Source organism: Marmota monax, unplaced genomic scaffold (genome assembly GCF_021218885.2).
Source record: "Marmota monax isolate L192 unplaced genomic scaffold, Marmota_monax_Labrador192_F-V1.1 WCK01_AAM20220418_F8-fsc00066, whole genome shotgun sequence".
Lineage (NCBI taxonomy): Eukaryota > Metazoa > Chordata > Mammalia > Rodentia > Sciuridae > Marmota > Marmota monax.
Window position 1 is genome coordinate 8,046,011 of NW_026692805.1, and position 144,179 is coordinate 8,190,189.

A 144,179-nucleotide genomic window follows, 5' to 3' on the forward strand; every position below is an offset into this window, starting at 1 on the left:
TAAAAATTTAGCAAGACCTTGTCTCAAAATAAAAAATAAAAAGGGCTAGAGATGTGTCTCAGTGGCTAATTGCACCCTGGGTTCAGTCCTCAATGCCAAAATAAATAAATAAAAAATAATAATTACAGTTAGGTGTGGTGGCACAAGACTGTAATTTCAATAGCTCCAAGAGGCTGATGCAGGAGGATTGCAAGTTTGAGGCCAGCCTGTGTAACTTAATGAGACCATGTCTCAAAATAAAATTTCAGAGGGCTAGGGATATAACTCAGGGGGATAGCACCCCTAAGTTCAATTCCCAGTACCATAATATATATAAAAGACAAAAATAAATGAATTAAAACAATTGCAGAGATTAATGAAGTATGTAAGATGGGCATAATAGAGCTTGTCTGTCATCCCAGTTAATATGGAGGCTAAGGTGGATCACTTGAGCCCAGGAATTTGAGGCCAGCCTAGGCAAATAATGAGACCCTCTATCAAACAAGAAGAAATAAACTATTTAAGAAGCAGTAAATATACTTTATAAATTAACGTTGATGTTTTTGCCATGCTGCTCTTCCTATGGCATCCCAGCTAATTACACTAAATATAAAAATAATAGAAATACTAATTATTGACATTATTATACCAAAAAATATTCAGAGAACATAATCAAGTCTGTACATTAATTCTATCAAATCTTGCAATTTCCAGGGTTGAATGGAGGTCAATTTGAGACAAGGTTCATGATTGTCCAATCTTTATGGCGCTTTTCTTACAGTAGCTACAATGTAATTATGTTTGAAAAACACTAATCTGCCAGGTTACTGAATTTGCTATCAACTAAAAGTGTAGAAAAAATATTTGAAAGTAGATTTTCATTATATGTTTGTGATCTTAAAAATTAAGGGCTGGGTGTGTAGGTTAGCAATAGTGTACTCACTTCACATGTATGAGTCCCCTCCCTGGGTTTGATCTCCAGCTCCACCAAATAAAAGATAAATAAATAATACACATTATAGTTTACTGACTGCAAGCATTCCATAGTTAAAAGAATTTAGTGGCCTGTGGGTATTTTTGTTGTTGTTTAATATCTACCCTTTAATTGTGACTCTGTATATTAGTCTGCTGAGTTCAGAGTGTTACCAGATTTGGAAGTTCAAGTTTACCAAACTTAAAAACTAAAGCACATAGTCACAGCTTCCATAGCTCCCACTGCCACCGCCTCCGCCTCCGAGCAGAAGATGGCTGTGCCTCCCACTTATGCTGATCTTGGCAAATTTGCCAAGGGCTATGGCTTGGGGTTAATCAAACTTGATTTGAAAACAAAATCTGAGAATGGATTGGAATTTACGACTTCAGGCTCAGCCAACACAGAGACCACCAAAGTGACAGGCAGCCTGGAAACCGAATTTTGTAGGAACAGAGGAGGCAAGGCACCAAAGAGAGCAGGAAACAGTTTTATTTGGCCGCAGCCAAGTTCAGAGGGCAGAGATTTTGCTGTAATCAATCAATCCCCTGAACCCCGAGTTCAGGTAGTTTCAGAATTTTATACCCAGCATGTAAGGGGAGGGGCTCAGAAGTTCACAGTCTGTAGAAGTTCACATAAAAGCAGCTTTTTCTTTCACTGTTCTGGGCAAGTTAACCCTTCAAGGACAACACCTGAGAAGGGGAGAGTGTCTTCTCCCCTGTGTTTCCTCCCCCTGCCAGCTGTTACCATGGAGCCCAGTTGGTAACTTCTCTAATCTTAGAAATGTAGACATCTCTGTGAAGTCCCAGCTCAAGGCCAGAGGCCTTATTTACACATTTTTACAAACTAATATACTGGATACATGTTTGTGAAAAACTAGTAAGGGGGTGTCCAGCACTTGGAGTGCTGATTTCTTCCCAGCCAGTGGCCAAGTAAACAGGGCAACAGGAAAACAAGAAGTTTATCTACATTGAACTCTTTTGTAGAGACTCTTTGGTTGACAGTCCTAAAATCAGCCATGGTGAAGATTTCTGGAGAAGCCCAGTTAAGACTTTTCTGTGGAGAAAGGGGGTGTCACTACCCAAGTAAAGGTGGACTGAATATGGCCTGATGTTTACAGAGAAGTGGAACACATTAGGCACTGAGATCACTATTGAAGATCAGCTTGCACGTGGACTGAAGCTGACCTTTGATTCATACTTGTCACCTAACACTGGGGGAAAAAATGCTAAAATCAAGACAGGGTATAAGTGGGAGCACATCAACCTGAGCTGTGATGTGTGGACTTTGATATTGCGGGGCCTTCAATACAGGGTACTCTAATGCTGGGTTATGAGGACTGACTGGCTGGCTACCAGATGAATTTTGAGATTGCAAGGTCCCGAGTGACCCAAAGCAACTTTGCAGTTGGCTACAAGACTGACGAAATTCAGCTTCACACTAATGTGAGCTATGGGACAGAGTTTGGTGGCTCCATTTATCAGAATGTGAACAAGAAATTGGAGACGGCTGTCAATCTCGCCTGGACAGCAGGAAACAGTAACACTCACTTTGGAATAGCAGCAAAGTATCAAGTTGACTTTGATGCCTGCTTCTCAGCCAAAGTGAATAACTACAGCCTGATGGGTTTAGGATACACTCAGACCCTAAAGCCAAGTATCAAACTGACACTGTCACTTTGATGGATGGCAAGAATGCTGGTGGCCACAAGCTTGGTCTAGGACTGGAATTTCAAGCAAAAATGTACAATCATTAATTTTAAACTATTTTGCAGCATAGCTACCTTCAGAATTTGGTGTGCCTTTTAATGTTGTAGGTCTGGGATGCAAGAATTGCTAAAAATCATATTAGACCTCCAGGTGAAAGAGGATTCAGCTTTAAAGTATTACCATTACAGAAGAAACTGAGTCCAAAAAAAAGATCCTTTCAGATGTAGACTTGTGTGTGTGAGAGAGACTAGTGGCCCCTCTAGAGATGCCAGGTTTCCTTTTTTTTTTTTTTTTATACCTTTATTTTATTTACTTATTTTTATGTGGTGCTGAGGATCGAACCCAGGGCCATGCACATGCTAGGCGAGAGCTCTACTGCTGAGCCACAACTCCAGCCCCCAGGTTTCCTTTTAAAAAAAAAAAATATCTAGAAATGTCTGCAAGAGGAAGCTGATAATGTATAGGCACTTTGTAAATCTGTATTGAGTAAATAAATGGAATTGTGACTTCCTGAAAATCACACCTTGGTTTCCTAACCCTAATTGATGAGGAGCTCTTGCTTTATGGTGTGTACAAACCGATGTGAAAGTAACTTTTTTAGACAGACCTTCATAAACTTTTTCCACTCTAGCTCGTCATGACCTCTTTTACACCAAAAGTAGTCTGCAGGGTGTGGTCACTGTTTCTTTTTCGTGCCATTTTGGGGAGGAGAGGATAGATGTGATAAAGCCAATAATTTAGGATTAATTCCTTTTTGTGTCATGGTTTTCTTGCCCTGCACCAGTGTCTGAAATAGCTTCCAGGAGCTCCAGTTATAGGCTGGAAAGAGTCTGCGTGATTGTCATCACAAAGTGACAACACTAGGAATCGAAATTGGACTTCTGTTGTATTCTCACCACTGAATTTATTTTTTAGCAATGTAATGGATACATTTTGGAGTCTTCCATTTTGTGTGGAATTAGATACTCCCCTTCGAATGCTGTAATTAACATCACTTAAAATAAAACTTGAATAAAATATTGAAACCTGAAAAAGAAAACAAACAAACAAAAAACCCTAAAGCACACAAACACACATACAAAAGAATCTTTCCCATGTGGGAACCTAGAACTATTAACTTTCTAGCAGAGGAAACATTTCTTGCTGAATGGTCAACTGGAGACATCATAGATCAATACATTATACTGACTTGTTTTACCTTTCTTAGATATTTAACTTGGGCATGCAATATTTGTAAAAGTCTCAAACCCTAAAGCTTGAATGGAAGGGGCCTATGGGAGTGGCAGTATAACTCAGTGGTGGGGTACGTGCTGAGCTTGAGGAGGTCCTGGCTTCAATACCCAGCACCAAAAGGAATATTAAAAAGGAATGAAAAAGGGAAAAAAACGGCCTGTGTATATGATTTAAGGTGAATCCATTTCAAATTATTCCTTAAAAGAAATTAACAAAATAAAGAGGTTAGTCATTTGAAAAATGCAAAATTCAGGCTGGGATTGTGGCTCAGTGGTAGAGCGCTCACCTCCCACATGCAAGACTCTGGGTTCAATCCTCGGCACCACATAAAAATAAATAAGTGAAATAAAGGTATTGTTTCTAACAACAATTAAAAAATAAATATTAAAAAAATGCAAAATTCCCAGATCTTGGGATCTTGTGGAAACAGTACAGGATTTCTGGATTCTACTTCTGTTGTTACCACACTTGCCAAAGCAAATCTTGGAAACTTTCAATCTCCACTTTCTAATTTATAAAACAAATGGGTTGATTTCAATTTCCATCTCTCAGATTTCACATAAATCAAGAAAGAAACTTGAGCAAGCCGTAAAATATTAATGATATCTTACATTTATGCTTACGTTGTGCCAGAATTAATTTAATTTTGTTAAAACCTGTTATTAATATTATCCTCATTTTAAAGATGGAAAGCTGAAGCATGGAACAATTTAGAAACTTGCTCCACATTTGCATTTGGTAAGTTATCAAAAATAAAATTTTTAAAAATATTTATTTTTTAGTTATAATCATACACAATACCTTTATTTTATTTATTTATTTTTATGTGGTGCTGAGAATTGAACCCAGGTCTCACACATGCTAGGCAAGTGCTCTACCACTGAGCCACAACTCCAGCTTCCAAATAAATTTTGTAACCAATTACAATGGGGCATGCCTGTAATCCCACCAATTGAACAATTTATTGAGACTTCAAGCAATTTAGTGAAAACCTGTCTCAAAATAAAAAATAAAAAGGGCTGGGGATGTAGCTCAGGGGTAAAGTGCCTCTGGGTTCTATCCCCAGTATCCCCAGCCCCAAATTTCAGCTGGGGGCTCAGCTCAAGGACAGAACATGAGCTTAGTATGTGTGAGACCCTGGGCTCAACACCCAGCACCAAAACAAACAAACAAATAAAATGATGAGATTATACAGGGAATAGTGGTACAAGATTATAATTCCAGCCTTGAGGCAGGGGGATCACAAGTTAAATAGCCAGTCTCAGCAATTTAGTGAAGCCCTAGGCAATTTAGTGAGACTGTCTCAAAATAAAACTATAAAGGATGGGAGATGTGTCTCAGTGGTTAAACACCCCTGCGTTCAATCCCTGCTATGATGATGATGATTGTTGGGTGCAGAGCAGGCTGAACTGTGTTGTCTGCAGGGCAGGCTGAACAGATGTTGGCTGCAAGATAGCCCACGCACTCAAACCCCCCTCTATCTGGTCCTTTATCACCTGTTTGCCTCAAGTCTGAACATTCAACCCTGCTTAAGGCTGAACACTTAACCCCCCCTTGGGCCAACAAGGCAGCTTGCAGACCCAGAGGCCCCATTAGATTTGGGCTATAAAAACTCCCTCCTGCCAGGCCCCCCTCTCTCTTGCTCTTTCTTTCTTGCTCTTTCTCTCTTGCTCTTTCTCTCTTGCTCTCTGTCTCTCTCTCTTGCTCTCTCCCTGTTCATCTCTTCTCTTTTCTCTCTCTCTTTCCTTCTTTCTTTTCTCTTTGTTGCACTGCTGCAGTAAAGATCTCTTGGTCACTCCGAGTGTTGTGGTCACTTTCCTTTCAATGATGATGAAATTATAACTAAAAATTCTGGTTCTATAACCCTGATGATACTCATTCATTAGAAGCATAGAGGAGATAGATTATTTCTAAGGAGGACCAGTAAAGGAAGGCAATACTTAAGCTGAATCTTAAAGAATGGGTAAGATTGTAATAAGAAAACACAAAGAATTGGCGAGAAAATAGAATAAAGGTCCAAAAGATTAGAAAATGTAAAGCATTTATATGGGACAGCAAAAAGCAAGTTCTGGCTAAAGTGCTGCAGAGTAATCTGGAGAGTCTAAAAGATAGATTTATAGGCCCTTGCTCTGGAAATTCTGACTTGCAGATCCTCAGGTCTGGAAACAAGTCTTTTCAACAAGTTCTTCAGATGATTGTGATATGCAGCAAGTTATGAGAAACAGTGTAATAAAAAAACAGAAACTAATACAGATTAGGGCTATCAACTTAAGTTCAACTCAAGTCATGAAAGACTTATGACAAACTAAGGTATTTGGACAATTTGGCCAATAAGATCTCACTGAGGGATTTTTGTTTGCTTGTTTGTTTTGCTTCATTTAAAAAAATTTAAATATGTAAAGTGTTCATGTAGTACAAAATGCAAAAGTCCACCAAAGGGAATTCTCAGTTCCTTTCTACCTCTATTTTCTTGTATTTAAAGCATTTCTTTTGTTTGCTTTGTTTTATTTGCAATGCTAAGGATGGACCCCTAGGCCTTGCACATGCTAGCCAAGCATTCTACCACTGAGCTACATTCCCTGCCCCTGTAGAATTTTAAGAAGAGAAATCAAACCACGAGAGCTCTATCTCAGCAAAATGTATCAGACAGAAGTAGTTCAGCTGAAATCTAATGGAGGCAGGGACAACCTCTGCCATACTGGTAATAGTGGGAAGTAAAAGGAAAAGATGCAAAGTTCTACAGGTAAAAACAACAGGACTTGGTACTTAGCACACAGCCTAGAAGATAACTTATACTTCAAAGTATGTGCTCAGTGGTTCTTAAATGATGTAAGTAGAAGAATGATCAAAATTATTTGAAGGCTTAGAAGCAGAATGGCCACGTGGGCTCTCTCTCATCCAGCGAGGAGGTCCACGGAACAGGGTGGAGGAGAGTGTGGCTGGAACAGGGTAGAGGAGAGTGTGGCTGCAGAGTCGCTAATCAAGATGTTTGGAAACCAAGCTGGAAGCAGGTCTGATTTTATTGCGCAATACCATGTATGTATACTCAGGCAGTAGCTAAGCAGATTACAGGCAGCCACCAATATAATTTCTTGCCATCTGCCTTGCAGTGACCAACCAAGGAGCAGGTTGTGGAGAAAGGGCTGGGCCTCATGCCCAGGGCTATGCCTATGGGGTAAGTGGTTTGTCATTTCACGCCCGAGGAGAGTGGTTTGCCACTCAGGCGCCCTTAAGTATGCCATGTACGCAGTACTCCATGGACTTGTCCCCACAAATGAGTAGGAGCTGAAAAAGTGTCGTTAACATTGTTAAAACAAAAGCAAAATTGCAAGGTTTATGGAGGGGGAAGAAGATGATGGATATGGTTTTGAAGCTAGGAGCTGAAAATGCTTATAGTTCATGCAAATAGAAACTTCTATCACATGGATAGAATAGTGATTTGGTAGCCAGGAGTGGTAGTGCATGCCTCTAACCCCAGTGACACCGGAGGCTGAGAAAGGAGAATCACAAGTTTACAGCCAACCTCAAAGGCAGGTGCGGTGGCATAGGCCTGTAATCCCAACAGCTCTGGAGGCTGAGGCAGGAGGATCGTGAATTCAAAGCCAGCCTCAGCAACCTAGTGAGGGCCTCAGCAATTTAGCAAGACGCTGTCTCTAAAAAAAAAAAAAAAAAAAAAAAAGGCCTGGGGATGTGGTTCAGTAGCTAAACGTTCAACCCCTGGTATTAAAAAAAAAAAAAAAGAGAGAGAGAGAAATAGAAAAGCTAGCCTCAGCAACTTAGCGAGGCCCTAAGCAATTTTAGTGAGACCCTATCTCAAAAATAACAAATAAATATGCCTAGGGATGTGGCTCAGTGGTGAAGTGGTCCTGAATTAAGTACCTGGTAACCCACCGCCTCAATTTGGTGCCAAGGAAATAAGTTGGAAGCTTTGGGCATAAATTTTAGAATGTTCTTATATGGGAATGGCTGGATAACCAAGGAAACATTGGAGAAGATGTCCAAGGGCAAAAAAATCAGAACTATTTATATAGGAAAGAAGAAAAGCCAGGAAAGCCAAGTGTCATGAAAATGCAGGAAGATGACTCTATTACAAAGGTAGCAGTAACTGGCACCCTTATCACCCCATTCCTTCTTGATTACTAAATCTGACAAGTTTTTCTCATTCTTTATTCTCCTTGACCTCTTTTTCCTACTGAACACATTTATTGTTGATTGTATTTTTGAAACATCATACATAAATGGAGTATAGCTTCTCATTCTTCTGGTTGTACATGATGTAGAGTTACACAAGTTGTATAATTATGTATGCACAAAGGGTAATAATAAGGGAAAAAGTCAGATTAGCAGGAAATAAGAAATAAGCAGATGGTGAGAAAGTGAATGTATCAAGTGCCTTCTACTCTTGAGAAGTTGAACAGTGTGAGGCTGGCAACAGATGGAAGTGCAGGTGAATGGGCAAAACCTGTAATGTTTATGTTATCCACTAGTTGGCATCTGTGGTCTTCATTGTGAGGAGAGCAGTGTAAACAGTTTTCAAGAGGTGCAGTGTTAATACATTTGCAGGGACAGGAGAAGGGGCCAAGAGGAAGAATGAGGCTGAGGACACATGACTTTTGACAATTGAACTGATTTGGGAAAGAGATGACACCTAATTTACGGTTGGATTTAGAACAGAAAAGAAGTGCTTCACCAGACCCAGAAAGAAAGAAATCCTTTGAGATTAAGATATTTTGATGTGAGGAGGGAGGATAAGGGTGTGATTGACAGTCTGTATTCTCTTAGGAAAGTAGGAGCCCCAAATTGTTTGTCCACAATAGAGAACTAAATATCACCTAGGTAAATATCACCCAAAAAGCTAGATACTGGACTGACTTAAATATGGCAGGCCTTATTTAGTAAAGCACTTACCTGGAGCAGAGGCTTTATTAGATCTTTTAAATAATGTTCTTAAGAGCATTATTCTTAACTGAATGGATTCGTCACAGAAGAAGAAATACAACAGATCATCAAATATATGAAAAAACGTTCAACATCTCTAGCAATTAGAGAAATGCAAATCAAAACTACCCTGAGATTCAGTTTCACTCCAGTCAGAATGGCAATTCTCAAAAATACAATCAACAGGGTTGGGGTTGGGGCTCAGTGGTAGAGCGCTTGCCTAGCATGCATGAGCCACTGGGTTTGATCCTCAGCACCACATAAACAAATAAAGATATTGTGTCCACCAAAAACTAAAAAATAAATATTAAAAAAATACAATCAGGGCTGGGGATGTGGCTCAAGCGGTAGCACGCTCGCCTGGCATGCGTGTGACCCGGGTTCGATCCTCAGCACCACATACACACAAAGATGTTATGTCCACCGAAAACTAAAAAATAAATATTAAAAAAATTCTCAAAAAAAATTAAAAAAAAAAAATACAATCAACAATAAATGTTGGTGAGGATGTGGGGGGGAAAGGCACACTCATACATTGCTGGTAGGACTGCAAATTGGTGCAACCACTCTGGAAAGCAGTATGGAAATTCCTCAGAAAACTTGGAATGGAACTACCATTTGACCCAGCTATCCCATTCCTCAGTTTATATCCAAAGGACTTAAAATCAGCATACTACAGTGAAGCAGTCACATCAGTGTTTATAGCAACTCAATTCAAAATAGCTAAGCTGCGGAACCAACATAGATGCCCTTCAATAGATGAATGGATAAAGAAATTGTAGTATATGTACACAATGGAATATTACTCAGCCTTAAATAAGAATGAAACTATGGCATTTGATGGTAAATGGATGGAACTGGAGAATATCATGCTAAGTGAAATAAAACAATCCCAAAGAACCAAAGGTTGAAAGTTTTCTCTGATATGGGAATGCTAATTCACAATGGGGGGAGACTAGAGAACAGAGATACTTTGGATAAGACACAAGGGAATAAAGGGAAGGGAGGGGGTATGGGGGGTATGATGGATAGTAGAATAAATTGGACATTATTACCCTTTGTGCATATATAATTATACAACTTGTGTAACTCTACATCATGTACAACCAGAAGAATGAGAAGCTATTCTCCATTTATGTATGATGTGTCAAAATGCATTCTACTGTCATGTATAACTAATTAGAACATTTTTTTAAAGAGAATTATTCTTTCCATTTTTAAAACTCTATGCCTCCAAGAAGGGCATCATGGCCCACACCTGTAAATACCAGTAGCTCTGGACGCAGAGGCAGGAGAATCTCATGTTCAAAGCCAGCCTCAGCAACTTAGTGAGGCCCTAAGCAACTGTCTCAAAATAAAAAATGAAAGGAGCTGGGGATATGGATCAGTGGTTAAACATCTCTGGGTTCAATCTCTGGTATAAAAAAAAAAAAGAAGAAGAAGTCTATGCCTCCCTAAATAGGATATGAAACTTGACCACAGCTAACAAACCTACATTCAAACCCAGGTCAGACCACACAATTTCAAACTGTTAGAGCTCACCACAAGGGAATAACAGAGGCCATGATCATGCAGGCACAGGATTATTTTACCCTCCAAAACAACATTTCTGGACATTGCCACACAAGCAATGTGATATTCCAATATTAACATTCTTTTTTTAAAAAAATATTTATTTTTTAGTTATAGGTGGACACAATAGCTTTATTTTATTTTCATGTGGTGCTGAGGATCAAGCCCAGTGCCTCTTGCATGCTAGGCAAGCGCTTTACCTCTGAGCCATAACCCTAGCCCTCCAATACTAACATTCTAATACAAGGAAAAAAAGGAAAAGACATGTGAAACTGTACTTCTCTGTACTTTCTTGTTTTTTTCTTTAAATTTTATTATTTTTGATGAAAAATCATAATTGCATACATTCATTGAATATGAAGTGATGTTTTGTTGTATTATATAATGTGGCATAATTAAGACAATTAACATTTTTACCACCTCACTTATCTATGTATGTTTTGTTGTTGTTCTTGTTTTTTCTTGTGGTGTCTGGGATCAAACCCAGTGCCTCAAGCATGCTGGCAGGCAGCATTCCCAGCCCTTATCTATCAATCATTTTTTCTGGTGAGACATTTTAAATTAATTCTGTTTTTTTGTCTTTTGTTTTTGGTCCTGGGGATTGAACCCTACCTACTGAACTATATCTCAGTCCTATTTTTTATTTTGTACACATATATTATTTTGTTTATATTTTGTATTGGGGATTAAACCAAGGCATTTATCCACTGAGCCACATTCCCAGCCCATTTTTGAACTTTACTTAGAGACAGGGTCTTGCTAAGGTTGCTTAGGGCCTTCCTAAATTGCTGAGACTGGCTTTCAACTCGTGATCCTCCTGCCTCAGCCTCCTCAGCCACTGATATTACAAGCGTGCACCACTGTGCCCAGCTTATTTTTTGAGACAGGATCTCACTAAATTGCTGAGACTTGTCTTGAACTTGTGATCCTTCTATTTCAGCTTCCTGAGTCACTGGGTTTACAGGGATGTGCCATTGCGCTGAGTCATTCTCAGTGGCTTTGGAAATATCTGATAGACTATTATTGACTATAGGGCTGTGCAATAGTTTCAAAAATGTTCTTGTCTATCTGAAACTTTGTATCTTTTGATCAACAACTCCCAATTCCCTACTTCCCACCCTTAGAACCTGGTAATAATTATTCAATGGTATTTCTGTGAGTTCAACTTTATAGGATTCCACATACAAGTGAGATCATGAGATATTTGTCCTAATGTTCTTGGCTTATTTAACCTAGGATATTATCCTCTAGATTCAGAGATGTTGTGGCAAATGACAGGATTTCCTTCTTTTTGCGGCTGAATAGTATTCCATTATGTATGTGTGCACACACTTACATACCACATTTTCTTTATCCATTTGTATCTTGATGAACCCCTAGATGGATTCTATGTCTTGGTTATTGCAAATGGTGCTGCAATGAATATGAGGGGCAGATATTCCTTTGACACATTGATTTCAACTCCCATTATGTATATTCAGAAATGAGATTACTTAATTATATGGTAATTCTACCTTTATTTGTTTTTTTAAATTTTATTATTTTTTTTAAAAAGAGAGTGAGAGAGGAGAGAGAGAGAGAGAGAGAGAGAGAGAGAGAGAGAGAATTTTTTAATATTTATTTTTTAGTTTTCGGCAGACACAACATCTTTGTTTGTATGTGGTGCTGAGGATCGAACCCGGGCTGCACGCATGCCAGGAGAGCGTGCTACCACTTGAGCCACATCCCCAGCCCATGTTTTTATTTATTATTTAGTTGTAGATGGACACAATTAATATCTTTATTTATTTTTATGTGATACTGAGGATAGAACCCAGTGCCTCACACATAGTAGGTAAGTACTCTACCACTGAGCTACAACTCCAGCCCAACCTTTAATTTTTGAATGAACCTCCATACTGTTTTCCATAAAAGTTGTACTAGCCAGGCATATGGCATACACCTGTAATCCCAACAGCTCAGGAGGCTGAGGCAGGAGGATTGGGAGTTCAAAGCCAGCCTTAGCAATTTAGCAAGATCCTATCTCTAAATAAAGATACAAAAAAGGACTGGGGATGTGGATCAGTGATTGATACCCCGTGGGTTTAATCCCTAGTACCAAAAAAAAAAATTACCTTCTCTGATGATTACTTATGCTGAGCATTTTTCATGTGCCTACCAGCCATTATGGTATGTCTTCTTCTGAGAAATGTCTTGTTCAGGTCCTTTGGTCATTTTTAATTTTTTTTTCTTGCTATTGAGTTGAATTCCATATATATTTTGGTTATAACCTTTTATCAGAAGTATGGTTTGCAAATATGTTCCCCATTCTGTGGGCTGTCTCAATTTTTTCCTTTGCTTTGCAGAAGAATTTTATTTTCATGTTAAATCATTTATTTATTTTTTGCTTTTGTTGCCTGTGGTAATCTGGGTATTCTGAGATTCATAATTAAGAATATATATGTATAAATAAGTATATATGTATATACATATATATGTATGAGTTGCAATACTGGCAGTAAAGAAATATAGTAAATATTTTGAAGATAAGAGATTTCCTTTGTCTTAATTTTTTTGGTCTGATGTGAACTCCTATTCTGTGACAGATAAAATTGTTCTGGATAAAATTCTTCTTGAAGTGATCCATGAAAATTACAATTTGAATAAAGGTATAGCTTGGGTTTAGACTAGATCCTCCTTAGTGCCACTTATGAAAACTTTGACACTACATTGGCCATTTGCATAAAATGAAACTACTCTTACAACTATCTGCTCTTCTTTATCCCTAATATTGCATTTAAAAATTTATTATAATCTTCATAGTAGGTATGAATATGACACTGAAAAATAGGTTACGGACTTTGCTTTCTTAGTCATAGGCATTTCTAATCAATGCTTGAATTATCTGCAAGGAATGACTCTAAGAAGCAGGGATTTGTCTCAGTAGTTCAAGTTCCTTTTGGAATTCTTCACTGCTGGCAGGCAGAATAATGATCCCTGCCCCGACCCCACCCCCACCCCCGCCCACCCCTCACCCCCAACATGTGCACACTTGGCAAAAATGTCCATGTCCTAATCCCTGAGACCTGTGAGTATTTTGACTATAGTGGCAAAGAGAAATTAAGATTGCAGATGGAATTAAGGTTGCAAACCAGCTGATGGGAAGATTTTCTTGGATTATCACTGTGAATCCAATGTCATCACAAGAGTTCTTATAAGTAAAAGGAGACAAGAAAGAGAATCAAAGAGATGGGAGCAAGAGAAAGATGTATCAGCTGGCTTTGAAGGTGAAGGAAAGGGGTCTTGAGTCAAGGAATTTGGGTGGCCTCCACAAAACAGGAAAAACAAAAAAAAAAACTTGTCCCTAGAGCCAATCCTTTGATTTTAATTTAGATTTTCGTTAGATTCATATCCAATTTTGGACCTACAGAACCATGAAATAATTTGTGTCATTTAAGTTTTTGATAATTTATTATAGCAGCAATAGAAAACTACCTATATCTTTCTTGGTATCTCCTGCCTTTTCCCTGAAAACCCTCAGCAAAGGCTTCCACATTATTTTATTCTGTTTTGAAGGATTCATTATGACATTTCTCTCTCTCTCCCTTTCTTTCTTTCTCTCTCTCTTTCTTTCTTCTACCAGAGGTTGAACCCAGGGACATTTCAACACTGAGTCACATTCCCAACCCCTTTTTAAAATGTTGAAACTGGGTTTCAGTAAATTGTTTAGGTCCCACTAAATTACTAAGGATGACTTTAAACTTGGAATCCTTCTGCCTCACCCTTAGTACATGCTGAGTTACCATTCTTATTTTAAGTCCTTTGTCTAATGAGGTCTCACTACAAAGAACATATCTTTTGTCAAAGAAATTTAGGGAAAAACAAGTAGGTACACAATATTTTTGGAAAATGTAACAATTTCCCCTAAATCTCTGGTAACTAAAACTATTCATCTAGCACATAGTCAAACTTTTCTTTTTTATTCGTTTTTTTTTTGTTTGTTTGTTTTGGTACTGGGGATTGAACTCGGGGTGCTTTATCACTAAACCACATCCCCAAGTCCTTTTTATTTTTTAAATTCTGAGATAGGGACTTGCTAAGTTGCTGAGTCTCCCTAAATTGCTGAGATTGACCTCCAATTTTGCAATCCTCCTGCCTCAGCCCCCAGAATTGCTGGGATTGCAGGCCACAGTGTACATGGTGAATCTTAACCACAATGAAGGGTGTGATTTTTCAGGGGTTGGTAATCTTGTCTTCTCTTTCCAACCTAATGAACCCCTGTTTCTCAGCTAAAATGAAATGTATTGATTACTTAAGGATAAATATTCTGAGGAAGCCCTATCTAACTACACACACAAAACGGGCTTTAATAATTTCTTGTAACTACGTTCATCATTAAGAAATTAATCTAAAAAGATGGAGACAGGCAATGTCTACTACATTGAAGGAGAAACTTCAGAATTTTTCCTCTCCTCTTTGAAAACGGGATTCTCTGACCTCTGCTAGCATGCATTACAACTGAAGAAGATTGAGTTGGGTAAAACGTGTGTTTAAGAGTAGAATTTTCTATTTCACAAAACATCCCTTTTCTATTTGCCCTACCTGATTAAATACTTCTTTTTCCTCAGCGACTTTACAAGTTATGTCCCTGCTAAAGGTTTCCAGAGTAACACATTCTTGAAGGTTGGGTTTTAGTTCACGGTTTTGACTTATTTTCCCCAGAATGTAAACACACTTATGTTTAAACACACTCATGTTTAAAAGACTGTCTTATTGACGCTCTACTCCACCTTACGACGACTTAGCATGTCCAAGAATGTTTAAAGGGCTGCTAGTTTACAACAGGTGACACCTTTACATTCCAGAGAACGGTTCCCTGATCCGAAAGCCCACGACTTCCGGTCGGATGAAAATTAAATCTTCCTCTCTTATAGACGGTTTTTGGTGTGCTTGTTATCAAAAGGTCCTCCGTCACGTGTCTACGTGGGGATTGACGCTTTCTCCGCGACACTGACACAGACATGGTTATCGGGAAGCAGCCACAGCTGGGACAATGGCAGCCGACCAAGACCGCCAAAGAACACGGTCCAGGGCCATGGGGCCAGTGGTTAGGTCAGGGAAGTGGCCACAGTGGTTCACAACGTGTGCTTCCCGCCGTCACCGAGCCACCACACTCCAGGGGTTGGAGCCGCTTCAGCTGGCCCAAAGAGAAGGAAGCGGTCTCAAAACCAAACTGCAGCGCCCTCCTAGTTTGCAATTAATTGGCTTTTCGGCGCACGCGCGGAGAGGGGAGCTTCCGGCCTATAGCCCCGCCCCCAGCCCCACCCAAGTTAGCTCCTCCTCCAGGCCCCACCTCCGGACCAGTTCCTCCTCTCACCCGTGAAGCCCCGCCCCCTACTCGGGCTTCCTTCGCCCCCGTTCCATTTAATTGTTGGATTGTCAGCGCTGCACTCCCGCTGACGGCCAGCAGGGGGCAGAGTTCGAGCCTGGAGGTTTTTTTTTTTACCCCCTCGGGGCGTCCCCGGGGAGGCGGTCGCAGAGTGGGGGAGGGGAGGGCGGGGCTCGTGGACGCGGTTCCGTCCGCTGCTGCGCTACTTTTGGTCCGGACTCGGCTGGGAGGCCGCGGCTGCCTCATCAGAGCTGACGTGGGGGCGACGTGGGGCCGCGGCCGGCGCCGGCGCCGAGTTGCTGGGCGGCGGCGCCGCTCTTGAGCGGCGGTCGGGCTCGGCGTCTCCACCTCCTCGCGTCCGTAATCAGTGACGAGGTCCGCTACGTAAACCCCATCGCGGCGGGTAAGTGGCGCGCCGGCAGGGCCCGGAGACCAGGAGCCGGCGACGCGGCGCGGGAGGCGGCGCAGGAACGGGGCGGGGCCGGGCCGGGCGGCGGGACCCCGGCGGCGGATCCCGTGTCGGCGGGACCCCGTGTCGGTGGCGGAGGCGCGCCCCGGGAAGAGGCCCTCTCGCTTCCCCGCCGGCCTCGACGAGCCGCCCGCCTTCCCTCCGCCTCCGGCCCCGAGTGCGGGCAGCCCGCCTCCGCACCCTCCCGACTCCTTCCGAGCTTGGTACAAGTTGGAAAAGCCTGACTCTAGAAAAAAGCCCTACGCCTCTTCTGTCTTGACAGGAAAAAGGAAGCAAGAAGGAAGGACGTTGGTTTTATTTATCGCAGCCGACGATTGGTGGCACCTTTGTCCCAGTTGTGTATGCAGTTGACATATAAATTAACGCGACCTATTTCTTTGAAACGTGGATTAGGGGGACTTCGCTGTTAAGTCATTTTTGTCCCCCAGACACGTTATTGCTGATGAGATCAAATAAGGGCAGAGACGGAATAAGTGACAGCTGATACAGGTTCGCGGTGTTACTCTTTTGATTTTTGCCTTTTTAGGGCCATCTAGTTCCCAGAATCTCTGACTAGGTAATAAACACATTATTCTACATAGTTCTTACCATGTTGCGATTACACGTATATCACATACCTAGGTTTGAATTGAAATCACTTGAACGTTTTCTGCACCTCCGCTCGCTAGAGCAGCTATTGGTGTGTAATCAGATTTTCAAAAAAATGTTGTGCTACACGACCAGCCTGAAAGTCTGACTAAAACTGAAAGAGCTCCTTTTAACTATGCAGCTTACTTAGGTAACTCATAAACTTTCTTCCTTTAACTGCGGGGAGGATAGGAGGGCAAATCATTTTCCATTGAAACAAAAACTTAGATGCATAGTGGTAAAAGTCCAGTGTGAATATTGTATTAGATTACATCTATAATTCATGTTCTCTACTTTTTCCCTTGGGTACCACATTTTTCTTGTAGTCTTGATTCTCTTTTTGGATAATACGCTTGTTTCCCTAAGTTACTGATAGTCTTTAAATCTTTGAAGTACTGTTTTCCCCAAAGGAACGCAAATGTCAAAAAATGTTTGGCCAATAAATGCTGAGTATTGAAACTGATGTTTAAAGGAAATACTTATTGATCTAAACATTACTTTGGAAAAGGTATACATTATTTTAGTCCTGGATGAGTAAACATAATGCATTGTCATATTAAGTATTGATAATTACACAATTTTGATGAATCTGTAAATAGATCAATGTAACAAAATTTTTCCAGTGACTTGGTGGTTTGCATGAAATCATTTTGATAGTGTCAAGTTGTAATTACAGTGATGTTTTGTGTACATATTTTTGTAAGAGTATGAATAAATTTTTATTGACTGTATAAACACAGAGGAACTTTTTAGTCTTTTTGTTTTTGCATTGTCCCAGAAAGTTAATGAAATTTGCCTCTACTGATGAATTTTAACAAACCTCAGACATCATGTATTCTAGTTTTCTACTGAGGCAAGTCACTGCATGATTAAAATATTAAATTTTGTTTTTCAATAAATCTTTCATGAAAATGAGGGGAGAGTTTTAGATTATTAATGTACATAAGGAATCCTGACTGAATCTTTAGCAGTATAAATATTTCTGATCCCATTTCCCCAATTTGATATTCTTTACAAGTATTGGGCCAGGGGTACTGTTGAATTAGGTAGCCTACTGAAAAGCTGTTAAATATTCTGTTCCATTTGTAATGAATTCTTAAAATAAATCTGAACAACACAAACACTTTAACAGCTAAAATTCAGAGACTTTATTTTATTATTTAATTTTTTTTTTTTTTTTTTTTTTTTAGATGGACACAGTACCTTTATTTTATTTATTTAGTTTTATGTGGTCCTGAGAAGGAACCCAGTGCCTCACACTGGCTAGGCAAGTACTGTACCACTGATCCACAACCCCAACCCCAGCCAGAGACTTTATTTTTTTAGATCAGTTTTAGAACCATTGATTCTCCCCTCATATCGTTGCTCCCCCACAGTAAGGATTGAACCCAGGGCCACTCTACCATTGAGCTACATCCCAGCCCTTTTTAAGTTTTTAAAATTTTAGACAGGTTCTCACTGAGTTGCCCAGGCTGGCTTGGAAGTTGCAGTCTTCCTGTACTTTCCCAGTTGCCACTGGACTAGGATTTTGTTTCTGCACTTAGAAAGAAACCAGTTTTGTTCCAGATAGGACCAATCTAGGTGAGTTGAAATGCTGAAATTCTTTTCTCTGAACTTTAGTTAATTTAAGTGTTTTATCTACTTTCCTGGATTTATTAATTAATACTAGTTAGTGCCTTTGCATTCATTGTGTAGATGAGTGTTTTGAAATGTACTTATCAATGTAGAATCAAGAAGCAAGCTATTGAAAAGAAAAACCTTACAGTGAGTGTGGTCAAGTAATTCTCCCTTGGAATTTTAAATTTTGGTTTTCTTTCCTGAAGTGGTGGTGGTGGTCTGGGGTACTTGAAGGGTGGAGTTGGGGGTGGGGAGGCTGGGGATGTAGCTCAGTGGTAAAGCACTTCCCAGCAGGTATTAGACTGGGATAAATTCCTAGCACTGTGGGGGAGATTAAGTTGAAGGGTGGAGATGGGTCTTGATTACTTGAAATTCATTTTTTCATTTCCTGCTCAGTAGCTGATTTTGCTATTCATTAAAATAGCCAAAAGTAGGCAGCATGTGGGTAATGAATTAAAAAAGGGATGTTCTTTGGTAACTTTAATGAAAGTTAAGATTTCTCAAAAAACATGTATCTTAGCTAGGTGTGGTGACAAACATTTATAATTCCTGATATTTAGGAGTTTGCGGTAGGAGGATTTCAAATTTGAGGTCACCTTGGGCAATTTAACAAGACCCTGTCTTAAAAAATAAAAGGGCTGGGGATATAGGTCAGTGGTAGAGCACTTGCTGTGGTTCAATCCTCAGGACTGCAAAAAAAAAAAAAACAAAACAAAAACACTCCAGGTATCTGTCTCAAGCAATTAGACTGGAGTAGTTTTGAATCTATATTAGAAAGCCTCCTTTTTATGAATTATTATGCATAATTCATGTTTGAAATATTAAAGATACTATTTACAGATGTTTGGAATATTATGAGTATTCTTCCTGGCTACGCCTATTTTGACATGTAAGTGTACAGATTACTATTTGAAAGTTACTGTTGTTTCACAAGGAGAACAACACTTTAAAAGTGGCATAATTTTCTGTTAACTCCTGTTTCATTTTTCCTGTATTCATTTCACTTGTCCAAAATTCATGATAACCATAGGTTCATCCCTGTTAATTTCAGATATATGGCTGTTTATAATATAATTACTGCTCTCTTCAATCTAGTCTCACCTCCCAACTTTTTAATTGGCTTGGTTGAGATGATTCAGCTTAACAACGTGGGCTTCATGTTCTTCCCTTATCTTTCAATCCTTACTTGCTGTTGCTACTTAAATTATAGTTAACCTGTGCAGATCTACTTGAAGAACTAAAAGCTTACTTTGTCTCAGAACTAAAGAAACAGATTGTGCTTTTTCTCTGTTCTCTTTTTCTTCCAACTTCTGTTAAAAGGTGCACTGCTTTTTATTCCACAGTTTCCCTTTTTCCTTTGGCTGTGCTAATTGCAGTGTTTTGGATTTTTTTCCATCATTAAAAAAAAAAAATTTAAACTTTCTTGCAAATAACATCTCAGTAGTGCTTACTTTGCAGGTCCCATTTTTGGGATTTTTCAAAGTGGAACAAGAATTTAGATTGTTTTTATAAGTGTCTCATAAAGAACTCTTCATTTTTGTAATACTGTAGTTATTTATAACTGTAATATCTAGTCCAAAAACTGGATTAGTTTTTTTTAATTGTTGTTTTTTTTTTTTTATTGTTGTTGTTTTTTTTTTGCCTTTAATACCATTTGCAAAGCATTCAACTTAGCTTTCACAGGAACAGTTCTCTTTTTAAATAGTTCATCTCTTTAAAGATTCCAAAATTGCAACAAGTATGGCTGGTATAATCAGGTTTGGTGATAAACACAACTTGGTTTGGTGATAAATACAACTTGGTAGGAACAGAAGTACTTGGCACACTACAGAAGAACTGCAGTAGAACTAGACCAATTGTTTTTTAAAGAGAGAGAATTTATTTATTTATTTTTTTAGTTTTCGGCGGACACAACATCTTTGTTTGTATGTGGTGCTGAAAATCGAACCCGGGCCAAACGCATGCCAGGCGAGCGCGCTACTGCTTGAGCGACATCCCCAGCCCCTAGACCAAATTTTATAAAAGGAATGGAGGAACACTGGTTAATACAGAGAGTTGGATGGTGAGGTGGAAACTAATTAGGTAAGGGTCCATACTATAGTAAGATTGTCCCAGATTTTCTTATGTATACCTAATTTTTTCAGAAAGTTACATTATATTAATGGCATAGTACAGTATGTAGTCAAAGTCTTCTAAGTATAAATTTGATAATACTACCTTTTCTCTGGCATATTTTAAGTATAATATGCATAAAAAGCCATATGTTAAAGGTTGATAGGTAACAATAAAATTGAAACTATTATGCCAGAAGGTGAAAAAAAATCAGCATCCTGGGGAAAAGTAAGGTGAATGCCAAATGTTATTTTTGTAACAAACCCAATACAGGTAGGAAGTTTTTATCAGTATGATAGTTGTCTTCCCACCAAATACAGCTCAAAAATCCATACCCAGACAAAATAATTTCAACTTATTTTTCTCACCTAATATATACATTATTTGTCTGTAATAAACTAATCTAAAACATATCTGTCTGCTCTAAAAGATAAACCTCAAAAGTCCCTTGGCAGGTAGGATTTCTAATCTATTTGTTTAGAAAATTGGTAGAGGGCTAGGGATGTAGCTTTGTGGGAGAGCTCTTGCCTAGTATGTGTGAGACCCTTGGTTCAATCCCTAGTCCCTCCAACAACAACAACAACAAAAGGGGGCGGAACAGGGAGAGAAGAGAAAATTGGTATTAATAAAGGATAGTATATCAGAATTGATTGTGATATGTAAACATATCTGCTTAAAAAGTAAAACCTCAGTGGCTCAGGAAGCTGAGGCAGGAGTTCAAAGCCAGCCTCAACAATTAAGTGAGGCCCTAAGCAACTTAGCCCTTCCCAGCACCCCCCAAATTTTAAAATCTCAGACTGGGGATGGTGGTGTGTGCCTCAGCTACTTGGAGGCTGAGGAAAGAGCCAGTTGGAGCCAGCCTGGGTAATTTAGGCAACATTAAGTGGGGATCCTGTGCCAAAAAAATAATCAGACCATCCTGAAGCATGTTAATAAATTCAAAGGGCGTGTTTTAGGCTAACTAGAATATTTTTATATTGTATAAATCCATCATGAGAACATATTAGGACATTTGAGCTCTTAACCAGTTGGTAGGGTTGGGGCATAGGATGCTGGATTCAGTTCTGTCTATCCAATAAAAATGTGTTCTAATATTAAAACCAGATTTGAAATGAGATCACTAGTATAAGAAGCAGTTCAGTTTTTCAGTGTATGCTTAGATTATAATCAAATAAACTGGGACCCCTGCTTTACAAATCCATTCAAAGTGATTTTGAACTTTGGAAACAGGTGATACAAAGCAACAAGGTGCCTTAAAATCTGAATGTTTTTACAACAAACTGTATTATATAAAGTCTCTACCCAAGTGTCTCAGACGAGAATGTTAAGAACTTTTTGGATATTTATTCTTAAATCAAGGGGAACTGTTGGAGAATTTTAAGTAAGGAAATACCGTGTTTGGATTTGCGTTTCAAATGGAGTATTGTGGTCAAGTGGAGTGGATTACAAGAGCTTGAGAGGAGGTTTTGAGTGAGGTGAAGTAATTATAGGGAGAGACTGTATATTTATAAGGGAGACTGTTATTACTTTAATCATCAAAAAATCAAGAAATCGGTCAAAACTAAAGCAGTGACAGTGAGACCAGAGAGAATGGAGAAGAATCAAAAGATATTTAAGAGGTAGAGTTATTAGGGCTAAGTAAACATGTTCTAAGCCTTTATTCCCACGTACAAACAGATATTTTACATTCATTATTGTACTTCCTCCTCACAACATAATCTGACAGGAAGGAATGTAGAAATGTTAAATAATTGTCCAAAGTTACATATCTAGTAAATGATAGAACTCAAGTTCACAGTGAGATCAACCTCTTAATACCAGTGCTCTATACCCGACTCCACTACTATACTATTACAATTAGACCACTTTACCACCTCAGGAATTGGGCACAAGGGAAATGGGTCATGAATGGAGGTTAGGACTCTGAGAGAGGGGGGCTGGACTAATGGTGGTGTCAGTCACTGAGATAAGAACACTGTAAGAGGAGAGTTACAGGAAGAGGGAGGCTTAGTTTAGTTTTGAACATTTTGGTTTTGAAGATGTATGAGCAGACCTTTAAGAGAAATCTGATACGCAGATTCTTGTGGGGTTAGAGCTTAGGAGAAATGTAGAAGCTTGAGGTGAAATTTGAGAGTTACTTAAAAGAAGATGAAGTGTTCCAGGGAGAGTGCCTGGAGGAGATTTTTGTGCCTGGAAGTCTGGGGAATACCAACCTGTATTGAAAGAGTGGACCAAAGGAGACAGAAGGAAGGGTTAGTAATTTGGAAGAAAAAATGAAAGTGATGTCATAAGGAATTGGAGGAAAACTGGACATGGTAGCACATACCTGTAATCCCAGGTGTGTTGGAAGCTGAGCCAGGAGAATCCAACCAAGTTCAAGGTCAGCCTGGGCAATTTAGACAGACCCTGTCTCAAAAAAAAAAAAAAAAAAAAAGGCTGGGGATCTAAGAGTCTAAGAGTGCTTTCCTAGTAGGATTAAAGCCCTGATTTAATCCTCAGAACTAAAAAAGTAACAAATAAAAATAAGAAAAAAAATTCAGGGAGAGGAAATGCTGTAGAGATGTTAAAGGAAGATAGGGATTAGAAAGCATCCTTTTAGATTTGATCAGTAAGTAGTCAACCTTTAATGACTTCTTAGTTGTTAAAATGAAATATTTCTCTGGCAATCCAGAGTCAGAGTCAATTTTATCTCATCATTATTCTAATATGAGGCCAGTTATTTTCCTCTTTTGACACTGTGGATGGGGTGGCAGGAAGTTGGTGCTTTCTTCAATGCTTGTTGCCTCTGGGAAGAGAAAGTGGGTAGCTATTTCTGGACTTCACTGAGTACCTGTCTCCGTGTTCTAAATTTTTGAACTATAAGAATGTATTTTGTATAAAACTAAAAATAATTTTAAGAGAAATGCAAAAATTAGTAGTTATTTCTCTGTTACATGGTGCTGTGATCATTATTGCTTAGGTGATATTATCTTTGTTTACAAGTCTGTTTCCCTTTTTAGATTGCAGCGTCTTGAGCAATATGTCCCACTGTTTCCCAGTACTTAGCATAAGAGCCTGGTATATAATGGGTACTGGTCACTGTTTAATAAATAAATGATCTTGCCCTCTTGGTCATACAACTTTTAAGATGTTTCCATGTAAAATGTTAGCGTAATATAATAGAGAATAAGGTTTAATAAGGTATAGCCCCATCCTTGCTTTTTATTTATTGTGTTGTGGATAGCTTGGTTAAAATGCTCTTTCTTTTTTTTTTTTTTTTGTCACTTTGCTAGGGTGGAAGGGGTGGTAACAGTAACCACTGCTTTAGTACCTTCAGTGTGGCAAACCATTGCCTGCAGTTTCAAAATTGGAAGGGTATGACACTGTTTTAGAGAGAACCACTTAGGAGCTAAGTCTGAAAGCTGCATGTGCATTGCTGAGCACTGTCCTTGCTGGCATAGGCATCTTCAAAGTACTGAGGGATGGCCATAACTGTTCTTTGCAGCTCTGAAAAAAGCAAAGGCTCCCAGATATTCTTTTTGTCTTTGGCAGTCTTACTTCATTCTGCAGGTCAGATGTGTTTGGGGGCTGAGGATACAGTTCAGTAGTAGAGTGTTTGCCTAGCACTGGGTTCACTCCCCAGCCCAAATAAATACTTATATAAACAAATGTGTGTGTTTGTGTGTGTGTATTTCAGAAGTATTAAGTTTTAAGAAGTATTAAGCTTAAAAATATGAGGCTTAATTGCTAGTGTCTTAGATAGCTTTTTAAAATAGAGTGAAGGCTATTTAGAAGATTTTGAATGAACTGTTGATATTTTATTTAGAGTTAAGAATCTTTGACAAAACCGAAGTTTGAATTAATGAAAACATGGTTGGAAAATTTGTTGCAATTGAGTGATCATTACCTTTTAAAACAGCTTATCACCAGCACTGCAAAACAAAAACAAACAGTAAATGGAGCTGATACTGAGCTTAAATACACTTAATGTATAATAGTGTAGACTGCATGGCTTTCTTTTCTATAGAAAATAATCTGAGAGGGTTGGGGCTGTGGCTCAGCGGTAGAGTGCTTGCCTAGCTTGCGTGAGGCCCTAGGTTCGATCCCCGGCACCACATAAAAATAAGTAAAATAAAGGCATTATGTCCAGCTACAACTAAAAAATAAAAAATATTTAAAAAAAAGAAAGAAAATAATCTGAGAAATAGCACATCATTTAAATTTTGTGGATCCCCCCCCACCGAAGATAAGAAAAATAAATAATAGAATTGAAAAAAAAATCCAAAGCTTTTTCCAGTTATCTATGCTTTTTTAGTTTTATAGAAATTTGAATATTACTAGCCTAGTTTTAAGAGATTTAACTTTTTGAAAATAAATGTTATAATCTCCCAATTCAACATTATAATTTTACTGCAGGATAAATAAAGAAGAAAACGGAGAAGGAGCAAAGCATTGATTGCAAATGTCTTAATAATGAGCAAATGTGGCAGGAAAAAATATATTAAGACAAATGTAAGGTAGGTGGATATGTTTTTCTGTTTGTTTTTTTTTAAGTTTCTACTTAGCTATAGTTAAAATGATGAATTAATGATAAATATGTACATACATGTATGTGTGCTTATGGTGTATATATATATTATACATACATAGTGATTATAAATATATACATGCAAGTGGATATTCACATTTGGCTTTTTCTGAGTTTAGGATCCTTTTCGGTTAGCAAATAGACCATTGATAAGGATATAGATAGTTCACTGGAACTATAGAATTAGAGGAATCTCGGGAGTTTTAGTCATCTGTCTTACTCTTAGACTACTTGTTGCTAATTGAACTTGGGGGTGCTTAACCACTGAGCTACATTCCTGGCCCTTTTTATTATTTTATTTTGATACAGGGTCTTACTAAGTTGCTTAGGGCCTCACTAAATTGCTGAGTCTGGCTTTGAATTGGGATCCTCCTGCCTCAGCCTCCCGAGTTTCTGGGATTATAGGCAAGCACTACCGTGCCTGGCTCTACCAATTTTTATAGCAATCTAATCAGAATTTTTCAAGTTTCTTTTGGTTCTCTCTCTCTCTCTCTCTCTCTCTCTCTTTCTCTCTCTCTCTCTCTCTCTCTCTCTCTCTATATATATATATATATATATATATATATATGATAGACATTTATTTATTTATATGTGGTGCTGAGAATCGAACCCAGTGCCTCACAGGTGCCAGGCAAGTGCGCTACCACTGAGCCAAAGTCCGGCCCATCTTTTGGAACTTTCAAAATGTTTTGTTTCATCAGTTGTGTTTAGCTCTAAAGAGAAAAGAAATTTTCTATGACATTTTTGTAAAGCTATTTAAAAATAGAGAATAGAAACAACTTTAGTAAATTTTTCCTTTACCAATTGGACTCTATTTTTAGAAGTGGAAAAGTTTTTGCAAAGGTAATATAGTTGCAGTGCCATGTAATTTGTTTTTACAAATTGGAAACAACTGTGATTTTAGAATTGTATTAGTTTATTGAACACATTAATTATAATTAAGACACTGTCTTTGTCCTATTTTTCACTTAGATTTTTTTGGCCTGTCTTTTCCTTTCCCTTCTTTGCTTCTAACTTCTTTTTTAAAAAAACACTTTCCTGGAGGCCAACCTCAGCAATTTAGCAAGGCCCTAATCAACTTGGTGAGACCCCGTCTCAAAATTTAAAATTAAGTACAGGTTGGGGATGTAGCTCAGTGGTAAAGTTCTGCTGGGTTCAGTCCCCAGTATACAGAAAGAAACACACACATTCTCAGGTACTGATAGCATTCCTTAAAATGTTTTTCCTTTTTCCTTCTTGTTTTTCCTCCTGCTTACATATTTGTTATGCACATATAGACATGCCTAAGTAGCTTTCATGATTAATTGTTTTGGTTTCTATAATTATAAATATTTGTATGGGTGTATTCCTTTGCATTTGCTTCTTTTTAAAAAATATTTATTTTCTTATTTTTCGGTGGACACAACATCTTTATTTTATTTTTATGTGGTGCTGAGGATCGAACCCAGTGCCCTGTGCATGCCAGGCGAGTGCGTTACCGCTTGAGCCACATCCCCAGCCCCTGCATTCACTTCTTAAAGTATGTTATATATAGGTTGTCTACCTATTTTGTATTATATTGTACAAATAGTACTTTATTGTTTGTACTTCAGTATTTGGAGAATTATTACAGTATTATGTAGATGTTCTTTTACAGTCCTCAAAAAATAACAGAATAAGAAGTCATACAAGGTAACAGGATAACAAATACAATTCTACATGTATTTGTTATGGAAAGTAGTTCACCGTGGACATCTTTTAAACTAGATATAATAGAGAATCCTGTTATTTTAACCTTTTATTAGTTATTTTAACCTTTTATCAAACTGGATCTTAGTATATTCATAACAGGTTGGGATATTTGCTTTTCCATCAAAGGAGAAAAAGGAGATATCAGAAGAAATATTTAACTCATAAGAAAAGAATATTGTTGAGGTGGAAGGATTGCAAATTCAAGTTTAAATATGCCAATTTTAGCAAATTCTTACCTATTTTTAAGAACTGTGAAACCAAATATTTGCCAGTATTCTAGTTGATGCATAATGTACTTTTGTGTATTTTATAGTTTCTTCTTATTTTTAAGTATTCTGTAATATATAATTGCTAATTGGTTCTTTCCCCCTCTGATAAAGATTGTTGTTTAAGATTAAAAAAAACCTATAATTTATTAATTTAAAGATTACTCTGCTGTTATAGAAAGTGAGATTTTTGGCCTGTATATTCTGTGATGCATCTCTTCAATTTTAGTACATTTAGCTATAAAGTATACAATGAAAAATTTAAATAGATCTTTCTCTTAACTCTATAAATAAATTCTGTATGGAACAGTTAAGGCTGATTGACAAATGTTAATGTTTTATGTTCATCATGTATAGCTGAGTTCTGGGTCTTATATTGCCTCCTGAGATAGTGCTTAAAAATGCCTGAAAAAGCCAGGCATGGTGACATGAATCTACAATTCCAGCTACTGGGGTGGCTGAGGTGGGAGGATTGGACAATTTAGCAAGAAAAGAAAAGAAAAGAAAAGAAAGAAAATAAAATGTTTAGTTCGGTGCTTAACCCATGTTAAGCATTTAAGAAAAAAATTTTAAACTAGAAATTGAACCCAGGGGTGCTGTACCACTGAGCTAGAACTACGTCCAAAGTTCCTTTTTTATTTTTTATTTTGAGGCAGTCCTTACTAAGTTATCCAGGCTGGACTTGAACTTGCAGTCCTCCTGCCTCAACCTTAGGAGTTGCTGGGATTTCAGGGGTGCACCACTATGCCCAGTGAACACTTATACATTGTTTAATCTTGGGCCCTGAGCCCTGTCTTGGGCTTGATTTTCAGTGGGTTTAGGAGGTTGTTCTGGAGAACAGTTGGATATATATTAGCACAATAAACTTGCTTGAAAATGATAGGATATGTATTTTAAATGATAGGATATGTATTTAGAGTTGAACTTACCTTCAAATAAACTGATTTTAGCATCAAATTTTTACTGAATGACATAGACTGAGCACCATACTAGCTGTTCTAAAATAATACAAATGAGTTAAAATTGGAGCCCAGTGTGAACAACAAAGCATATCTGAATGAAGATTACAATAACAGTTGCAGCTGTACTAGGCACTGGGCATACATGGAAATCTCAGATGTGACATTCATCCCTAAATTATTCATACAAGTATTAGTACTGTGCTAACAAAAGTGTATGCTAGGCAAGTGCTGATGGAAGTATTGCACAAAACATATTGGGAACTCAGAAGAGTAACTGATAATGCTAAGGGCTATTAGAATAGGCTTTTGAAAGATAGTGTCTTGAACTAGGCCACAAAAAAACTGGAATGAATTTGCCTGTTGGACAAAGAAGGGATGAAGGCCATTCCAGGAAGAAAGCAGAAACACGTCAATGATTAGAACTGGGGGAATAAGATGTATATTTGAAAAAAAATGGCTTATTAGGAGAATAGAATAAAGAGTGTGGGAAAGAATGGAATAACTGAAGATGAAGCTGTGAAAGTAAAGTGGAATCACATGTGAAAGGAGTTAAATGGCAATTTGGAAAAAGACTTGGGTTCAAAACCTATCTATGCCAGTTTTTGCCCCTGTTGTGAGATCAGATTCTTAACCTCCTTAGGTCTCCTTTTCCTTATCTCTAAAAGAAGAACTAATTATATGATTTAATAGAGTTTTTGAGGACCAAAACTACATTTACCACATGGCAAATACTAAATAAATGGTAGTTATGATTAAAAGAAGTGGCAAGTGGATTTTATCTCATAGTCATTATAGGGCTTCTGAAGAGTTTAAACAGAGAAATGTTTTAATCAAATGTATGTTTTAGAAAGATAATTATTGACATGGATCGAAATCAGGAAATAGAACAGTGGCAGTGAGAAGGTACTGAAGGAGACTTAATTGTACTTTAGAGAGTAGAATTGTTATATCTGGTGATAAAACTGTGGGGAATAAAAGGAAGGAAGTATCGGGTATAACAGTTTTTCTGGATGGTGGGGTCCCATTTCCTGAGAGAGTAATCTCAGGAGATAGAACATGTGTGTTTAGGATTTTGTGTGTTCACTGACTTTGAGGTACCTACAAAACATCTGTGTGTGTAAATGTTAAACAGGCTTTTGAATTTTGGAATTCAGGAAAGACTACTGGGCTAGAAATGTAGGTTTAAGAGTTACAGGTTTAAAACTTGTATTAAATCCAAAGAAATGAATGACATTAAGCAGGGAGAGATTTGAAAGTGAGCCAAGAAAGCTAGACAGATCCCTGAAGATTGAAGGATTAACATCAAGTAAGGGAAGGAATTGGCAGAGCAGCTTGTGGAGGAATCATCAGAGATTTGGTCAGAACAGGAAAATGCATTCTAGGGACATAAAAATAGAGTTCAGGAAGGAATATGTCCATAACTTAATGCTGCTGAGGGGTCAAACAACATAGAACTTAAGTGCGTTGGATTTAGTGACAAATGAGTTATGTTTTTTAGAGTGTTTTTAGAGAGGCTGAGGCAAATTTGGGGTTGTCTAGTAGAAGGTGGGAGGTGAAGAAATGGGGATAGCATTGGCAGTTCTTTCAAGTAGGTCATCAGGGAGAGGTAGAAGAGAGGCAGTGAATTTTTGGATGTGGGTGATGTGTGTGTGTGTATGCGCGCTTGCTTGTATATCTAAGGTGGGGAGAGACTTGGAGGTATTTAAGTCTTACAGGAGGAAACCACTAGCGAGGTGAGAGGATAATTTATTGTATTATGCACCTGAAAAGAGCAAAAAAGGGCATGTGATCTAAAGAACAGATACAGAAATTTAAGAGTGGGAAGGAAGCAGGAGCCAAGGAAAAATGAAGGATGTAGATGTAACTGTTGATTTGGTGGCAGGGAAGTTGAGGGAGTTTTGATTAAAATCAGGAGGCAAAATCTTAGTTAAAGTATAATTAGGTAAATTCAGGGATTTGAGAAGAGGGAGAAAAGATGAAAAAGTTGGGGACAGTGGGAGATTAAGCTGATTAGAGAAGCTCAATAAGATTACTGCCCATTTGAGGTTGAAAACCACCAATTCCATTGCTTCAGTAATATTGTTTTATAATTTTATTAATTACTGTTCTTCATCCTTGGTTCAGGCATACAGGTGACAGAGAGTTAATTTTATCCAGATTGGTATTTCCTAAGATATAGCATGAAGAAAAGGGACAAGAGAATTTAGGGGATTGGGAAAAGCAGTTAAAATGAGAAATCATGCTAGCTGAATATGGTGGGGGAATGAAGAAAGGAGACTGATGGAAAGGGAGAAAGTGCTCTGGAACTCTAAGTGCAGTGGAATAATAGGTGTGGTGGGAATAATGGATGAAAGATTTAAGCTGAAAAGTTAGGATGTTGTAGTGACAGTGGGGTGTTGGAATCAAGTATTTTAGGCTGGAACAGTTTTGCCCACAGACAAGGTCCAGTGTTTCATCTGCCACACACAGTGAGAGGGATGAATCCCTTCCTTTAAATGTTGAACATACACAGAATAGTGGAAAGGAAGCCTTCTAAATTAGGGACCAAAATTTTCAGTTTATATTCTGGAAGTGAATAGAAGATGATGATTTTCATATGGACAGGTACAAGATGGTGCAGCTGACTTTGAGCCTCAGTGGAATAAGGGTGTATTATGAGGAAGTAAAGGAGGAACAGCTGGGAGCAGTAGTGAGGAACCAAGTCTACAGTGGAAGCCAGGTCAACATTCTGATCCTGAGTATGGAAGGTTGAGCAGTTCCCTCCTGAGATGACTGTAAGGGGCCTTTGGGAGTCTAGATAGTACACTACAAAGGTATGGAAGAGCAGTAGGATTTGTTATGGGAGAGGATGAAAGCACTAGTTATGAAAGTGAAAATGAAATATGAGAGGAGCTTTTATCTTGGGCAGTGAAGGAATGTGAAATGTTAATGGATGTGATTCTGGCATAAGTGCTGGGGCATCAAAATTTAGTCATGGCTTAGGAAGAGATTTAGTGACTGATTAATGATCTTCATAGTGGATGGCAGCAATTGTAAAGAGCAACAGTTTAACTGCAGTTCATTGTTGGAGTAAGAGGTTGTAAAGAATTAATACAAATGGTAGTCTGGTAAGGAAGATGAATGGGCATAGCTGCCGACCTTCCATTTATGCCTTTACTTGAGGTCTCCTTGCATCCTGATATGGTTAATGTTTAACTTTGAGGGGGTTTGTTTTTTTTACAGTTGACTTGGTTCTGACATGGACATGATTCTAGTTTTGGAGCTTGAAAGCATGGTAAGGATTATGAGGAAAGGGATAGGTGTTGTGAAAACTCCAGTTATGAAAAACTCAGCAGGAGGGAGATGTGCATAAATACAGATTTGGCAATTATCTGCATTTAGGACTTAAGAAGTTATATTATGTAGATTGAAAAAAAGGAATAGAGCATAGAGTAAAAGATTGAAATCTGGAGAATACCCAAGATGATAATTAAGGTAATTACATGAGATAGTATATATGAAAACACTTTCATATGTGAAACATTTTGAAATCTGCTTGATAAATTATAAAGTCTTTTATTATATCTAAAAAATTGAGCTCTGAATAGTTTAGCTTTATCTTCTTAAGCATTAAAACTTATTTTTTTTGATGGTGGTTGTCTTAGATTCTATTGTGTGTGTACCATTCTGTCCTTAAAGTAAAGTAAGCATTATTAACTTTTGTGTGTGTGTGTGTTACTAGGGATTGAACCCAGGGGTACTGTACCTCCAGGGAACATCTTCAGCTCTTTTTATTTTTTATTTTATTTTTGAGATAGGGTCTCACCAGGATGTCAAGGCTAGCCTCGAACTTGGGATCCTCTTGCTTCAGCCTCCCAAGTTTCTGGGATTATAAGCATGTGCCACCATGCTGGGCTAACATTTCTCGATGATTTATGATAGTTATTGCAAATATCAATATGACTTGGTACCTCACTTCCTTCAATTTCTTGAGTATAAAGAACTAGGCATCTGGTTGTGGTGGCACATGCCTGTAATCCCAGCCACTCAGGATCAGAAGACTGAGGCAGGAGGATGGCAAAATTTCAGGAACTCAGTGAGGCCTTAAATTGGCAAGTTAGCGAGACCTTGTCTCAAAAATAAAATAAATAAATAAATAAATAAAAGGATTGGGGATGTGGCCCAGTGGCTAAGCACCCCAGTGGCTAAGCACCCCTGTTTTAATTCCTGGTACCAAAAAAAAAAAAAAGAGCTATAGGCAATTTTATCTGACATGGACCCAAAGTGCCACAGCCACAGAGTTGGAATTCTTGATCCATTAATTATATGCCCTATAATTTTCCTCTTCTCATTGTCAACTCTTTTTATATCCATTCTAGTTAGGAATCAGATAAATGAGAGTCTTATTTGAAATAAGAATACATGGGTTAATACATGAACCATAGAAAGTTCTCAAGTTTTAGTTTTAGTATGTGGACATTGAACCATTTATTTTGCCTGTTAATAGGAAATTTTTTCTTTTTAAAACTTTTTTTTTAGTTTTATTTATTTATTTTTAGTTTTTTTAGATATTGAAGGACCTAGAGTAGAGGAGGCATCTGAAGTAAAAAAATTTTTCTAAATCATTGAAAGGTATTCATATCTGGTTCCCTTGACCCTTTCTAACCCTATTTCTACCAGTCTTACTCTGTCTCTTCCCTGATGAGTCTCATGCAAATTTTCTACTCCAGTCAGCTGTCCTGTTTCCCAAAATCTAGACTTTCCTTCCTATCATACCCATCTATCCTTTTCTACTTGGCTCCATCCTCAGGCAGACTCCATCATTCCTGTCTGTTTTTCTAAGCATTTTATGCATAACAGGCTTCACATAATTTAAGTGTTTTAATATTTATTATTAGTCTACCAGTAAGCTAAGTGAGTCTTAAATTTCAAGACTTGTTGGAATTACATGGATACAAAAAATTAGATTTCCCCAGAAAGTTTGGTGAAGTAAATTTGGAAATCTGCATTTTTAAAAACAAATAATTTGAGAAATCAAGGACCATCTGGTAAATGAATTCCTTTAGGACATTTTTGTATATAGAGCTTACCCACTTTTGTATATAGAGCCCATTATGTAGATGATGCTGAATCAATCAGTTTATTAGGCGAGGCCTTTTAGCATGTAATTTTTGAGTTGAGACTCAGGTTTTGGCAGAATCTTAGAACTTTTAACAAAGGTGTAAAAATAGCACAATATTGTTAGAATTGTTGCCAAAATACTCCTACTAGGGTATATTTAATGGAAAAAGGGTTTTTTTTGCAGGTTGGGGGGGTCAGATACTTTTTGGTAAATGCTGCCTTCACTCTCCACCCTTCTCAAGGCACACTAGCATCTTCACACTTCTGAGATTTTTCTATAGGGAAAAAAACTCTTAGATGGGTGCCATAGTGCATACTTGTAATTCCAGTGACATGGGAAGCTGAGGCAGGAGGTTTGAAAGTTGGAGGCCAGCCTTAGCAACTTAGCTAGACCTTGTCACAAAAAAAAAAAAAAAAAAAAAATAGGCTGGGGATGTTGCTCAGTTCTACAGAGCTCCTGGGTTTAAAAGGGGGGGGAGGGGGAGGGGGGGGAGGGGAGGGGGAGGGGGGGGAGGGGGAGGGGAGGGGAGGGGGGAGGGAGGGAGGGAGAGAAGAAACTCTTTAAACTCTATAGGTAAAGGATTTTGAGGGCTAGGGATATAGCTCAGTGGTAGAGAGCTTGCCTAACATGTGGGAGGCCCTGAGTTTGCTCTCCAGCACCACCAAAATATACAGAAAACAAAAACATTTAAATAAGTGTTCACCCACTTTATTTATCTCCTTTTGTGGATAATACTTTTTTGTATCCTACAAAACTCATACAGCATTCTCTTTGGAGTTCATATTAGCAAAAATAGAGCAGTAGGAATTAACATTTTATGCATGATGATATATACCTATTTTATGCATGTTATATGTACCCAGAACTGGAGAGGTCATGCCAGGCAGTAATAAGAAAAGAGGTAAAGGCATTGGAAAGTATTAAGGGATGTACATTTTTTCCACCATTGGCTAGACACTTTTTTTTTTTTTCACAATTCCTGCAAATTTGTAAGTATTAAAATGTAGGCTATATAGCATAGCCTATAACAGACAGGTTTGAGAATGCAAAGCTAGCTTCAGGTAGTGCTTACTGAAATGCAAATGAAGGCAGTAAATGAAAGACAGTAGATGAAGGATCTGGTAACTAATTAAATCTGGTGAAAACAATTTGAACTTTTTAATTCAATGTCTTAAGTAGGCTTCATACTTTTTGATATATATTTAGACTAGTAAGGTGAAAAAATGTATCATACTGTTGACATTTGAAAAGATATGGCAGCAGAGAGTAGTTCTATAACAATTTAAATTTTAAAATTTATTTTGTTTGCATTTTACATTTTTTCTTTTTTTAAAATTTTTTAATATTTATTTTTTAGTTTTCGGTGGACACAACATCTTTATTTTATTTTTATGTGGTGCTGAGGATCGAACCCGGGCCGCACGCATGCCAGGCGAGCGCTCTACCGCTTGAGCCACTTCCCCAGCCTCTACATTTTTTCTTAATAAAATAAAATTTGTTATTATATGGTTGACCTTCTAGACTCTACATAGAAACCATTAACTTAAATTGAATTCAGAAGCAAACTAAAATCATGTCAGAAGTTTTTCCTGGAAAAATTAGATTCTTCTCTGAATAACTGGGGAGCTGGAGGAAAGTGGTTAGCCCTTACTGATTGAATTTGTTTGGGAGGCTTGTTTGTCAGAAACTACTTGCTGACAAAGCAAGACACATTATTATGACATTTAATTTAGACAATGGGCAATTTTCCACACCATAATATAAAACAGTTGTTAGACCTTGAGACTCATAGGATATTTATACTTTCCAGGTAAAGTAGAAAACCTAGTATTATCACTCTTTCATACTAAATACAGTGCCCCAAACAATTATCAGGGAGACTTTAAGACTTAATTTTTAAAATAAGCTAATTCCCATAAAATACATTGCAGCATTCCCTTGGTAACATTGTTATTCATTGGGCAGAGAATGTGCCTTCAGTTTGGTAAGTGAAAATTCTGCTACTAAACCAATTTCTTGAATGAAAAAAAACAAAAAAGAAAAACCACAAGAGGATGATTGACTGCCATAAATGGATATCAGAAAGCTGAGTAGTACTCAGTATTTCCTGATACTTTAGATGGGTCCTTAATGCTTCTTCCTTTTTGTTATCTTTTCAGACAAATGACCATGGAAACAATTGAATCTCGGCAGGATGGAATTATAACTGATTTTGTGGCAGAGAGAGAATCTGCTCATATGCATACTCAGACTGGCCAAAATTCAATTCCTACTTTAGCTCAGGTAGGCTATAGGCAGGCACAAACACAAGTTAAAATTTATGGAAAGGAGAATTATGTGCTGATTCAGTTTACTTGTAGTTGATCTTAAATTTCCCATTCTCCCTGATTATCAGCTATTCTTACTACAATTGATTTTGAAAGGAAGATAAATATTTTAAATACTTTTACATTATAACAGTTTTCCACTACCACCACCATTGTGGGAAAGAAAAACAAAAACCCCTCCATAACATGTATTCTTCAAATTATTATTTGACTAGGTTGCTAATTCCAAATTGACATAGTTCCGATATTCTTAGTGTAAAGATGGCAGAAATCTTACTGTTTGCAAATATATATTTGACCTGTTCTTTACTGTTTTTTGTTTTTCAGTTTGTTTTTAAACTTTGTATTGGTTTTATTCAGAGAGCACAAGTGTCAGGACTGTAGGTGGGTCAGTGGTAGAGCTCTTACCTAGCATGTGCCAGCCCGAATACAGAGGTTGGAGGGTACTAGAATCAGTTAGTGCATGTTTTTCAGCTCCTAAAACATATTTTTGAGATATCTATAAAAATATATAGTACAAACAAATACATTATTTATTAATTTATCAAATATTTATTGAATACCTACTGTGTTTATACACTGTTCTAGATGCACAGGGCTTTTCATAATTCCTGGCTTTAAATATCTCATAGTTTAGTAGAGTAGATGTATTTTTTAAAAATATTTTTTAGTTGTCAATGGACCTTTATTTTAATTATTTACATGCAATGCTGAGAATTGAACTCAGTGCCTCTCATGTGCTAGGCAAGTGTTCTACCACTGAGCCACAACCCCAGCCCCTAGACGTATGTTTTAATAATAATTCCAATAAGAAGTGCTGTAAAATGTTATATCCATAATGAATAAGGTATCCATAGGATGAAGCAGCCAGTTGGCTCAGAGTGCATTCTCAAGGATTTTTCATTTGAGCTAGACATAAAGGGTGAATAGGAATTTTCCAGGCAGATCCTAGGATGGAAGCATATTCTGGGCTATAGAAAGAGTACATACAAAGGGATGCTCAGGGGAAATACTAGTATCTCATTTACTGAAGCCTAGTATCTGGGCTGGAAAGTGGAGCTTGTAAAGGTCAACACAGAGTTGTAGAAATATGAGAGTTTGGAGTGTCCTGCTCCAAATATTCTTGGAATATTCTCAGATGCTCACTGTTTTTAAAACACTAGTGAACTAGAAGTCAGGGAAGCAGTAAGAAAGGACATCATTAGAGTGCCTGGTGGTGCCAGGTAGTTGGGATACACATCTGTAATGGGATTTTAGCAGAATCTTATGGGGAACCTGAAAAGGACTCAATAGCTGTTTGGAAGGCCCAGGAGAACAGCAGGTCTTATGTTGTCTCAGGCCAGACTGGTTCATGTGAGCTCTCTTTTTTCCCAAAATTGGGCCCCATGCACCCAGCCTGCTTTTCTTTTCCCTTTTCAAGCTGCCAACACCCACCGTCTTCCCTCAGGTTTTCCCCAAGTGTTCTGTGGAGCTACATCTCCCTAGCAACACCCTTCTTTGTTACCCTGAATGACAGGCATGTAGCCTTTGTTTTTAAAAAAATTAAAACATGGCATTTTTCTTGTTTAAAAAAAAAAAAGCATGTTCATTGTATAAGATTAACAAATAAATATTAAAAGGAACATAAAACCTATCCATAATCTTTACATTCAGAGATGTAATCATTGGTTAATGATTTAATTATTAACATTTTGGTATATAACCTTTAGACTTTTTATCTGTGAAAATAGAATAGAATAGAATGAAATGTGTGTGTGTGTGTGTGTGTGTGTGTGTGTAGTGATTTGGGATCTTCCAGAGGTTTTTTTTTGTTTGTTTGTTTTGTTTTTACCATATATTAGACATTTTATTTTAACCTAAATCACATAATGTACATTCATTTCCTAATATTGTACAGAGTTTTTATAACTATAATTCCTGGCCTGTAATCCTGCCTTTCTTTTCTGTATCTGAAAGCAAACCTTCCTTCTGTCTCCAGTTCCTTCCCTTTGGGTACTGGCTCACTAACTTCCACACATTTCATTTTTCTCCATATTTCTGGGCCAGCACAGTCAGAACAAAAGATCCCCAAAGTTGAAAGAAATCCCTATTGTTGAAAGATGATGATTTGCAATTCTGAGAACCTTCAGGCTAGCAACACCCAGCTCTGTGAGTCATAAGTTGCTGAGTGGTCCAGTAATAGGAAGCCTGAAAAGCAATCTTGGGTTTATATGTTTTGGAATTGGATAGGAGTCAAGTAGACAGAAATTAGGTTGTAGTAGGCTTTAATCAAGAGGAAAGAAGTGGTCATTGGGAGTATAGATTTTTGAAGACATTTCTGTGAAATAATAGAGGATAGGTTTAAAGGGAAAGTTTTGAATAAAGTAGAAGAGTAGATAGAGCACTTGTGAGAAGGCCAAATCAAGGAACTAGGAAAAACTTTATATTTCTAATGCTTCTTTAAAAATCTCAAATATATCAGATGCTGGTATTTATTAAATCTGGATGGCAAGTTTATGGATTTTTCTATTCTCTATATGTTTGAAGTTTTTGATAAAAATAAAAAAATAACTGGTTTTAATCTTTCACATACTTGAAATGTAAAAGAAATTAAAAGGTAATCTGGCCAGGTTCGGTGGTGCTCAGGAGGCACAAAATATGACTTAGTGGCCAAGTGCCCCTGAATTCAATCCCCAGTACCCCGGTTCCTCCCCAAAAAGGTAATCTGTGTGCTAATTAATGGATTATTTTAGTTAACTAAGAATTATCCTCTATGCTGTGCATGAATGATGATTATTTGATGATTTAGAACTCAATTCTTAGCAGTCAAAATATTCTGAACATATTAATTTAAATGTATGTGGTATCTGAAGCATTTCACTGACGTATTTGTTTTTAGTATACAACACTATATATCTATGGATTATTAAATCAAACTGGCATCTTTATTAACCCTATGATGTATGACCAAAGTGACTGGTTTTTAAAAATAATACTCGATGGTACCATAATTTATTGGCCACTTGTCTCATTTTCTTCAAGTCAAGGGATATAAATTCCCTGGTGTTTTAGACTTACATTCAGTTTTATATAAACAAGTCAGGGAAGCAGTAAGTAAGGACTTATTTTACATGATCAAATCATTCTTGTTTTCATGATCAAATCATCATTAAGCTGTGGAAACTAAAGTGTGATAAAAAATTCTGTGCGTTTGATCCTTGTGATTAAAATCATTTAATACTAGTAGTTCTGACTGCCCTGTCTTTTCAGAACTTCTGCTAATCAATTGTATGGCTAATGTATATCATCCTGTTTGTACAAAGACCTGAGAGCTGTTGAGCTTCCTTTTGGTCCTCCAACCTTTGTTCTGCTGATGAATTAAAGGCAGGTGGTGCACAAGGGGAAGCTGGAATTTTAAGTTTTGGGGTTTTTTGTTTGTTTGTTTTTTATTTGATTTTTTAAAAATACACGATAGCAGAATGCATTACAATTCTTATTAAACATATAGAGCACAGTTTCTCATATCTTTGTATATAAAGTATGTTCACGCCAATTCATGTCTTTATACATGTACTTTGGTTTTTTTTGCATTACAATTCTTATTACACATATATACGATAATTTTTCATATCTCTGTTTGTATATAAAGTAGGTTGACACCCAATTCGTGTCTTCATACATGTACTTTGGATAATGATGTCCATCACATTTCACCATCCTTGCTGATCCCCTAACTCCTCCCTTTCCCTCCCACCCCACATCCCTGTCTAGAATTCATCTATTCCTCCCATGCTCCCCCTCCATACCCCACTATGAGTCAGCTTCTAAGTTTTTGTTTTATAATTTCCCAGTTGTAAGTGACATTTTTCTTGTTTATGTTCTAAAGTAAATTCACACAGGTGATAATGTCAAAAAATTGGAAGCAGGAGTTGCCATTAACAAATCCTGAGTGACAGATAGTTGGGGATTAAATATTGTGACTTGGCTTTCTTCTTGCCTGAATGACTTTATGTGTTGATCCATTAATAATATGCCCTATAATTTTCCCCTTCTCATTGTCAACTCTTCTTATATCCACCCTAGTTAGAAATCAGATAAATGAGAGTCTTATTTGAAATAAGAATACATAGGTCAACATATGAACTATAGGAGGTTCTCTTCGTTTTTAGAAAGTTTAGTATGTAGACGTTGAACATTTATTTTGCCTGTTAGTAGGCAAATTTTTCTTTTTTTTTTTTAAACAGGCAACTTTTTTTGTATTATCTGGTTCTTAACTGAATTATATGTTAGCATCAAATAGTTTTTAAAGTTCTTTTGATGTGAAAGATTTCAAGCATATACAAGAATAGAATAATTATTTCTCCATATACACACGTGCACGCACGCGCACACACACTAATTATCAAGATTTTGTAGCACTTGCCTCATCTGTTTTCCTTTTTTTTTTTTCTTTTCATTGAAGTATTTTTGAGCAGCTCTGCAGATCTCAGACATTATGGCTTTTTGCTCCTACTTCTGTGTATGCAACTCAAAACAAAATGGACATTTTTTTATAAAACGAAATGTCACTGTCATACCTCATAAAATCAAGTATTATTCCTTTGGTTAGTGTGCAGTCTATATTCATATTTCCCCATTTCTCTCTTATATTTATGACTCACTCTGAAAGTAACAGTGATGCCACCTTGAACTTTCCTTGTTTCCTTGGGAATCCATCATGTTGCCATGAAGATCTAGATGTGTGAGGTAATCCAGATGAAACCCTTGGAAGGGATGTGCTTTAAAACTGGCTTTCTGCAGTATGGTTCCTTGTAGCTGCTCATGAAGTCTTTAGGCCTGAGTATGATACCTAGACTGTGAAAGCTAAATAACTTTTCTTAGTAAATGACCAATTCTCAAAGTTGTAACAAAGAAGAAGGGAAAGATAAACAGAATCACAGGAGTGAGAACTGGAAGGAAATTCTGGAAATCATTAAGATCAGCCTGTTGCTGGAAAGAATTAATTCTAATACAAAATTTAACCCATTTGAGTACCTGTATATATTTTTTGAAACAAGGAGATGCTTGGGAGGCAGAGAAAGGGACCAGGGAATGTTGTTCACTGATTATGCTTTGCTAATCTCCTTTCTTATCACCTCTGTTCTCAGTGTGCACCGTGTGTAAAGAGGCACTTCAGAATAAAGCAGGCCTGGCATATAGTGAGGGATTGAAGTAGGAACAACTTAACAAGGGATACTTGGAAATATTATATTTTAATGTATAAATTGTAATTTTTCTTTTTCAGTTTCATTGAAAATTGGAATGGCATTTCTCATTATTTTGGCCATCTGAATCAAAAACCAATCTTCTTGGTTCTAATCAAGACCAGAAGAATGTATATAGTTCTCAATAAACAAAACAAAGTAATAATAACAATAATAGAATTTCAAGCAACATTTGCCATTTGCCATTTGCCATTAATGATGGGTCAGCAGCATCATATTTGTATATGAAAGTAGTATCATTTTAGGTTGATTTATTTGCTTTCAACTACGTAGAGCTAGCTTGAGCTCAGTGTTTAATTGAATCTGTTTTTTTTTTTTAAATTTCAGTGTGGTAATTCCCTTAGCTGAGGATCTCTTACTAAAGGAGAAAACTGTTCCTCTTAAGAATTGAAAAAAAAAAAAATTTGTGTTTTACTGCTTATTTTCCTACTGTTGCTTTTTCTTTCTTTCTTTCTTTTTTTCTTCTTCAGTGTTAGGGATGGAATGCAAGGCTTGTGCATATTAGGCAAGTGCTGAACCACTGCACTATATCCCTAGTCCTATTTTAATTTTTTATATGCTTTTAAAATTATGTTTCTTCCCCTGACTCTTTTTAATTATCCTTATTTTATATTTTAATATTTATATTCACTTAGAATTTTGTCTATAAAAATAAAACACAAATTGGAAGAAAACCTAAGAGTGGTTTTTTAATAAGTGATAAATCTATATTATATGTGGTTCTTCAGTCAACCTATTGAAAAAGTAACTCATTTTTGAAGATAATTCAAGAATGATAAATCAAAAATAATTTCAAGGTTTGAAGACCATGAGAACAAGGTCATAAATGTTAAAATTAATGAAGATTTTTTTCAACTTGAACAATAATTTGTTAAACATCTGTATTGATGCATGATAAGTTTGTACATAATACTTAATAGAAGCTGGGTATGGTAGAGTATGCCTGTAATCCTAGCAACTCGGTAGGATCTCAAGTTCAAAGTCAGCCTCAGCAACGTAGTGAGACCTTGTCTCCAAATAAAAACATAAAAGGGTTGGGGATGTGGATCAGTGGTTAAGCATCCCTGGGTTCAATCCCCTGTACCAAAAAAAAAAGAAAAAAAGAAAGAAAGAAAAAAAAGTCTTTAATAGATTTTCTTAAAATTTTCTTTATGGCTTTTGAATATACTCTGGTTTTCATCTCGATCAGTATATTAAAGATGATAGTACTTTGCCTTGAATAAATTTAATGTTTCAGGAGGTACAAAGGTAATCAAAGTCAAATTTCAGGAAAAGGTTATTTTTGTACTTACAATTAGGACAAATACATGCAAGATTTTTCTGTCTTGTAATTTTTTTTGAGACTTGGGTACTCTTTAGTTTTCAAATTTCCTTTTTTTAGTTTTAATAATGGGTAGTTTGTCACTAGCAGTAATGGAAAAATAAAGTAAGGAGTATAACACAGTTATACTTTTTATCTTTTTCATTATGATTTTCTTTGGTAAAAGAGTAGGCCAGGCTGGAAACAATGGCACACCACTGTGATCCCGGCAACTCTGGAAACTGCAGGAATATCATAAGTTCAACACCAGACAGGGCAACTTGAGACCCTGTCTCAAAATAAAAAGTAAAAAGGGCTGTGAGTGTATCTCAGTGATAGAGTGCCCTGGGTTCTTTCTTTAGTACTACCCCAAAAAGTTAAACAAAAATTAAAAAATAGGCTGGAATGGGGGAAGAGTTGTTATTTAATGGATCTGGAGTTTCAAACGTGCAAGACCAAAAAGTTCTGGAGATCTGTTTTACAATAATGTAAATATGTGACACTACTTATCTGTATGTCAAATGGTCAATTTTATGTTGCATGTTTTTTGCCACAATATAAAAATAACAACAACGGGGCGGGGGCTGTAGCTCAGTGGCAGAGTGCTTGCCTAGCATGTGTGAGGCACTGGGTTTGATCCTTAGCACCACATAAAAGTAAACAAATATATAAAGGAATGCAATTCATCTACAACTAAAAAAAAAAGCAATAAAAATAATAGGCTAGATGTGAAATTTGAAAAAAGAAACATTAATTTTTGTAGTGTCTTCTTTTCATTCAGAGTTTATTGCTTTGCCTTGTTTTATTCTTTGTTATTTTAAGTTTATAAATCCCAACCTGTTAAAGGAATTACATTTGGAAAATACAGAGGCTTTGGGAAATTTTTACTTCATTGAGTAATTATGGTGACATCTTCATTGTGCTCTTCAGAAATGTGAATTTTCTTAGCCATAAGAGATCAAATTCTAGTGTCTTCCCAAACAGGCATGAAAGAGAAAACCTGATTATGGTTTGAGTGTGTTAGGTAGCAGTATTGCATGAAGGTGATGCAAATAAATAGTTCAAGAAAAGCACTTGCTTTAAACAGGTATCTTCTGTTTAGAAGTAGACCTCTATTTTGGCAGATTAAAAAAAAAAAAAAAACAAAAAACACTGGGTTTTGTTTTGTTTTATTGTAGTGCTGGGTATAAAACCCAAGACCTCATGAATGCTGGGCAAGTGCTCTACCACTGAACACTTAGCTCATAAAAGACTGTTTTGAAAAATATCAGGTGTGGGGCTGGGGTTGTGGCTTAGTGGTAGAACACTAGTCTCACATGTGTGAGACCCTGGGTTTGATCCTCAGCAGATATGCTTACACACCATGGTAGTACTGCCAGTTTAAGTTGGTTTCCCAGTCTTTTGTCTTTAGTGCTTTCTCACTGTATCTTTTCTAAAGGAAAAGGAGCCCTAATTTATACATCTGTACTCAGCTTGAGTTCAGTTAGTTATTAAGAAGTATTGATGTGTGAAGTACTTTTAGTACTGTAATACACAAATATAATATTCTTATTTTTTATGCATAGTTTTAAGTATTAAGACAATTATTTGATCCTCTTTTTCTTTATGTAAAAATATTTAGGGCTGGGGTCGTGGCTCAGTGGTAGAGTGCTCGCCTAGCACATGCAAGGCAACTGGATTCGATCCTTAGCATCACATACAATAAATGAATGAATGAATGAATGAATGTATTGTGTCCAACTATAAATTTTTTTTTTTAATTTAAAAACACTGACTTTTTAAAATGTGTTTTTCAGTACTAGGGACTGAACCCAGAGGTGCTCTACCACAGAGCTACATACTCCCCCTTTTTATTTTTTGAGAATCTTGCTAAATTTGTTCAGATTTTGATTTTCATATGTATCTTTGATTTTTCTCCATTTTGGGTAAGTTTTTTAAAAGAATGTTAATCCTTCCAAATCAATGGGTTTAATATTATATTATTTAAGCTCCACTTTCTAGAAAATGAAATGTAACAATAATAAAAATAACAAAAATGAGTGTTTATTGAAGACTCAACTTTGTGCCAAGCACTATTCTAAGTGTGTTAAACACAGCCAGTTTGGCTTTAGATTTCATTACCCTTTCCACCATTTATTACCTACAATATTTATGTCCTTAGTTGAACCAATTTTAGAGAGCATCACCTAGAAAAATCTATCGTTAGCAATTAGTAATAATAAATGTATACTCTTTATATATAGTTACTCTCTATATAACATAAACTAGAATATATAGTATTGTGTAATTATATTTGTATATCATATATAATAATACATGTATATGTGACAATTACTGTATAGTATGTATAAGATATACATTTAGATATTATATACTGTACATGTTTACTCCATTATTCAGTGGCAAAGTAGTTATTTTCATATTTCAATCCCAATTTAGCATCAAACCTTGAGTATGTAAAGAACATAGAAAGTTAAAATTTTGTTAATTTTGATGTATTAATAATCATTTCCTTATAATTCCTGACATCAGTAGCCATTCTGTCTGTTCTGGGACCAGGAGTATGTGAGTGTCCATAGCTTTAGAATTATACTTTATAAGATGAGGAGAGGACTGGGAAATGTGACTCAGTGGTAGAGCATTTGCCTGAAGTGTATGAGGCCCTGGGTTTGATCCTTGGCTACACACACACATGTATATACAAAGATAAGGAAATCATTCTCATTGTTGTTTAACAAAATGAATTTAAAAGTTTCCCTGGCAAGAAGCTGTTATACCCACTAAATTAGAAACCATTTATTACTATTTTTTTTTAAATTCTGGTTTAAAAAAAAACAGCAAAGTTTACAGTCTTAACCATTTTTAAGCATACTGAAGTTTTTCATCTTGTAAATGTGAAACTCTGTACCTATCACACAGTTTTTTACCTTTTTACTTTCCCCTAGTCCCTTGTAAGCCCATTCTACTTTATACTTCTATGAATTTGACTAGCTTCCTCCTATACCTGAACCATAGTATTTTTCTTTTTGTTACTGGTTTACTTAACATAATTTTCTCAATGTTCACCCATGTAGCATGTGACGAGATTTTTCTTCCTTTTATAGTTTGAATACAATATTCCACTGTATGGATATGTCATATTTTATTATCACTATTTTAAGGGTTTTCTTTCTTTTCTTTTTTTTTTTTTTTTGCCAAATCAGTGTTTTCAAGTTATACCAAGTGATAGAAGAAATGCAGTAGAATAACACAAATTAATTTCATTTTGACTCTTTAATATACATTGCTATAAATAGTTGATTTAGGTCAGAAATAAAGATTGAAACTTTGGACAAGTGGGTTTTAGGCATTTATTATGTGATTTCTGGCTTTGGGTATGCACATTTCCATACATTATTAGAAATTATCTGTTATTAAGAACAATTTTAACATTCATTGTTTGGTCTTATAAAGATGTTTTCAGTATAATAGCTGTTTTGGGCTCAGGATCACACTATAACCTACTTTTCTATGTACATTTATTATTCTGTAATATATTTGGCTAGTAAATTATGATTAGTTTCAGTCTTAATGAAATCAAATACAAGATTGGCTTTTAAAGGTTCTAGGTGGCCAGGCATGATTGGTGCATGCCTGTAATCCCAGCTACTCAGGAGGCTGAGGCAGAAGAATCACAATTTTCAGGGCAGCCTGAGCAATTTAGGAAGACCCTGTCTCAAAAGATAAAAGGGTGTGGGGAGTTAGCTCAGTGGTGAAGGGCCTTTGGGCTCAATTCCCTAGTACCTGATGAAATAAAAATTCTGAACGGCTGGCTCAGTTGTAGAATGCTTGTCTAGCATGCCCAAGGCCCTGTATTTAATCCTTAGCACTGCCCCCCAAAAAATAATATAAATAAATTTTAAAAATAAAAGTTCTAGAGTTGAAAGATTTTTGAATTGTATCAGACCATATGCATTTTCAAAATACTTTTAAAAATATGTGATGTAGCCGGGTGTGGTTGTGCACGCCTATAATCCCAGTGGCTCGGGAGGCTGAGACAGAAAGATCATGAGTTCAAAGCCAGCTTCAGCAGTTTAGCAAGGCACTAAGCAACTCAGTGAAACACTGTCTCTAAATAAAATACAAAATAAGGCTAGGGATGTGGCTCAGTGGTCTAGTGCCCCTGAATTCAATTTCTGGTAACCCCCCCCCCCCAGAAAATATATATATATACACACACCCACACACACACATACACACCCACACACATAATACATATATACATCTATATGAATGATGTACATTAAATGTCTCATAGTAGTTAGAATATAAAGTGATGTTCCAAATACTGTAAATAGAAAATTCAGGATACTATAAGGATTGGCTAGAGGGAAAAAAAAAAAAAAAAAAAATATATATATATATATATATATATATATACACACACATATACATACACACACGCTAAGAACATTATCAAAATAGAATCTTTAAACTATATATGTATAATTAAGACTAGCTTGATTATGATATTTGCTTTGCTTTCAAAAAGTAAATTTTTTAGAGACATAAAATTTGTCCATTTATATTTACAATACCAGAAACAGTGACCACCTTCCCCATTTTATTCAGATTATAGGTTTCAGATAATATTTATTTAAGCCTTAGGTATACATGCAAAAAAAAGTTTGAGGGGCTGGGTTTGTAGCTCAGTAGTACAGCACTTGCCTAGCATGTGTGAGGCACTGGGTTTGATCCTCATCACCAAATAAATAAAGGTATTGTGTCCATGTACAACTAAAAAAAATATTTAAAAAAAATTTAAGGCAATATTTCTTTAGAATTATTACAGATAGTAGACATAAAATATTAGTCTTATACATGACTAGTTTATTAACAGAAATTTTCGGTTGATATACTCAAGGTAAAACTAAGTAAAATTTAACTCCATTGATTTTGTAGTTTATTAGCCACACTATCAAAAAAAAAAAAAAAAAAAAAAACCTAAACAACTCTGCCCCCAAAAAATGCTAAATGGGAAGGAAATCACTTAACATGCTGAAATGAGGACTAACTCTGTGTTTTGGATTTCCAGTTTGTATTTGTCTTCATTTGGCCCAAGTAAATATTAGTGTTTTAGAAAGCAAGGTGTTTTGCATCTTCATTAAGTATTCAATTAATATTAGTTTTGTTTTCCTGTTTCAACCTTAACATATTTGAGATTTTTTAAACACTATTTTTTTTTCAAAGAAGAAAAAGATAGTTGAATTCTGTTTTAATACACAGAAATCAAGGTAGCTTTCAATATTTTGCTTAGATTGTTAATGGATTTTCATTATAGTCCTTGACATTAAACTAGTTGATCTGGAGATTTGATTTTGCTTGCAGCAGAGTTGATAGAGTAGTCTGCTATATTGTCAATTCACATCTTTTTAGTCCTTTATTAACTGTCTTGAATGTAGGCCCAGTAGCTCTGTGACATTCACAGCTGTACTGTGACATCATAAACCCCATCGTGAGGGAACCTAGCTACAGATTGGAGCTAGTCTACTAGGTGCTAATCAAATGCTGTGTTACAACATTGTGAGGTTTTCCCAGTTTTAAGCGTCATTATTAGGATTTTTTAAATTGCAAAGCCAAGTAAGGCATCACCTTAACCTATTTCTTCAGATTAACTACTGTCTGTAGTGGGATTTTCAGTGGATGTGGTGGCATCAGCATAATCTATGTTTCAGGCATCCTATAGAAGAAGATTATTCTTCAGGGGATCTGGAAAAAAAGGTAAATATTATCTACTCTGAATTCATTGTTCATAGTTTTAAAGCCTCATAAAAAGAGGTATAAAGTTATAAAATATGTTCTTTGAATGTTTTTTAAATTGTCTTAGCACTTGCCTACTTGGTTATTGAAATGTGATGATTACACTTCTAGATCTTACTGTCACTTTCTCCTTCTCTTCAGATTTCTCTTTATGCTTTTTGTGCAGATGTCTACTCTTCTGAGACATTAAACTTTCCACACAAATATCCCCTTTTCACACTCCCCCTACCTTGTCACTCTCCAATCCCTTACCCTGCTTTATTTTTCTCTAAAGAATTGAGCAGCACCCAAAATTATGCATTTGTTTCTTCATCCTTTTTTTTCTCCTAATCTGGCAGGGCCTTTTCTGGTTCACTGCTGAATCCCCACTGTCTAAACACACAGCAGGCTCCCAGGAAATATTGTTGAATAAATAAGAATGAGTTAATTCAAAAATACGGTGTATTCCATTGAAATTTTTACTTATAAAAAAGTCTTAGGATGAATGTTTGATGTCAGAGCGAGTTCTCCATTTCTACCTGTGGTTAATATGTGTTAGTTCAACTGAATGTTTTTTTGTCTTCCTATAAAAGTAGTGTTTTTAGGAAAGACTTAACTAACTCCTTTCTGTTTCCAGAGCTTTTTGAGAATCCTATTTGTACATTGCAAATAAATTATCGTATTCCTTATAGATTGCTGTTTGTCAGTATTATTCAGTTCTTTCTTTTGTTTTTCAAATCATTATTTCTTTTCTGAGCTCTAAGCCAATAGTCATTCCCTTAATTCTCCTTGCCTAGTAAACATTTTAACCTGATTGTCCTACCTTGCTTTAATCCTTACCTGCCTAACTGCATCTGTCATCTTACCCAAAGCAAAATGATGCTTCTTTACTTACCTTTTGTTTGGCTTTGGGGGCATCATGCATATATGTTCTTGAATCATCACTCTTATTACTTCTGTGCTATTTATACTTTGAGGGCAGATTAACCCATGAAATCAGTAAATAAATAATAATAATGCTCGGATGTTGAGGGCAGGGAGCCATATTAATTTTTTAATGACTAATAATGATGTTTAGCCTGTAAACTCAATACAGTTATAGCCTTAATACTTATTGCTTCCTCAGTTTTGGTGAAGTCAGTGAGAATATAGAATGACAGTTTCCTTTTTTAAAAGGATACACCTGAATTCTAAGGTGTAGGGTATATTATTTGTGCTGTTTCTCAGAATTTATTTTAACAGTTTTAAGAAAGTTGTCTTATGAGCCTCTACACTGTCCAGAATTTGGACATAACAGAAGTTTCTTTGCAGTTATGGAATCCATGTTGCTTATTTCCAGAATTCTAGGAGTATAATCTATGTTAGGAGAACATCCTTTTCTGCAGCAGGTTTTTTTGACATTAATCCATTTTTGATAGATCTATTATTTAATAAAGTAATGAGAACTGTACTTAAAGACAGCTAAAGTAACTGAAAGCAAGATTTATATTTAACAAAAGTCTATGAGTTGTTCTTGAATTGTTTTTTTAGTTCTTCAAAATAATCTCATCTGTTTGAAGCTAGAGCATTTCCCCACAGAAATTTAATATGGGCACTACACTACCTGCCACCCTAGTCCACAGGTCCACTTTGGGGCATACTCATAGTAATCTTGGGTTCCTCCGCTCCTTCCATTTTAAGTTCATTGTTTTCAGATATTTTACTCTCTATATGTATTTTTCAAAGCAAAACATTGAGAGTCACTTGATATCTGATAGAGTATCTCTGAGAACTCTTTAATTCTACAGAGAAAATCTTTTGACTTGGGGAAATGTAACGCCTTACAATTTTCCACCACTAGCCAGGCACCTTGAAAGGCTGAGATGGGAAGATCACTTGTGTCAGGAAGTTCAAGATCAGCCTTGGAAAAATAGTGAGACCCCATTAAAAAAAAAAAATCCAGTAAAGGAAAAGCAAATATTCATACCCTTCCTACTTCCCTCCAGATGACCCATACATACACATGGTGGTCGAAGGACAAGAACACAGGAGCACCATATAATCTAGGGAGCTAGCCCACAAATCTAATTGTAAAGTTTGTCTCCCTCCTCTGAAATGATAGTAGCTGGGCAATCAAGCCTTTTTTGGGGGACAAAAATCTTTTTGGCTTTTTTCTTTCATTTTTTATATAAGTTAGAAAGCTTAATTTATATCTTGCCAGTCTCTGACATGAGCTTCTATCAGGCTTACTGGACATGAGTGTTTTGACTGAACTGCTACATTGGAGCTGAAATCTCAGCCTGTTTTGCCACTCTATTCTTTAAACTGAAAGTCAGGGTATAGGGGATATGTTAGTATAGAGCACCACTTTTCAATGTGTGATGCACAGAACCTTGGGTAAGATGCTGAAGATGCTTTCAGAAGGTTTACTAGGGCATCACTTTTATTTATTTATTTTCTTACAATACTAAGATATTTCAACATTTGCACTAATGATACAAAAACAATATTGGGTAAACTAGTGGTCTTAGCTTCAATCAAATCAGTGGCACTGACCTGTATGAGTATCATATTCTTTCCCTCCCCCACTTCTTTTGATTCCCAGGGCCTCCCACATGCTAGGCAAGGGCTCAGGGCTCTGCTACTGAGCTCTAACCCCAGCCCAATCATTGTATTCTTAACTGCCATTCGCTTGCAGTTAAAACAAAACCAGTTTCAGTTAAGAACATCCTCATTGAAGCAGTAAAAATTGTCAGTTGCTTAAATCTTGACCCTGAGTACATATTATTCTAATATCTATATCCTGAAGTAGAATGTTCACAGAAAGCACTTCTGTTGTATACTGAAGACAATGATGTTGTTGAGGAAACGTGTTATTGTTTGAATAGCAAGGCGAATTGGCTGGATTTTGTTTGTACATAATTTTTTTTTCCTCAAAAAAATGACTAACAGCCAGATTATGGCTATTTAAACTTGAAGGTATTTTCTCAAAAACCAAGTGAAGTGAGCTTGTCACTTTAAGGACAACAAGTGTTTATTGGCAATAATGAAATTCAGGGTTTTAAGCAGAAATTTTAAAATTTGGAAAACCTGCATCTGCCATTGTGACAGTATTTGCAGTTTTCTGATGAAGTTTGTGCTGTTTTAGTGAATTGATTTCTGACAGTGTGTCATAAAATACGTCAGCATTTGGACAATTTAAGCCAAAGTTTCCCGAATAACTAGTGCATGATGTTAACAAAATCTTGAATGGGTAAAAGATCCATCCAAAGTAAGTGATAGACAGTATTTTTTTTAATATATTTTTTAGTTGTCACTGGACCTTTATTTTATTTATTTATATGTGGTGCTGAGAATCAACCCCAGTGCCTCACACGCTAGGCAAGTGCTCTTTTACTGAGCTACAACCCCAGCTCAGACTAGTGGGTTTTGATGTAACTGATAGGGTTTCAGATTGCACATTGCAACTAAACTTTGAAAACTTCCACTTGTCCAGTTTTGACGTTTATCAAAAAAGATTATCTATGTTTTCTGGGAAAGCTATTATAAGAGTGCAGTAACACATGCCTGTAATCTTAGCAACTTGGGAGGAGGCTGAAGCAGGAAGATCACAAATTCAAGGTCAGCTTAAGAAACCTAGCAAGACTATATCTCAATTCCTCAGAAAACTTGGAATGGATCCACCGTTTGATCCAGCTATCCCACTCCTCGGTTTATACCCAAAGGACCTAAAATCACCATACCACAGTGATGCAGCCACACCAATATTTATAGCAGCTCAGTTCACAATAGCTAAACTGTGGAATCAACCTATGTGTCCTTCAGTAGATGGATAAAGAACATATGATATATATTCAGTAGAATATTATTCAGCTTTAAAGAATGAAATTATGGCATTTGCCAGTAAATGGATGGAGTTGGAGAATATCATGCTAGGTGAAATAAGCCAATTCCCCCACTAAAAAAACAAAGGCTGAATTTTGTTTCCTCTAATATGTGGATGCTTAATTCACAATGTTGGGGGGGGGGTACTAGTGAAGAATAGAGTTCCTTAGATTAAGTAGAGGGAAGGGAGGGGAGGGGATGGAGATGTGGGAATATGAAGGAAAGTAGAACATAACAGACATTATACCTTATGTATATATGTGACTGCATGACTAATTTGATTCTACAACTTGTATGCTCTGAAAAATGAGAAATTATATCCCATCTATGTATGATATAACAAAGTGCATAAATGCATTCTACTGTCATATATAACTTAATTAAGACCTACCTCAAAATAAAATTTAAAAAAGGACTAGGGGGGAAAAAGAGTTGGGAATGTGGCTCAATAGTAGAAAACTTGCAGAATGTGACTGGGGCCTTGAGCTCCTCCCCAGCATCAATCAATCAATCAATAAATAAAGCAAGTAAAAGCTATTTTAATACTATTCCCTTTTAAAATCATGTTATCTATATCAGGCCTAGATTTTTTTTACATACCAACTAACACAACATGTAACAGATTCATGGCAAAAGTAGATATTAGTATCTTCCGTTAACTAGACATTAAAGGAATTTGTAGGGCTGTGATTGGGGCTCAGTGTGTAGGTAGAGCACTAGATTAGCATTTGTGAGGCACTACTATGTTTGATCTTCAGCATCACGTAAAAATAAATAAATAAGGGCTGGGTTTGTGGCTCAGTGGTGGAGCGCTCGCCTAGTGCATGCGAAGTCCTGGGTTCAATCCTAAGCACCACATAAAAATAAATAAAATAAAGGTATTGCATCCAACTACAAGTAATAAATAAATATTAATAAATAAACAAGGGGCTGGGGATGTGGTTCAAGCGGTAGCGTGCTCGCCTGGCATGCGTGCCGCCCGGGTTGGATCCTCAGCACCACATACAAACAAAGATGTTGTGTCCGCTGGAAACTAAAAAATAAAATATTTAAAAAATTCTCTATCTATCTTTAAAAAAAAAGTTTAAAAAAATAAACAATATTAAGGTATTGTGTCCATCTTTAACTAAAAAAAAATTGTTTTGATACTAGAGATTGAATTTGGGGGCGCTTAAGCATGAAGCCGTATCCCCAGCCCTTTTTAATATTTTTTATTAGAGACAGGGTCTCGCTGAGTTGCTTAGACTTTGCTAAGTTGCTGAGACTGGGTTTGATCTCTCGGTCCTCCTGCCTCAGCCTCCCAAGTCACTGGGATTACAGGCATGAGTCATCGGGCCCAGCTAAAAATTAAAAAAACCAAAAAGGTGGGTATTTGTAAAAATGTAAAAATAGTGTCATTAAATATCTTTTGTTTGCTTTGTAAAATGTAATTGTTTTTCTTAAAATGTGATTATGTTAGCATGTAAGGGACTTATTATTTGGAAATGAATTACTAAATATTTTTAAAATAGTCTGTAATTTCTATTATGATATTATATTTCTTTGGATAAAATCAGAGGAAGCCTGGTGTGGTGGTGCATTTCTGTAATCCCAGCTGCTAGGGAGTTGGAAGCAGGAAGATTATAAATTTGAGGCTAGCCTGGCAATTTAGCAAGACCCTGTCCCAAAATACAGTATATGTTAAGGGCTGAGAATGTAACTTGGAAGTAGAGTGCTTGCCTACCAATCACCAGTACGGCAAACAAACACACCAAAACAAAAACCAATGGAGTGCTGAAGCAGGCTTGTAATGTCTTGCATAGGCCAGTTGTGTACATCTTTTTCCAATTTTGTGTCTAGTATCTTCATTGGTAGCTTCAAATGCTCCATAGTATGAGTGTTTATATCATAGAAATCAGCAAAAGCCACAAAGCAGGGTTCCCCCTCCACAAGATCTGGTTATTAATTTGTGTGTGTGTGTGTGTGTGTGTGTTAGGGATCAGACTCAGGGCCTCACACATGCCAAGCAAGCACTTTACAACTGAGCTACATCCCTAGCCCATTTTAATTTTATTTTGAGACAGGGTCTTGCTAAGTTGTCGAAGCTGGCCTCAAATTTGGTGATCTTCCTGCCTCAGCCTCCTGAGTATCTGGGATCACACGTGTGTTCCCTCATGCCCAACTGTGGTTATTAAGTGTTTACCAACACTTAACCTGGATATAAATCATATAAATAAAAGTTCCTTAAAATTCCTAGCAAATTTTAAGTGTAAAAGTGTTCTGATATTAAAAGGTTTGAGAACTAGTTGTTTGGAGAAAAGGGAGACCTTTGGTAATTAGTCAACACAGAGATGGGTACTTTTTTATAATTCATACAAAGTTGCCTTTTGTGCCGAGAACACTTGTAAAATATAACCATTTTTTTTTTCTTTTTAATTTGTAATTGTTAAATCTGCTGGTTCAATATGGGATTTTTTTTTCTCCCCCTTAAAGTCTAAGGTAGACTATGAGAGGGCAAGGCAAGCTGAAACTGGCTCTTGGCCTGCATATTAATCTCCCTTGCCCTGTCATTTTTTTGCTGTATGTCCAACTGTTACCTAGCTCAGATCAGGGTCTGGCTCAAGCTCTGACTTCCACACAAAGCCTTCACTTACTGTTCACGTCCACACCGATCTTTCAAATCTGTATTCTGAAAACATTCATGGTCCATAAAGAGAAGCAATTTGTTCTATACTTTTCGGTGTGCTACTGTTTCTTAGGTCTTTTTTCAATTCTGTGCTTTACCTTAGTGAGACTAGTATAATGCTCAACAGATACTTATCTTGTATGGATAAAAGATTTTTAACTTTTACACTGCCAGAGAAATTTGCTTTCTAGGTGAATGACATAAATAAATCTTACTGTTGTAAACCCAATTTTTAAAGCCTTTTGAAACACTAGTAAAGCAGATTGTAAATCATTGGTATTCTTTAAAGGTAACATCACACACAGAGGCTTCCTTCAAAAACTAATATCTTTTGGTTCTGTTACCACTCTTGGTAGAAACAAGTGGCTTTCTAGGCATGGTGGCATATACCTATAATCCCGGCAGCTCAGGAGGCTGAGGTAGGAGGATCATAAGTTCAAAGCCAGCCTCAGGGAGACCCTGTCTCAAAATAAAATACAAAAAGGGCTGGGGATGTGACTAAGTGGATTCAATCCCCAGTACAAAAAATAGAAAGAAAGAAATAAGTGGCTTATTTCATTTCCAAGGTCTTTGACTGTTTTGAGTAAGTCATAGTAAATAGTAAATCTTAGAGAAATGAAGCAAAATTTCTAAAATCACACTGGCCTATAGGACAGAATTGTTTACTACTTAAAAAACTTAGCAGGTTTCAAGTTCAAAGGAGTAGAGGTATTTTGTCTTGCTGGTAGGGATCTCTGTTGAAAACAAGAGCAACTTAATGACTACATGTTCTCTGCTTAAAGCTAAGTGAAGTTCTGGTCCTCTCTTTGGATGCTCTGTCTCTGGGGAGAGGAGGAGTGCCAGGAGGCCACGCCAGCTCTGAGGCAGGAGCTTTCTCTCCATCAGAGATACTAGGGCTTGAAAGGACCTGAAATTTCTTTGGTCTAGACTTTTTTTTTATGTGATAATAGGGACATAAAAATTACTGTGGCTTATTATTAAAATAGAGACAGGGTATCAGCTTACATCTAAAATAGTATTAGAATTATTATAGAACTTATACATATGTATGTAAAAATTCACCATATTGACATTTTATCTTCGATTTCTCTTAAGTTGGGGTACTTTATACTTTAGCCTCAAAAAGATGTCACTGTTAGTAGTCGTGAGGGCGTAGTGAGGTAGTTTAACTGCTTTAGAACCTTGTGCTTGGAACATTCTTATCCATCGAAGCATGGGCACCAAAAGTGAGGAGCATGGGTTCTTTAATATCTGTCACATCAGAGAATGACAGTTCCAGGACAGTGACCAACTCCTAATGGTAAGTACCCCAGCTGATTTGTCATTTCTTAGAAGCAGGAGAAAGAGAAGTTAGTCATAGTAGTGAGTGGTGTTTCTTAAAAAATAGACAATAGCAAATTAAGGTTCAGCTTTAATCCTCAATGATGATCATTTTTGCAGGTTTCTGTAGCTGGATCAGGCACTGGAAGAGGCTCCCCAGCTGTAACTCTAGTGCAGTTACCTTCGGGCCAAACTGTACATGTCCAGGGAGTAATTCAGACACCACAACCATCGGTTATTCATTCACCACAAATACAGACTGTTCAGGTTAGCTTCCTTCCTAGATGATTTGTCGTTGATTTCTCATTGACTTTCTTGAGACTTTTTTGTTTTTCTTTTACTACTAATTCATTTATCATCATTTTTCTCTATGAAGATTTTATACTCAAATCTTTTAATTAGATGTTTGAAGGGATTTCTTTTTTTTTATATGCTGTGCCATGTACCTTGCTAAGTGCATAGATTTGACTTAAAAGTTGAAGTTTTTGTTGTCTGCTTTTAATTTGCAGAATTAGTAATCGCTAGATAAGCAGTTCATGTCTTCTTCAAGTTGTTCTGTGCTCATACTCAGATTTATTTAATAAAGCTCTCTAGTGGTACTTTAAAGTATCTTGAGTGTTCTTTGGGAAAGATGTCTGATCATGTAATATAAAGATTTTAGTACTGATACTGTGTTCGTGTATATTCACATTGGTAGGTGGGTAGAAATTGAATTTTTTAAATTCAGTGTATGTAATCCTTAGAAAGTGATAATGATGTTATTTATTTATTTTGGTGCTAGGGATTGAACCCAGGGCCTAATGCATGCTAATCACACATTCTACCACTGAGCTGCACTCCAGCCTGAAAGTGATATGGTATTACTGTCACTTGAGTATTATGCTTATATGTCATGTACCTCATTCATATTAAACCTTGGCTTTTGTACATGTTAATGTGGTTGTGACCCAGAGATATATGGTACTATTTATCAAAATTTGTTACAAATCCTTAACATTTCTTGAAGGTAAAACATTTTTATCTGTAGATGTGAATTATTAATTATGCATTTTAGAAGCATACTTTTCTTATTTACTAAACTTATTTCTTTTCTTAAGTCAGTTTGTTAGTATCCTTTAAATTTCAAATTATTTGAGCCCAATTGATGGAAAAAAAATCTGTGAGGAAAATTGAGATACATGTACTTAGTCTTATCCTTTACCTGCACATTTGAGTAGGGTCTATCACAGAATAAGAATGAGGCTTATAGCATGACATTTGATGTGATAAATCCACATGATTTGAAAGCTTGGTTATCTTTTCAGTATAGGTATCATTTCTTTATTATCATTATTATTATTATTATTGGTACTAGGGATTGAACTCAGGGGCACTCAGCCACTGAGCCACATCCTGAGCCCAATTTTTTGTATTTTATTTAGAGACAGGGTCTCACTGAGCTGCTAAGCACCTTGCTGTTGCTGAGCCTGGCTTTGAACTCATGATTCTCCTGTCCCAGCCTCCCGAGCCACTGGGATTGCAGGAATGCGCCACTGCACCTGGCTCTTTTTAAATTTAATTTAATTTTTTTTAGTTGTAGATGAACACCTTTATTTTATTTACTTATTTAATGTGGTGCTGAGGATTAAACCTAGTGCCTCACACATAATAGGCAAGCACTCTACCACTGAGCCACAACCTCAGCCCTAGGAATCATTACTAGTTGTTCAAAAGTAAAATTCTCATCATTGTCTTTTATTTTCTGAGGTGACCCTTGATTCCAAAAATTTCTAATTCTTTCCGACTCTAATAATAAAAGAAGAAAGTCATTCCACACTCTTCTTTGTATTATGACTTTTATTTGGGTGCAGATATTTTAACTTAGTTTTAACTTGGTTGGTATTAGAAGAAAATATTGTCTTATTACTTGACTTTTTAAATCTTTGTTGAATTAATGGTTTTAATTATCTTTGTAGAAATAAGTGCTGGTGGATCTTAGAATTCTATATGTTGGACATTGGGAAAGATAATTTCCCTGCTTGAACTTTCTAAAATGGGTAAAATACTAGCCTACCTCACAGAAGGGAGTTGCTATGGTATTGGTTATATGACAGATGTATTAAAGCCCAGTATAAAATGGTAAATTTTTAGTAGTAATATTATGATTGTCTAGTGCAACAACATATTTTTTTCAATAAGCTCCCCTTATTTGTGGAGTGTCCATTACCAGAGGTTGTGTGGTTATATGTGTAGGCAAATATACACACATATTTATGGGCTTTAGCAATGATACATTCTTGCATGCATTCTGGATATTTTAGTAACCTCTTGATTTTTCCCAAATCAAATTCTCAAGTAATTGTAGTATTAAGTAAAGTGAGTTTTATAAACTCAGCTACTCGAGTCCCTCACAGTTAAATGACTAAATATATTGACAGCAGACATGTTGTAGCAATTCATTAGTTTTCCGACTTTATCAATCCAATTATTGTATTCTTATATGACTTGAAAAATGAAATCATGCTCAAAATTCTGATCCTTCTTTTTAAGGAGAAATCCCTTATTTTATTTTTAAGACTTAACTCCATTAAACCCTACCCTGCTCCTTGTAATATAAATCCTAACTTTATTCTGGTTTATACTCTTGTTTATTTAAATGTTTTTTCTCCTTTGGCCCTATCTAATACCTATTTTGAAAACCCAGCTCAAGTCAGCTATGGAATAGTGAAAAAAAAAAAAAAAAAAAAACAGTGAAATTGAGGGCTTTTTTCCTGCCTCTGTCACTGGCTTACTTACTCCTTCCTGGAATTATAAGGGCACTTTCAGGGTTAGGATCTTGACTCTGGCGTATCTTATGTTTTGCTCTTCCCAGTGAAGTCTCACTTGACATTTGAACAACTCTTTCTGTTGCATTTTCATAGTATTTATTATCTATACTATTTCTTTCCATACTTTTTTTTCAACAACTTTAATGTTTGTGTTTGTTTTTCCTTTCTTGAACCAGATCATGAGCTTTTTAAATTCAGGTTCACTGTGTTTGGGGGCTCCATAGCACCTGGCTCAGTGTTGTACACAAAGACCCTTAACTACCATTTTATTTTTTTTAACGAGGAAAATCTTATATTTTGTGATGCATTTCAGAAAATCTTATGTTATAGGTAGCAACAATTGCAGAGACAGATGAGTCTGCAGAAACAGAAGGTGTAATTGATTCTCATAAACGTAGAGAAATCCTTTCACGAAGACCCTCTTATAGGTGAGTTAACTGTTAACTACTAGAATGATACTTTGTCCAAGAAGGTAGAAAAATTACATTACATTTTTATTCTTATTTATTTATTTTTTTGTTCCAGGGATTGAACCCAGTGGCACTTAATCACTAAGCTACATCCCCATCCATTTTTTTGTATTTTATTTAAAGACAGGGTTTCACTGAGTTGCTTAGGCCCTCACTAAGTTCCTGAGGCTGGCTTTGAACTTCTGATTCTCTTGCCTCAACCTCAGCTGGGATTACAGGCATGTGCTACTGTGAAGAAAAATTATAGATCAAAGCAATTCTTTTAAGTCTCATTCATGTATCTTAATTAGTTATGTTGTTAAATTGTATTTTAGAAAAATACTGAATGAACTTTCCTCTGATGTGCCTGGTGTTCCCAAAATTGAAGAAGAAAAATCAGAGGAAGAAGGAACGCCACCTAACATCGCTACCATGGCAGTACCGACTAGCATATATCAGACTAGCACGGGGCAATACAGTATGTATGCTGCGATTAAATATGATACAGTGCTAGCTTTAAGTCTTCTCTAGTTTTATTGAAGCAATTCTGGTTTTGGTATTAAATTGTTTCATTTTAAAATGCATCATTAATACCTGAACTGTATATCTTAGAATGAAAAGTACATGTTAAAGAAGTGAGAGATTTGTATTGACAGCTGTCATATACTTTTGAAAAGTAAAAATTTTATTGCTGAATATAGAAAAATTGGGGTTAAAAATAAAAGGAGAGTTTTCTATTTATGTTTTATTCACCTTAAGTAAAAGTTTGAAAGTTATTGCTTTTTTTGGTCTTTATAATGAATGCAAATGTAAGATACAAATGTTTGTATTTTATTCTTTTGTTGGCTTTTGTTACCAACAACATATTATACTTACTAATCTAAAAGAGGTCCCTATGTTTTCTAAATTATGTTTTAATGTAATTCTGTTTTCGATACTCTCTACTGTTAATTGTGTTTCAGTTTTTCCCAAAAGAGAAAAAATTATTTAATTTTAAAACTATAGCAAATGGATAGATTATTTTATTTGAGATTTTACACACCAATAGCTCTAAATAAACAGATACATTCACATTTAGTCTTGTGCATTTTAATGGATTGTTAATTCTATGATTTTTGCTCTAATTAAAATACTAGGTTTTTTCTTTCCCCTCAAAAGAAGAATGATAGATACAGAAAAATAATTTTTAAAAAGAGAAGGCAAAGAAAAAGAAAGGGGAAAGGATGGGACGGGGTGTGGGGTAAGCAACGTCAGTATTGAAAACGATGTGATATTAAATCGTGTTTGTCCAAATAAGGTGTTAAGATTGTAGATATATTCTCTGTTTTCCCCTTTAAAAGTAACAATCTCTAGAAAAATTTTAAGTCTATTAAAATAAATTATATTCTTTCATATGTAGTCATTAATTTTTAATTTTTTTTTAGAACTTTCTTTTGTGATGGATTTGCAGTATAAAATTGTTAAATTAATTTTCCTTTGGTGATTTTGGGCATCTTCTATCAGCTACCTGTCAGTATTAGGTGTCATTTATCTATGGCCCCTAATGAGTGGACATGTTCAAAATGTCCAAAATCAGTGTTAAGAGAAGAAAACCCCCCACTGCCTGCAAGAATTAGACTTTGAGGTTTTCACTATTGTTTCTCTTTTATTACTTCTCACTTATATGCTTTTCTCATCTGGCCCACTGGGTATATGTGGTGGGAGTTTTAGCACTGTTCATCAGAGTTGCCACCTGGTATGTCTCTGGAATTTGGCACCAGGCTCCAAAAGTGTAGAACTTCTATCCCTCATTTCCCAGAGGGGTGGAGCAGTCCTGGGACCTGCTGGAGTAGTATCCTCACTGGGTAGCCTGGCCTTGAGCAGCTTTATCCATTTACCCTGGAGGGCTATACACAAGTTAACATTTTTTGTTTGTGTCATGAAAAGAAAAAGATTGGAATTACTGCAGAAGTAATGGTAAGACTTTTTAAAGTTTTGGGGATGATCGGAGAGGCTTTTATTTTGACATTTCTTTGGCATATCTTAACACCGCTTAGTAATTCTCAAAGAAGCAGTGATCTGTTTATAAGGTAACAGGGGAGTGTTAGAGGTTAATTTGCCTAGATTATTGGGTGAAAGTTTGAAATAGTGAAAACATATGGAATTGAGACGATGCTGAAGCTAGAGATGATATAGAAAGGCATCCCCTTTCTGCCATTTGATATCACAGTGATCAGAGCTAAAATTATTATTTTTTGCATCTCAAGTTTCAGTCTGAAGTGAGAGCAATGTAAATTGCTAAATTCTGGGGTCAATGTGAAGACAGAAGGTGATAAAAGGTAAATGTAGTTGGGAAAAGACATGCAACTATTGAAATATAGGTTTGCTGTGTTGGACTCTCATTTATGTTCATTAGGCTTTTCCCTCCAGCCAGTTCCTATACCTTATTCCTTGTGCTTTTGGTGCTGTCTCATAGCAGAGAACTCAGCATTAAAACTCACTGTGTATATATACAATAGGGGGAGGTGTAGTCAGTAGCTATGGTTGAGAACTAGAAAACTGCATGTTTAGAAATTAGACATTTATCTGTTTGCCTAGTAAGATGTCATGGACTCTGTCAACTGTTTTAATTTAGACCTATACAGTATAATCCTGATGATTATTTTAATGAGAAATGGTGGTTGTTCTTTATGTCTGCTCTGTAGATAAAATTACCACACAAAGCAATATCAAAATTAAACTTTAATACACTTTTGGGGACATTTAGTGACACTTGTATATGTAGATAACTGATTTGAGAAGTAAATACTAACATTTATACTTTTTTAAAGTCATTTATGGACTTTAGAGAATAATATATATTTATATGCACACAAGATCCATTTTAATTAATCTTATTTCTTACTAGAAAAAACAGATATTAATGCCTTAATATTGTATCTAAAGATCTAGAAATAGAAACAGTTACTAGCATCCTTGGGATTTTGGAATAGAGGACTTTATTTTATTAGAATTTCTTAATATTTTTCTGTGAGTGTTTTGGAGACTCTTTCATAACCTTTTATTATTTATTTGTTTTTTTGGTACCAGGGATTGAACCCAGAAGCACTTAACTTCTGAGTCATATCCCCAGCCCCCTTTTTTAAAAATATTTTTTGAGTTGTTATTGGACCTTTATTTATTTTTTATTTATATGTGGTGCTGAGAATCAAACCCAGTTCCTCATACATGCTAGGCAAGCGCTCTACCACTGAGCCACAACCCCCTGCCTCCTCAGCTCCCCAGACCTTTTTTGTATTTTGTTTATATACAGGGTCTCAGTTGCTTAGGGCCTTGTTAAGTTGCTGAGGCTGGCTTTGAACTCATAATCCTCCTACCTTAGCCTCCCAAGCCATTGGGATTACAGCCATGTGACACTGCTCCCAGCTCATAACCTTTTATTATAAAAGTGTTCCTTTCCGTTTAGGTTTAATTCTTTGTTCAACATTCATCCATGCGTGACTTTCCCCCAAACTTTGCTCTTGTTCTTTAAGATGATTATTTTATTATTTTTAACTTTGTATAATGAGTTGACTGATATTAAAAACAAAAAAATTAAATGTGTTTAAGTTGAAGAAATAAAATAAAAATATATGTACTCAAGTTTTCCCATATAAAAATAATTACATTTTTAATAGTTGAAAGATATTTTCAGAAGTTAACTTTCTTAATTCTAGCTTTTTTTTTTTTTTTTTTTTTTTTGTAGCAGGGAGTAAGTTGCCTCAGCCTGGAATAAGTTTAATAAGACTCCAGTAAGTTGGAATAGGATACTTCCAGGGTGTAGACTTAAGGCAGAGACTTAAGATAGGTTTTTAAAATTTTAAACATAAAGCCAGGCATGTTAATATACACCTATAATCCCAGCTATGCAGGAGTTTGAGGCAGGATGAGTCCAAGTTTGAGGCCAGCCTGGGCAATTTAGTGAGATCCTGTCTCAAAATAAAATAAGAAGGGTAGGGGGATGTAGCTCAGTGGTAGAACACTTGCCTATCATGCATGAGGCCCTGGGTTTAACCTCAGTTACTGGAAGAATAAAAATTAAAATAGGGTGGGTTTTATTATTGTAGCACCAACAGAGCTAGGCCTGTAAAACCTTTACTGAAAGTAAAGATCTTAGCGTATAGAGTTTCTGTCTAATAGTTAAGTGGGACTGGGGGTGTGGCTCAGTGGTAGAGGGCTTGTTTAGCATTTAGCCTTGGGTTTTATCCCCAGCACAGCCAACAAACGGTAATGTGATTCTGGTCAAAGAAAATCTGTTCTATCTCAGGAGAATATATGAAAGATGGCTACTGAGAGAATCTTAAAATTAGCAAAGAATGTTACTTGCTGCATCAGATGTTTAATATATTCAATAGATGAGAAAATTCATAAAAACAAAGCAAAAGCAAGAAAGGTGTGCCTGCCACCATACTACACTCAACCTCTTTCCCTACCAATTAAAAGCTATCACCTATGACTTCAAATTGTTCTTTTTCTAGATGTTGTATGCCTTTACATTATTTTACTAGGAATTTTGTTAGAATAGGTCTCTGTTAACTCATCTTTACTGGAATTCTTGTACATGAAAGGTAAGTAGGTCAATCCACTATCCACCATTATGAAAAGACAATGTGAACTTTGTTTAAATAATTCAGAATTCTTGGGAGACTCATGAATCAACACCATTTCTTCATGAAAGAAATCTGTACACATTCTAAAGTAAATGCAGTTGCACTTATTATTAGTAGTAGTGACTGAGCTTATATTCTCCCAGGGTAACTTGCAAAACCATTTAAAATACTGTTTCATGTAAATATGGCTCTTTAACCACTATTTGCCTCTGCCTGAGCAAAATAGTGAAGTCTTATTTCAAAATGATAATGATGATGATAATAATAATAATAATAGAACATTTACATGGTTTATTTGAATTAGCTCGTATGTACAAGTTTAGAATTAAAAATATAGCATCAAGAGAAAATTTAATTTTCTCAGATAAAATTTTTAAAAATATTTTTAGTTGTAGATGGACACAATATCTTATTTTATTTATTTATTTTTTTATGCTATGTTGAGAGTCGAACCTAGTGTCTCACATGTCCTAGGCAAGCACTCCACCACTTAGCCCTAACCCCAGCCCCCTCAGATGAAATTTTAATTTGGACAAATTCTACTTCCTCCTTTGTTCATGGATTTTTTTTTTCCAGTTTTCTAACCTATATATTTATTGTCCTGGGGGTTGAACCCAAGGATGCTTTACCACTGAGCTATATCCCCATCCCTTTTTATTTTTGAGACAAGGTCTCACTAAGTTGCTTAGGGCCTAAGTTACTGAGTCTGATCTGAACTTGTGATCCTCCTGCCTCAGCCTCTTAAGAGTCACTGTGATCACAGGTGTGCACCACCTCATCTGGCTCATTCATCTTTCTTGTCATATTTATTGATTATATAGGACTTAAAATGCTACTTTTTCAGTTAAAAATTTTTACCAAGATTGTTGAATTTTCATCCCATAAGTAATATTCTCCATACTTTTAATGATAATAATAGCTGTTAGAGAAAAGTGCTCAATGGCAGCGGAAGTAGCAGATTTCCAAGCAATTTTGTGTCCCAGAATTTTTTTAAATGTATTGCCTTAGATTAGTTGATATATTATCTTATCTGTATATTCAAGGAATATGGCACATTGGGAGGAAGGGGAAGCATTCTTGGGTTAATACTGATTTGAAACTAAATATTATCACCATATAAGGATGTATATAAAGATGTTTGTATGATGAGCTAAAACTAACTTAGAAGGAATATACTGAGTAAATTGATGTTACCCTTTTCCTGTCTAAAATTTAAAAAGTCTTAATTTAAGGTCATCATGTCCAACATTCAACCAGTAGGTGTTGAGTGACCTGCTTGCTTATGGGGTATAACTCATGTTGTGGGTTAATTATGGGATATAATGCACATTAGACTTTAGCCAAAAAAAAAAAAAAAAAAAAGTTTAGGTAGTTCCCAGAGCAGTTGGGATAATAGCAACCTAACCTTTGTCTACCACTATTGTGAGCTAATAGCATACTAGCAGGTTTGAATTAATTTGTAATGGAAATTGACATAGAATTTAAATGATTATTCGATCTCACTGTTCAATTTTAATTCAATTTAAATTATTTTATGAAATGTTATTATTTATTTTAAGTAATATTTTTGAAGATTACTTAAAAGAGGAAAAAATAAGTGTGTATATAGACATTTACTTCTGCTTGAGTCTCCATCAATATCATGGACCAGTGTGGATTCCTCAATGTTATCAACAAAAATGTATGTGGTCATAGTTATATACCTTTTTGCCTCTGTTGCATGTTTCACTCCAGGAAAGGATTAAGAAAGCCTAGGTCCCCCGAGTAAAATGAATAGGAAATGCAAAGGTATTTTATTTTCATTGGTCACTAATAACTTTTAAAAATGATTAGTCTGATATGCAGGGTTTGTTTTGAAATACCTTAAGGGACGGGGGAAGGCAGGGGAAATGAATGACAATTAGTTCTCTTTACTCTTACATTTGCTGGAAATTTTTCACTGTAAGTTTTTTAAAAATGCTAAAGTAGAACTTGTCCAAATTCAGTTAATTTTATCTTATTTTTTTCTGCTATTTATCTTGATTTATGTTTACTAAAAACAGATTATTCTATCCTTGAATATTTTGAAACCTAAGAAGTTTTCTCCTCAAATCTTTGAATACAGATAGGCACATACAAAGCCTGTTTCCAGAATCCTGAAGCATTGGTAAATCTTGTTTATTATCAAACAAGAGATAATATTTTGAATGGGAATGTCCTTTGCCATTTGGTAATGCCAAAATTAAGGGTCTCTTCAGTATAAAAAATGAAACTAGGTTCAAAGCATGAGACTTATCAGTAGAAATATTTTCCCCTGGAGCCCACTTGGTGGGGGAGGGGGGGAATGGTGGTGTTTGTTTTCCATATCTAATTATATGTTGACTTCATCAGAAAATAATATGGCAAGAGAAACAGACCTTTGGTTTGTGTGTTCATAGTATGAAATCAGAGTAGTATGGGTTGGAACTTTAGGGGAAAAATTATTGGGAAAAGGGGGAAATAAAAAACAAGAGAAAATGTAGATTTTTCTTATCTATTTCATGATTCCTAAGTACTATTCCAAAAGCTTCATAATTGTATTGGTGTTTAAAATTAATTCTGTAATTGGAATTAGAAATTATAATTGTATTGGTGTTGAAAATTAATTCTGTAATTGGAATTATAGTATGTTGTGAGAAAATGGTAGCCATTCATTTCATTTGTTGAGCTCCTGCTCTGTGTTAGGCTTTGTGCTTTTACACATCATGGTTCTAATGCCTTTGGCTCTTCCCTTTAAAGCATTATTTCTGTAGCATCAAACTAATTGTCAGCTGAAAACACCCATTCAAATATAAAATTTATGTCCAGGCATGAAGACCTAAGAGAGCAATATCCCTTGCTTTTTTATATTTCTCTTTTAAAAAGTTAGGTCTCTCCCAAACCCCTTAAATATTAAGGCCAAATCCTTGGAATCTTTGGAGAGTTATAGTTTGAAAATATTCTATTTTTATTTTTATATTGTATTATTTTGGTACTAGGAATTGAACCCAGAGTACTTTACCATGAGCCACATTCCCAGACCCTCTCCCTTGTTCCCCACCTCTGCCCCCACCCCCACCCGCCCACCTCCGCTTTTTTTTTGATACTGAGAATTGAACCAGGGTCTTACTGAATTGTTTCGGGCCTTGCTAAGATGCAGAAACTGGCCTTGAAATTCTGAGCCTGCTGTCTTACTCCTTTTTATTTTTGTTTTGAGACAGTGTTTGCTAAGTTGCCCAGAATGGCCTCAAGCTTTTGATCCTCCTGCCTCAGCTTCCCCGATTGCTGGGAATACAGGGATATTCTACCATGTCCAGCTGAAGATATCCTATTTTTAAAATGTGTACAGAATATAATGTCCTAAAGAAGCCTGATAAATTAATATTATCACAGGGTTTTTCAGCTTTAGTACTTCAACATTTTGCAACTGATTCTTCAGTTTCTGTCAATCCTACTCTAATAGTAACCTGTCAGTGAATTAAAGAAACAGCACGCATTTGTATTGAAAACTTTTTAAAAGTGTTAACCCATTTTTCTGTAGTAGGTACTAGAATATTAGGTGAAAGAACTGAAAATTTGTTGTTGTTACTTTTACTCTTTCTGTAGTTCTAATAGGCTTATGTTATCAGATTATCACCTAAGTGGTCTTTGCTTAAATGCTATTAAAAATGTTGGAAATGACTTGAATATATTTGGAGTATGTTTTAAATACTATTATAATATTCCTGTAAGGCACTTACCTTGATCCATACATGTTGTTATTCTGATAATGGGCTTTTAAAATCTTCATTGTAAAGTAGTTAGCTAGTTTATGTATGATTTTTTTTTCTTTTTTTTAAAAAAGGATAGCCATTGGTTCTGATTAATTTCTACTGTTTAAACTAAAACATGAAATCATAATCTTTATGTTAAAGTATAGCAGACCTATTAGATATTTTAAATAGTACTTTTTTGTCCATTAGAGAAATGTTAAAACATTTTAGCCATTATTTATTTATTTAGGAGTGCTGGGGAAGGAACACAGGGCCTCACATGCACTAGGCAAATGCTCTACCATTGAGCTACATCCCCAGCCCTAAAACAAAACATTTGATCAGTTATTCTTTTGAAACTTTTAACCAAAACCAGTCAAAGTAATTGGGGTGTATCCCCCTCTCAACCTGATTATTTTTCTCTTGAGAGTAGGCCCTTTCTATCCAAGATAGGGTTGATCTTCTGTCATTAAGCAATAGATAAGGGCTGGGATTGTAGCTCAGTGGTAGAGCGCTTACCTAGAGACAATATGTTAACTTTGAAGCATGACTAGCTAATCTCAGTATTTAGAGGAACTTACCTCATATTTGTTGTATTCCAGATATTTAGTAGAGATAAATATTATAGCACAAATTCGACAATAGAGTTAACTGGTAAAGACCTTTTCAACTTAACATTTTACATTACAGGATTCTTCTGCCATAGTTAAAGTTATAGTTTACAGTTTTGTAGTTTTGAGTTTTTTGATATATGTTACTTTAAAAGACACTGTCTTTTGACGATAAATTAGAAAAATAGCTGAATGAAGGTACAGACTCATTGAAATTGCAATGCTTAATGGAAATTTTGCTGAGCATTTCAGAATGTTATTTATAACTAAAAATACAGGAGAGAATGGAGAACACCAAGAAGCTGGGCATTCTCCCTGTCTGCCTTGCCACTCTCTTTTAAATAATTTTAGTTGGATGGATGCCAGGGAGAATAAAAATTTTATGGGTCCCAGGAATTTCTAAAAGTTCAAAATATTAAATATACTCAGGTGTTTGTAAACTTTTAAAGTCTTGTCCCTGGCCTGGGGATGTATCTCAGTGTTAAAGCACTTGCCTAGCATGTGCAAGGCCCTGGGTTTCATCTCCAACACCACAGAAATCAATCAGTCATTCAGTATCTTCTCCCATAATGAAGCTGATGTTCCTTATCAATTCAGCATATAAAAATAAGGATAATTTGAGAATGAGAAGTAATGGTAGTACATAGACCCAGAGTATATCTCCCAATATGGGGTTATTAAAAATGAATCCTGAAATTCTCTAATATTTCTTTTCTTTTTCTATTAAGTTGCTATAGCCCAAGGTGGAACAATCCAGATTTCTAATCCAGGATCTGATGGTGTTCAGGGACTACAGGCATTAACAATGACAAATTCAGGAGCTCCTCCACCAGGTGCTACAATTGTACAGTATGCAGCACAATCAGCTGATGGCACACAGCAGTTCTTTGTCCCAGGCAGCCAGGTTGTTGTTCAAGGTATATTTTATTAATCTAATACATTTAGAATACCTGTGGATTATTATATCACACCCTTTAGTGGTGATTTTAGAGTTTGGTGAAATATATAGGAGATAGAGTTTGGGGGTGGGGTGGGAAACACTTAAAAAAGCTTAAAGGAGAAATATTTTAATACATTAAAGAAGTGAAAGAAATTATCTGACTTTCACTCTTTAGCAGGTTTTATTGGTTCTAAAGAAAGCTAAATTCAGAGCAACATGATAGACAAAGGGAGTTGGAAACATTAATGAATTTTTAATTAGGTTAATAGCCTTCTTTTGGAAGTTACAAATGCTGTACCTCCTATATTTCTCATACCTGTTTTATGAAGAGTTAAGTATATAGTCCACAATGCCCTGAATTTGGGTCTTTCCTCAGCTATTACATTCAAGTCTAATTTCTAAACAATTCATTTCAAAACAAATGCAGTGTGTGCGTGTGTGTGCGTGTGTGTGTGTGTGTGTGTGTGTTAGTCTGCTATCATATTTGAATTCTTCTGTACCCATTCTAGCTCTTCTGAAAGCTGACAGTAGTGAAATAAAAGTTGGGGTGTAACCCTGAACTTTTAGGATTACCTAAGATTTAAATTAAATTTTAATTAAATATATTTGAATTTTATTTGTGCTTATGATAACTGTAATATGTGTATTTAATACAGTTTTTAAAAATTCTGTGTTTTAATTTAATTATTTTCCTTGGGTTCATTTGCTTAGGTTGCATAGCAGTAATTTTAAGACAAGTGATACCAGTTCTTTTAGTTTGAAAGTCTTGCAAGTATGGGAAAAAAATAAGTTATAATTAATGTAGATTATAATAGAAGTATGTGAAGAACTGAAATAGTAATATTAAAACAATCTTATATTTTCCCTTACTCATGAATCCTATGTATCTAAATGAATAATCTTATTTATTTATTTTTTTAAATTGCAGTTGGACACAATACCTCTGTTTTATTTATTTATTTTTATGTGGTGCTGAGGATTGAACCCAGTGCCTCACACATGCTTAGGCAAGCACTCTACCGCTGAGCCACAACCCCAACCCCTAAATGAATAATCTTAAAGAATAGTCATTTTTCTCGTATCATCTTTTTACATGGAAAAATCTGAAAATTTGAACTGTAAATAGAGATTGTTTTTATAATTTTTGCTTTACATAATATACATATAAGTCTTGGGTTTTGGGATTTTTATGTAAGAACTTATCTATTTATTTATTTTTATGATTTGGGGTACCAGGAATTGAATGCAGGGGTGCTCTTCTTTTTTTTTTTTTTTAAAGAATAGGGTTTCACTAAATTGCCTAGGACTTCTCTAAATTGCTAAGGCTGGCATTGAACTTGTCATCCTCCTGCCTCAGCCTCCCAAGCCAGAATTCTTTTTCTTCTACAAGTCACAGAATTATTTTTCTACATTGTCATCCATGAACTTTATAGTTTTATATCCTTAATCCATCTAGGACCCACTTCTGTATATAATTAGCTGGAAATCCATTTTTAATGTTTTCTCCCTATACTGTATCCCTAATCATTGGTTTGCTCTTTCCTCATTAATTTATGGGGCAACCTTAATTATACAATAATTTCTTATGTAATTTTGGATCTGTCTCACAACTCTGTTCTGTTCAATTTATCTTTTTCTGTATGCTAGTACTATACTTTCTGTCTTCCAGAACAAGTTCTTCATCTTGTCTTTTTTCTTTTTTTTTCCATGCTGATTTAGCTATTTGAAACATGACTCTTTCATATATATTTAGAATAACTGAGTTTTTAAGTAATAATAATAATAAAACCATTGATGATACAGCATTTAATTTATAGATTAAGTTAGGGAAAGCTGAAGTTTTTATAATGTTGTTAAAATGACAAATCTCAAATTACAAGTTTTTCACTTAGTAAGATTTTATTTTAAACAGTTTAAAATTCTTCTCCATGGCGGTTTTACTCAATTGGTTCCTGAATGCTTTGTGGTAGTTTTTGCTATCATGTATACCTTATTTTTTTATTACATTTTCTAGTTGTTGCTGGTATAAATAGATATTGATTTTTTTTTGAAAGTTGATCTTTTATCTGTTAACCTAGGTAAATTCTAATTACTTTAATCTGTGAAACTATATGAATATTTACACCATATATAAATAAGTTTCTTCTTGTCAAATTTTATTCTTTTTTTATCTTTTTTTTTCTCTTTTTTTCCTCTCTCCTTCTTCCTCTTCCTCCTCCTCCTTCTTTTTTAATATTAGTGTCTAGGAGTTCCAGTTCAGTGTTAAACATAGTTGTCAGTGGGCATTCTTGTCCTGAAATTAAAGACAATATTCCCTATCTACCTTTTACTCTATCATCTCACTGAAAGGCAATATCAATTTCATTTTGAATTCTTAGTTCTTATCTCGATTGATTTCTTCTGCACTACTTAACACTGTTGACCTCTGCTTCCTTCACTTTCTTAAACTGCATTCTCATTGTCTCCCTTTTCTGTCTTTCAGTCTCTTTTGTTGGGCTAATCTTCCTCTGCCAGTCTCCTTAGTGTAGTGGTGTGCCCTAGGATTGTATCCAGGGCCCTCTTCCCATTAGATTTCAGCATTCTTCCTGGATGATCTCATCTGTTCACTGTGATGATGCCTCCTACTTCAACTGGCTAGTTAGATGTCCACACTCATCTTTGATTCCTTAAGTCCAGACTTGACTTTCATTTTTCCCTACCACAAATCTCCTTTTGTTTTCTGTATTTAAGTAATAGACTACTTGTCCTTCTTTGCTTTAAGCCCCAAACCTGGCTTACTCTTCCTGCACCTCTCTACCCAAAGCCACTTTGTAGATTCTTCCCCTTAACTAAGTCACACATGTTTTCTACTCCTCCACACCCCACACTCTAATCACCCTAGTTCAGGCTGCCACACCTGTGATTTGGTGTCTACATCACGTGTCTGCCCTGAAGCTGTTAGTTTTATTGTTTTGTGTTACTTGGAATTGAACCCAGAGCCTCTTTATCACTGAGCCACATTCCTAGCCCTTTTAATTTTGAAACAAATTTTCACTGAGTTGCTTAGGGCCTCACTAAATTTCTGAGGCTGGGCTCAAACTTGTGATATTCCTGCCTCAGTCTCACTAGGACTACAGGCATGTACACCATGCCTGGCTTCTGAAGCTGGTAGTTGTAAAAGAGCTTTCAGATTTATCTCATTTTGCCAGAGGCAACATCTTCCTTCTTGCCTTAGTTTTCTTTATTTTTTTGATGGGCGAAGGTGTGTGTGTGGGGGGGATTATTTCTGAAAGCTCAGCTAGACTGTTTTCATTGCCTCCCCATGATTCTAGAATCTACTAGTCTCTCTCTCTCTCTCTCTCTCTCTCTCTCTCTCTCTCTCTCTCTCTCTAATATTTTTAGTTGCAGGTGGACAAAATAACTTTATTTACTTAATTTTTTATGTGATGCTGAGGATGGAATGTAGTGCCTCACATGTGCTAGGCAAGTGCTATCCCACTGAGACACAATCCCAGCCCAATCGCTCTCTTAAAAAAAAAAATTATTGGGGAGGTACTAATATTTCTTATAAACAAGTCTCTATCTCCAACTTTTTTTTCTTGTATTATGTTCTCTATGCTGCAGTTTAGTCTTCCTAAAATTTACATCTAAACACATATCCTAATCCATTTGAGCTATTATAACAAAATAACCAGAGACTGCATAGCTTTCATAATACACTTTTTTTTTTTTTTACATTTCTGGAGGCTGGGAAGTCCAAGATCAAAGTACTAGCAGAATCAGTGTCTGCCCAGGGTCCACTTCCAGGCTCAGAGATGGACATCTTCCTGTTGTTTCTTCAAGAGTAGCAAAAGAGGTGAAGGAGCTCACTGGGGTCTGTGTTGAAGGGCACTAATTCCATTCATGAGGGCTCTACCCTGAAAACCTAACCACTTAAAGGTCCCAACACATTTGTACTGGGGCTTACGTTTCAACATAGAAATTTGGAGTGGGCGACATAAACATTCACTCTATAATGTCATATCAACCTCTACTTAGAACCCTTAATTGAATCCCTATTATTTGTAAGACAGAGCTCAAAATCTTTTATGTGGCCCAAATCTTGGTTTGATCTCCGCCTTCCTCCGCCTTGACCCTTTACTGGCCTCCTACCTCTCTCCTTCTCCCTCTTTTGTATGCAACTCTGTTTCTTTCATTTTCTCTGATAGACCATGCCCTTTCTCCTGTCTAGAGCTGTCATACTTACCTTTTGTTTTTTAAGAACACTTTCCTCAATTGTATCCATTATTCAGATTTCATCTTAGATGACCCTTCCTCCAGGAAGACTTCCCTGATTCTTCATATCTGGCTTAGACAATCCCTGGGTCCCCACTGCACCTTATTAGGCATTGTATCACACTTGTTGTGACTTTCTATATCCTGCCTATATGGTAAGTTCTGTTTGGACAAGGATCCTTAGTACCTAGCAGAGTCCCTGGCATATGATAAATGTTAAATATTTACTGAATGAAAGCGAAATAATCTTCCTCCTTAAAAATGTTATTAATTCCATATGCTGATTGATTGAGTTTAACTAGTATAGGGGAATATATTAAATATAGTATATATGCAGTAAATCAACTAAGCAACCAATTTCCCTCCTTTCTTGCCTTCCTTTCCTCTTCTTTTCCACTAATATTTACTGAGAATTTTTGTGCCAGTTTAAAGAGACATTTGGCTAAAAATAAAATTGAGCCTTTTTTTTTTTTAATATTTTCTTGGTTGTCAGTGGACTTTATTTATTTATATGCAATGCTGAGAATTGAACCCAGTGTCTCACACATGCTAGGCAAGTGCTCTACCACTGAACCACAACTCCAGCCCCCAAATTGAACTTTTTAAGTTTGAAGTAAAAACTTACTAGTAGTATTCTTTGACCCAAACCCTGAGGCATGATTGGATAGAAGAGAGTCCTTGATGGACTCTCAAACCCTGATTGAGATTGATATCTAGGGTGATCTCCAGGCTTACTTTGTCCTGTCTTCTGTTGAAAAATCCCAAGCACCTTTGCAGGGTCTCTGGAAAATTACTAGAAACACGTATACTATCTGACATGTCATGTCCAGAGCACCTGAATGTAAAGTTCCTGCCTGCCTGGAAGATGCTTAATTGGATAAGGCAAAAAAATATGATGGAATGTCCTTTCATTGACATAAGGTCAGGTTGAATTCTCATCATATAAGGGAATGGCTTTTGTACAAACCATTGATAAAAATAAAAGGTCTCAGTGACACATCACTTATTTTTATGCAGATATTTTTTTTTCTGGGCCATGATCTGTTATTACTGTTGAACATTTGCCAGCTTTGTGTCTAACCATGCTATTGTTAAATTTTCTATAATAGTCTGGCTCATGTGCTGAACCTTCAAATTATTCAAATAAAATTTCACATTTAAAAATTTATGAATAGTAATTGTGATTTATTTATGAATTTTTAAAATCACAAAACCCTTTTCAAGGGGCTTTAGTCAGTAAAAATAATGATTAGGTTGAGTAAGCAAATTGCTGTTTATATTGGCCAAAATGTTTAAATATCAGCAAGTTCATATAATTTAATTTAATAGTTGTGGAAGAATGTTATACAATACTACATTGGCATAGTGAATTTTTAAAATTTCTGTTTCTACTTTCTTCATGTAAAATTAGCAAATTCTGTGTCACGTTAGGAACAACTGGCTTTTATGGTGTTGTAACAAATGGTTCAGCAAATGAAAGTGAACAAAGGCAACTGGATGTTTCTTACTTGGTAAATTTAGAAGTGTCTAAGAAGGACAGACAGGATTTCTGTGCCGATTGTCAGTGTATTCGTGGGTTTTTTAAATCCCCAGAGTTTACATGTCTAAGTACTCCCCCCCACTCCCGAATTATGAGAAACATATAGGGTTTATTCCCCTTATGTTCACCTAGAAACCTTGGACACAACAATAAAGAAGTGGTTCCGTAAGATATAACCATGTAACTTTTAATGCTAATGAGACTTTTTTTTTTTTTTTTTTTGCCAGAAACCATTGTAACAGATTTTTATTTAAAAATGAGAAACAAGAACATTAAGATGGTTTATTACAGGAAGAGTCTTTATAGGGCTTTGGTTTCAGTGAGCTGGTCTGTGACAAAGCAAATTGATGGCTGTGATAGGCTAGTGATGTCATTGTGATGTCAATACTCCTACTTATCTTGCACATGCTTGCTAGTTTGGAACACTTTATGTTGAACTGTGATAGGGGAAACAAGACAGTTCTGTATGCAGAAGCCCATCATGGCTGTAACTGGAGATGAAACAGGTAAGAATTTTAAAGTGGAATTTAAATTAATTCTGCAGATATTTTTGAAGTTTAGAAAAAGTATTTAAGAATATCTGAGTGTTTGAAAAAGTATTACTTTCTAGTTGCTTAAGAATAAGAGAAGTTTTTAGATACATATAAATCTGTACATTATTAGCTCACTTCTTTAAGGCATCTTGGTGTAACTGCTTCTTTGCTCCGTACTGTACTGCTTGCTTGATTAAAGTAGTAACCCTCTGTGCCTCTCTTTCTCCCTTCACCATCTCTTTCCCTCCTGCACGCAGCTCTGCCCTACTAAAATAAGCTATTATTCCATCTGCAACCTGTTGCAAATTCAGTCTAGCTACAAGTTAAACATAGTGTTCACCATTGTAAAAAATTAAGCTTCCGATTTCATTACTGCGTACAAAGGTAGCTCCAAACAGGATAGGAGAAACCAGTGTGTTGTGAATGTTTTACGTGCCTACTTGTTTCTTTCCTCCTGTATTTAAAATGGTGTCTGTTCCTCAGCTAATTGAGTTCAAAGGGCTGACGTCATTACATTTCCTGGAATCATGTTTCAGCAGGGAAGTGGAAAAGTTAAACTCCAAGCGAGCTGCACATTGACGTCAGCTCCGAGTCATGTTGTGATTTAGTCAGTTCCTTTCTGCTTTGTCAAATGCTGCTGACAGATTGAGTTAACTAGCTCACTACTGCCTCTATCTCCAAGATCTTAGACTGAATAGTTTTTCATGTAAGCCTTATTTTAACATTTCTCTTGAGGTAAGTATCTGCTTAAAGAGGGGAACCATTTTATGCCCCCTATACTGCTTGCCTGAGCAGAAGTTGGGGGCTTTCAGGAAAAATTAAAGGGTAAGGTTGTGCCTCCTGATGAGGCTGCTGTCGCTGCATGTGCTTGGTGACAAGTGGCCTATATATAGCCTGGAGGAGTTCTTTGGCTTTTGCTGGATCTATAGGAACTTGGGATTCAGAGTGCTCTCTGGTGCCCAGTCAGGGAAGTGCTTGTCTTTTCATTGTTCCCCACACCCTAGCCTCTGGTATTTAAATTTGTAATCAGTAATTCTCTTTACTGTGGTTTGATTGTCTTAGTTACAGATAAGTGATTTTGAAAGATTTAGTTACTAGTGACCTTTGTGTGCTTGCAACATTGTTTATTCACTGTTCTTATTTGTAACCCAGTTCTGAATTTGCAGTTGAATTAAGAATGAATGGGTGATTACACAACTTCATCACAATTTAGTTCTTTAGAGTTAGTTGGGTCTCAGCCCCCTTCCTGGATTGAAACATTCCATTGTCTTGAGCAAGTAAAACCTGCATTGAATTGTTTTTAAGTTTGTCTTAAAGACTTTTTTTTAAAAGAAGTTTTGTGAAGTTATAGAAGTGCTGTAAATTGTAGAAGGTCTCAAGTGATAAATTTATTATAAGATATAGATGAATTTAAAATGATCTCAAATACTGCATGTCATATGATTCTTAGAAACAATGGCATATTTGTCCATATGTTTACTTTCTAGACATTATTGGTTTATCTTTCTTTCTTTTTGGTGGGTAGGTACTGGAAATTAAAACCAGGAGTGCTTTATCACTGAGCTATAGCCCCAGCCCTTTGTTGTTGTTGTTGTTGTTTTGAGACAAGGTCTCACTAAGTTGCTGAGGCTGGCCTCCAATTGGTAATTCTCCTGGCTCAGTTTCCAGGGTTGGTGGGATTACAGGATTGTGCTACCATGCCCTGCTGGTTTATATCTTTCTTTTAACTAAGTCTTTAATTCCTGTTCCCCATTTGACTTGTCTAAGCATGAGAATTATAGCATTACAATAAAATAAAATGATAACAAATACTGAATATATTGAAAGATGAATGTTAAGGCAATTATTTATGTAAAGAGCTTAAGCAAAATTATTAAACATAAATTAAACATTTTTATACATTTATGTTTACAGAATGAACATACCATCCTTGAATTTTTTCCCCACAGTTTAAACAGTAATGCTTAATCATAATTCCCTTTCCAATTTAAAATTTTCAAATGTTGAAACAAAACTATCAAGCAATATAGAGCATTCTTTCACAAATCCTGATTGTGCTTTTAGAAATAATTATTTTCCAAAATCTCCTCAGTTCTCATAGAATTAATGCTATTTGAAAACCTATTTTAAAATGAAAAATAAGTTATATTGCCTTTTTTTCCACAAGTGCAAAAAGAGCGCAGGATTTAAAGATATTTTCAGAGGTACAGCAGAGCAGCTTTCAGAACCAGGCCTTTGGACTGTGGACTTGCAAACCAATGGGATTGATCTAGTTCAATGGCTTGCAAACTCTTTGACCATGACCCATATTTTATATTATGACACAGTGGATGTATGTATGTGTGTGTGTGAATGTGTGTGTGTGTTTGTGTATACTTTCTACATTTATATAAAATACATTTCAAACAGAATACTCACACTTCCTTTTCTAATTTTCTTTTAATGCTATTCTTAATTTGTTTTTTCTTTTTGTGGTGCTAGGAGTTGAACCCAGGGCCTCATGCCTGCTAGGGAAGCTCTCTACCACTGAGCTATATTCATACCTCCCTTAAAACACAGTTCTTGACTCATGAAATTAATTTTATGACCCACTAATGATCTACAACTTACAGTTTGGGGAAAAAAAAAATTGATCTAGACCAAAATCAGGCTCCTAACACAAATGACTGGCCTGTAAGATTTTAGCAGCATTTACTTAGAGGATCATGGAAGTGTCTGTTTATAGTTCATTATTGATTCTGTTGGGTATCATTTAAATTTTTATAAGAAAAAAATTTGTTTTATTAATAAATTAATGTTAGGAGCATAATTCTTTCCTTTAGATTCTGAGTTTTAATAAGTTGTATTCAAATTGAGTTTCTGAATTGTTAACAACAAACTTTCCATCAATTTTGGATAATGATATCTTTAATTTTCACCTTTGTGAAAGGAGGTTATTGGCCATGACTTTTTAAGGCGTTTTAGACATAAAAGAATGAATTTGGTCAGGTTTAACAGCTTCTTGAAGTTGGTAGCAAAGCAAGATATAATTATGTTAGACATGAAAATAACAAATCACTTATCTTGACTTTAAATAAAACTTGAAAGTTCTGTGGAGGATGAAATGGAAAATGGCTTTATTCTGTTTTCCTATTATTTAAAAAAAAAGAAAAAAGGGAGAGATGCGAAATGCTAAGGCCTCATGCATACTAGGCAAGTGCTCTAACAACTCCAAATATCCAATTAAAATAAAAGAAAATTTAATGCAATGTAATTTGGGACATTTATTTCATTTTGCCCCACCCATTTTATTTGCCTATATGAATATATTGCCTAATTAAATAATTATGATGCTACTTTGCATTTGTGTAAATAGAAAAATAAAAATCACTTAACATTGCAAATAAGTATAAATATAAATTGAAGAAAGTGCTATCAAAGTAACTATCAAGTTGTGTATATGGAAAGCAGGAAATATAGGTTAAAAGATTAGGGTGAGCCTCATTAAGGAAACCATATTTAAATAGTGAAATAGAAAAGCACTTTACATGGGTTACAATTGAAATACACAAGACAGATACTGTTATACTCTTGTGTATAAATGAACGCAGATCCTGACAGGTAAATGACCTTTCCAGCTTCTAAATGTACCAAGTGGTGAGCCAGTTTGGGTCTTCAGACTCCCTTGGTTCTGCTCATAGTACATTACATTGCTCTCAAAATTCACCTGACAAGGCCAAGAATGTAGCTCAGTGGTAGAGCACTTCCAGCCATGTCCAAAGACCTGGATTTGATCCCCAGCACTGGAAGAAAAAAAAAAATTCACCTGACATGGATAAATTAATATCAATGTAACATAAGTCTTAATAGCATGCTACACATTGGTTATAAAATATGCAAAGTGAATTAGCGTTCTTTTAAGTAGTCAAATTGGACTTTTTGCTAGAATTTTTATTATTACTCTCATAGGACAATAGAGCATTTATTTGCCAATTTATAGAACATTAACTTTCAAGTATTCATAACTTTCCATTTTTTACCCAGACTTTCAAAGATTTTCACTTAATAAACAACCTAAGAAGGCCCCTTATGTGTAACTTCGCTTGATTGTGGTAATCATTTCATGATGTGTGTGTGTGTATATATATATATATATATATATATATATATATATATATATGTATATATTTCAAAGCATCACTTTGTACACCTTGAATATATATAATTTTACTTGTCAACTATACCTCAATAAAGCTGAAAAATTTAATGACAATTCCATGTGGTCTATGTGTTATAGTAATTGTAATGAATTTGAAAATGTTTAGTACTTTAATAGGTATTTTTGGTAAATTTAATTTCTCCAAAGAAACCAGAGCAATGGAAAAAGGAAGTATTTTGGCAGTATGGGACACAAGGCATAGATAAGTCTGTTTTGGGTATTAGGGGCACTGGTGTGGTGGTAGGAAGGGAGAGAACTGAAGAACAAAAGTGGAGAAGATGCCAGTAGCTTACTGGAGAAAGGGAAAGCCCTCTCCCCTACACTTATGACTTTTAAGTTACTTCTGTTGCTTACTTAGGTGTATTTAAAATTACTGGCACATGGAAATAAAAATGAAATTCTAGAATAAAAGGTAGGAACTTCCTCTATAAAGATGTTTTCCTTCAGTTAATATGCTTAGTACTTATGGATACTTCAGCAAATAAACAGTCAAATAAAATCACCATCATATTGGGAGCTGGACAGTTGGACAGATTGTTTCACTTTGGTAGCTATCAGGATAGGCATTTGGCTGGGTTTCTTATTTATTTCTTTGTTTTCTACCCTGACTTGTGGGTTTTTTTAGTTTTCTTTTTACCAATCTGACAAGAGTATATCATTTGGTCATTTGTGATATTCTCCACTTTTGAGGTTCTGTCTTAAGTGATTATATATATATATATATATATATATATATATATATATATATACACTGAAAGGGACATTTTATGTTATCTTTTAATAGTTTGTTGTTTAAAGGGATATAACAATGTATTATAAATGTAAAAAGTTTTTAGGCATATTTTTAAGCACAATAAGGAGTAAGAACCATATATTTTGACTCCTCAGGTTTGTTAGAAGGGAAACTCCAGGGGAAATTTATTTAAGGATGTTATAAGCCTTTTAACTCAAATACAGTATAAGCATAATTTGGAACATTGTCTTTCAGAATTTAAGGAAGGGAAGAAGAAGGGAAATAACATTTGCTGAATGCCTACCATGTGCCAGGCACTGTGCTAGACACTTTGACATACATTACAGGGTTTATTGTGAGTATTAAATGAGATAATGTATCCCCATTTTACAGATGAGGAAACTGAACTTGCCCCAAGTCACATGGCTGGTAAGTGGCAGAGCTGGACTAGAACCCAGACTCCAAATCCCATGTTTTTTTTCTGCTGTACCATGTTTAAAGCTTGCAAATAGAGGTATGAAGTTAATGATCAGAATTGAGAGTTCTAGAAATTTTCTTTTCCCATGAAATACTTGACACCAACCCCTCTAGAATTCTTTCATTTCAAGAGTTAGATGGTTGGAAATACATTATAGTTAAAACCCTCTTCATCTAAAAAATGCCACGTTAGATTTATTTAAGGGAAGATTTAGGAAATAATGCTTTTTATCAAGAAAGGCCACTTTGAATAAATACATATCTTGTTGCTCTCTTTCCATATCATAGTGATAAAGATTTAAATATCATAATTAAGTCTATAAGGAAGACTACTTACTTTAATCATCCCAAATACCTGTACAACACCCTAGGAAGTTCAAAATCATCTTTGTAGTATACACATAAACTCATGAAATAACCATTATATGCCAAATACTGTGCCAGATTATAGGACACACCAAGGTAAAAAGATTCTGCCCCTGACTTGTCTTAATATTTTTACTTGCCTGAGAAAATTAGTGTATAAATAAATATCATATTATCTATCTTCAACTGTAATTTTTAAGCCCTACTGATGACCTCTATATTTTTGGAAATAAAAATGAAATTCTAGAATAAAAAATATTTTGGACACTTTTACTAGTTATAAGGGACAGTAATCAGCCTTTATAAGAAAATAGGAATAAGAAATGGTCATCATGGAGTATAGGATGCTTCTTTGAACTGTGATCCTTGGTTTCTATTCTGCTTTAAATGACCACTGAATTCATAACATCAGAAACTAAAGCCTACTAAGGTTAACACTGTTTCATAACTTATTTCAGAAAAAACAAGAAATTCTCTTTGCCCATATCTTTTTAACATACTTTACTAATTAGATTACATTTGAATATATGGAATTTATCCCTTGACCTCTGAAAGTATACCATCATATAGATTCTTTAGGCTATTATAGAAATTTATTCTAATTCCTATTAATTTATACTAATTCATATTTCTGGCTTGAACTAATAAACTATAATCTCTATTTTAACAAGAATAAAATTAACATGTAACATATCTGGAACATTATAATAAAACCCTGTTTACCTAACATCCCAAAACTAATATATCCAGAAATATCATCCCCTTCTGTTATTTTAAAGTGATCTTTTTTTTTTTCCTGAGCTATTACTTCAAAATGTTTTAGGAATACTCCACTTGGAATTGCCACTATCCTTCATGCTGCCCAGTTTGGTTCTTCAAAGGTGGCTGTGGCTGTTCAAAACAGGCAAAAGTTGTTTGGAACCATTCCTGATGTCCATTTTCATCTGTGAAGTATTTCTACCCACCATCCCTTTTCCCAATTTTTTAAAAAAGTTTGTTTTAGTAGATACTCTTAGCTTTTGTATTTCATGTAAGCATTCTGTTCTAACTTCATATTACAGAAGGTAGCAAAGGTATACAAAACTAAAGAGTATAAGAAACCCTTATGCACCCTTATATTAGGGGTTTTCTTTTTTTGTTGTTTTTTGTTTTCACTTCTTTGTGAGCACTGTTTGAAATAGCAAGCTTAGAACTAGGCCTGCATTGAGGCTGCCTGCCCATGTCAACACAGTAACTTGTAAATTTCTCATTCCTCACTGGCTATTGTTCCAATTTTAGAAAGCCTGTAGCCTCCAGCTGTTGCATTGTTTAAGCTTTTATTATCCTATAACCTTCTTCCTTGGATGTGGGTAAAGAGAAAAGAGGGGAGGACTATATTATTCTATGTTCCACTGCATCTCCTCTGACATTATGATCAAGCTGTTTAAATAATCAGTGCATTATAATTTCTTTTATGTATATAATATATATAAACTTTATGCATATAATGTATATATGTATATATGTGTATATATATATGTGTGTGTGTGTATATATATATATACACACACAGGATTCACTGTGGTATATTTTTACAATGGACATAGCATAATTTGGTAGATTTCATTCTCCAGTACTTGCCTATGCCTTCTCCTCCTCCCTTAATTTCCTTCCTCTATTGGAATCTCTTCTATTTTCCTGAAATCCCTTTTAAAATTCTTTTTCTTTTTTTCCTCTCTAGATTCCACATGAGAGGAAAAATTGACATTTGACTTTCTGGGCCTGACTTAATTCACTCAGCATGATGTACTCCAGTTAAATCCATTTAAAAATAATAATAGGGAGATTAGTAGAATATATCTCATGGATCAGAAAGAGGGAGGAGGAGAGGGAAAGGAAAGTTACTGGGGAATGAGATTGAGCAAATTATGTTATGTACATGTTTAAATATGGCATGAAGATTCCATTATTACATATAATTATAATGCACCAGCAAAAACTAAAAAGAGATTTAAAAAAAAAATCTTAAGTTAGTTTACCAGAGGTTTTCTTCTTAAATATCTCAAAGCTATAAAAATTAATGAGGCATCTGTATATAATGTTTTGAATAGCCATCAAAACAAACATGTGACTTTTTCTAAGTTTAGTAATAGAAATTGGCTGATGATTATTTATCACAGTTACTATTTATCGCCATTATTTTTAAATTATAAAAAGAAGAGGCAGTAAGTACTACCTTAAAAATAGTATTTTTATTAATTCTGGGAAGACCTTTAGATAATCTTCCCTCAAAGCCACATTTTTCATTTGTTTTATTCTGTTTCTTAATCTTCAAGTCCTAAGGGAAAAACTAGTATTCACCAAATAAAAGAAAATAGTATTTAATTTTTAATTTTTAAAAACTGCTTGTCTATTTTCAAAGATAGTATTCTATTTAGGTGAAAAATTCCTGTATTGAAAAAAATTTCAGTTCTTACTCAATGGTTATAATACTTTTTTAAAACTATGAAAATACTATATTTCCTTTTGAATGGCATTTGGTTCAGATCAATTTTTATAAGATTTAATAACTTTTTTAAAACTTTTTTTTTTGCATTTAGCTTTGAGAGAGTATATATTTTGTAATATCAAATTGACTCTGAACCATATGTTTTCAAAGTTGAAGCGTTGGTGGTAGAAATGTATTTCATCACTCAAATCCATCTGTCTTTTCTAGGAAGCTGTGTTTAATGCAGTTGACAGACTATTTTGAATATAAATAAGGAAACTTTGAGAATTTTCTTTCAGTATTCAATCTGAATACTAAGTAAATATTATATATTAAGAAAATGATTTTTTGTATGAATACTTGGGAATATATTACTTAAAAAAGAAAAAGAAAGAAAGAAATCCCAAGTAGAACACTTTTAAGAAAAACTTTGTTGGTTTCCATTTGTTTTGGGTTGTTGTTTTTAACTAAAACCTCAGTGAGCTAGATTCCTTCCCTTTTCTCAAACATTTTCTGGTAATAGGATTTGCACTTATAGACTTTTAGTGACTGTTTCAGGCATGATATAGAAGGTATAGAGAAATCTCTCCATTGGCATGTTCAAGCGATGGAGATGTTCTGCTTAATTAAAATTTTTGTAGTGCTGTGCTAGAGCTAGCACCTTCTGGCTAGCTATAGCCAATTTTATGCTTTCAGCATCTTTATGAATTGATTGTTAAAGCAACCTTTGTTAAAAGTTAAATATATATGCATACACACTCATACAAATGAATTACACTAAAAAGCAACATCACTACTCAAAACTCATCATTTCTCATAAATTTTGTCTGTGCTCTTGAGATTATTTACATATTTTTATCTGTATGGTGTGCTACTTATTTGTGTTTCTTCCCAACTGTACATTCAGTGAAATCATATTGCTATCTTGACATTGGCCATTGTGAAAGTATTTCCATCATGGAAATCATCAAACACTACAGATTAGGACTTTCTCTCCCCAATCCCTAGAGAACTGTTTCTTAAATATTTTATCAACACACTACTGATTTTAGGCTAAATGAAATGTAGTTAAAAAGCTTTGATTAAAAACTTGTCTAAAATGCATTAGGACATTGTTCTACCTTAAATATAGTCAGAGTTGAAATATTCATATCATAGTTCTATAAATGCTGAAGGAGATCTTTGCTATTTAAGATCCCTGTAATACTCAGAGTAATTATCTTTAACATTAAAAGATCATCTCTAGTGACATATAAAAAGTATGTTGTTTTCAGATTAATTTTATATAAAATATCAACTTGTGAATTGTTTATATAAACTTGCTATATTTTATTTCATTGCAGCTGCCACAGGTGACATGCCCACTTATCAGATCCGAGCTCCTACTACAGCTTTGCCACAGGGCGTAGTGATGGCTGCCTCACCAGGAAGTTTGCACAGTCCCCAGCAACTAGCAGAAGAAGCAACACGTAAACGAGAGCTGAGGCTAATGAAAAACAGGTAAGCTGTTTCACCAGAAATCAGAACTCTCTTATAGGACACATAATTTTTTACTGTGGGATTTTAAAAAAATTAAACTTTTCCTAAGCTCTTTCTCCCTAGTTAAGTGTTATGTGCATTGTGTGTGGGTTTGTGCTCTGCATGTAATGATAACTAGAATGTCTTCTAGTTAAGAGTACCTAGCCATTAAACTATCTCATTAGAAGGTACATCCCAATGTGTTATAATGGTGATGTTCAAAAAATACATTACTTAAAAAAAAAAAGATTTCATTATAAATAAAATTTCATTTGTATATGGCTTTTACTTTGTGAGGCAGTATTATAAGTATAATTTTTTAACTCTTTATTAGCACAATAAATTTAAGAATTATAAAGCATGTTTGAAATTTTAATCCTTTCAGCTATTTCTAACTTTGGTTTTCATTATTACAACAAAATATGTGCTATTTTGACAAATTCTACTCAAGTACACATACAAAATAAGAAAAATAATTAGAATAATCCATGGCTTCGCCACTTAGAGATACCTCCTAACATTACAGTATGTATGTTTCCAGTCTATTCTTTCATTTTTCTCTCACATATTCTTGCTTGTTGTCTCTGTAATTATATTTTTTAAAAATCAGTATATAATCAAATGCTGTTTTCCCCAAAAAAGTTTTAATTTAATCTTAAACAAAAATTTATTTTAACTTGAATATTATTTTTTGTTTTAGTTCTTATTTTGAAGAATGGCACATATTAATTTGATTTCCAAAATAAACAGAATTGTACAAGAGTTTCCTTGTACAATTTCTTGTCACCTCTTACTAAGTGTTAAATAATGTCCTTATTTTAAGAAAACAAAGCATCAGATGGCATCATCTGCTTGCAACCGATCAAGACTGCAAGGTGGTCTTAATCATCCTGATTAACCTACAAATTGTGGCCTCTGGATCCCTAAAATTCAGTTTTGAGTTTATCACTGTCCTTTGTAACCGTGTGAACTAGATGTAGCTATATTTACTTTATTTTTGTGGTCTTTTAAATGATATGATTTGATATATTATGAGAATCATTGAATTGGCTACTTCTTCCCAAACTTATTAGCTTCACAAATCATTAGATAAGAGTTTTGTACACTGGAGAACTCAACAGATAGATACCAGGGATAAGGTCAATAAGGTATATTCATCTTTGTCAGTGGTTGTTCCAGGTTTACTAAGTCATGCTAGGTTCCTGCTTTTCACTGTCAGCTCTTTGCTGAGAAATCTAGGGGCTGAATGGGTGGGGCTCACACAGCATCACAGTTGTTTTATGGCAGTCCTATTATCATAGATGCTTAAGCTTGGCAGGATGGTGCATTCCTGTAGTATTAGCATCTTGGGAGACTGAGCACATAGAGTTCAAGACCAGCCTAGGCAACATACCAAGACCCCATTTCAAATAAAACAAAAAACTCAAATTTGGGCTGGGGATATAGCTCAGTTGGTAGAATGCTTGCCTCGAGTGCATATGGCCCTGGGTTCAATCCCCAGCCCCACAAAAACAAAACAAAACAAAGTAAAACATAAAACAACTCAACTTTGATCTGATGGAGAAATATGGATATTTTTATGAATTTTCTGAGATTTCAGGAGCTCTGAATATAATTGCTTCTGTGGTCATAGAATATACATTATGAAGGTCAGTTTAGAAATGTGAAGTACACTATTAATGCAAACTATAAAATTGTTCATTGATGTCTCATTTTACCCAAAGAAAATAAAACACAGAAATAGTCTTATTTCCCTTTTGCAATTATTCTCTATCCTTATTTTTTATTTCAGAAATTTCTCAATAGAAATGCCAATGTGAAAAATAAAATATTAGGCAGTGGTTTCCTATAAATGTGCCACACAACTACCTACATATTCATGAAATCTCCCTGAGGGGAGAAAATTACAAAATTTGTATTAAAAAACATCTAATAAATAATAACTGATTGATTTGTGTTTGGACTGCAAATAACCAAGGGAAATGGAGGCTTAAACTTTTAAGTGATTTTTTTTGATCCTATATAGCAGATCAAGAGGTATGTACAGCCAGAACTAAGCCTCAGGAGTGTCCTCCCTGCCCTGTCATCTTCAGCATATACAACTTGCTCTTAGGATCACAATATGACTGCTGCACTTCGAGGCATTGCATTAGATGGGAAGAAAGGAGAATGGCTAGAGCCAAAAATTGGGGCTAGCTGAATCTGCCCCTTCTGAAAACCTCCCAAAAACTTTCACCTACATTTCATTGATTAGAAATAGGTTTCTAGTCCCTAACTGTAAGGGATTATGAAGAATGTTTATTTTAGCTTTCTAAATCTCAATTTCAGAGCAACACAAAGAAAAGGAGCTGACAAAGGGCTATTAGGTGGCTCAATATCTATTTAGCTGATTTCAAGTACTTTATTCCTACTGTTTCTTTAACTTTCACATAATTTCTTTAAGATAAAGGGTCTGGTTATTATTTCCACTTTACAGATGAGGAACTGAGGTTTGGAGAGTTTAAGTAATAAATTGGCCAAGGTCACATAGCCTAAGAACCAGGATATGCAATCAGACAGTCTTTAGGCAAGAGTTGTCTACTACCCTAACACCAGGGTCACCTCAAAAGGCCCTCAATGTAAGCTTCATATTTGACTTCATGGAAAGTAGGTAGGTTTCATAATTAACATGAAAGATCCCTTATATATATTCTCTCTTTTTATTCCTTGATGGCATCTATAGAAGATATTTAATTATATTTCTAATTATATTTCTAGCAATAGCGCATCAGTTTTAATTCTTTATAGCCTTATCAGCCTTTCCACTTTGCCATGTCATTCCATCTCCATGCTGAGGATAGATCCAGTTAAATACAAGGCCTGTGAACTGAGCTATTAATAGAAGAGACAGGTGTTTTCCATAGCTAAAAGTATTTAGGAATGTACCATCCACTGGTGTGATCATTTAAAGCTTTAGCTTAGAACATTTTTACCCTAGTAACACATACACACACACACAAATGTAAAATATGAAATATGGATATTTACAATCAGCAGCTTGGTAAATAAAATTTTAAAAATTAAATACCTCACTATATTGCTCTTTAATTTTCATTTAATGGTAAGTTGCTGTATAGAATGTTATCTTCCTTCTAGACCCAGAATTTAATGATCTAATAATGAAAACCTTGGTATTCACAAATGAATTTTAGTGACTTTGTGGAAGAGAGTTGAATTATATTACCAAACTGGCAATTTGAAAGTGTGTTTGGATTTATTCTTAACTTTTCCCTGTGCATCATTTATATTAAATCAATCACTATTTTATCAGGTTCAATTCACTTCTACATTTTTTATTTTCTCATTAACCAGTTGAGAAGTCCAGAACTTTGTGAGTTTACAGGGTGAGTGCATTGTTCTTGGCTAGGAAGTAAGGGTTGTTTGTTCTTTTCCTGCAGTTTATTGGGTTTTCAAAGTTTCTTTTCTGCTAACTCTTGTCCTCCCATAGAGAAAACACATATCCAGTTTTTAAGAGTCAGCTATCCTAAAAATAGAACAATTGATCAAAGGCGTTGTATGCGTCATTTAGTTCAGGATTGCAGCAATGCTAATTGGTATTACAGTAACTAGTATTTAGATACATAACATTACTTTTATTAAAGTATAGGATAATGATAATATATGGCAGTTTTTCTGGAATTGAATACTCTAAAATAAAGCTGTTATCAGAGAGCTTCTGTGAAGATTTAAGTGAAATAGTTGCTGTCCCCTCCCACCCTGGAAAAAAAAAAGAGAGAGAAAGCAAATTGTTTTTTAGTGGAATTATGCATGAAAATGAGTAACTCATCTATTTATTGGTGGTTGTTGCTTTGGCTGCTGGTTTGTTCTTTCCTTTGGGCATGCTTATAGTGCTTTAAAATTCAGTGTATTGCATATTAAATGCATGTGAGTAGAGAACAGTCTCAAAATGCACTTTTGAATTATTCAGTAGCTTCCTTTTCCATAATTTCAATTGTGGTGTTTTCACATTTGTGCATTTAAATTGCCTGAATTATTGAGTATTGCATTATGTAACTCTGTTTTTCCTTTTTTAATTTTCAGAAAGTGTCCTTTTTATTTTGTTTTATAAAAATGCACATGTCTTATTTATTGTTGTAATTTATCCATGTTGTGTTTTCTAGCCAAAAAAAAAAAAAGAAAATTTTTTTTCAGTCATGAATGATCTTGTTTTATTGAAATTTGACAAAGATCTTCAATATTGACATTTAAGGTTTCTGAGGAACAATTCTTCTAATCATTTTGACCAAATAAAATGTATTCATTGTGATGGAATATGTGTAGCTTTTGGCAGACAAAAAATAATTAAGAGGATCAAAAGGATCTATAAATGTTTTTGTTGATATTCCACTTGGGAATGTGGTCCTATTGTGTAGTTTACTGAACACAGTTCTGGTCATTGTTATCATGGAAAGTGTGTCCTAAGAAAACACCAATTGGGCAAATTGATCATGCTCTCAAGTTGTTCCTGTTGTCTTACAAAAAGGCATGTGCTTGGTTCCATTTGTTGTGTGGCTTTGTACAAATTTTTCCTAGGTTTGATTGGCTATTGATTTTGGGGGGCACAAGTCATTGAGCCACTCTGGATTGTACTGGGAGGTTGTTCCTGTAGTCATTTGCCTTGTGTTGGTTCCAGGGAAGCTGCCCGGGAGTGTCGCAGGAAGAAGAAAGAATATGTCAAATGTCTTGAAAATCGTGTGGCTGTGCTTGAAAACCAAAACAAGACCCTCATTGAGGAACTCAAGGCCCTCAAAGATCTTTATTGCCATAAAGCAGAGTAACTGTCTTTGACTTGGACCTTGTTTACTCTAAACTCTAATCAAGGCAGGCGTTGCACCAGTTCTACTAATTGCCATGTGGACTTGTGGAAGGGACATATGTGACCCTTAACTAAGAATCCAGTTTGGCTTAGTGTTTGAAATTGAATTGGGAATATTGTTCCAGGATTTGGAGTGCAACTGTGTTCACATTTACCAAGCTTACTTCAATCTGTTTGTCAATAGCATGCAAAAAATGTTTTGTTTGCCCTTTGCTTCTACTTTTTCCAGGGAAGCTGCTAAAGAATGTCGACGTCGAAAGAAAGAATATGTAAAGTGTCTGGAGAGTCGAGTTGCAGTGCTGGAAGTGCAGAATAAGAAGCTTATAGAGGAACTTGAAACCTTGAAAGACATTTGCTCTCCCAAAACAGATTAGTAGAAATATTTAACTATGAACTGATTACAACATGTACAGTTGCTTTTGAAGGCAATACAATATATAGCCGGCAAGAATTATGGCTTTTTTCCTTTGTATCATTCATCTTACTTTCTAATCTCTAACATTCCTAAAATGCTTCCCTGTACGTAGTTAACTCTTAGGTATAACTTCAATTTTTTTAAAAAGAGACAAACTGTAAAAAATGTATGTAACAAATTCTTAAAATGAAATATTTGTAAGACTGTTCCAATGCTACATATTTGCAGTTCCCAATCTCTGTGTCATGAATAGTGTCCTATGTAATAAAACTTTTTGCAGGTCTTTAAAATCATTTTAGGAAAGGATGATCAAATGCATCCAGCAGTAAAATAAAGTTAAACCACAAAAATACCTCAGGAAAGAATTGAAAGAAAGTATATCTAATGACATGCCTATATGAGAAGAATAGCCTAGAAATGAATTTTTGGCAGATTTTTGTATTAGTCACTTTGTAAAGAAAATATTATACAGCTGTCCTTGAATGCTATAGTTGAAAACAGTTTTAATAGAACCATGTTGGTTGCACTTTGTAGTATTTGGTGCTTATTTAAATTTCTGAACATATATTACAGTTTTTTACTCTATTGTGTAATATAAATTATCTTTTAGAAGTTCTTAGTGTTGGTTTGATATTATCCAATGAAAGTGACAAGATATTTTTAATATCTAGAAGGAGTTAAAGCCTATTAGAATTGGATTGCATACATTCAAGGGTATGAGCTGGTTCCTTCACTGGGTCATGATCCTTGCAAATGCTCCTTTTGCCATCTCATCTAAGGGTCCTAGGACCCCAGGGCTGGGGATGTGGCTCAGTGGTAGATGCTTGCCTAGCATGTGTAGGGCTCTGAGATGCAATCCTAGTCCTGCTAAATAAATGATAAAAAGGATGGTCCCAGAGATTTGTACAGAAGAACAGAGCAGAACGACCAGAGGCCAGCCTTTGGGGTGGACTGGCCCTTCCTGTTAGATGGTCTGGAGATCTGCTGATGGCCATCATCTGCAGGCATTTTGAAATAAAACCAAAAAGAATCCGAGATTTTATTTTTCATTTCAAAACAGCTTAAAGTCCATATCACATCAATATTCTTCCGTCATTATATTCAGATGAAGTTCCTTACAACTGAGACAGCAATGTTGCTACTGGTATCCACAGTTCATCTTACTTTTATAGTAAAGAGCTTCAAGGCCTAGGCTCAACACCCTAACCATGCAACATTCACCAACAGTACTGAATGTGGACTGTGTACTACACTCTACTGTATTTTCTACTGTAACTTCAGACTTGTTGAGGACCCCCCACCTTTAGTAGCAGAACTGACAGTGGGTATAGGGAGGTACAAAAAAACAGGAGGTCATTCCTAAAGTTCCAACTGCTGCTGCCCCCATATCATCATCATTCTTTCTCTTATCTGTAACTTCCAGAAGGTAGGGAGTGCTATTCTTGGCTTTGTTTTAAAATACTTATTGCAGAGCCTGAGCTTGAATTTCTTTTGGTCTTTCTTCTATAGAGAAGTAAGATGAGGAAAGAAGATGTAGAAATAAAAAGGAAAGGAAAACCCCAAGCTTTAGGTGAAAGGAAATGGTTATTTGCACTTAACTCAGTCATTACAAATCAGTTGTGTGCTTGGAGTGGTAGACATGGAGAGGAAGGCACAGGACTCAGCAGACAAGATGTGCAGAGTTAGAAGCAGTAAATGCTGTGTTAAAATTAGGGAAGATGTAGGCAGGGATTAAATAAGAAACTTCATGTAGGAGGTCCATTTGGAACCAGGCCCTGAGATGATTGATGGGGCTGGGGAAGAAGGTATTCCAGAGTGGGAATACAGAACACGTGATGCTTGGATTTGGGGTGGGGTGAGGGGGGATGAAGGGGAAGCAAAGTAAAGTTAGTACTCACACAAGAGTTAGTTTCATAAGAAAGAGAGAGCACACCTGTAATGTCAGTGATTAGGAGACTGAGGCAGGAAGATTACAAGTTCAAGGCCAGTCTGGGCAGATGAGTGAAACCTTTCTCAATTAAGAAAAAAAGGCTGGGGATGTAGCTCAATGGTAGAGCACCCTAATTCAATCCTAACTACTACAAAAAGAGAGCAAGAAATATATGTGCACGTGTGCACTCTGTTACTTCAGTAGAAGGGGAATATGTTCAATTACTTGAGGTCACAAGTAACAAAAGTCCCCCTTATTATAACAATTGGCTTTAGTAAGTGAGAAGGTGCTTCGCTGTAGCATACCACCACAAAAATTTTAATTAAGCAGAACATCTCCATCCTCTGAACTTTCCAATGGAGAGATTTCTCTGTAATTTATATCGTGCCTGAAACAGTTACTGAAAGTCTATAAGTGCAAGTCCTATTCTACCAAAAAAGGATTGAGGCAAGAGGAATTTTATGACCTTACAAAATGAGGAGTCCACAGGTAGGAGATATCAAGGTTGCTTAGTTCTGTGACATATCAAGGCCAGATTCATCTTTCTCTAGTCACAGATTCCCTCAGTCCTCATATTGCCGCCACAGTTTCAGGCAGCAAAAGATGGAAAACATAGCCACCCCTCCCTTATTTGTTTGTTTGCTTCTGGACACCTCTCCATAAGTTCCTTAGCAGCACACTCCCTCTGAATCTCCTAGGCCAGACTTTCATGATATCTTTGTTTCTTAACCAATCACTGGCAAGAAGAATAGAATTAAAAGCACTGGGTTGCTAATGAAGATTCCACTCCTAGAGCTGAGGAAAGTTCCAGGCTTTGGGAAAGCATATGGCCGTCAATGTTAAATAAAATTGGGGTTCTGGAAGAATTGTGTGTGGGCAACTGGCAATATCTGCTGTGGAGATGAGTGAGTGCTTAAACCATTCAGGAAGTCAGGAACAGCTTGTAAGAGGGCTGGGGCTCAAGCCAAGCTCTGAAAGATGCAGAGGAAATTTTTATTCTTTCTCATCCAATTTGTTCCTGAAACCAGGATTTTGTTACCAAAATAGTCCTATTTGATAGCTCTCCATTCAGCTTTACAACAGATATTGCCTACAGCCTGTCAGGGAAGCAAGTGAACAGTAAGTTGGAATCTACACGAATATTTACATCCTGTACGTCACTGTTGCTTAGAATCCAGGGCTGTCACTGCATTTGTTGTCTTTTCTTAATCCTAAAAGTTTCAGAATCTGGACTGTGGGATACAGAAATTACTGATCCTGGGTCATGGGATTACATCACTTGTTTGTCATGTTTAACTAGGTACTTCATGATGCTAAATATTACATGATGGGAGAATAAAGGAAATGCATGTATATTAGTATATAAATGTGTGTGACCACTATCCTTGCCCCAAATTGAGAACATTTAGCATAAGTGGCATACTTTGAGTTGATGGCAACTGTTTTAATGTCTAATGACTCATTTCTTTCTCAGACATGCTTCTCAATTTTCTTTACATACTCTTCTGACATTCAGTGCATGCTGTCTCCTATAGGCCTAAAAGTAAACCTTGAAACCACACCCCCCCCCCAAAAAAAAAATGGTTGGTTTCATAATGACTTGAGAAACCAACACACTTTTTCAAGTATACACCAAAAATAATTTAGCAGTTTTGACATGTGTGAAGCAAGCAGAGCTGTCACCAGGTGGCTAACCATGAAGATATGACTTTCATTCTGTTTTATGGTCATGAGTTTCATTCTGTTTTACTGTCTTGTATCCTATCCTGGTTTTCAGAAACTTCAATATGCGTTGCCCTTTCTAAGGTCAATCTGAAAGACATAAATATGGTTCTGAATGACTCAAGCACAGATATTTTAATCTTCATACTTCATGGGTAGCTTTTTTCTATATATAAGCCATTTTCTCATAAGTGCATTTCATATTTGTATATTTCAGGATTTTAAATGCATTTTTCACACAAAACTTTTTTTTTTCTTTTGCAGTCCTGGGGCTTAAACGCAGGGCCTTTCACATGGTCGGCAAATGCTCTACCACTGAGCTACATTCCCAACCCCCACAAAGATTTTTAATACTCTACTATTAATTCTTCAGAGATCCATTTTGCCATGGGGTATTATGTGGTAGCTTATAATGATATTTAAGATATTTCTTTTCGGGGTCATTCAGGACCAGACTTGCATAATTCCATCAGGGTTGGACAATGATGAATCAGGGAGAAAACTTATTGTACTAGTGCATTGCTGTACTAGATTGTACTTACTCAAATAAAATGAACCCTGGTTACTTCTGAACCAGTCTTTCAACAGGAGACAAGAGTTTTTTCAGAATTTTTCTTTATTGAAAATACTTTAAGAAACAGCAATGAAAGGTTGAGCCCCATGAGTTATTTGGATGGTGCATAGGCGCACACACACTCTCATACATGTGAGTTCATTTTCCCTCTTTTCTGGGTTATAACATAGTAGCAAGATTTGGGATTACTATGCACCCCTCCTCCAAATGTACTATAGGAGTCCTTTAGTTCCTTTGTGAGGAAACCTGCCTAATCCTGAGTAATCCTAGGCCCCAAAGACTTTCCCTCTTTCCTTTTCTGTCCTCTCCTAACTTGCACTCATACCCTACGGTTGTGGACACCCAGTTTTGACAGTTCTCGGTAAAACAACAGCAAAAGGCATACAGAGATGCTCTGCAGTGTGTATGAAGTTTGCCTGACAACTCCCCAACTCTCAAAAAGGAAGGCATAATTTCTTAAAATACAGTTATTTAAAAAAATTAGGGACTAGGGTTGTGGCTCAGTGGTAGAGCACTCGCTTAGCATGTGTGAGGCACTGTGTTCAATCCTCAGCACCACATTAAAAAAAAATGAATAAAATAAAAATATTGTGTCCATCTACAACTAAAAATATTTTTTTAATTAGTTAATAATCTAATTAATTTATATTTGCAGTACTGGGGATTGATCCTAGGGTCTTGCCCATGCTCGGCAAGGGCTCCGCTACTGATCTATACCCCCATTACTTTCTACTTTTAAATTTTGAGACAGGGTCTCACTATGTTGCCCAGACCAGCTTCCAAATTCCAATCCTCCTTCCTCAACCTCCCAGGTAGCTGATATTACAGGAATATGCCACTATGCACAACCGAAATATTTTATTTTTTAATATATGTAGAACACCTTGAGGTTCAAAATTTAAAAGAGATGACAGCTATGTAGTGAAAAGCAAATCTCCCATCTCTGATTCCACATCTCCCACCTGGGAGGGGGGCGCTAACCATTTGTTATGGGTTTTGTTATGATTTAGATATGAGGTGTCTCCCAAAAGCCCATGTGTATGACAATGCAAGAAAGTTCAGAGGTGAAATGATTGACAGCTTTAACCTAATCAGTGCATTAATCTGCTGATAGTGATTAACTGGAGGCAGAATTAGGGTATGGCTGGAGGAGGTGGGTTGCTGGGGATGGGCCTTTGAGGCATATATTTTGTCTCTGATGATCCTAGTTTAGTTTCTCTCTGCTTCCTGATTGTCATGTCCTGAGCTGCTATCCTCCTCCACACCCTTCCACCATGATCTACTTCACGTCTAACCCAGAGCAATGGAATTGGCTATCGTGGACTGAGACCTCTGAAACTGTGAGTACCATATACATTTTTCCTCCTCTAATTGTTCTTGTTGGGTCTTTGGTCATAGCAACAAAAAACCTGACTGAAACAGTTTTCTTTTCTGTGAACTAGATAAACTAAATCATTGATCATGCCATCTTTTGCCTTAAGTTGCTGCATCTTCAGAGCTTTATGTGGAACTTCTAGAAAGGAATGTGGGAGTGAGTATGTTCATTCACTTCCTCAAGTCAGAAAGTGAGACCACATTAGTAAGATCAAGTCCAGGAGGAAGAGGCAGCTTCTTGGAATGTAGGACTCTGGCAACACTTTGACTTTACAGGTACTTTCATGGGCTTTCTTCAGCTGTGTACTAGGTAGATGAATGCTACCACCATGTAGTCTGGTAATTAAAAAAAAAAAATCACAGCTACCATTTAGTGAGTGCTTACTTACCCTGTGCCACATAACACTTTGCATGCTATATGGGGCTTAGCACATTTAACTCTCATAACAACCCCCTGGTGTTGGTGCTGGTGCTTTTATTATTATCTGTGCTTTATAGATAAGGCAGTAGGCTTGGAGAGGGTAAGTAATTTGCCCAATACTGCTGATAGAGAACAGGACCAAGAGCAGAACTTGACTGGTAGCTTCTGTCCTGGTGGCTCTCCCCGAGCCTAGATTCAGATGCAGGCAAATGATGGGAGAGGTACCTGCTGACCATGCCTCAAGGACATGGTGGCTGCTGAGAATGAGTTCTGTGATTTCCAAGTGGTTAGACTTAGAAATGCCAAACCTTTCCTATTCAAATGTACAAAAGCATGTGTCAGTTTCTCTTGGTTTTAAAAAGTCCTGATGCTGATCACACAAAAATGACTTTACAGTTGAAGGACTTGCTGTTGAAATATCAAAGATACTCACTAAAATAAAATCTTAAAACTAAAAGGAGTTGTACAGGTAAAATTTACTCCTTTAATTTTATAAACAAGGAAACCAAATGCATTAGTCAACTTTTCGTTGCTGTGACAAAGTACCAGAGAAAAATAATTTATTAAGAAGAAAAAAAAAAGGAAAGATTTATTTTGGCTTACAGTTTCAGTTCATGACTAGCTGGCTCCAGTTCTTTGCACCTGAAGTGAGGCAGAACATCATGGTGGAAGGGCATGTAGAGGAAAGCTGCTCAGCTTATGACAGCCAGGAAGGAGAGAGAGAGAGAGAGAGAGAGAGGAAGGGATGGGGGGACAAGATATGGTCCTCAACGGCCTGTCTCCAAGGACCCACTCCCTTCAAATCGACCCCACCTCCTGTAGTATCCTCTACCTCCCAAGAGTCTACTTAAATTATTAATCAATCCAATGATGTCTTGGAAAGCTCTCTTGTTCTAATCACCTTTTGGAAGGCTCTACCTTTGAATACTGCTGCATTGGTGATCAAGCTTTGAGCCTTAAGAATAATACAATATTAAAATTTTCAGATTTTAGAGAACCAATCCATGTCAATATTAATTTGCTTAAAAATAAATACACATACTTGCATATATCTCTTGTCAAGAGTTTTACTATCTTTTCCTCACGACAAGCAAATGTTAAAATACATGTGATGCCATGAAGGTTGATGTTTGTAAGCAATATGATTTTTTTCCAGGCATTTATAGGTCTGTATTATTTAAATGGCTTCACTTATTCTCTCATTGCAATGTCTAAATTCATGTAAACCAGGGATTTTGCTGGAGTTGACACCTTGATAGGTATTATACATGGGTATATAACATGCCTGACCCATTAGCCTTCCTAGTTAAGAAACATGGCTAGAAATTAAATGGTGGAATTCTGTTACTTCAGAAATACAAGATGGTGGCAGTTGGGGGAGTAGATGGGGTGTTAGCATAAGAGGGTGCTTAGGAATAGAGAGCCCCCATGCAATGATGGAAAGTTAAGAAAATGGAATTGTTGCAGAGGCTTTGCAGAAAATCTATAAGCATACTTGGACAGCTGGCATAGACTTGTTAACCAAAGCACATTAAGATTCACTGTGTAGTTTTTAGTCTTAAGGGATTTTCACTATAATTAATTACTCGAGTACTATTCCAGAGCAGATAGTATTCAAATAATCACTGTCTCATGGTTTTGACTTTAAAGCAAGCCAAACAGTGGTTGTCTATCTATTATCTGTTGAGATGGGGGTCTCATTATGTTGTCCAGATTGGCCTTGTACCCCTGGGCTCAAGTTATCCTCTAGCCTTAGCTTCCTGAGTAGTGGCACTACAAGGCACACATCCCTGTGTTGAACTGGTTATCTTTTTTGTTTTTGTGATACTGGAAGATTATCTATTTTAAAAAATCCATTCTGGTCCTGGCAGGGTGAACCATGCTGTAGTCCTAGCTTCTTGGGATACTGAGGAAGGAGAATTGAAAGTTGGAGGCCACACCAGCCTAGACAACTTAGCAAGACCCCATCTCAAAAAAAGAAAAAGAAAATTCATTCTAGATAAAAAGAACTACAGAAACAAAACAACCAAAACCAATGGTGCAGGCAGTGTAAGAGGTGCATGAATAATGCCTGCATTTTCTAATCAAGGACTCAAGACTGAGAGCCAGGAGACCTGTCACTTTGGCCAGGTCACGCCACCCTGCTGAACCTGTTTTCTCCACTTTGACCTTGACTTTTGGTAATGCTGTGAAGAAATAGACTGTTCAATTTCAGAAAAGTGTTAATATAAGTAACATTTCATTGATGTTTAATTTTTCTTGTCTCTGTAAGCACAGTTTCTAAAAGATTGTCAGTAATCAAGTCATTAATCCAAGAAATTATATTTCACAGTGTTTCCACATTATTTATAATCCATTCTAAGGATTATAATGTTAATCCGAATTCAGAAGAAAAAGGCTTTAGGCTGAAAGTGCCCCTGTGATGAAGGTTGGGGTACCTACTTTGATGTTGGGAACCTAGATTCAGATTTTGACACCTGAAGACTTTATGTGGGAAAATATCATTTGAAATTATTTATAAATTTGCTTAAACTTTGACTAGAAGAAAGTATCACTGGCCCAGAAAAGGGTGTGGTTTTCAATGTTTATTAGAAGGGTTATCCTCCGACAATCTGATTTATTGTTTTTAATGTTCTTAAAAGAACTAAAATGAAGAAGGGAGAGATAATGCTCCTTTTAGAAGATTTTTCCATATTAACTAGTTATTTGAAAAGTTTTACTGATTCATTTTTTTCTAATGGAAAGGGAACTAGATTGAAAAATTTTTAGAGTGAAATTTTTAAAAACCTCACTTAAAAATGTACATTTTTAAATATTTGTCAGTTCAACCTTAATAATGCTGAGGAAATAGAATAATGTAAAATGTACATTTTTAGATATGAATTAAGTCACAAAATCAAAGTTTATAAAACTAAAATGTATAAGTAGTCTATGACTAGTTTTAAATACTGTTAATATTTTTTTTGAGAGAGAGAGAGAGAGAGAGAGAGAGAGAGAGAGAGAGACAGAGAATTTTTTAATGTTTTATTTTTTAGTTTTCGGCGTACACAACATCTTTGTTTGTATGTGGTGCTGAGGATCACACCCAGGCCGCACGCATGCCAGGTGAGCGCGCTACCGCTTGAGCCACATCCCCAGCCCCTACTGTTAATATTTTTTTTTAATATAATCTCTGCATCTTGCCATAATTATTTTTTTTTTAATTTATTTATTTATTTATTTATTTTAGTTTTCGGCGGACACAACATCTTTGTTTGTATGTGGTGCTGAGGATCGAACCCGGGCCGCACGCATGCCAGGCGAGCACGCTACCGCTTGAGCCACATCCCCAGCCCCAAATAATCTGGAAGGTTTTTTTTTTTTAATATTTTATTTTTCCATTATAGGTGGACACAATGTCTTTATTTTACTGTTTGTGGTGCTGAGGATCGAACCCAGTGCCTCACGCATGTTAGGCGAGCGTTCTACCTCTGAGCCACAACCTCAGCCCTCCTACTGTTAATATTTTTATAAGAATGAATTTCTAGTTTGTTTAGAAAATTATTGTAGTGTGAGATTTTGTTATTGCTTAATAATGGATAAAATGATTTGATAAGTTCAATCATTATAGATTTGCGTAAGTCAATATTTGAAAATATTTCCTTTTTTCTGACTCCTGGATCTGGTGCTTAATAGCTTCAAGCACCAGGGACCCAGAACAAAGGAATTTCTGCAGTAAAAAAGCAGCTACATCTACTGGTTGATGGCATTCTCTTTGGAAAAATAGATTTATGAAAAATCCTTCATAGCTGTCTTTGCTGACATTCTGTGGCCATATGAAGCATTACAACTAATTTGGTGTGTATATGTGTAACGTTATGACAAAAACCATAAAATTTATCAATTTTAAGCATATAATTTGATTTTTTAGCAATTAAGTGCCAATTTCCAATTAATGAATAATTTGGTTTTATTTTAATTATCATTCCTATATCCAAGCAGAAAAGTACCTACATTATTTATGCCTGGCAGTAGCAGTCTAAGAAGGTAATTTTCAAACTCACCTGAAAAGGCCATCATCGTGACAAACTGTGCCTGCGACAAGGTGTCATCTCTGGGCTTTGAGTCTTATTGATGGATAAAAATGTCACCATGCTCTGGTTACAACAGTGGCAGGTTCTTGTGCACGCTGCAAGACATACCTATAGGTTGACCCTCTGTTTATGTATTTCCCTGTCCCTAAAATGAGCAGTACAGGGCTTCTTATACCAGGAAATCTTTGTAGGTGCCTGGGCTTGCACAAACATATGTCTACACACACACACACACACACACACACACGCACTTCTAAATTGCATAGAATTTTCTGGCTTGAAAGAGTCCCCTTAAGTTAGTGCATGGACACTAGACTAAAAGTCTCTGACCCCCATAGACACTTGCTAATATGCCTGAGATAACTTAGAGATCACTTCTGGTGACAAAGCATATTTATATCTGATTTTTAAGGCACTGGGAAATGGGTCCAATTCAGATTTCTGTTTTCTGTGTGTAAGTTTAAAATGTCCATTTCTTCTAGAGACTTGCCATAGTTCCTCAGGTCTCTCAACATGATACCCACATGGCTGAATAATTTATGTTCATCCAGGGTACTAAATATTATTATAACATTAAAGTACATGAGAATGATATGTACTGTGAAGGAATGCTTTCTCAGACATGTTTGCAGAAAAAAAAATGAAAATTATGCAAAAATACAAAAGTATGATCTCAGGAGTTCTATACACATTTATCTATGTATATAAATTTAAAGAAAATGGTCTGGATTTTGCTTCTACTAGGTGCTCTGAGAGATACTCTACTGTAATTAGGCAGACCCTGGGCCTCTCTCAGAAAAACAAGGCAGTCTGGGGGAGGCCTATGGCAGCATTGCTGTTGGGACTTCTACCTGTGACCACAGTTGGGTAGGGAAGCTGAGCTTGGGTTCTGGGTTAAGAAGGGCATTGAGGGGCTAGGGTTGTGGCTCAGTGGTAGACACTTGCCTAGCATCCCCACCACCACGTAAAAGCAAACAAATAAAGATATTGTGTCCATCTACAACTATAAAAGTATTTTTAAAAAGAAATAGAAGGCATTGGCCAGGGCCACAGGGGAGGTTCTCTGGAGGAAAGCTTCCCTCAGACCTGGAGGGCTCCAAGATAACCGAAACACAAGAAAGGGCAAATGGCTGTGAGAGCAGGGCTGATCTGTGAGGAAAGGAGGCACACTTCATAAGTGGTGCTGGATCTTTGGTTATTCACAAGAGGGGAAATAAAACAACTACCTCAAAATGTATCTCCAGGTCAGTTTCTGATGTATGGTCTCAGGAGTTTAAAATGGGTTGAGATTTGAATGTGAGAAACAAAATCATCAGAAAATACAAATTTTTTCTTAATCTTGGAGCAGGGGATGCTTTCTTAACTGAATAAACATAAAATAAAAATTTTGGGCAGCGGGAGTACCTCAGAGTAGGGCACTTTTCTGGCATGTGCCAGGATCTGGGTTTGATCTTCAGTGCTGCAAAACAAACAAACAAACAAATATTGATAAACTTGACCACATTGAAATGGAGAATTTCTAGTTTTAAGTGAAAATCTAAGCCACAAACAAGGCATTAGTTTTTGCAATATGGGCAATTAAAGAGTAATAATCAAAATTTATAAATGATACCAATAATATCCATTTTTTTTTTTCTGGTACTGGGAATTGAACCCAGGAGCGCTTAACCACTGAGTCACATCCCAGACTTTTTAAAATTTTATTTAGAGACAGGGTCTTGCTGTGTTGTTTAGGGCCTCACTAAGTTTCTCAGTCTGGCTTTGAAACTCACAGTCCTCCTGCCTCAGCCTCCCAAACTGCTGAAATTACAGGTTTGCACCAGTGCACCTGGCTAAAGAAAAAAAAAATTAATTTATAGAATAGGAAACATGTATAGCCAGTAAACACAGAAAAATCTGTTTTAACTCTTGAATAATTAGTTTAAGTTTTTTGTTGCTGTGACCAAAATATCTGATAAGAACAACTTAGAGATAGAGGAGCTGGGGTGTGGGTCAGTGGCAGAGCACATGCCTAGCATGTATGAGGCATTGGCTTCGATCCTTAGCACTGCATAAAAATAAATAAATAATTTTTTTACAAAAAAAAAGAACAACTTAGAGATAGGAAGATTTACTAGGTTTCAGAGGTTTCAGTCAATAAAGAACGGACTTCATTGCTCTGCCCAAGGTGAGGCAGAACATGGACAAAGGGTGTGGCAGAGGGAAGCTGTCCATGGCAGCGATGAAGCAAAGTGAGAGAAAGGGGAAGAGGCCACAGAGAAGATGCACCCTTCAAGGCACGTAACTGACCCACTTCCCTCAGCCACTCCTCCATCTGCCTACAGTTACCACCAGTCTTTCAAACTAGATTGGATTGATTAGGTTAGAGCTCTTATGATCCAATCACTTTACCTCTGAAAATTCCTGCATTAATGCAGGAGCTTTAGGGAGACACCTCATACCTAGACTAAAGCAGTAATCAAGGAAATACAACTTAAGGTCATGTGATATCACTCTACAACTACTGTCCTCAATTGGTAAATTGAGAGGAAAAATCAAATTACATATAGGGGGGAAACAATTTGGATTTCAGCTGATTTCTCAGTCCAGACCCTCAACACCAGGAGGTCCTGGAATGGCATATATCAAGCTCTGGAAGAAAATGAATGCCAACCGAGAATCAAGCAAAATCAGCAAAAATCAAACTTCAGATTTGAAGATGAAGTAAAAACTTCCCATGATTAAAGCGTTCACAATTAGAAACCCTGCTCCACAGAACATTCTCAGCAACATATTCCATGAGGAGGAAATGAAAACAAAACAATGAAAACCAGCAAAGGGAGGAATTGCACTAAAGGAAAGGTCAATCAAGGAGAAACTGAGTCAAGTTAAAAACCAAAAATAAACCAAAATGACCTGGTATACAAATCATATCTCAATAATTACTCTGAATGTCAATGGCCTAAACTCATCAAAGATACAGACTGGAAGATTGGACTCAACAATATGCTATCTTCAAGAGACTTACCTCCTAGGAAAAGACATCCACAGACTAAAGGCGAAAGGTTGGGGAAAAAAACCATATCACTCACATGGACTGTATACACAGTGGGGGTTTTCACTCAACTTCAAACCAAAGTTAGAAGGGATAAAGAAGGACATTTCATAGTGTTTAAAGGAATCATACATCAACAAGATATAACAATTGTAAACATTTATGCCCCAAACAATGGAGCAGCATCTGCATACATCAGACAAACCCTTCTCAATTTCAAGAATCAAATAGACCACCACACAATAATATTGGTTGACTTTAACAAATCTCTCTCACCACTGGATAGATCTTCCAAACAAAAACTAAACAAACTATACTATAGAGCTAAATAATCAAAGATTTAGACTCAATGAACATATATAGAGTATTTCATCCATCATGGAGTGAATATACTTTTTTCTCAGCAGCACATGGATCCTTCTCTAAAATAGACCATATGTTATGCCATAAAGCAACTCTCAGCAAATCCAAAAAAAGAGAATACTGCCCTGAATTCCATCAGATCATAATGGATAAAGCTAGAAATAATGATAAAATAAAAAATAGAAGCTACTCCAACAACTGGAGACTAAATAGCATGCTATTGAATGATGAATGGATAGCAGAAGAAATCAGGGAGGAAATAAAAAATATATAGATTAATGAGAACAACGAAAATTCACTGCATTGAGCTCATACATTAAAGAATAAAAAGTCAACAAAAAAATGATGTAACATTACATCCCTAGAAAAAGAAGAAATCAACACCAAAAGCAGTAGAAGATGGGAAATAATTAAAATCAGGGCTGAAATCAATGAAAGTGAAATAAAAGAACAATTTAAAAAATTGTCAAAACAAAAAGTTGTTTTTTTGAAAAAGTAAATAACATTGATAAACCCTTAGCTACACTAATGAAAAGAATGAGAAAACTCAAATTACTAAAATTCCTGATGAAAAAGGAAATATCACAAGGGACACTACTGAAATACAGGAGATGATTAGTAACAATTTTGAAAATGTATACTTCAATGAAATAGAAAATCTCGAAGACACTGACAAATTTCTAGACACATATGATCTACCTGAATTGAATCAGGAGGACATACACAATTTAAGCAGATCATTTTAAGCAATGAAATAGAAGATGCCATCAAAAGCCTATCAACCAATAAAAGCCCAGGACCAGACAAATTCTCAGCCAAGTTCTACAAGACTTTCAAAGAAGAGTTTCAAAGTAACACCAATACTCCTCAAATTATTCCATGAAATAGAAAAGGAGGGAACCCTTCCAAACTCATTTTATGAAGCTAGTATTATTACCTGATACCAAACCAGACACATCAAGGAAAGAAAACTTCAGACCAATATCCCTGAGAGCAGAGATGCAAAAATTGTTATTAAAATTCTAGCAAAATCACATACAAAAACATATTAAAAAGATAGTGCACCACGATCAAGTGGGGTTCCTCCCAAGGATGCAAGGTTGATTCAACACACAGCAATCAATAAGTGTAATACATTGCATTGATAGACTTAAAGACAAGAATCATATGATCATCTCAATACATGCAGAAAAAGCATTTGACAAAATACAGCACCTCTTCATGTTCAAAACACTAGAAAAACTAGGAATAGTAGGAACATACCTCAATATTGTAAAGCTACTATGATAAACCCAAGGCCAACATCATTCTAAATGGAGAAAAATTGGAAGCATTCCCTCTAAAAACTGGAAGAGACAGGGATGTCCTCTTTCACCACTTCTATTCAACATAGTCTTTGAAACTCTAGCCAGAGCAATCAGATGAAAGAAATGAAAGGGATACAAATAGGAAAAGAAGAACTCAAACTATCACCATGTGCAGATGACGTGATTCTATATTTCAAAGATCTAAATAATTCCACCAGAAAACTTCTAGAATAAATGAATTCAGCAAAGTAGCAGGATATAAAATCAATACCCATAAGTCAAATACATTTCTATACATGTGATAAATCCACTTAAAGAGAAATTAGAAAAACTATTCCATTCATAAGAAAGAAAATAAAATACTTGGGAATCAACAAAAGAGGTGAAAGAAATGAAATGAAAACTACAGAACACTAAAGAAAGAAATTGAAAAAGACCTTAGAAGATGGAAAGATCTCCCATGCTCTTGGACAGGCAAAATTAATATTGTCAAAATGGCCATACTACGTAAAGTGCTATACAGATTTAGTATGATTCTAATTAAAATCCCAACGTCATTCCTTATAGAAATAGAAAAAGCAGGGGCAGGGGTTGTGGCTCAGTGGTAGAGCACTTGCCTCGTGTGAGGCACTGGGTTCAATTCTCAGCACCACATATGAATAAAATAAAAGTCCATTTTAAAAAAGATATAAAAAAGAAATAGAAAAAGCAATCATGAAATTCATTTGGAAAAATGACCCAGAATAGCCAAAGCAATCCTTAGCAAGAAAAGTGAAACAGGAGGCATCACAATACCAGACCTTAAACTATATTACAGAGCATACATGGTATTGGCACCAAAATAGATATGTAGCCCAATGGTACAGAACAGAAGACAGATACAAACCATCATACTAGACAAAGGTGCCAAAAATATACATTGGAGAAAAGATAGCCTCTTCAACAAATGGTTCTGGGATAACTGAAAATCCATGTATAGCAAAATGAAATTAAACCTCTATCTTTCACCCTGCATAAAAACAACTCAAAGTGGATCAAAGACTTAGGCAGTAGAACAGAGATCCTGTGCCTAATAGAAGAAAAAGTAGATCCAGAATGAAGATCATGTAGGATTAGGACCTGACTTCCTTAACAAGGCTCCTAAAGCACAAGAAATAAAATCAAGAATCAATTAATGGGTTGGATTGAAACTATAAGCTTCTTCTCAGCAAAGAAAACAATATGATGAGAGAGCCTACAGAATAGGAGAAACTCTTTACCACATGAACCTCAGATAGAGCACTAATCTCCAGGATATATAAAGAACTCAAAACACACACACACACCCCAAAACCAAAACCAAAACCAAACAAAAACCCAATCTATACCTGGGCTAAGGAACTGAACAGACACTTCAGAGAAGAAACACAATCAACAAACATATGAAAAAATTTCATTATCTCTAGCAATTAGAGAAATGCAAATAAAAACTACTCTTAAAGATTTCATTTCACTCTAATCAGAATGGCAATTATTAAGATTACAAGCAATAAATAAGTATTGGTGAGGTTGTGGGACAAAAGGTACACTCATACATTGCTGGTGGGACTGCAAATTGGTATAATCACTATGGAAAGCAGTATGGATATTCTTCAGAAAACTTGGAATGGAACAACTATTTGGCCCAGCTATTCCACTCCTTGGTTTATAAAGGACTTAAAATCAGCATACTAATAGTGGCACAGCCACATCAATATTTATAGCAGCTAAAGTCACAGTAGATAAACTTTGGAACCAACCTAGAAGCCCTTCAACAAATGAATGGATAAAGAAAATGTGGTACATATACACAACAGAATATTACTCAGCTTAAATAAGATTGAAATCATGGCATTTGCAGGTAAATGGATGAAACTAGAGAACATCATGCTAAGTGAAATAAGCCAGTCCCAAAAAACCAAATGCTGAATGTCTTCTCTGAAAGCAGATGCTGATCCATAGTTGGGGTGAGGCAGGGAAGAATGAAGGAAGTTTTTTGGATTGTGTAGAGGGGATTGAGGGGAGGGGAAGGGATGTGGGTGTGGGAAGGACGTTTGAATGAGGCAGATATTACTACCCTATATACATGTATGATTATACTAGTGGTGTGACTTTGCACCATGTACAGCCAGAGGAATGAGAAGTCATGCTCCACTTGTTTACAATGTGTCAAAATGCACTTTATTGTCATGTATAACTAATTAGAATAAAATCTAAAAATTAATTAAAGAAAAAAAAGTGCCATCAGGGTATTCAGATTCCTTGTGCCAAGAAGCCTAGCATCAGGAAGAGGAGTTACCCATCTGGCAGCATGAATTGGCCATGATGACCAGGAGGAGGAAGGACTCTGTTCTATACTGGAAGAATATGTTTGGCACCTAGGCAATCTATTTTAATGTCAATGGGCAACTGCACCAAGCCTAGTCTCAGAAGGATAGCACAGTGGTAACCACGGAATAGAGGAATCCAAGGAAATAATGGAGGAAGAAGGCAGTGAGTATTGATTGTAGCCCCCAAGGTCAGTTGTTGTGGAATGGGCTACAGCTTGTCCTGCTAACCATCCTCTTCTAAATTTCTCTCCAGGAAAAGTTCCCTTCAGAATCTCAAAGGAGCTGTTCTCTTAATACCTGAGCAGCTTAAGGAGTAGAACATAACAAATACTGTGATATTTACTTATCTCCCTTCAATGAAAGAACTGTATTCGTAGCTGCTGTTAGGAGACACCTTTCTTTCAGCCCCTTCTGGGATTGCTTCTACTGAAAGAGCTGCCTCACTTGACATTCTTAGCAACCCACATCCAGATCCTGAGCTCCTTTGGGGTCAGATGAGGTTGTCATTTGGCCCATGCAGTGGCTCATTTTCCCTCCCTGCCCAATCTTACATTTTTCTGCTGCCTTCCATGGATTTGTTTTCAAACACATCCTTGCTAAATCTTTTGCATGCTAAGTCATCTCAGTGTTGGTTCCCAGGGAGCCCAATCTTTGGCAGCAACTATTTGCCAGATAATGTCAAAACTTAGATAAGTTGGGACATTTATTCAGAAAATTATAAATTTCTAAGCTGACTCAAAGAGAAAACCTGAATAGTAAGAGACAGTTGCAAAAATTAGTTATAAAAAATAATACCAGGCTCATTCAACTTCATAGGAAAGTGCTATCAAATTTCAAGGGATGGAGTTCTACCTTAGAAAAACTTGTTATAAAGAATAGTAAGTTAGGGAGCTGGGGTAGTGGCTCAGTGGTAGAGCACTCCCCTAGCATGTGTGAGGCCCTGGGTTCGATCCTCAGCACCACATAAAAATAAAGGTATTGTGTCCACCTACAACTAAAAAATATATATTTAAGAAAAAGAATAGTAAGATAATTGGTTCTATGAGATTAATATAGCATTTATATTAAAATTAGGAAAGTTCAGTATGAAAAATAAAATATGTAGGTTAATCTAATTGATAAACTAACATAAAGAAAGATCTAAATAAAATTTTAGTAAACTAAGTTGTCTATATATTGAAAATATTACAATTTTCCTAAAATTCATTTGAAAGAATAAAAGACTCAGAATAGTCAAAGCAATTCTAAGCTAAAAAAAAAAAGCAATGCTGGAGGCATCACGATACCTGACTTCAAATCATACTACAGAGCTATAGTAATAAAAACTGCATGTTACTGGCATAAAAACAAATAAATAGACCAATGGTACAGAACAGAAGACACAGACAAACCCACACATAGACAGTCATCTGATCCTTGATAAAGATGCCAAAAACATACACTGGAGAAAAGATAGCCTTCTTAACAAATGGTGCTGGAAAAAAAATTTTTGAACAACTAACAATAAAAAAAAATGGTGCTGGGTAAACTGGTTATCCATATGTAGAAGGATGAGACTTGATCCTTTCATCCTGCATGAAAGTCAACTCAAAATGTGCCGCAGTCTGGCTGGGCACAAATCACGAGCCACTGAAGCAGGAACAAACTTTATTTTTAAACTGCAGGAAAACACTTCACACAGCTCCCCGGGAATCCTCCCGAACGCGCCAGGAGGCTTGTCCAGGAACCCCCAGCCGGAAATATCTCTCCCGGAAATCCCTCCTCCTGCACTTCCCCAACCAATGGGAACTCTCGGGGAATCCCCGGAAATCCCCATGAGAACTCCAAAATAGTGCGAGAACTCAAAAGTTGCGGCAGAGGCGGATAGTAATGCCTCGCCTGTCAATCAATACTGTTGGCAAAATGCCAGGGGCCATACAGACTCGGCCGTGGCTCTCAGCATCTCCCCCTTTTTGTTTAATTAAACAACAAGCAATGTGGCTTAGGGACCGTGCCTGTTAGGCAGTCCAATTCAACATATGGTCCTTACCCATCATCGGATGAACTGACCTCTAGGCGTCAGCCTCCTGTCTTAGGTTGGTACCACTGCAATTGGATCATACCCGTCACTGACTACCGGTCCAGCATACAGCCATACTTGTGGATAGGCCTTTGCACCAGTGGGGGGTGAGGTTCTTTGCCTCACCTCTGTTGGCCCCCAAATTTTAGACCATCACTAGTAGAAGGGAGGAGGATGCAAAATGCCATGACACTAAGCCAATTGAGGGCTCCTTTGAAAAATTGTACCACCGGTGACACCATCAGCAAAAATACTCCAGCACTACCACAATTCGCTGTACCAACAGATAGTTCACAATGCATACAAATGATACATAGTCCAGGCAAGGTCTGCAAGCAATTCAAAGCAGAGGAATCTGTCAATATGTCCATTTCCTCCCAAAGTAAATCAACTCCTTAATTGAGCATTACTTGTTGAGTTATTATTCATTGATGCATCAGTTTTTACAGTTTGTTGTGATAACTATCGAAGAAGCTGTAGTTTGGTTTTATCTTTGTCTTCACCGGCACTGGGATGAAGATAGGAATTCTGGCAATGATGCTAAGAAAAAAATTATGTAACATTCCAACAGGCACTAAGAAAACAATTTTTTGAACAATTTACATTATCCTGAACAGAATTATTAAATATAATGAGAAGGAAAGGTGAAAGTAAACAAACAGATCTGTTAACCTCCTTATTTGTTCACATATTAAAACAATTTTCAACAGCTGTTTACCCAATCTAAATTAAACCATTAAAATCACATGAATAAAAAAAATTCGGATCCATTTATTCATGAGCGCTCCTCATATATGATATATGGACATACACACATACAGACATACAACACAAAACAGAAGTGTGCACACATAACATACAACACATAAGACAATAGTAAAGGCCTTGTAGCTTTACCTAGGTGAAATCTCCATTGCAATGCTTAAAAACTCCACAGTCAAAAAATAAAACTGATCAGAAAAACATTAACCTAGGTCTGTATGAGCTCAAAAATAAAATAGAACTTTATGATGTGGGAAAAGGCAAATAATAAAATAAATATTGAAAAAAACATCCTGGTTAATCACCGTCGCAGATGTAAGAATAGCCAAACTGGAGTTCTGGATATCAGCTGTTATGGATTTGAGTCAAATCATCTTCCTTTTGGCCTGTAGAAATTGTTTTAGTTAATCTCTCTGGAATCCAAATCGGCTGCTGTTCTCCCTGTGGAAAAACACAAACAGAACCCCGACTCCAGACAATCACTGGGTCAGGACCTTTCCATTGTCCTGTTAGAATATCCTTCCAAAGTACCTTAGGCTTATGTACATTTTTTGGACACATATGCCTTTCCGCAGCACTAAGCCCTGAGGAATCCAAATTTAAAAAGTTTAGAGTAAAAAGGGTTATTTTAAGTTTATCTTTGGGTGACATATACCCCTTTCCAATTCCCTCTTTTTGCTTTAGTAAGTACATTTTAATAGTTTGATGAGCTCTTTCAACTATGCCTTGTCCCTGTGGATTGTATGGAATTCCTGTTATATGAGTAATGCCAAATGATGAGCAAAATTGTTTAAAAGAGGTAGAAATATAACCAGGACCATTATCTGTTTTTAACTGTTTTGGAACGCCCACAGTGGCAAAATTTTGTAAGCAATGAGCTATAACATCTTTAGTTTTTTCTCCGGAATGAAGGGAGCCCATCAAAAATCCGGAAGAAGTATCAACTGTAACATGCAAATATTTTAATTTTCCAAATTGTGGCAAGTGTGTGACGTCCATCTGCCAAATATGGTTAGGTATCAGTCCTCTAGGATTGACTCCAAGATTAACTTGTGGTAAAAAGGTCACACAATTTTGACATTGTTTTATTATTTGTCTAGCTTGTTCCTTAGTTATTTTAAAACGCTTTTGTAAAGTATTAGCATTGACATGGAACCTTTTATGAAAATGTGTAGCTTCTTCTAGTGTAGAGAAAATATGTATGTCATGTGTAGTTTTATCTGCTAAATCGTTGCCCAAACTAAGGGCTCCAGGCAATCCTGTATGTGCTCTGATATGTCCTATAAAGAATGGATCTTTTCTGTCCCAGATTACACTTTGTATAGCAGAAAACAAAGAGAAAACAGTAGAGGAAGGGGAAATCCTGCCAGCATCTTCAAGGGATACTATAGCATTAACTACATACTGACTATCAGAGAATAAATTAAATACAGAATCTTTAAACATCACAAAAGCTTGTAAAACTGCATTAAGCTCTACCTTTTGAGCTGATTGTTTGGGTACTAAAAATGTAAAAGTTTGATCAGGGGTAACTACTGCTGCTGTACCATTATTTGACCCATCAGTGAATACATTTGGAGCATTCATGATAGGGGTTTTTCTTGTCATTTTTGGAAAAACTACAGGATGCGAAGACCAAAAAGACAACAAAGGATTAGATGGTAAGTGATTATCAAATGAAACATTAGATTTACACATGATTATTGCCCAAGTATTTAACTCATTAGCTAACTCATCAATTTGATCCATAGTATATGGAGTAATAATTTTATTGGGAGAAATTCCAAACACTCCCTTTGCTGCTTTTATTCCTTTGAGTATTAATTGTCCTACAGCCTCAGGATACCTAGTAAGAATAGTGTTAGGAGAATAAGATAAATGTATCCACAATAATGGACCTTCTTGCCAAAATACTCCTGTAGGAATATTTTTTGTTGGTATTACAATAAATAATAAAGGCAAAGTTATATCAATTCTATCCAAATGCATATTTTCCATATATGTTTCAATAATTTTTAATGCCTTTCTTGCTTCAGGCGTTAACATGCGGGGTGAATTTGGATCTGATGGACCTTTTAGGATATCAAATAAAGGTCCCAACTCTCCTGTTGGTATGCCTAGATAAGGCCTTATCCAATTTATGTCTCCTAATAACTTTTGAAAGTCGTTAAGTGATTTGAGTTGATCTACTCGTATTTGAATTTTTGGTGGACGGACCATGGTTGAGGATAATAGAACTCCTAAATAATTAATTGGAAAATTTAATTGTACTTTATCTATTGCTATCTCTAGATTATAATTTTTTAATAAATTTGTAAGTGTGGCATAACATTCTAGCAATGTGTTTTTATCTTTGTGTGCTAACAATACATCATCCATATAGTGAAATATTTGTAGTTTAGGATTTTGATTTCTAAGTGGCTGGATTGCTTTGTTAACATAAATTTGACACATAGTTGGGCTGTTAGCCATCCCTTGAGGGAGTACTTTCCATTCATATCTCTGATCAGGACCTTCATGATTCAGTGCAGGGATAGTAAATGCAAAATGTGGACTATCCTCAGGATGAATTGGAATTGAAAAAAAACAATCTTTAATATCTATAGCTAAAACGTACCAGGTTTTTGGCAAAGCAGACAATTGAGGAATCCCTGATTGAGCAGGTCCCATAATAACCATCTCATTATTAATGGCTCTTAAATCTTGCAATAATCTCCATTTACCAGATTTCTTTTTAATGACAAAAATGGGAGTATTGTAAGGAGATACGGAAGGTTGTATATGTCCCTCCGCTAATTGTTGTTTGACCAGGTCATGGGCTGCTTGTATCTTTTCTTTAGTCAGGGGCCACTGAGGAACCCATACTGGTCTATCTGATTTCCAAGTAATTTTTATTGCCTCAGTGACCCCTTCTGAAAACCCAGTCCATGTCTATTTATTCCCTGATCTATCTGAATTGGTGCTGCTATGCCTTGTTCTCCTAATCTTTTTTCTTTCCTGAAACCTTGTCTAGCCCTAATAGTGGGCGCATTTGGATTGATGTTATTTGTTAATGTCAAACCTAATTGATCTAGGACATCTCGTCCCCATAAATTTATAGGAAGATGATCCAATACATATGGCTGTATAGTTCCTTCACATCCTTCAGGATCCTTCCAATCTAATACCATTGCACTTCTATGGGGATTAGTCGCCACTCCTAGGCCTCGAAGCGTTTGAGTGGCTTGTTGTAACGGCCAATGTTTTGGCCATTCTTGACGAGATATGATGCTAAGGTCTGCACCTGTATCCAGTAGTCCATTAAATTCATGTCCTTGAATATTTAGTTTTAGCATGGGACGAGAATCTAAATTTAAAGACAGCATAGCCCAATCTACACCTGTGGAGCCTAATCCCCTGGAACCTCTTTCTATAGTACTACTGGAAAATTTATCATGTAGGCTGGGTATTATTAATAACTGTGCTATTCTATCTCCTGGTGAAATTACTGATATACCCTTTGGAGAGCTAGCTATAATTTTTATTTCACCTTCATAATCGGGATCAATTACCCCGGGACTTATCATAAGTCCTTTTAGCGTAGAAGAACTGCGTCCTAACAATAAGCCTACTGTTCCTTGGGGAAGAGGTCCTTTTACTCCTGTGGGAATGATTTGAACTCCCATCTCTGGAGTTAGTACTGCTCTGGCGGAGGCGCAGATGTCCAACCCTGCGCTTCCTCTGGTTCGTCTGATGAGAGATCTGATGGATAATGTGTCCTGGGCACTACCCTGATGGTGTTGCTGGGTTCCTCCATGGTGTTTCTGGGTTCCTCCAGTGCCCCGTACATTTGTGGTCGTGGGCCCCGGAGCATTGGGCCCCCCTGTCCGTTTTTTGGCAATGGAGCTCGATGCCTTTCTCCACGATATCGTGGGTAAACACTTGGTCCTTGTCTGTTTTTTGATAACGGAATACCCTCTATGGTGGTTTGAGAACGGCATTCATTAGCCCAATGTTTCCCTCTACGGCATCGTGGGCAAATACCCGGTATTCTATTCGTTTGATATCTAGCTTTGTTAAACCCTCCTCCTATGGGGCAACTCCTTTTAAAATGTCCTGTTTGATCACAATTATAGCATGTTTTTGGCCTGGCATCTAAAGCCTGTTGTACTGCTGCTAAGACTTGCCCTTGTTCATTAATGTCTCTACATAATTTAATATATGTGTTTAAATCTTCATGTCTCCATGGTCTAATGACCTCTCTGCAACAACGATTTGCTTGGTCATAAGCCAGTTGTTTTATAAATGGCATTGCCTGTTCTGTATCCCCAAAAATTCTGGAAGCTGCTTGAATAAGCCTATCTACAAATTCAGCGTAAGGTTCATTAGTTCCTTGTATTACCTTAGATAATTGACCTTGTAAACCTCCATGCCCCTGTAAAGTTTTCCATGCCCTAACCGCATCTACAGCAATTTGTGCGTATACGCCAGGATCATATTCAATTTGTTGCCGTTGACCCTCATAAGGCCCTTTTCCTAACAACATATCTAGATTTCTTTGAGGGTAACCGGCTGCTGCATTTCGTCTAGCTGTCTCCCTGCAAAATTCCTCATTGGCAACCTTCCATAACAAATATTGTCCTCCATTTAGCACAGATTTACACATACTAGCCCAATCTGCTGGCGTCATGTCCAAGTTGGTAATGGATTCGACCATGCTTACAGTGAACGGTGCTTGAGGACCATAGGTTGTTACAGCCTCCTTTAACTGCTTCACTGTTTTGAAATCTAAAGCACGGTGAATTCGCTGCCCTCCTGCCTGCTCAAGTACAGGGCATGCTAATCTTTGAGGTCCTGTCTCAGGATCCCATCTATCAACTACGGGGTTTGAGGGCCACTCAGCTATCTCCATAGGGGGAGCTGTTGGTTGAATTACGCCCTCTGGTGATAGAACGGTGTTAGTAGCAGCCTCCTGTTGTAGCTTTTTCCCTAATAGCTGTTTCTCCTCTAAGCTTTCTTCCTTTAAATTTTCTTCCTCTGTCTGACTAGCTTGAGAGACCTTCTCTTTTGCTTGATCTAAAATGTCTTTCTCCATGGTCTGAACCTCTAACAATTTACTTAACACTCTTTCAGTTTGTTTTTTACTAATTTCTAATCTGTTATAAAGATAACGCAACCCAGTAAGATAACACAAAACAAAACCGAAACAGGATGAAACAAAAACGGAACAAAAAATCGTTGTATCAATTTTCCTATTTTCTTGACATGTGCATTTGTGGTCTATTTCTATCTCTTCCTCAGGGGCGAACAACTTCAAACCTTGAGCCAACCATTTTTCCCAATCTGCCTGAGAAAATTCTAGGGATAGGCAGCTTGAAACAAACACAAAACAAATCAAAACAAGAACACATTGTTTTTTAAAATGGTCGCCCATTCTCTCGCCTTCCCTTAGGGGCAAGCAATTTCACTTACCCCGAAGCTTCAGACGTTCCCGGAACGGGCCGCCAAATGCCGCAGTCTGGCTGGGCACAAATCACGAGCCACTGAAGCAGGAACAAACTTTATTTTTAAACTGCAGGAAAACACTTCACACAGCTCCCCGGGAATCCTCCCGAACGCGCCAGGAGGCTTGTCCAGGAACCCCCAGCCGGAAATATCTCTCCCGGAAATCCCTCCTCCTGCACTTCCCCAACCAATGGGAACTCTCGGGGAATCCCCGGAAATCCCCATGAGAACTCCAAAATAGTGCGAGAACTCAAAAGTTGCGGCAGAGGCGGATAGTAATGCCTCGCCTGTCAATCAATACTGTTGGCAAAATGCCAGGGGCCATACAGACTCGGCCGTGGCTCTCAGCAAAAATGGACCAATGACCTAGAAATTAGAGTAGAAACTATGCAACTCCTAGAAGAAATTACAGGGTCAACACTTCAGCATATAGGCACAGGCACTGACCCCTGAAACTTAGGAAACAATGCCAAGATTTAATAAATGGGATGGCCTCAAATTCAAAAGCTTATGCACAGCAAAGTAAACAATTAAAGTGAAGAGAGAACCTAAGAGAGGGGGAAAGTCACACCACTAGTGACCCAGCTATCCCTCTCCTCAATCTATACCCAAAGGACTTAAAAATAGCATAGTAGAGGGACACAGCCACATCAACGTTTATAGCAGCACAATTCACTATAGCTAAACTGTGGAACTAACCTAGATGCCCTTTAGTAGAGGAATGGATTAAAAAAATGTGGCATATATACACAATGGAATATTACTCAGCAATAAAAGAGAATAAAATCATGGCATTTGATGGAGTTGGAGAAGATAATGCTAAGTGAAGTTAGCCAATCCCCAAAAGACAAAACAAATGCCAAATGTTTTCTCTGATATAATGTGACTGACTCATAGTGGGGTAGGGAGGGGGAGGATGGGAGGAATAATGAACTGTAGATAAGGCAGCAGAAAAATGTAAGACTAGGCAAGGAGGGAAAATGAGCACTGCATGGGCCAAATGACAGCCGCATCTGACCCCAAAGGAGCTCAGGATCTGGATGTGGGTTGCTAAGAATGTCAGGTGAGGCAGCTCTTTCAGTAGAGGCAATTCCAGAAGGGGCTGAAAGAAAGGTGTCTGCTATGGATACAGTTCTTTCATTGAAGGGGAGATAGTGAATATCACAGTATTTGTTATGTTCTACTCCTTAAGCTGCTCAGGTATTAAGAGAGCAGCTCCTTTGAGATTCTGGAGGGAACTTTTCCTGGAGGGAAATTTAGAAGAGGATGGCTAGCTACTCTTCTGACAGAGGATTAATATCTAGAATATATAAAGAACTCAAAAAAATTAACCCCCCCCCGCAAATAGCCCAATTAATAAATGGGTAAATGAACTAAACAGATGCTTCTCAAAAGGAGAAATACAACTGGTCAACAAATATATGAAAACATATTTAATTAACATCATTAACAAATAAGGAAATACAAATCTAAACTCCCCTGAGATTTCATCTTACTCCAGTCAGAATGGTAGTCATCGGGAATACAGACAATAGTAAATGCTGGAGAGGACGTGGAGAAAAAGGAACACTTTTACACTATTGGTGGGATTGTAAATAATACAACTATGGAACTCAGTATGGAGATTCCTCAAAAGACTAGGCATGGAATCCCTATATAACCCAGATATACCACAACTTGGTATTTTCCCTAAAGAATTAAAATCATCATATTATAATGATACATGTATACCCATGTTTATAGCTACACAATTCACAATAGCCAAACTATGGAAACAGCCTAAGTATCTCTCAATAGATGAATGGATAAAGAAAATGTGGTATATATACACAATGAAATTTTATTTAGCCTTAAAGAAGAATGCAATTGTGTCATAAGAAAATGGATGAAACTTCAGAACATTATGTTAAGTTAAATCAAACTCAGAAAGTCAAAGGTTGTATGTTTTGTTTTGCCAGGTGCGATGGGCCCATGCCTATAATCCCAGCGACTCAGGAGGCTGAGGCAAGAGGATCACAAGTTCAAAGCCAGCCTCAGCAACTTAGCAAGGCCCTGTCTCAAAATAAAAAATTAAAAGGGCTGGGGATGTTGCTCAGGGATTCAGCACCCCTGGGTTTAAGCCCTATATGTTTTTTTTTTTTTTTTTCATATGTGGAAGCTAGAGAGGAAAAAGGAAAATAAAGTTTGTGGGGGAGGATCTCATGAAAATCAAAGGGAGATTTATAGACTAAAGGAAAGAGATTGGGGCGGAAAGGAGGGGAAGGAAAGGGGAAATACTGAGGAATATTAGTCAAGTTATATTGTTATATTGTGTGCTTGTACAAATATGTAACAAATCCCACCATTATATGTAATTATGATGCACCAATAAAAAAATAGAAAAAAATAAAATATTACAATTTGACCAAGTATGGTTTCTTGTAGGAATACACATTTAAAAATTACATTAACGTATTAAAAGAGGGAAAAACCCAATTTCACTAGATACAAAAAATTCTTAGATAAAATGGAACACTTTCTTGATTTAGAAACAGAAACAACAAAACAGATCTCTTGGAAAACCAAGAATAGAAGGGAATTTGCAAAACTTGACAAAGCACAAACAGCAACCTATATATTGCTTAGTAACAAGTTAGAAACATTATTCAATATTGTAAGAAAGTACCCAACCAGTGTATCAAGACAAAATAAATAAATAAATAAAAGGTATGAGAAAAAAAGACGGAAAAAAGTTGTCATGGCTGGGAATACAGCTCAGTGATAGAGTGCTTGTTCAGCATGTAAGAGAACCAGGGTTCAATCTCCAGTATTACCAAAAGACAAAAAATAAAACCAAAAAGAAGTTGTCATTATTTACAAATAAAATGTCTATATACAAAATGTAAGAGAATTAACAAAATTTTAGAAATAAAAAGAAATTTTAATAAGATTACTCTGTAAATTAAAATCAAATAAATTAAAATTCAGTAGTATTCCCATACACTTACAAAATAAATAGAAAATATAATAATAAAAAGTCCTATTCACAACAGCCAAAATATACACAGAGAATAGAAATAAATATAATAAAGTATGTATCATAGTTTTGCAGAAAAAAATTATGTCTTTACTAAAGCACACAAAAGGTCTCAATAGAGAAATTATGAACAGAAAAGCTTGGTATTCTAAGGATGCCAATTCTTAAATTAGTCTATAAATTCAATGCTATTGCTCTTTCAATCAAGATGCTAATAATCCTTTTTCTTATTTTGAAAGCACATGGTAAATTTTAAAGTAAAATGTAAATTACAAAAGGCCATATGGTGGCTGAATAATGGCTCCTTCAAAAATGTTGATCTCTTTTGTTTTTTCCAGTACTAATAATTGAACCCAGGGGCTCTCTATTACTGAGCCACATCCCCAGCCTTTTCTGTTTTTTCCTTTGAGATAGGATCTTGCTAACTGGGGCTGACCTTCTAATTTGCAATCCTCCTGTGTTAGCCTCTGGGGTAGTTGGGATGACAGACATGCACCACCGCACCTGGATACCAGTCCACCTCAGTGGTGGAAAACTGAATAAATTATCTCACAATAGTAAAAGACACTTTACTGATATGGTTAAGTTTAGGGTCTTGAGATGGGAGACTATTCTGGATTAACTGGGTAGGCCCAATCACTGGGGTCCCTATAAGAGGGAGGTAGGATGGTCAGAATGGGAGAAAGGCTGTATGAAACAGATTAGAAGATGCTAAACCCCTTGAAGAAGGGGGAAGGAACCATGGCCAAGGGACATACGTAGTTTCTAGAAGCTTGAAAAGACAAAGAATTGGATTCTCCTCAAAAGCCTTCAGAAGGGACCCAACTGATACCCTCATTATGCACTTCTAATCTCCAAAATAGTTGGAAGAAAATAAATCTATGTTGTTTTCAGCCACTAAGTTTGTGGCAATTTGTTATAACAGAATTACAAAATTAATTATAGGGGCTGGGTTGTGGCTCAATGGTAGAGCGCTAGCCTAGCACATGTGAGGCACTGGGTTCTATTCTCAGCACCGCATAAAAGTAAATAGAGGTCCATCAACAATTAATAAAACATTTGAAAAAAAAATTAATATAGCAAGAAATAGCCTAAATGACTTTGAAGAAGAAGAATAAGGAGGAAGAGTTGCCTTCCAGGTATCAAGTCTTTATAGAATTGTCATGTATGTAAGAACTTAAAAAAAAAGTTGTTGTGATTAAAATCATGTGTAAAAAAAAATAAATAAAATCGTGTAACTGATGTACAGATAGACAAATGGATCAATGAAACATTGAGCTATGAACAATACTTGAGTGGTTGGTATATCTAGAGGTTGTATTACAGACCTATGAGGAAAAGAATACTCTTCAATAAACGGTGCTGGACCTATCTTAGAGTTTAGGAGTTGAGTGACAGCCTTAAGTTGTGACATTCCTTCACTGCTCACTGCCAGTGCTCCTGGTGGCCCTCTTCATGGCCAGTTAACAGCTGACTGAAAGCCACATGAGATCTTATATACTGAGCACAGAAGAACTTAATTTTCTGTTATTACTATTAAAAAGAAAAACTACATCTACCATCTGATTGGCCTGTGGGTAACATTTATTTTTTTATTTTTTTAAATCTTTTTTTTTTTTTTTTAGAGAGAGAGAGAGAATTTTAATATTTATTTTTTAGTTTTTGGCGGACACAACATCTTTGTTTGTGTGTGGTGCTAATGATTGAACCGGGCCGCACACATGCCAGGCGAGCATGCTACCGCTTGAGCCACATCCCCAGCCCCTGTGGGTAACATTTAAAAATTGTATTCAGAATAAAAAATTATATATATATATAAATCCTGGTCTCCTTTCTGCATTTTTGACAAAGTGGAATGAAAGCTAATATGTTTGCTTTATTTTCTTTGGTAATTTTCAATTTTGTAGCTTTTAAAATCAGAAACCATTGTTCTGACAAGTCAGTCAACTCTATTAAACATAGTACACTGTAGATGCTTTTCCCAATGTCTCTGGCAGTCTTTGTCCTTATTCATACTGGGGATTAAGGGTAACTAGGCTAGGGGCTCTAATGTAACATTATTTAAGCATATCTTTCAATAGTATTTAAGTAACTGATCTAATTTCTACATAATTATTGCACTGAACTCCTTTTTGTTTTTTAAGGTTTTTAAAAGCTCAGTCAACTTAAGACACTGTAGCAACTTACACATCAGTGTGCTTGACTTTAGCAGCTTATAATATTACTTATGAAGGAAAAACTATGAATATGAAGTATTCATATTGTTGAATGCTCTTGTACTGTATTTTTAATGTAACAGTGCAGATTTTGTTAGTCTCATGAATGTATATAATCATGTTAAATGCAAATAAAATAAAACTGGTTCATAAAAAATAAAAATGAGGTGCTTCCTTCCTGCTATTTTTTTGGGGGAGTAGGGGGGAGGTACCAGGGATTGAACTCAGGGACACTAGGCCACTGAGCCACATTCCCAGCCATATTTTGTATTTTATTTAAAGACAGGGTCTTACTGAGTTGCTTAGTGCCTCACTTTTGCTAAGGCTGGCTTTGAACTCTCAATCTTCCTGTCTCAGCTTCCCTAGCCACTGGGATTATAGGCATGTGTCACGGCACCCAGCCCCTCCCACTATTTTAAGAATTTAATTCTAGGGGCTAGGGCTGTAGCTCAGTGGTAGAGCCCTTGCCTAGCATGTGCGAAGCCCTGGGTTGGATCCTCAGCACCACATAAAAATAAAGATATTGTAAAATAAAAATAAATAAATTCTATCAATCAAAACTTTAAAAATTAAAAAAAAATAGAATAATGTCTATATTAAGGTAGTCTTTGCCAGGCATAGTGGTGCATATCTCTAATCCCAGCCACTCAAGAGGCTGAGACAGGAGAATCACAAGTTGGAGACCAACCTCAGCAACTTAGTGAAGCCCTAAGCAATTTAGCAATACTCTGTCTCAAAATAAAAAATAAAAACTGCTGGGGATTTATGGTGGTTAAGGGTGGTTAAGCACCTCTGGTTTCAATCCCCAGTCTCCAGTACCAAAAAAAAAAAAAAAAAAAAGATATTCCTTGTTCAAACATTTGTAAGGTGCTCAGATAATACAGGTAAGTCAAATAGAGATTGAATATGTTAAAAAAAAGAAAAAGTGACAAATAATGCCATATCAAAGGTATCAAAGGCAAAACACAGACTAGAGAAGATATTTTCATTATGTAAAAGTGGCAAAGAATTAGTATTTAGAGCTAATGTAAATTAATAAAGAAAAATACAACAATTCAGATATAAAATGGGCAAAAACTATGTTTCCAAAAGGGAAAACAAATGTAGCAAAACATGTTCAGTCTTACCTGTATTAGGGAAATGGAGACTAACACAATAATTAGCCTTTCATATCCTGAAGATGAGCAAAAATTTTTAAGTTTATTACTATCTAGCATTGGAAGGACAAGGAGGAACGAGGATTTATATACTACTGGTTGGAATGTAAATTGGTACACTTCGTAATTTCTTCGTATCTACCAATGTTGAAGAGGCACAAATGCCATCTCTCAGCAATTCCTAGCTATACATGAGAGAGATTCTCATATGTGGGCTGAAGGAGGCAGGCATAAGGATGCTTTTTATTGCAATAATGAATATGACAGAACATTTTGGAAACAACCTAAGGATTCTTTAGTAAAAGAATGATAATTGTGAGTTTTTCAACAATAAAATGCTGTTCAGGAGTTTAAGTGTGTGAATTATATTTACATATGTCAAAAGGATCAGTGTTGAGATCCTGCCTCTTAAAAAGGAAAAATGGTAGCATCATTTATGTGTTGACACCATTTGTGTAAATTTCATGCACATATAATAATAACACTCTGTAGTTAAAAAAGCATACATTATTCAACAAGTACAACATAGGCCTGGAAGGATGGGAAGAACATGTCTTAGTGTGGAGGTAGCGACTACATCTGGGAACATGGGGGCCTAAGGTATGTCTATAACATTTTATGTCTTTTACTTTTACTTTCCTTTTTTATTTTTTTCCCCTAGGACTGAGTCTAGAATCCAGAGGCATTTTGACCCTAAGCTACATCCCCAGTCCTTTTTATTTATTTTAAGACAGGGTTTCACAAAATTGCCTAACCAAGCCTTGAACTTATGATCCTTCTGCCCCAGCTCCCTGAGTTGCTTGCATTACAGGCAGTGTCACTATACCTGGCATCTTTTGCTTCTAAAACATACAAAAAACAAAAGAACAAAAATTTCTCAAGTTTTAGGTACACAAGTGACATACTTTTAAATATTTCATAACCTGAAACATTGTTTTTATAAGGCACATTAATTGGGGTTTAGTTATAGAAGAAACTATCATCCATTCACCAAATATCCATTTTTTTTTTCTTAGTGATAGATGTCCCTCTCCTTTCTTTGGCTAGGCATATTGCATCTTATAATGAAGACAACATTATTTCCCAATCTTCCATATGTTTGCAGGGACGGCAAGGTGACTGAGGAAATGTAAGTGGAAGCACATCATTTTTCTTTTCTTTCCTTTCCTTGTCCTGGGGATGGAACTCAAGCTGGGCCTCATGTGTTAGGTAAGCACTCTATCACTGAGCTTCATCCCTGCCTATAAGTGGAAGTATTTGTGGTCCCTTTACAGAAGCCAGTTCAGGTCAGAGGGACCTCATTTTTGCTTTTCCTGCTTCCTGGTTTGCAGACACAATTGTTGAGATCCAGATGGTCTAGGACCACGAGGCAATCTTGATGATTACCCGAGGATGGAGAGACAGAAACATGACCATAAAGACTTCAACTTGGCTCCTTCCATGTGAAACCATTCTGGAACCATACGGATTCCAGAAGAGTCTACCTATATCTGGCATTATATGAATAATATAGTTTTGTGTTTAAACCACTATCTTGAAGTTTCTCTTTCTTCTATGGGAATGTGACCCCTAACTGATATGGCAACCATATTCTGAGATCTAGCCTAACCAGATAAATCTGCACTATGGCAATTCCAGTGACTCAGTTTAAATTTGGTCCCATAAATTTGAATATCACTTGTGATGTTATTCACAAAAACTGCAGATTATAGACTCCATTATCATCCATGATGTAATGGACTATGCATTTTAGATTTTATCTATAGTTTCATATTTTTTTGTTCTTAAAAAATATTTATTTTTACTTGTTCTAATTAGTTATACATGACAGTAGAATGCATTTTGATACTTAATACATAATGGAGCATAATTTCTCATTCTTCTGGTTGTACATGATATAGAATTATACAGGTCATGTAATCATATATGCACATAAGGTGGTAATGTCTGATTCATTCTACTATCATTTATAGTTTTATATTGTTAAGTAAGAAGGTGATAACATTGACTACAACTACTTCCATAGGTAAAACATACACAATACAAATATCCTTCTAAATATATAATTGAAGACAATACAAATTTATTTTGAGGCCACAATTACAAGGTAGAAATTTTAAATTTTAAAATAGCTGACATAAGAATGCTTGTGAGAGAGAAAAAAAATAACCATTTCTTTGGGAAAATTAATTTGTGTGCTTTAGATAGAAGCTGACTTCTATCGGCCCTGGGTTTGAGGCAATTGAAAACTACTGTGTATTTAAGGAGACAATTCTGTAATTCCAGAGTTTAGGTTTATGAGGTATGGAGTCTCTCTGAAACCCTGTACCTTCACAAATCACAAACATATATATGCTCTATGTGTGTGAGGGCACAAACTCAGGGCAAAATAGTCAGTAATTATAGAAATCGAGGGACATGTCTCCAGTTGATGACTTAGTTGTATTTTGGATTTCTTTTTGTTATCCTCTGAGATACTATACTACTCTAGAATATAGAATTTCATCACCATGGTTGCCAAAACCAATGGGACCTGGTGCCAGAAGGTGAGAAAGAATTACAGACCAACTTACTTTTTAAATATGGAAACCAAAATCCTGAATAAAATATTCACAAATATGATTGAAAAGTACATTTAAAGAATAACACAGATCAACTATGCAAGGTTCATCTCAGGAATGCAAAACAGTTCAATATTAAGAAATCTATGAATATAACTCATACAAATTACTTAAGCAGGAAAAATCATATGATTATCTCTGTAGATGCCAAAAATTTGACGGCTTTCAACATCCATTTCTGCTTTTTAAAAAACTGTAGTAGAAGAGTTAATTTGATTTTTTTTTAAAGTACACTTTTAAATGTGTATCCCAAGGCAACACTTAACATCATGTTTGACGCCAAAACTAAAGGTCGTGAAGGAAGACAAACCAGCAGATGAAAATGACTAGACTTGTACTTTGACTCTTTTTTTATCCCCTCCTTCCACTTTAGTTTGCTAATTTCCAAAGCCCCTGATTTTTGCTATAATGAACTCTGGTTGGTTTTGATTGCTCTGCTTCTTTCAGCTTCCCTCCCTGCCAGGAACAAACTAAATGGCCACTGACATGCATCATGTTCCGTGCTTGAGGAAAATGCATGATTGGACTCATATCCATTTAGCCTGCTGTATTCTCAGCTTACGGTTACTACAGTGAAATACCAAGGTGATTAATTTACAAAGAGAAAAGGCTTCTTTTGGTTCACAGTTCTGGAGGTTTCAGTTCAAGAAGTGGCCCTAACCTTCAGATCTCTGAAGGCAAGAGTGGCCTGTCATGGCAGGAGCACATGGTAGAGCAAATGGCTCACCTGGGAGCCAGAAAGCAAAGTGAGACTGGAAGGGACTGGCGTCCAGCAATTGTCTTCAAGGTTATCCTATCCAATGCCTAAAGACCTCCTGTAAGGCCACATGTCCTAAAGGTTTCACCGCCCTGGGGACCAGGCCTATACCACATAGGCCTTTGAAAGGGGTCTTTCAGCACCCAAAACTATAGCAGCCGCCTCTTTCTTACTGGGTATATTATGATGATTCTTAAGGAATTCCCTCTACCCCCATTTACCTCCTTTCTCTTATACCACTTCTGGGAGTGGGAACTGGGATGAATTAGGAACATCTAGAGGGTAGAGGGTAGTGGGAGTCAGGTGTAATGTACACACCTGCAATCCTAGCTATTCAGGAGGCTGATGCAGGAGGATAGCAAGTTTGAGGGCCAACCTGGGCAACTTAGCATAAACCTGTTTCAAAATAAAAAATACCAAGGGCTGGGGATGTAGTTCAGTGGTAGTGTAAGAGTAAAAGAAATTGAAATTAAAGTGTAAAAAAAAAACAAAAACAAACCGGGCATTGTAAAGTTTCTAAGCTGCAAGGCCTGAGTTAAAATGTAAAGGACCAAGTATTGTTAAGTTCCTATGCTACACCCCAAACCTGAAATTCCTGTAGCTATTAAAACAATTCCCAGAACGGCCCAGTAAATATTCCCCCTGACCGCCTGGTTGTTTAATAACCTAGGAGTCTGTGTGACCTTGCACGTAGACATCGCAGGGCCTAAACCAGTGTACCCCGCTTTAGAACTGACCTATCACCCCCGCCCGACCTGTTCCCACCAATGAATGTACTAATCATGTCTCAGAATTGTTGTTTGATTTTCCCGCGGTGTATGATGATTTGTTAAAGGAGACTGTGATGTATGTAAAGTCCCCACCCTCCCCAAAAAGTGTACTTAAGCAGTGCTCAGCCCCTGCTCGGGGCTCTGGGCTGCTCTCCCTTCTTGAGTGAGCACGGAGCCCCAGCATGCTGGATTGGATCCTCAATAAACCCCTTTTGCTGTTGCATGAGCCGCGGTCTCTTGGTGGTCTCTTCTTCCGATGTTCGCCGGACCCTTACAGTAGAGCACTTACCAGCATGCATGAGGCCCTAGGTCCATCCCCAATACAGGGGGAAAAAAGATAGGGGGAATCTTTTTTCTTTCTCTTTTTTATGGTTTGTATTTGTTGTTTGTTGTGTTTTGTTTTTGCAGTGCTGGGGTTGGAACCCAGAGACTCACATATGCTAGGCAAGCATTGAGCTACACCCCCAGCTTCTTTGTGGTAATTTATATAAAAATTTTAAAGCTTGTGATATTGAAGCAACCCCCCCCACACACACCTCCATACACTCATATACCATTGGTATTACTACTTCATTATCTTGCTTCTTTTTAACCACTTGCATTTTTTGTTGTCATTCATTTTGGTGAGAGATGATCTCTTTTGGTTTCTCTGTTTACACTGGAGGTCTAGAATAGACACATAATTTCAAAAGAGAAATGAAAAACTTTCACAGAAGGGTAAGAGGATACTTGATAGTCTTATTTGGATTGAATCGAACTCTGTTCTGCTTTATCGGTGAAATGGAAGCCCTTGAAGCCTGTGGTCCTGGTATGAGCCTGGCCATCAAGGCAATCACTGAGACTCCTGTTTGCAGTTAGAAGATACCAGAATCCAAGTATGCTACTAGGTAATGCAGGACAGAAACTGAAGAGAGGGTTTTTTGTTTGTTTGTTTGTTTATTGTAGTGCTGGGGATCAAACCCAGGGCCTTGAACATGCTAGACAAACACTATACCACTGAGCTACATATCCATCCCTTTTCATTTTTTATTTTGAAACAGGCTCTCTCTGGTTGCCAAGGCTGACCTTGAACTTGTGATCCTCCTGCTTTGACCTGTAGAGTAGCTGGAACTATAACTCTGTGCCACCACACCCAGCTAAAAAGACATCTTTTTACACATCTTTGGAACTTGCCACAGGGACTGGGGATGTAGCTCAGTGGTAGAGTGCTTGCTTATCTTGCCTGAGGCCCTGGATTCCATCCCCAGCACTGGGGTGGGGGGGTGGGGGGGAAGATTGCAGTTATGTCAGCTGCTGGGGCAGAGAAGCAAAACATTTAAGAAAGAATTTATAGAGCCACACCTTTAGAATATGGAATGAATTTAGAGCTCTCAAGCTCCTGGTTCATTCGGTAGAATATTTGAAACATTCAGAGGCGAATTCAGCAGTGAAGGGTGTTGTCAGGAGACACATGTCATGTTTCTGAACACACACAATAGGAAGGAAAAGCTCTCTGTGTATCAATAAAACCAGGGAGATGGGTGCCACAAGCCCAGGATACTGAATCAGAAACTCTAGGGAAACTATATTTTTGTAAAGCTCTGCAGACGACTCTGATACCTCTGATACCCAGCGGGATTGAGAACTGCTTCCATAGAGACCCTTTTTCCCTCCTCTGCTGTGACCTGAAACTTGGCCTCAATTGTGTTGTGGTGGTGATAGAGATGTACTGTTCCAGGAACACAATGCCCTTTGTGAAGCAGAGAACATCATTGTAGATACCTAATACCTTAACCATTCCCTATAGACCAGTAGGATTCATCCATCTGTTGGAAAGTTAAGAAGACATAATTAAAAAAATAATTAAAATTCTAATTTCTAAAGGAAATTTATTTTTGGTACTGGGGATTGAACCCAGGGGCTCTTTACTACTGAGCCACATCCCCAGTCCTTTTTATAATTTATTTAGAGACAGGGTCTCACTGAGTTGCTTAGGATCTCACTAAGTTGTTGAGGCTGGCTTTGAACTCGTGATCCTTCTGCCTCAGCCTCCTGAGTCACTGGATTACAGGCATGTACCACCACCCCCGGCGGCTGTAAAGGAAATTTTGAATGTACCATTTGTCTTGGATGCTATGCATTTTGGTAGGGCTTAAAAATCATTTATTCAGACAAAGAAAAAAAATGCCTAAAAGGAAAAGATGTAAAATGTCAATAAAATAAGTATCAGAAAAATCTTAGGTAGATGTCTCTTGCTCTCCGCCCCCCGCCCCCCCGCCTTTTTCCCCCCCTTTCAAATGCCTTCCTATCTGAGTGAGGAACTTGGTGAGCTACCATCTGGATTTAACCGATTATCATAGCTATTTTTTGTTTCACAAGGCATGAGCACAGATGTAATTACAAAGAAAAATATAAAAATGTGGTCTGATATATTGTTACAATAGGTATGTGCATTTCTTTTTATAGTTGTTGAACCTAGATTTATACACACAAGAGGAAAGCACTTCGTGGTCTATCTGGTTAAAGAACAATTTTGCTAAAATAATACACTGGCTTTATGCTAATTCATGGGTAGAATGTAATGATATCAATTCATTTTTAAAATGATCTCCTGACAAATATAAGCCAATTCCTGAAATAAAAGCCCCACATTGCACCATGGAATCATTATTGAGTAGATTCATTTTGTCTGTTGTATGAATTTATCTTGCTTGAAGAATTAATGGAAATATTCTACAAGAGGAAAACCAGGAAGAGGAAAGAGGAATAAGTTTATTTACAAAAACAGTCAGAGAGGCAGGGAGCGGTGGTGCATGCCTGTAATCCCAGGGGCTTGGGAGGCAGAGGCAGGAGGCTCAAGAGTTCAAAGCTGGCCTTAGCAATTTAGCAAGGCGCTAAGCAACTCAGTGAGACCCTGTCTCTAATAAAAAATACAAAATAAGGCCAGAGATGTGACTCAGTGGTCGAGTGCCTCCCCCCCCCCAAAAAAAAAAAAACAGGCAGAGGACAGAATTTGACCTACAGATCCTGGTTTACTCTAGAGCTAAGTATGGCTTTTATATTTTAAAAGGACTGAAATAGTCAAAGGAATTATATGTAATGACACATGAAAATTCTATAAAATTCAAATTTAAGTATTTAGTCATTTTTGTATTGTCTGCTTCTGTGATACAAGAGCAGAATTAGGTAATTTTGTAACAGAGACTGTGTGGCTTGCAAAGCCTAAATATTTAGGTTTTATTTATTTACTTGTTTATTTATTTGGGCCCTTCACAGAGAATGCTTGTTGTTCCCTGCTTAGAGGACTGGCTCTTAATTTTGGAATTATCTGGAAAGCTCTAACAGTGTGGATCTGTTGATCTGCATTGACCTGGGTGTTGGGGTTGCAAGATCCTCAAAATTGAAATTTTACTGGGTATTCTGTATTTTTATTTTCTAAATCTAAAGTCCTACATACAAATATTAGCAATAAATAAAGATTAAATGTAATGTTTTCTATAAAACTAATCAATCAATCATTTCCCCCAAAACCTTGCTACGAAAAAATGATTGTTTTAAAAGGGAGCAAAGAATGCAAAACTCAAACCTACTAAAATTTTCAAACTGCCCGCTAGAGGGAGTTAAAATGATATCCTGTATCCAGGCTCCTTGGTTTTTTTACAAGGATTCAAAAGAAGCCCTGTATGAAAATTGATCATTTTCCTCAAAAATGTGTTTTTTCTTCTTTTCATGAAATGGCACAAGTAACACATTCAAGCTCTAAAAAAAGATAACAAATAATATGTGATTTTCAATGAAAGAATCCTTTGCTGTTTAACCTTTTCCATTTGCCCACAGAGATGGAGGTGTGGTTAGAAAGTAGGGTAAAACTCAGGAAACGCCTGAATAATGAATTCTAAAATTGATTATGTAATGCATTGAAGTAAAAATTATAAACAAGAGAGTAATTTGAAGTACAGTTTAGTTAGTGACTCTGTAGGCAGAATTAGACAGGCAGTCAGTGTAGATAGGTAAATCGAGTCAGGTCGGATCTAGGAGGCCAATTTTGAGTGAGTTCAGGAAGTTGGAGACTGTCCCCTGAGGGATTAAAATGTTAATTCCTTTGAAGTCCTTCCTCCATCCTTATGAAGAACCTGCCCCTGCTCCAGCCTGTTGCCAGAGTAACCTGTCCCAGGAATTTCCCCTCCCTACAGGGAGTCCTAAGGTTGTTAATTAATGGGTCCTGGGTGCTCCATCCTGCCCTTCCCCCTTCAGCCCACCTGTTTCCCACCTTTTGGCCATCCCACCAAGCAGTATTTCCTAGGCCTAGTCACATATGCAGGAAGGAGAAAGATAAGGGGAAGAGGGCAGGAGAACAAAGGATGCCTAAGACAAAAAGGATACCAGCTATGGCCCCCTTCTCCCTCCCAGGAGAAGTCTGTGTTACCCCTTTTAAAATAAGCCCTGCTTTCTATGCTTGCCTCTGCGTGCTTCTCTAAGGTTCAAACTTCAACGTGTGAGGAAGCAGAACTCGTCACTGGGGGTATCAACTCCATGAGAAAAACAGTGGGAAAACTGGTAGGAATTTCTAAGGTCTCCCCTTAAACTATCAGATGCCACCCTCTCTGCTCACCCTGCCCCTGAGATAATTGGCTCACTGATAATATTTTGACTAGAAAAGAAAAATTAGGACTCTTGTCTTGCTGCTGCTTTCCATTCCCAGACTTGAAAGAGAAGGGCTTTTCCTACTGCTCTCTGTCCCCACTTACGCATGTTACTGATTGAACCCACGACCTCACGAGTACCAGGCAGCTGCTCTACCACTAAGCTACATCCCCAGCCCTTTAATTTTTTTTTTTTGAGAGGATAACCTTGCTAATTTTCCCAGGTTGTCCTCAAATTTAGGATCCTCCTGCCTTACCCTCCCCAGTTGCTGGGATTACAGCGTGCACACTACATCCAGCTTCCTATTTTCCTTTCTATTTCAAGGATTCACTTACATTGTGGTTTAAATTAAATTTCTATTTTACTTTAAATTTTCAAATGACCATTCATTGTTTAAAAATCATACCATTATAATAATCCATGACCCAGTCAAGTCTGTCTCTTGAAATATAAAGAAGAAACATTTGGAATTTGAAAATCTTTTCTGTTTTTGATCTTAAAAGTTATCAAAAACAAAAACTAAACTGCAATAATGAAACATTTATTCTTTCTCTTTGCCTTCCTGTCACAAGAATTATAATCCTGCCTGAGGAAAATGGTGGCTGTCAGTGGAATAGGAGGAGGTCATGTACTTGGAGATACAGGGAGATAAGCACCTTATGTGGTTTAAAACCAATATCAATTGCAATGATAACTTGGTTTCATAGTCTGCTCAGTTTTATTAAGTGCTTTTTTATGCCTAATGTATACTATAGGTAGTATTCAGATCCAAGCAAACACAAATCCTTCCTAATCTCTTGACATTCTTGATTAGGATGTACACATGGCCTGATTATTTGGATTGTAAGGATCCGGCGAACGTCGGAGGAAGAGACCACCAAGAGACCGCAGCCCATGCAACAGCAAAAGGGGTTTATCGAGGATCCAATCCAGCGCGCTGGGGCTCCGTGCTCACTCAAGAAGGGAGAGCAGCCCAGAGCCCCTAGCAGGGCTTGAACAGTGTTTAAGTACACTTTTTGGGGAGGGCGGGGGCTTTGCATACATCACAGTCTCCTTTAACAAATCATCATACACCACGGGAAAATCAAACAACAATTCCTAAACACGATTAGTACATTCATTGGTGGGAACAGGTTGGGCGGGGGTGATAGGTCAGTTCTAAATCGGGGTACACATTCAAACTGATTGGTTTAGGTCCTGCGATGCCTACGTGCCAGGCCGCACAGGGTCCTAGGTTATTAAACAACCAGATGGTCAGGGGGAATATTGACTTGGCAGTTCTGGGTATTGTCCTAACAGCTACAGGAATTTCAGGTTTTGGGGGTGTAGCATAGGAACTTAACAATACCTGGTCCTTTACTTTTTAACTTAGGCCTTGCAGCTTAGAAACTTTACAATGCCCGGTCTTTTACACTTTAACTTCAATTTCTTTTACTCTTACAGGATTTCATCTTTTGGGGCCACTCCAGCCTTCCACAAACATTACAGTGAACAAGAAATGGAAACTTTTTCTCAATGCCTAAACTAACTACAATAGAAAATCATTTAAGGGCTGGGGATGTGGCTCAAGCTGTAGCGCGCTCGCCTGGCATGCATGCGGCCCGGGTTTGATCCTCAGCACTACATACAAACAAAGATGTTGTGTCCGCCGAGAACTAAAAAGTAAATATTAAAATTCTCTCACTCTCTCTCTCTCTCTCTCCATCTCTCACTCTCTGAAAAAAAAAAATCATTTAACCACAAGTCTAAATGGCAAAAGAATTTGTTTTAAAATAATTTGTCAAGTAAGAAATTGTTAAAAATTATGTTCTTATAATAAAATTGCAGTACTATTTAGTACATGTGATCACAGCTCTGTTGAAGGACTGGAGAATGTGCTGGCAATCTGGTCTGAGAGGTAGAGGTGGGCAGAGATGGCAATGGGCCAGGAAAGTGATCTTGCTAGTAGCCCAGTAGTTTAAACAGTTTTTGGTAGTCTTATGAATTTTGGTAATTAATTATTAATTATTTCTTGAATTGAGTAGCAATTTGCAATTATGTGATATACATCTGGGGAAATAAATGAAGACCAACGGAGAAAAGCAAAGGCTTTTCTATCCTGAGCTTCTGTATCAAGGGAGTCAGCCATGATTGATTTTGGCGGAGACTGAAAGTAGGCCCGAAATTGCAGAGTGGAAAAAAGGGAAGGATTCAGGTGCGTCTTGATAGAGGCTATTGGCATGAGGAAGCTGTAGGAGGCCTAACTAGAAGCAGGACATCCTATGTGACTGATTTGGGGTGCACTTTTGTCTTTTTCTGATTAGTCCCTAAGCTAGAAATGGGGAAGCTTAGGCTGGTTCTAAACTAGAAGTGGGGAAGCTATCAGTTATTTTTCAAGTCCTGTAATGGAAGTTATTGTTTAGCTCCCTGTATTGCCAGTAGATACAGTAATCTGGCTTCTTCCTGCATGCCTGATTGATGGCAGGCTAATTTCCTGAGTTATTTATTGAAGATAGGGATAGATTTCTGGAGGAGTTTGCTGCAGATTGAGCATCAGAGTGCTATTAATATATATGGTCTGGCCGTTGATTTAAAAATTTTAATCATTATGCTCTTTTAGAATTAAGATATTTAAACTTCAGATGTATTTTTCATTGAAATAGGTCAGTGTGATGGTTTGGGTATGTTTTATCCCCAGTGAAACTCATGTTGAGATTTGATTCCCCTGGTAATAATGCTGAGACATGGTGGGACCTTGAAAAAAATAATTAGGTCATGGGAGGCTCCACACTCATGGATGGATTGACTTCTTTCTCCAGAGATAGGGTAAGGTGGTTCAAGAGTGGATTTGGTCTTGTAGGAGTAAGTTGACTCTTGAGGGACTGGATTAGTTACCACCAGAGTGGGTTGTTAGAAAGCAAGTTTACCCCTTGGTTATTTTCCTCTCTTCCGCACATGCTCCCCCCATGTAATGTTATCCACCCTGAAGCCCTCACCAGAAACCAAGCAGATGCCATGCCGTTTTCTTGGGGCTCCATTTGATGAGCTAAACAAACCACTTTTCTTTATAAATCATTCAATTTTAGGTATTTTGTTACAGCAACATGAAATAAGACAGATTGTAACATATTCTTGGGTAAAACTTTAATTTTGTGAAAACCAATATTGTAAAATAATGCATTTTATTAGGTAGACTGCAAAGGTAAGAATGCCATTATGTATTATAATATAAGCTCCATGAAGACCCAAACTTTGTTTGTTCAGCATCCTTATCCATGCCACCAAGAATACAAGAACTATTTTTGCTTGAATTCATGCATGCATCTAACTTTTTAAAAAATATTTTTTAGTTGTCAATGAACCTTTATTTTACTTATTTATATGCAGTGCTGAAAATCAAACCAGTGCCTCACACATGCTAGGCAAGCACTCTACCACTGAGCCACCACCCCAGCACCTAACTTTTTTTAAAAAAAAAGTTATTTTAACTGTGGTAAAATACACAACATAAAATTTATCATCTTAACCATTTTAAAATGTACAGTTCAGTAGTGTTAAGTATTCACATTGTACAACAGATCTCCAAAACTCCTTTTATTTTGTAAGGCTAAAACTGTACCCATTACACAACTTGCCATTTCCCACTCCCCCAACTCCTGGAAACCACTCTTCTACTTTCTGTCTCTGTGAATTTGACTACTCTAGGTACTTCATGTAAGTGGAATTATACAGTATATGTCCTTTTGTGAGTGGCTTATTTCACTTAGCATGATGGTCTCAAGGATTATCCATGTTGTAGCATGAATCAGAGTTTTCTTCCTTTATAAGGTTGAATAATATTCCATTATATGTATATACTACATTTTGTTTATCATTTCCTCTCTCTTTTTTTAGTATTTATTTTTTTAGCTGTAGTTGGACACAGTCCCTTTATTTTATTTATTTATTTTTATGGTGCTAAAGATCGAACCCAGGGCCTCTCATGTGCCAAGCAAGCGCTCTACCATTGAGCCACAACCCTCTATTCCTCTCTTGATGGTCACTAGTGTCCATCTTTTGGCTAGCATGAAAAATGTTGCTATAAAAATGGATATACAAATATTTCTTCAACACCCTACTTTCAGTTCTTTTGGGTATATACCCAGAAATGGAATTGCTGAATCATGTAGAATTCTACTTTTAACTTTTTGAGGAACTACCATACTGTTTTCCATAGTGGCTGTGCCATTTTACATTCCCATCAGTGGTGTACACGTTTCTAACTCTTAAGTTTGATTGTCTGCTTTCCTGGTCTGATATAGATTAGAAGCAGTAAATTAGAAAGGGTTGGCAGGTAAAATAATAACCTGAAGAATCAGCTGGCAATTTAAGATTATGATCTCAGTGACTTGGGAGGCTGAGGCAGGAGGATCATAAGTTTGAATCCAGCCTTGGCAACTTTGTGAGACCCTGTCTCAAAATTAAAAATAAAAAGGATGGGGATATAGCTCAGTGGCCCTGGGTTTAGTGCTGCAGGAAGAAGGGAAAGAATCATCTGTCAATATAACATTAATAGGCAAGACTTTTAAGAAACAAAATTACTACTTTTTTTTTTTTTTGGCATTGGAGATTGAACCCAGAGGGGCTTTACACTGAGACAAATCCCCAGTCCTTGTTATTTCATTTAAAAAGAATTTTTTAGTTATAGATGGACAGAATACCTTTATTTATTTATTACATGGTGCTGAAGATTGAACATAGTGCCTCACACATGCGAGGTGAGCACTCTACCACTGAGTTACAACCCTAGGCACTTTTTTATTTTTTGAGACAGGGTGTTGCAAATTTGCTTAGGTTTTCACTAAGTTGGTGACACTGGCTTTGAACTTGCTATCCTCTTACCTCTGCCTCCCCAGCTGTTGGAATTACAGGTGTGTGCCCCCATACCTGGCTCTACTGAAATTTTATAATACTTAATAATGGATGCTGTTATTGATGCTCTGGAGAGGTCATGCAAAAAAGTTAAATTTTATTTAATTTTTCATTTTCTAACGAGGTAGTCATCTATATGTATTTCAGATGATTTCGGGTGCATTCAAGGTGGTATGGCCATAGACATCTGTATGTATTTTAGAAAGATATCCATGGAGTCTCAATTATGTGACTTGTGCAGTGTTCAATTTTATTACTTTGAAAACTAAGTATCCCATCAAAAATGGTAAAAAAAAAAAGATTTAAAGTCTTTAAGGAGGTTGTTTTCATTTATCCAGAAATTTTATTTATATAGTATTAATTCCTTCCTTATAATGCCACATTGGTGGGATGTTACTGTATCCATGTGCAATAATAAATCATACAAATGCCTTCCCAAATATAAATCATGCTGTTATAAGGATAAATACTAAGCTAAAACGGTATTTTGTATTGATGGTGTTTGTGTACTTGTTTTTTCTTGATTATCAAAGAGGGAATCTATTTAGCTAGGAAAAATCCTGTGGAGTCAACTAATATCTAGACATCTGTGAAATAGTGTAAGTGAGGGTGAAGATAAAATGAGGATTTGGGGGCTACTATAGGCTCCCTAAAGCTGTACCCCTTCTCTCCCCTTTTCTCATCCCAACCTTACAGACCAAACCATTCAAAAATGACACCTCTCACAATTCATCACCATCTGGGGGGCAAATATTGAACTGTACTTTACGTACAGAGTACTAGGAATCTGAAAGAAGTGAGGGGGTGACATAGGTCCTGAGGAGGGTCATGACATAGCTATGACACACAAGAGGCATTGTTACAGTGTGCGCAGGGCTGCACAGGGGCGGGATGGGAGGGAGTCCGGAGAGATGTATGCTCTATCCCATGCAAGAGCTAGCACGGCCACCCCATCCACAGCTGCCAGACTGGCAGGCTTGTCCTGATGCAGCGTGGGCAGAGGCATGGCGGTGAGCTGGGTGTGGAGAGGAAGCCTGAGAGGAGCCAGGCTGGAGTCCATGGGGTGTGTGTGTGTGTGATTTGGGAGTCAGGAGGAACGTTTGTCAAAAACCTTGATCAGGGGGTTCACCAAACAGAGACTGAAGCCAGGGAGACATGGGGGGGTCAGGAAACATGAAGCAATCTTAAGAGAAGTTACTGAAATTGAGAATAAAGCAATTAATGCTTTAAATGGCAGAGCCATAGAAGAGTGTGTAAGGAATATCACAAAACAGTAAGGTTGTTATTTCGCCTCTTTTTCTGGGAGAATACTGTTGTCATGTTATTTGCTACACTCATGGTCCTTTGGTAAAGTAAGATCCATTGTTTTCCAGGTTCACAGTGAGGAGACTGGGCAGTGAACCCACGTCTCCTCCAGTCACCTCTTCATCAGGACCTGAACCAAATCAGAATATTCTGCCATCAAGGTTTTGCTACCAGGTAAGCATGTATCCTGTAATTTTTCCAGAGTTAGAAAGTTTTTCCTTCTTAATAAATATATGATGTTTTAATGAGCAGTGGGGATTGGCTATGGAGGGTCACTTGTGTAGATATTTTCATTAAAAATCAGAGACAAGTAGTCTGGTTTCCTCAGCAAAGTTAGCTGAGGACGTGTCCTAAATTTTGGGTGGCTCACATACCTAAAGTCTTATTTAGATGCTAGGGTTACTACTGCTCTGTAGTATAGTTAAGTAGTAAGTTTTCTGTCTTCAACCTTAAGCATGTTTTGGTATAGTGGTTCCCGTCCAAAATGAAAGTATTCACTTGTTTCATAGGCAATGAAGCAAGGGCTTTCTCATGTGTGTTTGAACCTTGAGTGGAGATTTCAGATAATCACTAAAATGTAAAGATTGTTTATGTTATCGAGGCTTTTAAAAATCGCTGCACAGAATCTTGGTCATATTTTAATTTTCAATTAAAAGTTTCCTTATTTGATATTTGACTCTTTAAATATGAAGGCAAGAAACTTATTTTTAGTTAGGTTACCAACAAAAGGTTCCACACGTTGCTCTGTTCTAGAATGATCTATAAAAAGTGTGGTTTGGAATTTGTAATAATTAATGAAATGCTATGGTGGAATGAGCTGAATTCTTTCTGCCTCACCTCTTATAGTAAGGAGTCTTTGTAGAGAAAAAAAAAAAAAAAACAACTTGAAATTTGAGATAGATGCCCTGGAATCTAAAGCATACAACAGAATGAAAGTGAGGAAATCAGGAACCAGTAAAGCATGTTTTTCAAATCATACTGGTCCATGTGTCCTCAGCATCAGAACCTACTGACATGTTTGTCAGAAATGAACACTCCTGGGTCTTGCTCTAGAATAACTGAGTGAGAATCTTTGAGAGAGAAGTTGGGGAATCTGTAGTAAGTTTTTTGAGTTCTTTGTATATCCTGGAGATTAATGCTCTATCTGGGGTGCGTGTGGTAAAAATTTTCTCTTATTCTGTAGGCTCTCTCATCATGTTATTGATTGCTTCGGTTGCTGAGAAGAAGCTTATAGTTTCAGTCCATCCCAATTATTGATTCTTGATTTTACTTCTTGCGCTTTAGGAGCCTTGTTAAGGAAGTCAGGTCCTAATCCTACATGATGAAGATCTGGGTATACTTTTTCTTCTATTAGATACAGGGTCTCTGTTCTACTGCCTAAGTCTTTGATCCACTTTGAGTTGTTTTTATGCAGGGTGAAAGATAGAGGTTTAATTTCATTTTGCTACATATGGATTTCCAGTTTTCCTAGCACCATTTGTTGAAGAGGCTATATTTTCTCCAATGTATATTTTTAGCACCTTTGTCTAGTATTTATGTGGGTTGGTCCCTGTGTTTTCTATTTTGTACCATGGTTTAAATGTCTGTTTTGGTACCAATACCATGCTGTTTTTGTTTCTATTGCTCTGTAGTATAGTTTAAGTTCTGGTATTGTGATGCCTCCTGCTTCACTTCTCTTGCTAAGGATTGCTTTGGCTATTCTAGGTCTCTTTATTTTTCCAAATGAATTTCATGATTGCTTTTTCTAGTTCTATGAAGAATGTCATTGGTATTTTAATAGGAATTGCATTAACTTTGTATAACACTTTTGGTAGTATGGCCATTTTGACAATGTTAACTCAGCCTATCCAAGAGCATGGGAGATTTTTCCATTCCATATTCTAAGGTCTTCTTCAACTTCTTTCTTTAGTTTTCTGTACTTGTGATTGTAGAGGTCTTTCAACTCTTTTGTTACATTGATTCCGAGGTATTTTAATTTTTTTGAGGCTATTGTGAATGTGGTAGTTTTTCTAATTTCTCTTTTTGGGGGGGGTTCATCACTTATGTATAGAAATGCATTTGATTTATGGGTATTGATTTTATATCGTGCTACTTTGCTGAATTTATTTATTAGTTCTAGAAGTGTTCTGGTGGAATTTTTTGGATCTTCGAAATATAGAATCATGTCATCAGCAAATAGTGAAAATTTGAGTTCTTCTTTTCCTATTCGTATCCCTTTCATTTTTCACCTGTCTGATTGCTCTAACTAGAGTTTCAAAGATGATGTTGAATAGAAGTGGTAAAAGAGGACATCCCTGTCCTCTTCCAGTTTTTAGAGGGAATGTTTCCAATTTTTCTCCATTTAGAATGATGTTGGCCTGGGGCTTAGCATAGATAGCCTTTATCATGTTGAGATATGTTCCTACTATCCCTAGTTTTTCTAGTGTTTTGAATATGAAGAGGTGCTATATTTTATTGAATGCTTTTTCAGCATCTATTGAGATAATTTTATAATTCATGTCTTTAAGTTTATTGATGTGATATATGTTTTTTTTTGATTTTGTATGTTATACCAATTTTATACATCCCTGAGATGAACCCTACCTGATCGTAGAACAGTATCTTTTCAATGTTTTTGGATGCAATTGGCGAAGACTCAAAAAACTTAATACTAAAAAACCAAACAACCTAATCAATAAATGAATTAAGGAATTGAACAGACACTTATCAGAAGAAGATATACATGCAATCAACAAATATATGAAAAAGTGTTCAACATCTTCAGTAATTAGAGAAATGCAAATCAAAACTACTCTAAAATTTCATCTCACCCTCATCGGAATGGCAGATATCAAGAATACAAGCAATAATAATTGTTGGCGAGGGGCTGGAGTTGTGGCTCAGTGGTAGAGCACTTGCCTGGCATGTGTGAGGCCCTAGGTTCAATCCTTAGCAACGTATATAAATAAATAAAATAAAAGATCCATTTACAACTAAATAATATTTAAAAAAAATAAGTGTTGGCAAGGATATGGGGCAAAAGGTTCACTCATACATTGCTGGTGGGACTGAAAATTGGTGCAAGCACTTTGGAAAGCAGTATGGACATTCCTCAGAAAACTTGGAATGGAACCACCATTTGACCCAGCTATCCCACTTCTCAGTTTATACCCTAAGGACTTAAAATCAGCATACTATAGTGACATTCCCACACCAATGTTTATAGCAGCCGAATTGACAATAACTAAACTGTGAAACTAACCTAGATGCCCATCAGTAGTTGAATGGATAAAGAAACTGTGTTAGTATAGGAAGGGGGGACCAGGGAGAGGGAGGAGGAGAAGGAAAGGAAAGTATTAGGGAATGAAATTGACCAAATTTTATTATTGTATTGTGTTTATGTGTACAAATGTAACAACAAATCCCATTATTATGTATAATTGTAACATACATAACATAATTGTAACATAAAATAAAAATTTACTATATACTCTGCCATTAAAAAAAAGAAATTGGGACTGGGATTGTGGCTCAGCAGTAGAGTGCTCACCTAGCACGGGCGGGACTTGGGTTCGATCCTCAGCACCATATAAAAATAAAGGCATTGTGTTGTGTCCATCTACACCTAAAAAAATAAATATCTTTTAAAAAAGAAATTGTGTTATATGTACACAATGGAATATTAATCAACATTAAAAGAGAATAAAATTGTGGCATTTGCAGGTAAATGGATGGAATTGGAGAATATTATGCTAAGCGAAGTAAGTTAATCCCAAAAAACTAAAGGCCGAATGTTTTCTCTGATTAGTGGATGCTGATCTATGATGAGGGGAGTGCATGGGAAAAATGGAGAATCTTTGGATTGGCCAAAGGGGAGAGTGCAGAAGGGGTTATGAGGATAGGAAAGATGGTAGAATGAGCTGGACATCATTACCCTAGGCACTCGTATGATTACATGAATGGTGCGTCCCTACACCATGTACAATCAGAGAATTGAAATGTTGCACTCCATTTGTGTACAATGAATTGAAATGCATTCTGCTGTCCTGTACAACTAAGTAGAACAAAAAAGTTAAGGCTTTTCCTAAAAAAATAAAAAAAGGAAGTTGAGGAATCTGTGTGAAACAAGCTCTCCTACATGATTCTGTGCACGTATTAAGTCTCAGAACATTGCTCCTGAAGAGGTAAGACCAGGTATTTGATTCTGCCTATTATAACCTCTTCTGGATACTCTTGTCATTTCCATGAGCATTTGATGAGAACTATTTTACTTAACTTCTTAACACTTCTTGAAGTGAGAGATTTATGTGTATTCACAAATTTCTTCTTCCGTAAATGAAAATATATCTGGGAGGATTAAGAGGTTCTGAGACAATGGCTCTGACATTGGGGAAATGTGACTTAAGGTAGTGCTTTCTCAAACTCAAGTATTTAACTTGACTCTTGTGAAGAAAAAAAATGTTGACCTCAGAGTTGTGACTATTGACTATATTTTTATAATGTTACATATATATGAGCAAATATAATGTTAAACTCCATACCCAGATAACTCTTATTGATGAGTGAATCTAGTACAAGGCATACAAATGAAATACAAACAAAATTATAAAACTAATAAAAATTCAAATTGGCAACACTGATGAGAGACAGATGGTGGTATTTGCTGAAACTAAATTGCACATTGGGTTTATGGTAGAAGGATGTAGCTTCAGGTCCACTTCTATTTTTGATTAAAGTACATGACTACAGACAAGCTTTGCTTGCTAAATCAGAATAATTAGACTTCATATTTACCAAACTTTCCCTAGCAAGCAATCCTTCCATGCCACTTTAAAAGAGGTTTTCCTGCACTTTCAGACACCCACAGATTCACAGACCCCTCTACACAGGGAAAGAGAGTTGTTTTTTGTTTTTTCCCTGAAAAGGGCCAGATGATAAAGATTTTAGCCTTTGCAGGCCAAGACAAATTGAGATGTTAAATAGTTCCTTACAAAACAAGAAAATGTCTTGTCCAAATAAGATACTTTTGAATACTGATCTCAATCATAAAATAAACATATGATTTTAATTAAGAGTACTCATCACTTGAAGGCATTTATAGAATTCTACTATGTCTTTCCTTGATATTTGCCTTTCAGTGTGTTATTGTACTGAACATTAATACTTCCAATCAAAGGTTAAATGGAAGCTCCTCACCTACACAGAAAATGGATTTTGAAATATGAGAATTTCTTTTGGACTTGTATTAAAATTCAAAAAATTCTGCTTGTACTATATATGTGAGCCCAGAAAATATATTCTCTGCGAATTTGTATGGAATGAAGATCTCACTTCTTGTTTTAATTTTTGACAGCATAGGAAGCGAATAAAGTAACTTTAAATTGCTAGTGATTCCATTCACATTTGTTGCCATCAAAATGACTTTTTTGCAATATACATTTTGTATGTAAAATCTGTTTTGCCTAGTAGTTTTAGGCTCAATTCCTTAGGAAATATTATCAAGTCAGCAGCAAAAGCCAATTTCCAAAGACATTTAAAGTTCAATAATAATGATTGAGGAAAAAAATCTCATTCCAACAAATTTTAATCTTAGCCCTAAGTTAGAAAAAAGCCAGAAAAACTCAATAAAAGTTCGCCACCGCTAAGCCATTGAACTGCTATGTAGTAGAACAAAAGAGAATATCTGCTGTTATTTATGACAAAAATTCTTTTTTTTAGAGAGAGAGAGAAAAAATTTTTTTTTTAATATTTATTTTTTAGTTCTGGGCGGACACAACATCTTTGTATGTGGTGCTGAGGATCGAACCTCGGCAGCACGCATGCCAGGCGAGCACGCTACTGCTTAAGCCACATCCCCAGCCCCCATTTTTAAAAAATATTTATTTTTCAGTTTTTGGTGGACACAACATCTTTATTTTATTTTTATGTGGTGCTGAGGATCGAACCCAATGCCCTGCACATGCCAGGTGAGCACATTACTGCTTGAGCCACATCCCCAGCCCCTACAAAAATTCTTGAAAGTGAAAATTATTAAGTCCATGAGAGCAAATGAAGTTCACTGCTGATTCATGATTCAGTAACAAGATAGCATCAAATACTTTCAGCATGAGTATCTGATGAATACAGTGAAATCCTTAAATTTTCAAAAACTTTGTAAATTTGTCCAACTAATCCTTTTTCTTCTCCATAAACATTTTATCACCATCAGTTATAACACAACTTAGCAGATTCCACTCGAGGTTGAATTGAATTAGTGTTTTCTTAATTTCTCTGAAAATATTATCAAGCATATTTGTTCTACATAGACCATTCACAGAGGTAGATGTTGAGTGGCTTCAGACCTGCATTGACTTAATGAATAAACAACAAGTCAACAGTGTTGAAAATATCTGTTGGCTCCTCGAAAGTTGGGCAAATTGGACTGTGGTTGTAGCTCAGTGGTAGAGCGCTTGCCTAGCACATGTGAGGCACTGGGTTTGATCATCAGCAAACACATAAAAATACATAAATAAGCCAGGAGCATTAGTGCATGCCTGTAATCTCAGCAGCTTGGGAGGCTGATGCAGGAGGATCCTGAATACAAACCTAGGCTCAGCAAAAGTGAGGTGCTAAGCAACTCAGTGAGACCCTGTCTCTAAATAAAACACATAAAGGGATGGGTTTGTGGCTCAGTGGCCGAGTGCCCATGAGTTCAATTCCCAGTAACCCCCAAAATAAATAGATAAATAAAATTACAGTATTGTGTCCATCTACAACTTTTTAAAAAAAGTTGGGAAAATCACTCAAAATCATTTGCCTTGTTTTTAATCATCTATCGATATTGTTCCCAATGTCCTCAACTCTTTGTGTAACTGTTTTCAGGTTAAGGATCTCTAATTTAAGAACCCCTAATCCAAAATACTCCAAAATTGTAAACATATTGAGTACTAACATGATGCCACAAGTGGAAAATTCCATATCAGGAAACTTTATTTCATGGACAAAATTATTTAAAATATTGCATAAAATTACCTTCAGTATAAAGTATATATGAAACAAAAATGAATTTTATTTTTAGATGTGGGTCCCATCTCCAAGCTATCTCATTGTGTATATTGCAAACATTCCAAAATCCAGAATCTGAAATATCTGGTTTT

At 36.4% G+C, this 144,179-nt stretch overlaps 2 protein-coding genes across 32 annotated transcripts; both read left to right on the top strand.

Annotated features, from left to right (window-relative positions):
• Positions 1-1,223: 1,223 nt before the first annotated feature.
• LOC124095190 (voltage-dependent anion-selective channel protein 1-like) lies at positions 1,224-2,631 on the top strand. The gene is made up of 3 exons (XM_058580614.1): positions 1,224-1,394; positions 2,039-2,199; positions 2,400-2,631. Exons 1-3 carry the CDS (start codon positions 1,224-1,226, stop codon positions 2,629-2,631), a joined length of 564 nt encoding a protein of 187 aa, XP_058436597.1.
• A 13,329-nt stretch (positions 2,632-15,960) lies between these two features.
• Positions 15,961-93,541, top strand: Crem (cAMP responsive element modulator). 31 transcript variants are annotated; one of them, XM_058580598.1, is made up of 12 exons: positions 15,961-16,172; positions 20,381-20,564; positions 24,990-25,090; positions 35,381-35,504; positions 55,839-55,985; positions 58,856-58,953; positions 59,310-59,452; positions 68,691-68,879; positions 80,554-80,589; positions 84,814-84,970; positions 88,340-88,371; positions 89,661-89,793. In XM_058580598.1, exons 3-11 carry the CDS (start codon positions 25,047-25,049, stop codon positions 88,341-88,343), a joined length of 942 nt encoding a protein of 313 aa, XP_058436581.1. In that variant the 5' UTR covers positions 15,961-16,172; positions 20,381-20,564; positions 24,990-25,046; the 3' UTR covers positions 88,344-88,371; positions 89,661-89,793. The 31 variants fall into 31 exon arrangements, with proteins under 31 accessions (XP_058436581.1, XP_058436575.1, XP_058436577.1 ...); XM_058580592.1 differs by lacking the exons at positions 88,340-88,371; positions 89,661-89,793 and adding an exon at positions 90,073-93,541 and having other exon boundaries at positions 15,962-16,172; XM_046448264.2 differs by lacking the exons at positions 20,381-20,564; positions 88,340-88,371 and adding an exon at positions 16,501-16,727 and having other exon boundaries at positions 15,965-16,172; positions 89,661-90,294.
• The last annotated feature ends 50,638 nt before the right edge of the window (positions 93,542-144,179 follow it).

Bases quoted from the DNA above. Each gene is read 5' to 3' on its own strand.
- LOC124095190 (XM_058580614.1), top strand. From the start codon at position 1,224: ATGGCTGTGCCTCCCACTTATGCTGATCTTGGCAAATTTGCCAAGGGC. The intron at 1,395-2,038 runs TGTAGGAACAGA...CTACCCAAGTAA, and splicing joins GCAGCCTGGAAACCGAATTT to AGGTGGACTGAATATGGCCT. The intron at 2,200-2,399 runs GTGGGAGCACAT...CACTAATGTGAG, and splicing joins AAAATCAAGACAGGGTATAA to CTATGGGACAGAGTTTGGTG.
- Crem (XM_058580592.1), top strand. From the start codon at position 25,047: ATGAGCAAATGTGGCAGGAAAAAATATATTAAGACAAATGTAAG. The intron at 55,986-58,855 runs GTTAGCTTCCTT...CTTATGTTATAG, and splicing joins CACAAATACAGACTGTTCAG to GTAGCAACAATTGCAGAGAC. The intron at 84,971-90,072 runs GTAAGCTGTTTC...TACTTTTTCCAG, and splicing joins CTGAGGCTAATGAAAAACAG to GGAAGCTGCTAAAGAATGTC.